Source organism: Glycine max, chromosome 4 (assembly GCF_000004515.6).
Source record: "Glycine max cultivar Williams 82 chromosome 4, Glycine_max_v4.0, whole genome shotgun sequence".
Lineage (NCBI taxonomy): Eukaryota > Viridiplantae > Streptophyta > Magnoliopsida > Fabales > Fabaceae > Glycine > Glycine max.
The window spans coordinates 45,314,438-45,458,616 of NC_016091.4; the positions used below are offsets into that span (position 1 = coordinate 45,314,438).

Consider the following 144,179-nt stretch of genomic DNA (forward strand, 5'->3'; position numbering starts at 1 on the left):
TGAATTTGGTCCCCCAATAATTTAATTCACGAATTTGGTCTCCCTATTTTGTAAAATCTTGCACTGTTGGTCCCCCAGGCCACAATTGAACGTTGACCGTTAACAAGTGATGTTAACTGCCACGTGTCACATTCTTATTAGATGATGACTGTCATGTGTCATGTTTTGATTAGATGTCAACTCCATGAAAGATGAAATGCATTGTTGTTTTCATTGTCCAATCAGAACATGACACGTGACAGTCATCATCTAATAAAAACGTGACACGTGACAGTCAACATCACTTGTTAACGGTCAACGTCCAATTATGGTCTAGGAAACCAACATTGCACGATTTTACAAAATAGGGGGACCAAATTCGTGAATTAAATTACTAAGGGACCAAATCCAAAACTAAAGATAAACTGAGGGACCAAAAATGTAATTTTGTAAAAAAAAAAATAGGAATCGTTCCAAAATAGCCCATATAACATATATATGGTTTGATCTTTGGTTATTGTTTCCTGCACTTTTAAGTTGCTTCTTAAACCTCTTTTTCGACCAATTACATTCTATAATGATTATAGATTTTAGCTTTCAAATGGTCGATCCAAAAGATTAAAAAAAAACATTATGAAAAGTATACAAAAAAACAACTTAAAGGAGCAGAAAGCAACACCCTAGATCCTATTTATAACGCCCTGAATTTCATAAACTGTAAATCAATGTTTAATTAATTTCTCATGTTATTTGATTATGTGATTCATTTGGATGAGTTGAAGTATTATGTGAATTAGTCATGTGTGATTTGCTTAATGTGGATGTTGAGTTATATGAAGTTTTATTGACTTAGTTGAAATTATGAAATTTCAAGTTATACTTAAACTTGTTCTAATAAAACTGTAATCTTGGACTTGTTAACCGTTGGATCGCCTTCAAATTTGTACTGTAGATTCTTAACCCACGTCTTCACATTTTAATCGTTGGGATTTGCAAATTAACATTTTTTGACATCTCGCTTAGCACAAAAAGCGCGAGAAGTGTGCTAAGCATAATTTCAACCCAAGAGGAATTACGCTCAGCACGAAATGTTGCGCTCAATGCAAGAGGAATTGCTCTCAGTGTGAAATGTCGTGCTTAGCGCAAATCCCAACCCGAAAAGAATTGCGTTCGGTGCGAAAAGTCACACTTAGTGCCAAAAGTGGATTCCCGCTTAGCGAGATTTGCAGATTATAAATACGTTCTTCAGCGTAAAAAACATGATTTCACACCTCTCTCTCTCTCTCTCTAAACTCCGCCCAAACCACCCCAAAAAAATTTCCTCCACCATTCACGACCACCAGTGGCCACCACAAACCGCCATTGTTTGTCGCCGAATCACCGCACGGAGAGAAACGTTTTAATCGAAGCGGAATCCTTAGAATCCACTTGAAGGATTCAATAGAGAAGCAAGTTCTCAATCATTTCTTTTGTAGTTTCTCTTAGGTAATCTTGACTTCTATGTCTTTCTCCTAGTTATTTTTGAGTTTTTCTTAATGTCTCTTGTGTTTTGGGTATTGTAATAGGATGTTTTTATACTTCCTTTGAAAAATCCTTGAAAATGAGACGTTGTAAAAGTTATCTTTTTATAAAATTGATGTTGTTTTCATGACCTTTGTTGAACCCCGGTCACATTGACGTAGTCGGAATTTCAAAATGACGTCTCTTTGTAGTAGAACCTGAAACATCCTTTAGCCCTTTTTTGTTTTGACAGGGGTAATTGACCCCAAATGCTATTATTAACCTTGTTTTTGAAATTTGTACTAAATTGCCTTCGATCTGGTATATAAAACTCTGTGTTTGGATCGACGAACATGAATGAGAGAGGCCTCTGAGCGACGTAGAGAGGAGCTAACGGAGAGTTCATGATAGGTGAAGAAAGTTTATTTTGGTTTACCGCTTTTATACTGTAGTTGGGGTCAGGAAACCCAACTATGGGGATGTATGGCTATCCTTGTTGCATGTTGGTTCTAAAAAAAACTATGTTTTCAACTAATGAGATGTGATATATTTATTATTGATGAATGAAATTGTGAATGATGTTTTTCTTGTAACAATTGATTTTTGGAAAAAGTCTTAATTAAAGAGGAGACTCTGCCGAAAGTTTCATATTTGTTCTTTTATTTACTCCTTTATTAAATTTTAAATAGGCATACGAGTTTTTTTTGTAAATCATAGTTCTTCTCTTTAATTTAGAATTTTTCCCTAAAATACTAGTCTCATGATATTATGGATTGCTGTTGTATTAGACTTATGTTGTTTGAAGACCTGGAAAATGTGAATCTCACAGATGAAATTTATATGTATGTATTTGTGAGATGTGATTACTGATGATGTTGTTATCGATAATAATGTTTATATGAGGTGATGTTGTTATTGATGATAATATTGATAAAGAATGATGTTGTTATTGGTGATAATATTGATATGAGAATGTTGTTGTTATTGATGATAATGTGACATGAGGTGATGTCATTATTGATGATAATATTGAAACAAGATGATGTTATTACATTGAGATGAGATGATGTTGATGTTGATAATGACATTGAGATGAGATGTTGTCGATGTTAAAAATATCATTATGATGATGTATGTACATGGAGGGTGTAGTGGCCATGATGGATATCCCTCGTGAGGGAAATAGAGTGGTTAAAGAGTTTTAAGTATCTCTGGAGGAGGATGTCTTAGAATATTTAATTATCCACAGTCAATGCATTAATGATATCCATGTTTCATACTTCATATTGCATGTAAATAGTATAAAATTTGTCAGAAGTACTTGTAGTTTCTCATGAGGAGAAATACTTGTACTTGGGAGCATATCACTCGGTTTGGAACTCCCTTGAGACTTAGGCTTATCACCATGGGGGGAGTTGCCTGTGCACGATAGGGTGACCTTGACACGTGCTATCTAATTTTCCTAAGTGAGAGTGTCGCATGAATATGCTTAGGCTATTTCCTGACGAATGGTATCACATTGCATTTGAGAGTTATGGTCAAGTGCATGCATCATACTGAGCATGATTGATTGGAATTCTGGAAAATTTGATGAATAGTTACTAAGTGTATGTTGTATTGATGGATAATTGTGTGTGAGCATGATACTTGTTATTGTTTCTCTTGCTAATTATTGGTTTCTTTTGTCATGAACTCACCCTTGTATTTTTTGTACTGTGTGGTTGGTACTTATGGTGATTACGAACCTTTGTTCGTGGGAGCAGATGGACAACAATAGATTACATGCAATGAGATTTTTTTGTTGGAGCTATCAAGCCGACGTGATGACATTAAATTGTTTTGGGAGAGAATTGTGTTTTATTAATCAACTTCTTCGTAACTGGTTCTATAGTTCTTTTTAATTGAGGATGTATATCACAGTTTTTAATTATATGTATAAACTAATTTACTTTTAGTCATGTGAATGATGTGTACTGAGTTACTATATCTATATATATTCATTTAAGTATTTGTGTATTGTTTGATGGATGTATATTACAAAAACTTTAGTCTCGTTTTCATAAACAAATTAATGGAGTTTTCATTTAAAAATTAAAATTTTATGCAATTTAAAATAGTAATATTATAATGACGCGATAAATCCTTACACTATCCATTTAGAAGATTTTACAATGACTCACTAGAGCCCAGAAGGTGAATGGGCATACGTGTCATTTTAGTGACCTATTATTCATTTCTTTAACCTTTATTTATTTTGATTAAATTTTTTATATTACACTGGTCTATATACTAAAAATAGAATACTAAAATCTAAGTAAGGGTCAAGGAAATTTTATAAATTTTATTAAATTACAAATATATTAATATCAAATATTTATATTAATGTAAGAATATAACGATATTAAAATATAATAACAAATGATTAATTTAGTTTTGAAGTTATTTAAAAAAATGAGGCTACAAGTCAATTCATTTGATTCACAACTTGCAAATAAAATTTAAATTTATAACTAAACTAGCCAATTGAAATCGAGTCTAAAGCTGAAAAATTTATCAAAACTGAAAGTATTTATTAAATCAATATCACAAAACTATTTAATATTTTTTAAAATAATCAAGTATTTAATATTTATAATGTGACTAATATAGACACGTAATAACTAGTTTTAATAATTAAATATATAATTTTTTTAACATTAACTTTTAAAGAAAAATATATATATAAATTTATTTATTATATTAAAAAAATTTTAAAAATATATTTTTAACAATTGTTTTACTTTTTATACCTTAATATCAGTTTATGAAGGGAGACTAATTCAATTAATTCAACTATGTTTAAAAATTATTATAAATCTCTTGATGTGTAACTTTGATTTCTATGAATAAAAAAAATTAATATTGTATAAAGTGATAAATGAGAACTTGAAATTGATGATTAAGAATAAAATTAATGACTACATCAAAGTCAAATTAATATTCACACTAACCTAACCCTGATTTTAACTTAAATTCAATTTGACCAAGCTTGCGAACCACTTCATTTCATTAGTTCAAATCAAATAAGACAAGTTATAAAAGTTCATATAATAATATCATTATTTACTTGTCACTATAATATAGTTGCCACATGCAACTTATTATTTTACTAATATTATAAATTAATATAATATTAATTTGACTTATTTTATATTTAATAAAATTTAAAATTATGATTACAATAAAATAGAATAATTATCATATAATATCTTAGAAACCAAACGTGAGATACAAAAATGAGCCAATGGAGAAAAGAATTACACAACTATTGTTTCTTTGTAAAATGAAAATACCCTTGTTCACCATTTTGGCGAAGTAAACAACAGGTTATCTTCTATATAAGGGACATATTTTTGTCATTTAATAGAAAAACCATTTTTCTTTTCATTTTTCTGTGAGTTATAAGAGTGGAAGGAGAATTCAACGTTTTTCTCTTCATTTTTTTCCTCCTATACTAAATCATATGAAAGTTTAATAAAAAAAATTGTTTTCACACTCTTTTATATTCTTTTTCAATATATTCTTCTGTTCATTTTTTTTCTCTTCACCCATTTATGTTACTACTAGCATTTCTCTAACCACAAATATACTTTGACTGTCTTAATAAATAAAAAAATACGTTGACTTGCCTGAGGCCCAATTCATAAAAACCATTGTATAATGTCAACTCATAAGACATATTCTTAGATCTATGAGGAATAGACTTTGAGTTGAGTTTATGGTTCTCAAATAATGCGATGGCAAATGCATTATGACCAAACATTCAGGCCAGGCATGACCACACGAACAGTTCTAGCACCGACCAATACACAAGTTTAGAACCTCAAAAAGAAAAGGTGAGCAAGCAAGTGGTTTAAAATTGAAAGCCACTTTCTATGCGAAGAATTTGGCCTCCACTTCAAGACTTCAACGACGTGACGTGCCCACTGAATATGAACCGCCAATGTGTGTTTAGTTTTTAAGTTGTATCATTGATTGAATCAATAATTAATTGAGCAAATTATGTTTATCTCTTTTGTGTTTAACATTTATTACACTCACTCACATTTATTGTTTTAACCCTACATAAAACACCTCAATTTTTACCATTCCTTAGAGATGCACCTCTTGTCACGTGCACTGCACATACTTGTTTAATGAATTTTTTCAAACAAAAATGTCATCGTCTTTCTCATTGCAGTGTCTCCAATCCAAAGCTGAACCCAACAATACAACCCCTTTCAACAACAACTCCATGAACAACAATACGGCCCCTTTCAACAATACAACCCCTTTGCACGAGTGATTGAAGAGCAGAAGTCAATGCCCTTAAATAAAACATCCAACTCAATGTTGGTAATAACATCATAGGATAGTGTTATTTTTGCCCTATCACACAGACTCCTCAACCTCCTTTGAAATTGAATGCTTTTTGAAGAGTGATCAATTAATTTAAGGTACTTTTGTTGGGTTTTGAACTCACAAGAATGCCTTTCCTGGCTGCATTAAAACCCCCTATTGGAGCTGAAGCAATAGAATCAGCTTTGCCTGAAGGGTTTAATGAGAGAACAAATGGAAGAGGGGTGGTACATGGGGATTGGGTTCAACAGCTATTGATCTTGAGTCACCCATCTGTGGGGTTGCTTTGTGACTCATTGTGGGTCTGGGTCAATTCAACTGATAGATTCAATTCAACTTTTGACTCACCATGGTAGGAAAAACAAAACCTGCATGAGTAAAATGTACAATAGAAAGTAAATGTAAGCACTAAACAATCACTTATTTTTTAGTACAATATCTCTAACTTTAGTGCAAGAAATAGTGTAACCTCTCCTAAGAAGTAACCCATACTATCTGTTGAGCCATTATGTGCTTGAGAAGCACATACACCATTTACTTCTTCATATGATGGGGGTGGTGTCATGCTGCTATCCACACTAGGTGTAGGAAGGGCTTTAATTCGTTGTCATTTTGATATTATCTATTATTAAAATATACATATGCCATATAATCATTTGTTGATACCAAAAGAAAACAATGTAACAAATAACATACTTTTCTATATGGAGAATATAATGAAAAAATGACAAAGGGATACAATGGCTCACCTCTCCCTCAAGCTGATCAAGTATTTGGAGTACTTTTTTATGATAGGCACACTCTGCTTCAACCTGCATAATAGAAATAGCACGGTGGAATTAAGTGGGGATAATAATTTCTGATAACTCAGATCCAAGATTTTAAAACAAAAGAATTGCAGAATCATATGGTTAAACAGTAATACCATAGCTATAAGACGTTGGAGGGTTAACCTCTGTTTCTAAGCTTCTACAGCAGCCATTGCGGCAACTGCTTCTTTTCCCAATATGGCCATGTTTGTCTTCAGGTCTTGCAGCTTTGTTTCAGCTGCTTCCAGCTTTATAGAATTCTCAGCATTGCCTGGTGTTTCTCTTACTTTTGTCTGGCGTTTGGAAACTTCAATAGCATGTGTAGGTTTAAAAGACAGTGTAATTAAAAAGTACATAAGAAAAAATCGTTGATGAAACAAATGTAGAAATAAATATACCAGAAAACAAATGTAGAAATAGCAGGTCAGTGTTAACAGGCCAAACAACTACCTTAAGGGGATAATTAACAGGTCAATGTTCTTTTCAATACATTTGCATTGAAATCCCTCAACAATACCAGTTTTTAATTGTTACTCATCTGGAACAGTGCTTTAAAAGGTCTTGATGATGCTCCACAACCTAAATCAAAGGCTGCTGCTAGGTGGATTGTCGTCAAGGTACGTCATTTACATAAAACTTTCACTTATATATACTTCTTATGTGTATGTACATTAATTATTTAATTAATATCCAAATTTCATTATGTATTTAGTGTAATAGACAAAAAGGAAGCACTGAGTGCGGCTATTATGTCATGCACTGGATGTCCACCATCATATTAGGAAATTTCAGGAATAACTGGGAAGCAGTACGTTTATTTCAAACAAATTCGATTTTTTTATAATTTGTATTACATTATTAACTTATCATTTATTTCATCATGCAGTATTTTAACGATCCTAGACCATTGGAGTTAGAGAGATTAAAGACGCTTCGGATCCAGTGGGCATAGTATTATCTCCGAGTTAGAGATCAGAGCTAGCTAGGATTTAGGGACATTGAGTTTAACTTAGTTTACTTTGGTTTTACATTTTTGTCATTTCCTATGTTATTTGAACATTAAATTCATTTGTTGATAGGTGTTAATAATAAATCAATTATTCATTGTTTATTGTGATTAAAACTGCTTGAAAGCAGAATAAAATGTTTATTTACTGTGAATTGGGTCAAAAATTGTATTTTACAGGTACAATTTTGGGTTTATTATAAAGAAAGTTTATATAAAAAAAACTTGAAAACAACATCGGTTATTAATAAAAACCGATGTTAATATAGTAAACAACATCAATTATTTAGAAAAATCGATGTCAACATACACCTTAACATCGGTTTTTCAATAAATCGATGTTGGTTATTTCTAATAACATCGGTTATTTATACATAACCGATGTTAATATACAAACGTTAACATCGGTTATTTATAAATAACTGATGTTATATATAACTAACTACAACAAATAAGTGTATAGATGATGGACGTTCACATTGGTTATATATAAAAAAACGATGTTAATCTATTGGTTAACATCGATTTTATATCAAAACCGATGTCAACGTTCATCATGTATACACTTATTTTGCTATAGTTCTTTATATATAACATTGCTTATTTAGAAAACCGATATTAACATTTTTATGTTAACATCAGTTTTTAAAAATCGATATTAACAATAATACATTCAGCATCAGTACTTTCAACATCGGTTTTAAAATCGATGTAGAATGCTGTAAATAACCGATGTTGAAAGTATATTTTCTAATAGTGTAGAGGTATTCGAGTATTTGACCAAGCTGAGTACTTGAATACTTACTGTGTTGAAAGATGCATTTAAGAAATAAGGCAAGATAGGGGAGTATCTAAGTATTCGGCATGTCCAAATATCCGAATATTAGTGGACACTTTGAAGAGTTCTTGAATGTCAAGGTTGTTAGCGTGCAAGTATTCAGCATGACTAAATACCCAAACATTGGTGAAAGCTTTGAAGAGTTCTTGAATGACAAGGTTGTCAGTGTGCGGATATTCGACATGGCTAAATATTTGAACACTGATGGAAGTTTTGAAGAGTTCTTGAATGTCAAGGTTATTAATGTGTAGGTATTCGACGGCATGGTCGAATACGGGGATATGAAATCTAAGGAGCACTTAAGTGTTCACTCAAGCCGAATGTCTAAGTATCTTTTATAGAATATACTTCAATGTCCTAAAGATTTTGTTAGAGATATTTTAAATGTTTGATTAGACCAAACACTTATCTAATATACTTTAAAATTACATTAAAAGTTATTTGATTTGTAACAAAAACATTTTACATTAATAATCATACTCATTAAACTCATCTTAACATCATTTTCAACAAATTTATCCGTACAAAAGTTAATTTTGATCATAAATAATTATCAATTATAAATAACAATTGATGATTGAAATAATCTAATTTTTATATATTGCAATAAAATTTTACACGCTTAATTAATTAAAATTATAATAAATATGATTTTCAAGTCATTATTATAAAAATGTAGATATCAGTTTATTAAGTAAATATTTAATGAATCTTTATAATATTATCTAATTATAAATTATCTCAGATTAAAAAAAATTAATCATAAAAAATAAGAGTAAGCTCACTTTTTTTCAAAAAATTAAATAAAATAGAATCGCATTGACGCGAGGCAGAAATCGCAAAAAATGGTATCACGGGTCATACGCCGGTCCCGTAGGTGTCACCCGACCCACCTACTTCACTTACCTTTACCTGTCATTTTTCGCTCTTCTTTTTTTACCCTTCTTTCAACCTTTATTAAAACCCTATCTCACTCACTCTCACCCACACACCGTTTGTTCTATTCTTAACTCAACTTCTGCTACCCACTCTCTTCTTCCAAGTCCAACCACGCTTTTCTCTACAGTCATGGGTAAGCAATTAACCACCACACTCTCACCATTTTCTTTTCTTTCTTTTCAGTTTCAACTCTACTCCGTTTCGTTTCTCCGGATCTGATTTTCTTCTTCTTTGTTTTCAAATGAATTTCATGGATCAGGCAAGGTCAAGATCGGAATCAACGGTAAGTCTTCTCCATCCTTCGATCTCTCTTCTGTTGTTTCAGATCAGCTTAGTTATTTTTTCTACTATTCCATTTTCGCTGTTTTTTTCTCTCTCAATTTTATCTAAATCGAAATGTAACAGGATTTGGAAGAATTGGCCGTTTGGTTGCCAGAGTCGCTCTGCAAAGAGACGATGTGGAGCTCGTTGCCGTTAACGACCCTTTCATTACCACCGATTACATGGTACGCTAACCTCCTACTTTGGTTTTCAACCTTTTGTTCTCTGTAACTAATCAGAAACAGAGTAAGAATAGTTATGCCCTCTGTTGCATTACGTTTTTTATTTTATTTTTATTCTAAAATCTTAGATCTGATTATTAAAAGTGTGTTTGGTTGCGGATGTAGACATACATGTTTAAATACGACAGTGTTCACGGACACTGGAAGCATCACGATGTCACCGTTAAGGACGAGAAGACCCTTCTCTTCGGTGACAAGCCAGTCACTGTTTTTGGACACAGGTTTTAATTTTTCACTCTTTTTTCTTCCTGTTTTCGATTGTGTTGTGTTCTGTGTGTAAATGTTAAGTGATTGTTTTATCTATGAACTCAGGAACCCTGAAGAGATCCCATGGGGGTCAACTGGAGCTGATATCATTGTTGAGTCCACCGGAGTTTTCACCGATAAGGACAAGGCCGCCGCACATTTGAAGGTTCCTATTTCTAGCACTACCCTGTACAGCTATTAACTATTTCCATTTGTTATTCTTGCTATGCTCTATGTTTCAAACATTGTACTTGTACCCTAATTGCTTCTTATTTTTCAAATATTGTATGTGATCTATCAATTTGTTTGATGTCATGTGTGCGCCTGTTGTATCAATTATTGCAGGGTAGAATGTTAATGAAGTTAAATTGTTAATGTGTCTGTCTTTTAATTAATTCAGGGTGGTGCGAAGAAGGTTATTATTTCTGCCCCCAGTAAGGATGCCCCCATGTTTGTTGTTGGTGTTAACGAGCACGAGTACAAGCCAGAGCTTGATATTATTTCCAATGCTAGCTGCACAACCAACTGCCTTGCTCCACTTGCTAAGGTTTCATATTCTGGACAATTCTAACATGTTGATTTTGAATTTTTGACTATTATATTTAGTCCTAATTGTTTCTTGCCTAAATTTTGCAGGTTATTAATGACAGGTTTGGCATTGTTGAGGGTTTGATGACCACTGTTCATTCCATCACTGGTAAGCTTATAGCTCGCTATTTGGTTGCCTGTTACCTATCTTATCATGCATGTTACGTGCTAAGTCAGGGATTATGTTTTTGTTTTGCAAACCAGCCACCCAGAAGACTGTTGATGGGCCATCAGCCAAAGACTGGAGAGGTGGAAGAGCTGCTTCATTTAACATCATTCCTAGCAGCACTGGAGCTGCCAAGGTGAATATTTTATATGATGTGCTGCATCTTGCTCTTGAGCACTATTTTTATTGTTTATTGTCAGTACTATTTTGGTTTTACTGATTCCTACCTTTTCTGTGCAAGGCTGTTGGAAAAGTCCTTCCTGCTTTGAACGGAAAATTGACTGGTATGGCATTCCGTGTTCCCACCGTGGATGTCTCTGTTGTTGACCTCACAGTGAGGCTGGAGAAGGAAGCCTCCTACGATGAAATTAAAAATGCTATCAAGTAATGGCAGTATTCTTTGATTCTTCTCTAATGATATTGTGTATCATTGGGTCTTATGCAAATTTTCACTACTTGTTATTCAAAAATGCCTCCATTTTGGGATTGGTCCTTCTCAATTTGTCTTACATAATGTTGTCTTTCTCAGGGAGGAATCAGAGGGCAAGTTGAAGGGAATTCTTGGTTACACTGAAGATGATGTGGTCTCCACCGACTTTGTGGGCGATAGCAGGTATAAATTATGTTAACATAATTGTTGCCTTTTTTCAGTTGATAACTTGACATTATTCATTTTTCTGTTTCCCGAAAGGTTTGTTAACCATTTTTTTAATCATTGTTCCAGATCAAGTATTTTTGATGCAAAGGCTGGAATTGCATTGAATAAGAACTTTGTGAAGCTTGTCTCTTGGTATGACAACGAGTGGGGATACAGGTAATCCACCTTTAACCTTTTCTTGTATGTGATAGTGGGTTAGTGCGCCAATAAGTTGTTAATTAGTTCAAAAATCTAATCACGCGAATTTTAGATGCTATATTATGTATTCAGCTTGATCTAATACTAATACCCTATGTGTGCCTGGTTCTGCAGCTCACGTGTCATTGACCTGCTTGTATTCGTTGCCAAGAAGTCTTTTTAAGGTTGTACTGAAAAAAAAGTAGCTTGTCTAGACATTATGTGCTGGTGTCTAGCTGCGATTTAGTGTCTTCTTGCTCGGGCAGAAATGAGAAGTATGAATAAATCGGTTTCGGGAACCGGTGTTGTTACCCTGTTAGGAGCATTAAGCTTTTTTTTGTTGTCTCTTCTGTGTAGGGGATGGAGTTTTTGGATTATTATATACTTGCTGATGTACTCGGCTCTTTGTTGATTCTGATTGCAGACATTTTTGCCCTCCATTTTTCGTCCATGGTTCTCGAGTGTTTGAACCCCCCTCCCTTTTCTGCTTTGAATTATTGATTCGTGTGGTTTATATATTTTTCGGCACATTTTAAATTTTTTGGTTTGAAGTTAACGTTTTTTTGGTTATAACTGGTATAGTTTTGATTGGCGTGCCTTTTTGAATCTCACTTTTCTGCTTTCACTCGTATTGGATTAACCTTTTCGATACCCGTCATTCATTGATTTTTTTTTTTTATTTAGGTGAAAGTAAGAGAAAACAGGATAACTCCCACAAATAATTCATTCTGTTTTTTTTTTCTCACACTCAACAGTATAAATATTTACTTTTATTTTTTAACATTTTCTTCCCATTATCCATTTATATTCCTACAAAAATATAAAAATATACTTTTAGTTTTTATGTTTTTTATTATATGAAGGTTGATCTCTTGTATTTAAAAAAGTTTAATTTAGTCTTTTTATGTTTTTAAATTGAGTCAAAATGATTTTGTTAAAACAATAGTTGTTTTTATCATTGAAAAATGATTTTGAACCTTTAATTGTTTCGAGATTCAAAATGTAAAAGTTGTCTCGATATATATTTATATATATATGCTCAAGCACAACTCAATTTAGTTTTAGTTAGACTCCATTTAAAATTAATTTATATATTTTTATTTATTTATTTGTTTAATGCAAAAATTAAGTTAATATGAAATTGATGTCAATTTAATAATATAAAATACATGTATAATTATAATTTTATTTTTAATTAATTTTGTATGCAAATTATTTTTGTATAAAATAAATAAAAGCGTGTATAAATTAATTTTGTATTTAATAATAAATTTTATATATATATATATATATATATATATATATATATATATATATATATATATATATATATATATATATATATATATAATGAGTTGGTTCAATTAATTATCAGTTCCTTGATAATTATTTTTGTTTTAAACATAAATTGGGTTTCATTTTCAGGTAAATGAATCTAAGAGATAAGTTTCACATATTTAATTAGTTGAAAAGAGTTCAAAATTAGAAAACAATAATTATTTTCGAAGGACTATTTTAACTCAATTTTAAAAAAATATAAAAGATTAAATTTTTTATAAGATAAATGATGAAATTAAATTAAAAATGTATTTTAACCCTACAAATATACTTGACAAGCCCAATACATAAAATTTCTTGTATAATCATAAGCCCAATACATAAAATTTCTTGTATAATCATAAGTTCACAAAACAAAAGATATGTTTATTTTAAATTAAGAATCAATTTTTTATATCTTAAAAAAATCAAATTTTTATACTCCTGTTATTAGATTTCTTATTGTACGGATATTTTAATTTTAATATAAAATTAATTCTATTCAACTTTATGCCAAACATATACTTTAATAGCAACTTCTAGATTTATGAAGATGTTTAAGGAACAAACTTTGAATTGAGTTTCAGATACGCAAATAATGAGAGGAAAAAAGTATATGGTCAAACATTCAAGCCAGGCATGTCCTATTATCCCCGTTTTTGGCTATTTCAGTCATTTATTCAATATAATATCATGCCACCCTCCAACCAATGCCACAAGTTTCGAACCGCAGAAAGAAAGTAAAAGGCGAGTGAGTGTTTTGAAAATTGAAAGCCACATGTATGCGAACATTGGCTTCCACTTCAAAAACGTGATGATGCGCCCACTGAATCTGATCCTCTTCGCTCTGTCCTTAGAAAATACAAAGTAGAAACTATAGGATAGGCTTACATGCTTACAAAATATAAGTATTCACTCAATTTTTTACAACTTGTTATTTTTTGCGTAAACTATGATAATGACATTTTAATTTTATTACATGATTGAATTAATGTTAAAAATATAAGGAATATGAAGTTAGTCTTTACAATATAATAATAATTATTTTTTAAGATATAAAAACTAAATTTTTGTTTTTTTTTCTTCCAAAGAACTGCTAATTAGTATGAATAGGATTAGTACAATCTATTAATCTATTGAAGGAAAGTATGTGTTCATTTTTATTGGATAAAAAGTAAACATAAAATTATAAAATAAAATAAAAATACAGGAAATCATGGGGCTTGGTAACATACTATCTTCCACCCTTTATATAAAAAATAAATAATACTAATATTTTTTGTCCTTATTATAAGAAACATATAATAATCATTTTTAAATGTATTAATAACTAATTTTCTTTTATATCCTTAATTAACCGTGAAGTCTTTAATGATAACTCATTCTTCATAAAAATCTATACATTTAATGAGTTATTAATAATATAACTCATTCTCATAGATTAAAATTGTTTTTTCTTGGATTAAGAATAGTACCATTATATTTAACCACAACTTATATCAATCAATTTTAAGGACTTTTTTAAAATACAATTCAAATATTAATATCAATTAAAAATAACTATTTTTTACCGTATTTCTTTATCTTGATGATTTAGTCCTATGGTTGTTATATATATGATCAGAGAGAGAGTTGCTATGATTTTGTCATATTTGTGCAACATTTATTTGTTTCATTCAGCATTTTTTGTTTTTTTATTTTAAATATTAACTTATGGAAAAGGCCATATGCAAGAAGCAGCCTTATCCAAGAATAATTAAAAATAGACCTAAACGCTCTATGATTGTGTTGCCTGAATTACAACAAGTTCATTGCTTGTTATGCTCACAAAATATTGGATATAATTAAAATTTCATGTTTTTATCCTATTCTTATGTTCTATTATATCTAGGAATATGTGTATACTTTGAGGCCTTGGCCGCCCCTAATTTTTTTTATAATATACATGATATTTTAAATTTTAGATATTTTTTTAAAATTTAATTAAAAATAATGATATTTAAATGTTTTTTATTTTTTAAATAATCAATTATCTTTATATGATTTTATTGTAAAGAAAAGGAAGTTATTTTTTTAATACACATATTTTATTTCCTTTTTTATAATTTTTTTGTGGAGACATTACAATTTTTCTCTTTTTTGATAAAAATATTTGGGTATCATTTTTTTTTCTTAATAAATTTTGCTTTGATAATCCTTTATTGCTATTTTAAAAGTTGTAAGTTATTGTATGTGATTAAATGATATCGTCGCTCTTACTTATATGTTGTTAACTACGATTTTGGGACATGCAAAGAAGTATTCTTTCTTCTATCATTAATTTTCATATTAAAATTTTAATATTTTTTGTTCTTGTATTTTCTTTGCTTAACCATTTTTAGTCTCTACTATATCAAGTAAGAACGTGTGACATGATAACCACGTGATCTAACAAACATATATTATTAACATTTTGTATAAAATTAATACTAATATATATGTTTGTTTGATAAATTTTAATTTTGAAAATTACCTCCCCTAATGTTCAATTATGCCTTTGTCCCTATCTTATATCTTATTACATCATCATTAAACAAAAATGTAAAAGCATAGTTATTAAACTTGATTTGAAATGGTTGGATCGACGTGTTAGGTGGTCATATTAAACTTGATTTGAAATGGTTGAATCTATCCGTTAGATGGTCATACTTAATGGTCATACTTAAATAGAGGAGTATGTGTTGAAAGTCTCACATAGCAACTAGCCATGAGAAAGATGACACATGTTAAAATCCCACATCAAATCAAAAATAATATTGAGATAAACTATATAAATAAAAAATAATTTTCACCTTATAAGCTGATTTTGTATAATTGAGTTAAATTCAAATTCATTTTTTTACATGTATCCGAGTATGATTGCATCCCAAGGAAGACTAACCTTATTTAATTTTGAAAAAAAATACCAAAATAAAATAGAAAAAAGAACCCACACAATTAAACAAATAGAACGAAAGAAAGAAAAGCGAATGGAATATTCGCATATCTGTTGGGCGTGAAGCAGAAACCACAGAAAAAAAAAAAAAAAAACCATACAGCGTAGTAGTCCTTGGAAGTTGGCACAGCATCACGAGTCACAAGCCGTAGGAATCACGCAGTTCACTTGGCCTATTTACCTATCACTGCGGTCTTTTACTCTTCTACTGCCTTCTTAAAACCCTATCTCTCACCAACTTCCGCTACTTCCTACTCCAACCACTTTCTTTTTTCCCGCAGTCATGGGTATGCAAATAACCACCACACACTCACCGTTTTCTTTTCATTTTCAACTCTACACTCCGTTTCTTCCGATGTGATTTTTCTTCTTCTTTCTTTTCTGATATTTGTTTTGTTTTCAAATGAATTGCATGGATCAGGCAAGGTCAAGATCGGAATCAACGGTAAGTCTTCTCCATCCTTCGATCTCCTTTCTGTTGCTTCAGAACAGTTCAACTATTTTTCTACTTTTTTTCCATTTTCTCTGTTTTTTTTTTAATTAATATTTCAATTGAAATGTAACAGGATTTGGAAGAATTGGCCGTTTGGTGGCCAGGGTGGCTCTGCAGAGAGACGATGTTGAACTCGTTGCCGTTAACGATCCTTTCATTACCACCGATTACATGGTATGCTATGTTGTGTCTTGATCTCTATAACTAAGCACAAATAGAATAGCTATGCCTTTTGTTCGGATAGGTTCAGATCGTTAGGGTGTTTTTATTATTTTATTTATTGTAAAATCTTAGATCTGATTGTTAAGTGTGTTTGGTTGCCCATGTAGACATACATGTTTAAATACGACAGTGTTCACGGGCACTGGAAGCATCACGATGTCACCGTTAAGGATGAGAAGACCCTTCTCTTCGGTGACAAGCCAGTCACTGTTTTTGGACACAGGTATTTTTCTCTCTTTTTGTTTTCTATTTATACGATTGTTGCGTGTAAATGTTAAGTGTTTGTTTTCTCTATGAACTCAGGAACCCTGAAGAGATCCCATGGAAGTCGACTGGAGCTGACATCATTGTTGAGTCCACCGGAGTTTTCACCGATAAGGATAAGGCTGCCGCACATTTGAAGGTTTCTATTTCTAGAACTACCCTAATTGCCTCTCATTTTCAAAATATTGTAGTTGATTTATAAATTTTCTGATGTCTTGTGTGCCTGTAAGGCTGTAATAGTTAGTGTAGGGTAGAATGTTATTGATGTTACTGTGTCTGTCTTTTTATTAATTCAGGGTGGTGCAAAGAAGGTTATTATTTCTGCCCCCAGTAAGGATGCCCCCATGTTTGTTGTTGGTGTTAACGAGCACGAGTACAAGCCAGAGCTTGACATTATTTCCAATGCTAGCTGCACAACCAACTGCCTTGCCCCGCTCGCCAAGGTTTGCAATTCACCGGATTCTGTTTAATGGATTTTTTTTGTGTTGGTTGTGACTATTATAGTCCTTACTGTTTCTTGTCAATTTTGCAGGTTATCAATGACAGGTTTGGCATTGTTGAGGGTTTGATGACCACTGTTCATTCCATCACTGGTGAGCCTATTGCTTGCTATTTGTATTTCCTGTTACCTATTATGATACAAGTTGCTAATTCAGGTTTATGTTTTTGTTTTGCAAACCAGCTACCCAGAAGACTGTTGATGGGCCATCAGCCAAAGACTGGAGAGGTGGAAGAGCTGCTTCATTTAACATCATTCCTAGCAGCACTGGAGCTGCCAAGGTGAATATTTTATATGATGTGCTGCATCTTGCTCTTGAGCACAATTTTTATTGTTTATTGTCAGTACTTTTTTGGTTTTACTGATTCCTACTTTTTCTGTGCAAGGCTGTTGGAAAAGTCCTCCCTGCTTTGAATGGAAAATTGACTGGTATGGCATTCCGTGTTCCCACTGTGGATGTCTCTGTTGTTGACCTCACAGTGAGGCTGGAGAAGGAAGCCTCCTACGATGAAATTAAAAATGCTATCAAGTAATGGCAGAATTCTTTGATTCTCCTCTAATGATATTGTGTATTATTGGGTCTTATGCAAATTTTCACAACTTGTTATTCAAAAATGCTACTCCATTTTGGGATTGGTCCTTCTCAATTTGTCTTACATAATGTTGTCTTTCTCAGGGAGGAATCAGAGGGCAAGTTGAAGGGAATTCTTGGTTACACTGAAGATGATGTGGTCTCCACCGACTTTGTGGGCGATAGCAGGTATAAATTATGTTAACATAATTGTTGCCTTTTTTCAGTTGATAACTTGACATTATTCATTTTCCTGTTTCCGGAAAGGTCTGTTAACCATTTTTTTTAATCATTGTTCCAGATCAAGTATTTTTGATGCAAAGGCTGGAATTGCATTGAATAAGAACTTTGTGAAGCTTGTTTCTTGGTACGACAACGAGTGGGGATACAGGTAAATGTACACCTTTAACCTTTTCTTGTATGTGATAGTAGTGGGTTAGTGTGTCAATAAGTTCTTAATTCGGCCAAAAATCTAATCACGCGAAATTTAGATGCTTTATTATTAATTCAGCTAGATCTAATACCTTCTTGTCCCTGGTTCTGCAGCTCACGTGTCATTGACCTGCTTGTATTCGTTGCCAAGAAGTCTTTTTAAGGTGGTGTACTGCAAAGTTGCTTGTCTACACATTATGTGCTTGTCTAGTTGCGATTTAGTGTCTTGCTCGTGCAAAAAATGAGAGGTCTGAATAAATCGGTTTCTGGAACCAGTGGATTTACCTTGTTAGGAGCATTAGCTCTATTTTGGACTTTGCCTCTTGTGGAGGAGGATGGAGTTTTTGGATTTTTATATATTTGCTAATGTACTTGTCGTTATTGATTGTTATAGTAGATATTTGGCCGTCCTCTATTTTTCCACGTGGTTCTCGTATACTTGTCCATGTTAAGACAGATTCCAGTAATGACGTTTCGGTGGTTTATCGAAACTAATGGTTACATGGACCTTTTAATTAACCTTACACTTTCAATAAGTTGCCGTATTATTTGACCCTCTTCTCTTTGCCTTCCTCTCTTTCTCCCCGTGAAAATCATGTTGCAGATTGTCAACAATCCATTTTGAATAACCTTTTGTAGAGAAATAATAAGAATTATACCTTTTTACTATTGTTTTACTAATTTAAACTATTGGTTTTAAATTTAAATTTGATTATTGCTATTGTATGCTAAAAATTCTATAATTTTAGTGTTCAATCAATTTTGATTATTAGACCATCATAGAATTGTGAATTTTGTTTGTGTATATGCCATTCTATATGTTAAACTTGTGTTGCTTGGTTATCACAATGTATGAAAATAGGAAAGACATGTATTTCTTTCATATAGAACATGCTAAACTCTTTTCTCAACTAATCAATTGTAAACCTTATCAAGTCGAACATATGGTTGGATTGGATTATCCATTAAAGGGATACACTCTCTTCCAAAGGTAAAATAAATTCACTTGTGATTTTATAGTTTTTTTTCAGGTGGGATCTCGAAGTATTTTCATAAGGTTCTTTTCCTTCTTATTGTGTTATTGCTCCTATTTGGTATTATTGTCAATTGAAAAATCCATTATAAACATTTTCATATTTTATGTAACCACAAATAATTCATTAGTTTAAAAGGACATTGGAAAAATATATTAGGCGATTCCTGCACCTCTTTTAACTTTAAACTTTGAAAATACTTCCTGATTCGGAAAGAAAATTTGTTTTTCGGATCACTTAATCCAAAATTATCAAAAAGTAATTTTGAATTTGCATTTCTGGAAGGTTCCACCAATTTGTGTTTTGGATTGTCTTATCCGCTATGTTGCCGATTAGATTCTGGATTAGGGGATCTGAAATGATTTATGGAATCCCTTAGCCTAATCTAAAAGTGTTAAATTGTAATTATCCCGGATTAGATGATATGGAACATAATTTTTATTTCGGAATAGTCAATCCGGATTTACCACTTTTTATAAATTGCGTCATTGTCTTGTGGCAAGGATAGGGGCACATGTGGAGGCTGCCTCTACTGTGGACTGGTATTTCAAATGGTTTATGGGTTCACCGCTGATATAAACCTTTGGATTTATTATTAAAATATTTTAATGGCTCAGATTAAAATTATTTCTTTAACGATTGAAATACTTCATATTTGTTTTTCGGATCGCTTAATCCAAAATTATCAAAAAGTAATTTCGAATTTGCATTTCTGGAAGGCTCCACCAATTTGTATGTGTTTCAGATTGTCTTATCCATAATGTTGTTGATTATACTTCTGGATTAGGGGATCTGGAATGATTTATGAATCTTGTAGCCTAATTCGGATTGCCTAATCTGAAAGTGTTACTTTGTAACTGAACCGGATTAGATCATCTGGAACATATAAATTTTACTTCGGAATTGTCAAGCCGGATTTGCCACTTTTAATAAATTGCGTCAGTGTCTTGCGGCATGGATATTTCACTGAACCCAGATTGCCAACGTATACAATTTAAAAATGTTGCCGACGAATTTATATTTATATCTATAATCTGTAATCTATATCTATCTATATTTTATATTCTATATACTATTACATTTCTCAGTCATTTTCGGGAAAAGTTTTGTTAGATGTCAATTCTTGGTGTATTTTGTACGTCTTTGGCTGAATGCATTTTCAAACACTTTTCTACTGGCCTAATCAATTAAAAAATCAACATTAATTGATTCTCTAATAAAATAATTCAAATCAATATTAGTTAATTCCGGATATTATACAACCTTACTGAATATTACATATTTAAAATTTAAAAAATTTCATATTTATCACAATTTATTTAAATATTTTAGACAAATATAAAAGGACAATTAATTGTGAACATTTTTAGAAATATTTTGAATTATAGGAATATTATCATACGGGACATTATATTATGTTGAGTATTTTAAAAAAAATAGAGGCAATAAATTTGCATCGTATAATAATATCCGTGGAATAATTTGCTTTTAAAAAATTTAAATCAATCAACATTGTAACCACTCAGAACTCCATAACATTTAGACTTTTTTAAAATATTACTTTTTTAAAAGCTATAGGATATTATTATACGGGATATTCGATCAATCAAGATTATAGCAAGAATTAATATTAATATAGATTGACATAATATTTGTTAGAAATGTTTATCAGATCACGAGAAGTTATACAAACTCACGTACATAATATTATCCTTAATTCCAAATAAAATATTAACAGATTTTCTTAAATCATCTCGGTTTTTTATTTTTTGACAAATAAATCATCTCAGTTCAGTCCTTTTAAATAGTAACCTGCATTAACGGTTTTACTTCACTACTATTCCATCAGTTTGTATTTTGCTCTTTGTTTCAAAGAGAATGCCAAAATTTGTGAGATATGATGCAATTTCTTCTTTGACTCCTGAGAGGGAAATTGAATCAAAGCAAAATTGGTCCGACTTTGGGCTGTTCTAGAATATAAAACGAGTCAACCAGATCGCTCAATGGAATTAGTTCTAATGGAAGTAGAAGTATAAACCAATTGCATCATATTATATGATATTGCATCATCTATTAATACCTCTATTGTTGATATTTTTTTAATTTTTATTTAATTTACTTGAAAATAGATTCAAACTTTTATTCGTAAGGCTAGGCTATCATGTATCTATTTAAAGATGTGTTGAAAGATGGTTTTGTTTTGGTGATTTCAGACCTATTATAATTATTAAATAAAATTTCTGACATCATAATTTTTTTAAAATAGGATCTTCTTACAAAAAAATAATTTGGAGATAGAAGATGAAGATGAAAGACAGTTTACGTGTGGAATAAGAAGAGGATCAAGAGAAGCTAATCTAAAATCAGAATGGAAAAAGTCTTATGTGACTAACAAATTGAAGGAAAATAACAAAATTCAAATTAATATGATGAACAGAAATCTTTGAAGTTAAAAGCTAATCCATAAGTAAAAGTTGATCCACTTGATGCAAATTCTGCTACATTTTTTTTAATTCATCATTTTAGAATTCTATTGACTTGCAACAAGTGATCAACTTTTTCTTATAAACGAATGATTGTTACTTTTAACTTCAAAGAGTTTTTGTTCACTTTTGTTGCTCCTTGGCAAGTGTATCAAGTTACATAAGTAGTATAAAACGGTAAGATCAAGTTTTGTATTCTAAAGAAATTATGCTTGTACTCAGAGTTATATATATCTAATGATTAAGCAATTAATGAATGGAAAATAGGATTTTGTGCATCAAAAATAGTATTAACAAAAATAAATTGAGAATTAACAACAAAGCATTAACATAAAAAGGTGAGAAGACAAACGCTCAGAGTATGCGATTGGTGATGAGTGCAAAATGTGTTAGGGGCTTTGCTACCTGAACTTCTCTTGATGTAATCTTAATAGATTTTTCTCTTTTAACATTAATATGATTATTATCTGCATCTACTAGTCTATTCTAATCAAGATCTCTTGAGTGAAAGAACCTAAATCACTTAATATCGCTCTCAATTCCTTGGCGATTGATTACTAAATGATAAGCATTAAAAACATAGATGCATAAACAGGTTAAAGAAGACTACTCTATCCCTATATGAGTCACTATAGATATTTTTCTCAAGTTCTTAGCATACAGACATTTCCCAATATTTATATCCTAAAACAGTACATAAAGATGGATGATCAAAACCATAAATATGTGAATAAGCACAGGGATGAACAATAATAACAACATTATTTTAAAAGATAGTTCAAAATCATTACATGATAGAGAGTTTTGGATTAGAGAGCACCCAACACAGTGGAGTTTTAGCCTCTCATTATCATGAAAGACTTACAGATAGGTGAGTAAGATATAAAGGATTTAATGGAAGAAGAATGGAGTGAAATGAATCGTCCAGAGCTCTGGAAACAAATTTCCTTGCATTGACAATGGATGGTTTGCTTCTCCTCTAAGTATTCTTTGTCTTCAAGACCTCTCTTTTGCTTCTGAAGTTTCTTTGTTATATAGGGATTGTGCCTCCTTACTAGACAATCAGAGGGCATTTATGCGCTTAGCGCGATTCTCGCGCTAAGCACGCATGTCTAGCTGGATTGCAAGTGGATCAAGTGGATTAGCGCTAAGTCCCGAGTTTGTGTGCTTGCCTATGGAAGTTGTCTTCCAATGAAGCTTCCTTGCGCTAAGCTGTGAGTTTGCGCGCTTAGCATGCTTGCCTATGGCAATTATCTTCCAATGAAGCTTCCTTGCACTAAGCGACTCCAACTCGTTGAGTGAGGTTGTCAATTCTTCAAAAGCTCTTCCATTTCTCTGTTACTCTCTACAACAAAAATATAATCAAAATTAGTGTTATTTAATTAATTTTAACATCTTCTGGATGAAATTCAGAAGAAGCTAAGTTCCTATTGTTTTACACAAAATAAGTAGTAAAAATAGAGAAAAGTTAGATAATTGCTATGCGATTTTAGTATACTATTTACGTATGCATAACACTTATCAACGGTATCAACTTTAATTGTTATCTTTCTTCAATTTATTAGCCAGATAAAACTTTTTCCATTCTAATTTTAGATGAGCTTCTCCTAGTCCTTTTTCTCCTTATTTTGCATGTAAAATTTATTCTCTCTTCATCTTCTATTCCAAAGTTTCTATTGCATTTTCACATATAAACTCAACGACAAACTTTACAGGGAGATTTTGTTGAGAAGAAATTATGATGTCAGAAATTTTATTTAATATATAAATGTTTGAAATAGAGTATTAGGCTATGTTTGGCAAGGAAGTACACAATATACTCTTGATAGGAACATATCGGATCATTGTCCTATTCTTGTCAAGAATAATTTGGTAGATTGGGGACCTAAGCTAAGGTCCTCAATTGTTGGTTCATGAACAAGAATTTCATTAAATATGTGTAGGGGGTGTGGAAGGGTTTGCATGTTGAAGGGTGGGGTGTGCTTATGTACTCAAAGAGAAGTTGAAACTTTTGAAGAGGGAGCTAAAAGTGTGGAATGAAAACAACTTTGAGAATTTGGAAAGGAAGCAAAGTAACATAGTAAGAGAAATGAATTTAAAAAGTTATAAGAAAAAATAAATTAGTATTAATTTTATCATTTTACCTTTTCAATTATTATAGGAGTGACAATGAAAAATCATACAATATTTTTAAAATATGAAAATATTTAAAGAATAATTGTAATTTGGAATAACATAGGTATTTTAGATTTTTTTTTACCCTACACATAGGCACATAGGTTCAGGGTGAAACCGACTACCCAAGAGCACTCATCCATAAACTAGTTATTGTAAATCTTTCACATTATATTTGATTCCTATGTAAAAAAAAGAATTTAAAGTACAATTCATTTAAAACTATAATTTTTAATAGAAATCCTTTTATATATACTTCACACTTTTAGTAAAGTTATTAGATTGTCAATATAACTTTTATGCCATTAATTAAGTTGTTATGTTATCATTGTTATTTGACAAAAAAAAATTAATAATATATTTTTTAAAGACTTTTGTCTGGTTAAAAAATATATTAAAAGTTAAAAGCATAAATCCAAACAATTTTAGGGAAAAATAGTAAATCCCATTAACTTTATAACATTTATTCTAAAAATCACATAGAAGGTATTTTTTAATTTCTAATGAGCTGACAGTGGGAAAAAAACTTATTAAAATTCTAATTTAGCATGAGAAAATATATATCATACATCATCAATTTAAAATATTTTAAAATTGTTATTTAATTATAAATGATTATGTGTAGTGATGTTTTTCTTTCTTAACTTTTATAAGTCATTGATTCGAGTAATACTTGATTTGGTTATCTCAAGCAAGGTTTTGGATTTGACCCTTATGGATGAAAAAAATATAATTGAGAATTTTTTATTTATTAAAAATAGTGAGTCAAACTTATCGTTAACAAAATCAATAAATACTTTATTCCATAATATCATTAAAAAAATCAGCTTAACATATCAAAATTATAAAAGTTTTTATATTAATAAAAAATGTATTATTTTGTTCAGTTCTTATTATGAAGTCCAAATTAAAAATATGATTTAATCTTTTTGTAATATTTAATTTAAATCGTCTTTTATATTAAGTATTTCTTTATTAAAATGATGCGTAGTAACTTTTAAAAATTAATTAATGATGGTTAGTTTTGTTCATGAGTAATTTTTTTTAAAATACTTTAAGATAAATTTAATATTCTTAACTAAATTAATCAATTTTTTTAATATTATAAATTAGTAGTTATTTAAGAATCAATTATATATATATATATATATATATATATTCAATTATGGTCACGTGGCAACAATAGGACACTGTTCACTTTTTATTTATTTTTTTTAAAATCAAAACATTTTACTTTTTTTCTTTCTTTTTTCACTTTAAAATTCATGCATTGCGCGAGTTCCAATGCTAATAGTTATTAAACTCATTTTTTAATTAAAAAAACATTACATAAATAAATTATTCTTTTGACAGCTGTATAAATATAAATTCATTAACATTTATTCTTAGTTCTCACATAGTATAGTAGGATGTGAATACCAATAATGCGCCAATACCAAATATAACTGAGCAGTTACGATATTCAAATTTCTCATGCTTTTCTGGACTTCTCCGCCAATCTTTTCTTCACGAGCAATGAATGAATGGCATTTGATTTTTGAATGCAACTCCGAACCCTAGAATTCGGCATTTCTATTTCCCCCTTTCTCCTATGGCCACCGCGGCATTCAAATCCACCACCAAGAGAACCCTCGTCGGAGCTTCCTCCGCCGACGACTCCGCCTACTCCTCCTCCCTCCACCACCGCCGCTCCCGGAGCCTCAGCCGTCCCGCCCGCCCTTCCTTCCCCTCCCGCAACGACGAAGACGGCGGCGATCGCCGCACTCCGAGAGGCCGGTTCGTCAACACCGTCCGCGGCTCCGGCTTCCCGGAGATCAGCCTCGACGATCTCGCCATCGAGTTCTTCGAGTCCGCGAAGCGCGACCGCTTCAGCTCCAGAACCTCCAAGTCAGAGGCCAGTCCTGCCGGCGCCGGCTCCGCCGCGTCGCAGCGGCGAGGGAGGTCCGTATCGAGGAAGAGCTCCGGTGTCGGCGACGATAGAAGAAGCAGTGTTGGCGGGGGAAGGCCGTTCTCTGATGCGAATTCGAGAAGGAGGAGATCGGTATCGGTGGTTCGGTACCAAATTAGCGATTCTGAGGTATTCCGATGATCGTCTTTGATTTGCTCTAGTTTTTAGGTTTGAATTTGATTTCAATATTTGGTTATAAAATCGAAGTAATTAATAACTGTCCGTTGAATATCTCTCTCCTTAGTACACCGTTTACACAGGATTTTAAGCTCTTGAGTTGAGTTATTCTGTGTAGGTAATGGTTGGTCAGATTTTGAATGTCCATTTTGAATTGTTTAGTTAGTTACTTGGGAAGTAAAGTGAAGACTTAAGAGGACAAGAAGATGAAAGGATTGAAAAATTAGCAAATTTCCGATGCATTTATTATGTTAGGATTCACCTTGTACCTTGCATAATTTCCCCTCTTATTTGCTTCCCAACAAGGCGGTGTTAGCTACATATTTGTGCTGATGAAGTCTATCCATTTTACTTCGTTTTATAATTTGTCATTTAAGCTTCTTGGGAAGAGTGAAAGTCTCTTATTTTTTAATAATTGAAAAAATGGATCTAGCTTCTCTTCTGCTGTTGATTAACAGGAGAGGATCCTTTTAAAGGGAAAAAGACAATTTACTTTGAATGTAATTGGTGGACCATATAACTGATTATGGTAGGTCCTTGCATGACAAAATATCGCACTATTGCTTTCCATGTTTGGGGGGATTCACTTTTGCTTTCGGGGAGGCTGATTGTTATGTAATTGCCATCTAATCTGTTGGATTTGTCAGCCTATAATTTTAAGTGTTTTACTTAATAGTATTTTGTTTGTTAATATTGTTCTTCTTTTACTTCTTTTTTTTTCATTTAAGTTTAATCCGTGAATAATTTATGCATAAACTAAGAGATCTAGCTTAAGTTGTACCAAGTTTTTTTGGGGATACTTGATTTTGGAATCAAATACCAACCAGGCTGCTTTGCTTGCACTTTAAATTATCATCCCCTCCTCAGTTGGGTGGTTGAGCTCAAACTAAATATGTTATGGTTTTCTTTAACTTGTTCTATGTATTTATGCATGTGCATATCTTGCATGATACAGAGTGACCTGGACCGTTCTCAGAATTCTAGAAGTCGTTCAAATCTGAAAAATACTGATGTTGGGAACAAGTTAATGCACAAACCAGTTGCTTCAGATCAAAGACCAGTGCTAAGAAAGTCCCTAAGCCTGAAGGGTTTGAGGGCATATGATGGCTACTCTGTAAGTGTGATAATTTTCAGGATTGTACTTGTTTATATCTTGCTGTGGAAGCTTGTGGCAGTAATTTTTCCTATCAAAGTATCCATAAATCGAAACTTGCATGCCATGTTTAGGGGGTGGAATGGTAACATTTTCTTCTATTGGCTGGTTGGATGTTACAAATAAAGACAGAGGAGTTGCCAGAATTTTTGAAAAGTCAAAGTATAACTCTCGCACAAAAAATTAAGAAAAGAAGGTAAAGGTTAAAAAGTAGAATACACTAGTATTTTAGGGGCTGTTTAATTTGAGAAAACATTTTCAGCTATTAGTTTGTATAGAACAGTAAAAAGAAAAGAAAAATGAATACGGAAAACAATATGTTTTTTTCTTTACTGTTTCTGTTTCTGGTGTAAACTTTTGAAAACAGGAAACAAAGTGAAAACATGAAAGCATTTTGTAATTAAGTGAAAATAGAAAATGAAAACAGAAAATGTTTTTTCAAACCAAACATCCATTTCTCTATCCATTCAATGCCAACCTCAAGGGGTGCCACATTTTGAGGGTATGGAAATTTTCTCATGACATTGCACGGAGAGGAATGGCCTCCCTCTCCAACCCACCCTTTTACACCCTCGATAAAATCTTCCAAATAATGGAATGGATTTCTTTTGCAAGCTGCCCAACCTCATCCTCCCAAACATTGCCTTATGAAAGATGGTATTAATATCTTTTCTGTCCTGTTAATTTTATTCTTAAATTTGTCATGACACTTTTTTTTTTTATCAGCTTTTGTCATGATACATTTGTATTTTAGCTAAATTTGAGATTATTTCTGTCACTTTTCAGAGTCATTCTTCAGTTCTCACTGATGATGAAGGAACAAGTGCTCACTCTAATAAAAATGGAATTGAGAAACTACGATCAGTTTATGCACAAAAAAAGGTTGAAGTATTACAGTTGGGCAAGGGGCACTGTCAGTTTGATGAGTTTTGCTTCTAATGTTCTTCCTGTTTTAAAAAATGTTCAGGTGGCACTTACTGACACGGATAAAGGATCCCACAAAGCAAAGCAAAAAGAATTGACGCATATGGAAACTGAGCAGGTCAGTTTATGTACATCTGCTTGTTTGTATGTTCTCTGTCATGCTGTAATGGCATCCTCTGCTTTGTTCACTGAAAAAATTGTTACTTTTTTTTTATGAAACTTCCACTTTAGGCTGTGGTGAAACCAAGAACCTCCACTTTATCCACAGTTGATTGCTTGTTATTAAACAACTCTGATGTTATTCAGACAGTTTCTTCAATCAGAAGGAGCTATGAAACTGAACTGGAAAAGGTAATAAAAGTTTTTTTTTAAAAAAAAAAATTCATACTGATGACATTTCTTTAATGAAGTGGTATGAAAGTCTGAGTGGTAGTGTTTGCTGACTTCATAAGGTTCTAATGCACCTGTTCTCTAATTGAAATTTTTAGTTTTTGGAGCTGTTTACTAGAAAATTAATTTATTGTTAATGCTCTTCTACAAGCAGAGTATGTTGGTTCTTTGTTTAAACTTTGTTACAGTGCATGAAAAAAATGATTTCCTTGCAGTTTTATCTATAGGTTCATTCCATTCCTTCCTACTTTAAACCATCCAAACAATGGAACCAAGTATCATTTCATTCCATCACTTTCTATCAGTCGAAACATTGTATTTTTCTATGAATGCCAACAGGTAGGCCACTTTCATTGCATAACTTAGACTCTTTTGATCGATGAAATATTCTGGTTGCTGGTAGATGTTATTTGACAAAGAGAATCATGATTTGCGTTTTTTTGGTTTAAAATTACAGTCAGAGAAGCGGAAACAAGATTTATTAGCTGAAATGGTGTTTGAGGAGCAGCGAGGCAGAGAACTTTCTAAGATTGTTAACGAATTGATTCCTGCTAAGGAGGACAATCTTATACAAAATCCATCAAGAGCCAGGAAGGTGCTTGTCACTATTCTGCTTCTAGTACTGACAATGATTTCCTTTTAATATAAATTAAACATATTAGTCTTTCTTTGTGAAGGAAGATACAATGAATTGTTCATTTGATTTTTTAAGCAGTGTTTTTCATTTATTTTATTTTATTGTCCAGAGAAGTAAAGACAGAAGCCGAATGTCTATGCGCTTGACTGAGGAGGCTGAGAAATATATTGAGGATTTTATTTCAAATGTTGAAGATACAGATATTTCATCACTTGATGGTGAAAGGAGTGATGCAAGCTCATCCATTGGAGGACTAATAAAACCAGAAACATTTAATAGTCTTCCAGTACCTAGATCTCTTCCTGTTTTGACGGATGGGGTTACATTGCCATGGTTGCAATGGGAGACAAATAATGATGCTTCTCCTATGACAAACCTCAATAAGACACATATGACGATCACTCCAAAAACTGTAAGTTCTACCCTGTTTTCACTGTTCTGTGAAATTATTTTCAAATAAAATGTGTTTGAGATCAAATAATTTATTTGTGGTAATAACATGACCGTATTTGAATAACAATATAATTGTGTTGTGTCTTGACATCGACTTTAATGTATTCCACAAGCTCACTTTCATTTACTGCTAAGAGCATAAGTCTTGGAAAATTGATATGATTCATTTAGTCATCATCGTTTTCTCTGGATATTTGCCCACATATCTCGCATTATCTGGAGTTTTCGAATAGAAGGATTAAATTCAAGGGGATCAGAAAGACATCATACAAACTTTTCATTGCTATGGAAAAATTTTCAACAATGCCAACAAATGTTGGCCCATATTTTCTGATGTGTAGCTCTTATTTTCTTCTTTTATATGGCTTGGCTTGTTGAAATTCGTCCATGACATAGGAAAACATCAAAGTACAAGATCAAGGTGACAATTCTATCAGCAGTCGTGGAAGTTGGAGCCCTGATTACCTTCAGGAGTATGTTGGAAAGGATGTGTACAGTAAATTAGGAGAAGGTTGTGGTTACCCAGACCATTCATTATCAGCTAAATCCAAAGGATTGAGGTATGATATGGATGATTACCTAAAAGTTAAAAGCAATGAAAATTTGTTGATTGAGAGTTGGAAGCAACGGCAGAGAATTAAATCAGGCACTCTCTTATTTTGTAGCCTAAGATTATTTTAGAAATTCTGGTTTTGAAGAATGGTCATTCCTTCTTCTCGCCTGGTATGAATTCTATGTACAGATAATTGCAATTCATCTATTTATGTTTCCATATATAAGTTGATAAACGATATGCTTAATGTGCGGAAGCCTTCTTTTTTGGGATTAAAATGTGTTGCATAATTTATTTTTATTGCCTGAAATAGTCAATACTATCTGTAATCTATAATCTATAAACTCGTAGTTAACATTATAAATTACATCACATTATGTTTTAACCGCATATAAAAAAGCTATCCCACTAAAAGTATTTACCATACATAATTGCTTAGGCTCGGGATGATTTTTTGTTTCCAATTTTAAAATTATTAAAAACTAAACCTAATGTCAGTTTTGAGGGTTGAGTTTCAGTCTTAGTTTTGAAATTTTAGAAGCTGTTATAAGTTAGAAATAGATAAAATAAATTTACTATTTTATTTTATCGTGTTTGATTATGAAATTATGTAATATAAAAAATAATTAAAAATAATAAGTTTACTACAATTTTTTTTCTTAAAACTAAAAAAATAATGACACTCAAGACCTTGTTAAGAGGGAACTGGCCCTTGAGTTCCATGTTGGACAGTTTGAGATTCAAGACGTTGTTCTCATCAGGGTGCTAACACTCAACACTCAACCCCAATAAACTTGCATATATATCCTTCTGTATTGTTATTGAAATTCAAAGATTGCAAATAATTGTAGGGGTCCTGAAGTGCATTCTTTACACTTTTCAAGCAGAATAAATCACTCAGTCCCAGGGAGGAAGAGGGACTCGCGGGCGACCGATAATGATGGCGGTGGCGGGCGGCAAACGGCAACAGTCAGAAACGAGAGAGGCCACTAGCTTAAAACTCACCTCCCAAATCCTAAAACCTATTTTTATTGTTTTGTAAATATGTTAAAAAGTGTTTTAAAAATTAGTAAAACGTAAACTCACAATAAAATTATTCGAAGAGATTTTGGATTAAAAATAATATTTTAAAACTGAAAATTGGTAACTCACAATCACCCAAACGGGCCTTATTGAGTTGTTTAAAGTTTTTTGGGTGAGTCCTGCACTCCATTTCAGACTTGAAAGTTTTTATTCTTTTTGGGAAAAATGTAAATTATATTAAACCCAAAATGATACAATAATAAACGGGACATACCCGTAGTTAAAGAAAATCAAAAGTCTCCCTAATACAAGAAGACCTATATCAAGATGCTAAAACAAATGTAACAGATGCGCTTGTCTATACATAAGAAACTTAATCTTGCTAATAACCTCTATTACAGAAAACTAATAATATTCAAAAATCAATTTATTCCTAGACAGCCAGATGCAATAGACTATAATTGTTATAGCCAAAAAACGTAATTTTCTTTGAACACCTGATGTGGATCTGCCCCTACTTAAAGAGTCAATAATGCCCTATAAAGAACTAACATCATATTTGGTTTTGACTTACAATAATAATTTTTGTTAAGCAATATTAATTAACTTGAAACAACTCTCATAAATAATAACATTGAAGATGGTTTAACTGCATATAAAATATAATTTCAAAATAAAAAAATCATATAGAGACACAAAAAAGTAATTCTTTTTCTCTGGTGTAGATAATTCTATTTCCGAATCACCAGGACTTGATATTATCTGAGTGTTGATTATACCAAAGTTTGCTGTTAGAAGAAAATTTAAATTAGATATGCGAATATGCCTATTTGTGTGCTTAGATTGTGGAATTAACTTACTCGTTAAAGTTACTTCAAACTGGTCTATTCTTCGCTTATTATAAACACATTTATAGATTTTCTGTTACATCATTTTTAGGGTACAAAAAGTCATAAACAGATTTATCGATTAACTGTTTTTTAAGAGACATTTATAGATTAACTATTAATAACTTTTTCACAGTTAGAGTATTGAATTCATATGTAGGAAAAACAAAATATTGGCTTCAGTCGTGCATGTGGCAGTCTTTTGTGGTAAATCATATGTAAGTATTGTTAGTTAAATGAATATTAGAAACACTTTTTTTATTATTAGTTGAAATTTATTAAAAATTATAAAATTATAGGAATCTTACCTTTTTTTAATGAGTTTTATTTATAATTTATAATTTTTAATCAATAATAAAAATATGTACTGGAAAGAGTTTATTAGAATATAACTTTCTCTCTTCTAAACTTTGATTCACAAAAAGAAATAAATAAATAAATTAGGAATCTTTAAACCTTGTGATAGTTTTGATGTCACTTAAGTATTCTTGAGTTGGTTCATTTCCGAAAATTGTGAATCTTCTTAAAATTAAAGTAATACACCAAATTAATACATGAAATTACAATATCTTTGATTTTATTCCTAATATTACCAAAAAAAAAAGTTTATTTTCTTACTTTTACTCTCTCTTTATTTAACTCCTAATTCAACAAAACTCAACAAAAGAAAAAGTTTATTCAAAAGATTTTTTTGATGGATGATTATACCTAAATTTAAGCAAAATTAGTATTTTAAATTCTTTAATTTAACTTTTATTGCATTTCGGCTTTTATATTTTTTTTTTAAAAAATTAGTCCTTAATGTATAGATTTATAAAAAGTCATTTAACAATAAAAAATAAGAAGAAGAAGAAGAAAAATACTAATGTCAAAAAATACAAAAATTTTATCTGCTCAATCTCAACAAAAGCAAAGAAAGAAGAAACAAAGTTCCGTTCCAAAGCAGGTGCGTCATTCCACTATCCAGCCATGCAAGTCCTGCAAACCTCTTATCTCTTCACTTTCCCTAAACCCCTAAACCCTTCCCCTCAGCGTCTCCACCACCGTCTTCAGCCATTCCTCCACCACCGCCACCGCCGCCCCCTCACCATCTCCAAATCCTTCAGCTCCGACGAGTTCCCGGTGGATGAGACCTTCCTCGAGAACTTCGGCCCCAAGGACAAAGAAACCGAGGACGAAGCCCGCCGCCGCAACTGGATTGAGCGCGGGTGGGCCCCCTGGGAGGAAATCCTCACTCCGGAGGCCGATTTCGCCCGCAAGAGCCTCAACGAAGGCGAGGAGGTTCCCCTCCGCTCCCCGGAAGCCATCGAAGCCTTCAAAATGCTAAACCCTAACTACCGCAAGAAGAAAAGAGAGGAAATGGGACTCACCGAAGAAGAGTTCTACGCGAAGCAGTTCGAGATCAAGGGCGAGATTCCGGACCCTCTCGTGACGACGTGGGCGGGGCCGCTGGTGGTGCGCCTCGTGGCGCCGCGCGACTGGCCGCCCCGCGGGTGGTGCGTGGACCGGGAGGAGCTCGCGTTCATCCGCGAGGCGCACAGGATGCAGGCGAGGAGGGTGAGGCTGGAGGAGGTGGAGAGTGGAGTGAGGACTGACACTGATGACGCGGGCTTGGATAGGTATAAGGTGTTTCTCAAGCAGTATAAGGAGTGGGTGGAGGCTAACAAGGATAGGTTGGAAGTGGAGTCTTATAAGGTTTTGATTTTACATCACACCAATGCTGAACTGAACTTTTTGGTTGCTATTTGGATTGGATTGAGAAAACATTTTCTTGTTTCTTTTTTTTGAATTTTGTTTTAATTATTAGGACAAAATGTTGGGTTTGGCTCCTTTAAAGTGAGGATGGAGTGGAGTTCAGAACTCACGAGATAAAGTTCAATTATAACCATTACTTAGAAATCATGGTTGAGATTCTAATTAGCTTTAGAGCTATATATATATATATATATATATATACACCAACATGGTGTGGTATGGTTGACTGGTAGCCATGTCTCTTAATTATGTAGCAGGTATCAATCTATAGGTCTGTGTATGGAAGTACATCTCTTAAGAGAAGTCAACCTCGTTAATAAATTTCAGTATCTCAAGATATTAGTATCTGACTCTCAGTTAGAGAATACCCTGGGTTCATGCAAAAGAATTATACATATTTGATTTTAGCATAATTCTCCGCTATTGTAAATCTCTAAGTTGCACTTCCTTATTTTAGAGGAGCTAAATCTGAACAGTTTGCCTTATTGTTATGAGAAACATTTTTTGTAATTAAAAAAAATAGCAAGTGTTTTCTCAAAATAATAAATTCTCAAGTTTTTGCTTTATTTCTTCTTTTGAATGTGGTTTATGTTGATGTGAATGTGATTGTGACAGCAAGACCAAGATTACTACCCTGGTAGAAGGAAAAGAGGGAAGGACTACAAGGAGGGCATGGTGGGATGATTGTTCTTTCCTTTTAGTGTGTTTGAGGCTTAATAAAATGTGGTTTCAGTGCTTACTGATTTTTTTAATGTTTTATGCAGTATGAGCTTCCGTTCTATTATCCTGGCCAAGTAAGCAGTTGAGCTCATCTTATTCATTTTGAATCATGCTGTTCTGATGTTTAGAAAGTAAAAACTTTTCTTTTGATCTATCTGAGATTTCTACAAGTGTTAACATCATGTCTTTGATTTTTTTCTTAAGCTCAGTGATGGCCATATTTGGATAATTGTGTTTGTAATCCAATAGATAATGATAATTCTATTTTTGTTTGGCTTGGTTTCATCTCCACGATTACATATAATTCGAAGTTTGAACATACTTTTTCTATTATCTATGTATCATAGTTCATAATAAAAGTGTGGAAATGGAGATTCAAGTTTTTTTTAAGTACCTGAAAGAGAATTTCATATATATTAATAACTTGGGACATTTTTCTATGCAGATTTGTGTAGGGAAGGTGACAATGTTGCATCTCTATCAAGGGGCATTTGTTGACATTGGCGGTGTACATGATGGGTAGCTATCAATACCTTTTAGTGTTCTTTGAATCTTTTCTGTATAGTGTTAATTTCCTTATTTTTTGGAATGCTGTACTTCTCAGATGATAACAAGTTACTTCCACTATCATAATCTTGCTAATTGAGTAGCTACACTTTTAGAATGTGAGGTTTTTTAATGCATACATAATCAATCTCGCAGGAAACCAAAAAAACTACTAGACTTCGTAAGCATTTGTAGCACTGAAATGCTCTATTGACATAGGTAGCCAGGGACAGGAACAAGTATTAAAAGACATATCTTGAGACTACCTAAATCTTTCAATTTTGGATCCATTCTTTTGGTATAGAAAAAGGATGTGTAGTTTAAATATGAGAGAGAAGTATTCACTACCTGCTGGTTATTGAAGACATGTCAACTGTATTCTGTTTATAGTTTTAAACAATCCATTTTAGTAAATCTTTAAAAACTAATGTTTTCTCTTTATTCAACCTGAGTCTGTACATATTTTCTTCCATTTCCTGTACCTCTATTACCTGCGCTCTCAGTTTGTTATCACCAGTAACTTTGATGTGATGTTTTGCTTTTGTAGCATATTTATCTTGTTCAGTGTTACTATTTGATGTTTATATTTTTATGCAAATGTTCTTCTGGAAGATTCATCTACCATGTTATGTTCTAGGTGGGTTCCTATTAAGAACAATGATTGGTATTGGCTTCGCCATCACATAAAAGTGGGTATGCACGTCATTGTTGAAATTACGGTGAGTGTTTCAGTCAGTGGTTGAGAATTTCCCATAAGTTGTCACTAAATATTGGCTTGATATTATGATTTAATCTTGCCACTGGCTGTATGTTACTGAGGTTTTCTTTCCTTCTATATTCATATGTTCAATTTTTCTGCATCTTTTCACAGGCAATGTAAGTAAGATAGACAAGGCTATATGACTGATTCTGTATCCATAAATTCCTTCCTGACCAAATTTGAATATCAAATGGATTTTAATCACTAGTGTTAGTTTCCATGATTTCTGTGTTTAGACATAAATGGATTTCCTTAATTCCTTTACCATCTGTTCACTTATTTATATTTTGTTTTGCAGGCAAAGCGAGATCCTTATCGCTTCCGCTTTCCTATCGAACTTCGTCTTGTCGATCCAAATATAGATCATCTAATGTATGATTATTTATGTGTTTTTTACATTCAACTTTCTGTAATTCATTCTTAGTACATAGTTTAATCTTTATTAATTTGATCACATTGAAGCAGTGAACTTAATATTTTTAATTCATTCTTAGTTAGTACATAGTTTAATCTTTATTAATTTGATCACATTGAAGCCGTAAGTTTAATATTTTATTTTCATTTTCATGCTTCAGCTTTAACAAATTTGACTTCGCACCAATATTTCATCGTGATGAAGATACTAATGAAGATGAAATACGGGTTTGCACCTTTCCCTTTGTTATGCCAAACCACCCCAATCTTGCTGCATCAGATATTCTGCGTTTATTAGTTCCTTTTCAATGAAAAATATTAGAGATTTATTGAGGTTCAACCCCCTCCCTGGGTGCATGTTTTGAACCTGTCAAAATTTGGTTTTTTTTTTAAATAATATTATTATGATAGTTATTCATTTGATTTGAAATTTTTAAGTTTACAGCGTGACTGTGGAAGACCTCCTGTTCCTAGGAAAGATCCAGGAGACAGGCCAGAGGAAGAACCCCTATTGTCTAATCATCCATATGTCGAGAAGGTATTTTCTCATAACAAATTCATCTCTTTAAAGTAGTTTCAAGGAACATTTGTGGTGGACTGTTTAACTCCTGCATTGCAAGCTTCTGTTTAACTTCAAATTTTATCCCATTAAGAATATATCTGTCTTTACACATCAATGGTAGGTCCAGGTCTTGACAACTTTCTCTTTTGGAATTCATTTGTCTATAAGCACACAGTAGTTCCAAATCCCTTGTGTGTGCATGGGTTTGTTTTTAGTTTATAACCTGGTTGCACTTGACCCTCATTTTTAATTTGTTCAAGGAACCAATACAAGATCCTATTCAAACCTGCATAAATGTGAAGCCAAGCAAAACCTTCTACTTGTTTCATATCCACTCATAGTTTTGCCTAAGTACTTGAATAGGTGGATGTTCAGTTGAATCCTGCATAAGCAATGGTCTTGACATAATAAAATTACTGTCTACTAATAAAATACAGATATGTGCTTCTGATACATAATCACATAAAATCCCTCAACGCAAAATATAATCTGAACTTTCAAAGTTAATGGCACTTGCTTTGAGTGGTATTTGCTAAATCAACTAGTGTACCCAGTTGACACAAGTAATAAATTGCAAATGAAATAAGTATTTGATAGGGACTTGGGTATTATAGGGTGCTTAAGTCCCACATCAAGTAGCATGGGATGCTCAGTGGAGTATTTAAGTATTTGGTCCCCCCCCCTCCCTAACAACTTGCTTTTAAGGGAGGGTTCCCAAGTGCTTAGGTGCTTATCAATTGGTACCAGAGTTGGCTGTTGATGTCTCAGAAAGGGCTACCTGTGGAGAGTTCTGATCGGTGGAAGGCTTTGACCAATGAGAAAGTTGAGTGAAGTGCCATAGAATGAGCCCTTGAGACGTCAGCTCTCAAGGGCAGTGCTAGGATAGGGACTTGGGTATTATGGAGTGCCTAAGTCCCACGTTGAGTAGTATGGGATGCTCGATGGAATATTTAAGTGTTTGGTTCTCTCTCCTTAACAGCTAGCTTTTAAGGGAGGGTTCCCCAAGTGTTTAGGTGCTTATCAGTATCATCCCTAGGGATTGAGATTCAAGTACCAATCCACAAGTTTTTTTAATTATTTGGACTTAATGTTTGAATAGAAGTATGTGTGGTAAGACTCGACAGGATAAAATTAGAAACGAAGCTATTAGAGAGAGGGTTGGAGTAGCGCCTATTGTAGAGAAGATGGTGGAAAATAGACTTAGGTGGTTTGGGCATGTAGAGAGAAGACCGGTAGACTCTGTAGTGAGGAGAGTAGACCAGATGGAGAGAAGACAAACAATTCGAGGCAGAGGAAGACCCAAAAAGACTATAAGAGAGGTTATCAAAAAGGATCTCGAACTTAATGATTTGGATAGAAGTATGGTACTTGATAGAACATTATGGCGGAAGTTGATCCATGTAGCCGACCCCACCTAGTGGGATAAGGCGTTGTTGTTGTTTGAATTGAAGGGAGTTCACAAGTAACTGAAGTCAGTGAATCTTTTAGTTTCTGTAGAAGCTGAAATCACAAAGCAAAAAAGTGGAATGGGGATTTGATAAGAAAAATTCATTAAGGTTTGATTTCACACACCTCATTGCTCTCCAGCAAGACTTAATTCAAACTAATGATCAAAATCACTCAATTAAGTTCAATTCCTTGATATATTGTGAGGGACTCTTAATGTAACCGAACTACCAATTTTCCTATTGTATAATTAAATCTGAAATCAATTCATGGTTGGTCAAATCATGAAAGCATTAAGCCAAGGAGGGATCACTAATTTAAGAACAAGTCAAATTGCAAAGAGGTCCAGTTGAAATCCATCATCCCCCAACTTTTTTAGCTACACATGGAGAGAAAGAGATCAAGAATTCCATAGGCCTTGATGCACTTGAAGATCCCGTCTTTGCTCCAAAAATCCCAATTTGCTTGAACTCAAACCCCTGCAAAAATTGTATGAAAATCTTTTCAAAATGTATTTATATTATAAACCTCAATGCCAACCTTGTCACGGTCAAATTTGCACATTCCAATGCTCTATAACCTGAGAAAAAACCCAAAATCCTTCAACCAGCATGATCACTTTAGTTTTGATTGTGTATGCACTGCTCAATGTTGCAATGTTGGCTTGACAGCATAGTGTTTTCAACTCTAGTTTCCAATTCCTCTAACATGCTTCCAAGTGCTCCTTCCAAGGATTTTTTCAATTCTAGGATCAAGTCGTCTCCAAGGAAACTTGGTGTCACTTGGGTTACAGCTCTTGGTTTATGACATAATAACTTTGCTATGTTTGAGTTGAACAACATTCATACGAATAAATTGTCTGCTGGTAAAACTTAACTAGAAACTTCTAGACTTTTGGCATGAACCTCAGTGAGTTACTGCCTTTATTTTGCAGTTGTGGCAAATTAATGTAGCTGAGCAAATGATTTTAGATGATATGGCAATTAATCCTGATAAATATGAAGGCAAAAAGCTGTCAGATTTGGTTGATGAAGAAGATTTTGATGAACAAAATGCTGTTGAATATACAAAAGTTCAATATAAGAATACTATGCTACCACAAACTACTCTGGTGAGTAATATTATGAAATTGCATTCATATGGTTGCTGACTTGTTTAACGATCTTGTTTTTTTAACACTTCGGCAGAAAACAAGTGTCAAAGAGCTTGACTTAGAGGCTGCACTTGCTGAGCGTGAGGTCAGCTTTCCTTTTTTGCTAAAGCCTTTCTCTGTTATTGCTGGTAATGCATATTACATTCTGTGATTTATCAAAATATTCTACTTCCCATATGGGTTTGCATCTTTTCCTTGCAATTCTAATGTCAGATTTGCTTAGTGCTCTGCTCTTGTAATGTCTGTTGACCAAAATGTGAACTTAAGGATATGACTATAAATTTATTCGATTTAACCTTTTGATTAGCAAGATCATAGTTTAATCTGTGAAAAATAATTTTACCATGTGAATATTCATAGTATTTATTATTGATATTTTCTCAAATTATTCAAGAGTTCTTTGACATGTTATTCAATATATTCAGTTTGAGATAGATGGTGTAGCTTTCCTCTTTTTGAAATATGAGATGTTAACTTTTTGGTGTGCAGCTCCATCTTAAACTAAGGACAGAAGCAGAGGACAGAGGTGAGAAATACAAAATTACCAAACTGAGGCGCAATGTTGAGATGGATGAGTATGACTACATGCATTGGCGTAGATCATTTGAGGAAAGAGAAACATTGATTAGAGACATCAGCTGGTACTATTATGTTAATGTTAATAATCATAAACCTAATTCCTTGTTATGATGCATTAAGTTTCACCTATTATTTATCCCCCTTTTCCAGTCGCAAAGTTCTTGGTCTGCCATTGGAAGAGCCAGGAAGATATATGGATGCTAGCTTTTTTGGTAAAGACCAATATGATCCTACAAGTCCTCTGTATCGTTATGACTACTGGGGGGAGCCCAAGAATTCAGAGAAGAGCATGCAAGAGCGGATGACAGATATCCATAACAAAAAAATTGTGGGCAAGGGCAATGTTTGGTACGAAATGTCTTATGAAGATTGCATCAAGCAACAGATGGAAAGTGAAGCCCAGTCTAAGGAGCAAGAAAACCATGAAGATACAAGGCAAGGCCATGCTGATGAAGATGAGGATGACAACGATGACGATGATTTTGACTTCAGTATTCTGAGCAGTTTCGGTAGTAATTTCTCAGAACAGCCTCATGTTAATGGGACCGAGTCTTCTACAATATCAAGTGGGGGCATGTTTGAGGATTGATGCTATAATGCATCATTGTGCAGCTAAAGTAAAATGTACAGTTAGGCTGAGAAATGTGCATAAATTTTGGCAGTGTACAAATTGTTCACAACGGCAATCTAATTTATTTGTATATTTTACGAAAATTGTCATATGCATGCTACTTTAAAAGAAAAAACAAAATAAACCGTGGTTGACTGATAACATTTAGGTTTTCGGGAAATGATAATCAAGAAAAGACATTCTGTGAAAATGCTCAACCATGCAATTTTAAACTTTACGGTTTAAGCAAAATATTAAAATGAAACTGTAGTAAAAAGTTTCAAATTGTGTCGATTGATATTATAAAATTATCACGTGGTATACGTGCAAACATTTGTATAACCTTTGAAGCTTTGATCCATCATTCGGGTCTTTAGTTAATAATCACGACTTAACACTAAATAGAATACGTATAGCATGTTAATTGTTATAAATATCACGTTAAATGCACATGGTAGCGTGAAAATGCTGTCGGTTGTTCATGAAAAATCATTTCCCTTTTCCCAAAACCAAATCAACCACCACCCTTTGTTTTACCACATTTCATGTTAGAAATCATACCTCCACTAAATATCTGTCTCAAACCCAACAGCCAAACTTACACACATGAATCACGACACATCATTAAACGCAAGACAACTAATCCCTAATCTTTTAGGACTAATGAGCAAAAGATTAGGCTTTTCGGCCTAGGGGTTTGACAGCAACAAAGAAAGACCTGGTTTGCATTTGGGTCTTCTTAAAACTGAAATAACCAATCCCTAATCTTTTAGGACTAAAATGACTATTCACTCACATTTTAATCATGTGCAACTTCTATCTTGCAACTCAATAAAACCAGACAAATTATCCGCCTGCTCACATCTTTTGAGACGATTAAACTCGTCCCAAAACCTGCCTAGCCACTTGCACCGATTAGGAAAATAACTAATAAAAGGATTCTTCGCACCACTAGACTCAGTCAGAAGGCACTTCAAGGAAAAAATAAATAGAAAGAATTAATTTTTACCCTGGCTCTAAAATATTTTACATTGTCAGAGACGCCAACTACTTGAGGTCAGAGACATAGAACTCGTTACAAATGAGTTCCTCTTTACAAGCAAAATTGGACATATTCTGATTGATACAAACTTTCCATCCAAGATACCAAAGCCCTTCAATAAATGGGGGCTACGAGCTTTCTATCCACATTCTCAGAAACCATTTCCCAAGTTAAAATCAAAATTAATCAGAAAGAACCAGAACCAAAACCAAATCCAATCTTCACTCGTTTGCTATAAGTTTGCTATCCCGTCGTGAACCAGCATCAGACATACAAATAGTAATTATTTGTTCAGCAACTGTTCCCCATAGCCACAAAAAAGCAGCATCCCTAAGTCCAGCAACTGTTCCCAAGAAATACCCCGTTTATATATCTGTTCAAAATAATGGAACAATCAAGGGGAACAAATCAATCAATCTCTCCTTCTTCCACATCATTTGATGGTCCTGCAGCACCACTCGGAGGTGGCTCCTCCTCTTCCTCCTCCTCCTCCTCCTCCTTCATGTACAACCCTAGCTGTTCTAAGGGATTTCCCTGTAGCTTGATCCCACCCAATCCATCTTGAGGTTGATCTGCGCTTGTCTCCTCTTTGAAACTTGGCAGATGTTCATCATGTACAGCACTAAGCATCTCTAGATCTTCCAAAAAATGACTGTTCTCATTGATATCAACAGTTTTCTCCATCTGCACACATAACCACTCAGTGAAGCATACAAAGGAGCTGACTTTGCATCCTAACATACTTTCCTTTTTATGTTACCTTTTGCAAAGCCTGGCGGGCTGCTTCTCTTTCCAGTTCCCTTTTCCTTTTGGCTTCAGCCGCAGCTTCTGCTTCAGCTTTCCTCTGAGCCTCTTCTGCAGCCTTTGCCTCCGCTTGCAACCGAGCTTTCTCTAATTCACCATAAACAAAATTACAAATATCAGTTGAATCTTGAAAACCTGAAGCAGTATTTTATAACAGAAGGACTTTTGACTTTACAGAACAAAAATTAAAATTTACAAGATTTAAAATAACAAACTCACCTTCTTTCTGCCGTCTTTCAAGATCTTCTCGCTCAATCCTAAGTTTTTCAGGATCCCGCTTTTCATCCTGAGGTCAAGACGTAGTTAAAAAACCAGATTTTTTTATTAAAAAAAATTGCAATGATGTTGGGAAAGTTTTCATGAAAGACAGCAATGATGGTAAATTGGTAATTACTAGATTTGGTGATACCTTAGCAGTCACAGATCTGCTCTATAGGTGGGAGGAAGAGGCAAAAATACTAAACACTTCAATTTCTTATGTTTTTCAAACATCAGAGTTTAACCCAATAGACCTGTTCTATTAATGCAGGAAATTAAAGTTGCAACACATTACCCCCTTAACAAACCTTTTCAAGGGCTTTCTCTTGAGCTTTAAGTATGGTGTCAGCAAAACGGCTCCTTAACAAAGCTGCACGGTAGAGCTTTTCAGGAGAGACTTGCCTCTTAGATGCAGCACTCTCCCCTAAAATGTTACAGCATGAACAGTGAGATCATACCCCCAAAACAAACAGCAGACAGATTTCTTCAATTTTTCAAGCTTACCGTCTTGATGACTTTCTGGCTCAGTAGCAACATGCCCACTCTGGGAACTCTGCTCAACTTGGCCTCCCACATTTGTTGAATCTATATAAAAAAGAGATCATGAGCTAGAAAGCAACAGTGGCTGAGGCATCCTGATCAAAAGTAATGGCAATAAACCATAATATGCACATGATTACTGCCATAAACTTTGGTACTCACCCTTTCCAGTTTCTGAATTACCAGGATCCCCTTTGTTTTGATCTGAAGTCAAATCAAATCCTACGTTTTCCTGCAATACACAGTTTTGTTTAGACAAAGATACTGGTCAAACCAGAAAAAAAATATTTTGTCAAAATACCACAACATCTACCATATGTATCCCAATTACCTTGGTGGCACTAAGAGGTTCTGATGTTTTAGCCATATCCAACTCACTACCAGATGAACTGCCTGAGTCTGAATCTGTCAGCAACACAATTGCACTAGTCATTCGCATGAGTCAGACAAGAATAACAAATTCGAACATAAATAATTCATTTTCAAGTCATTAATTTTGCCAGAATCACGAGCCAAACAAGCATAGTTGTCAGTATCCACTGAATTTATAAGAATAGTGAAGGAAAAACATCCTGAAAAGTGAAAAAATGTCAAAAGTATGCACTAACACGAACCACTGGATGAAGAGCCAGATTCACTACTAGAGCTGCTCAAGCTACTGCATTTACTGTTTCTATTGGTAACATCTTTTTCAATCTCTAATGGAGGATAATTTGAAATAGGAGGATCATTCCCACCAATAATGTCAACATCCTCCTCAACCTGTTCTTCGCCTGCATCTGCAGTGAGAAATAAAGGGCCTCACTTAGTGTCAATTATTTATACAGTAAGGATACAAACAAACATACTAGCACAAGAAATAGAATATACCCTTGTGAGGTTGCATTGATGAATTGCTGAACCCTGATTCATTCAGAAGCTGCATAAAAATTAAGCAAGCAAAGATGTCAGTCAAAATGATACACACCATAGATGATTCATAGACATGCACATATTAATAGTTTAGGACACACACATTGTATAATCAGGGAACCACTTATCCTGTGTAAGACTCATAACACATTCCATGGAATAACTTTTTTGAATGTCAAATTTCATAAATTCAATTGTAAGATTGAACGTTATCATAAGGCAGATCAAGATCGTATAATTTGATGGAGTTTACAAATTAGTTTATCTACCTTTTGTTGATGTATCATATGCTTTTAATATAAATTTCCGTATAAACTATTCAATTAAATACTTAAAAATATCAAATTTATCTCAAATTTGACATGAAGGAGTGTCACAAAAATATCACATAAATTGGACAATTGTATTAGTCATTTAGTTACACAACACAAAAAAAAAAATAGAGAGAGTGACCTCCATTTCACATTGTCCAGCTTTTGCCAGGGATTTTTGCTTCTCCAGCATGTAATCATCAAGAAGCTTCCGCAGTTTGAATAAGGTATCATCACTAAGAGCATCAATGTCAATCTCAATTTCATCATCATTGATTTGCCCTTCATTATAACTTTGCTCCCTCAAGAAATCACTAATGCTATCAGGCAGCTCTCCAATCATTGTCTCCAACTCTAGACTCAACTTTTGCTTCTCTTCTACAGTCATGATTCTTTTAACAGGCTCTGGCTTGACATTAGTGTCATTTGGTGTTATTTTCTTCTTTTTTGTGGGAGGAACTCGATCAGAAATTTCTGTTTCCACGTGAGTAGGTCTTGAAGGCTCAGATGCGACACTATCAATAGCAGGAATTTTCTTCTCTATGGCCTTCCACCTTGTTTCAAAAAATTTACTAAGGGTCTCTGCCATGATGTGTACATCATTGCCAGCTGGATTATAAAACATTGCATTTTCGAAAGTCAGCCGCACATCAGCAGCAAAATCCATGGGATTTGAATATTCGCCAGAGGTTATTCTCTTCTTCACAGTACCCAAATCCATTGGATGCTTGATGACAGTAAAATAATCCGGAATGTTCAATTTAACAACATCAACTGGAGTGTTAAAAACCCAACCAAACTGATGAGACATCAATCGGTTTAGTACATTCTCACATAATTTCATCAACGTAGCATATGAAGTCACTGGTGCAGCAGGTTTTGCATATTCAAGATGCCCAGACATACTTTTCTTTAACTTGGGACCAGTATGTCCCGGTAAGGGCCTTTTCTTACCATGTGGGACTGATACTTCCATTGTCCTATGCTGGCTCTCCAGCTTAGGCCTCTTCTGCCCTGCACTGCAGCTCATTATGTCACTGGAGAGAGACAATCCAACAACATTTGAGTTCATACCATCAATTTTCTTCCGAAATTCCCTTACTTGTTCAAGTTCCCAAGTTAACCTCACTTTCAAATCCTTTCTCTCAAAACCCGACATCGCTGATAATGAGAAATGTTGAAATGGTACATCAAAACTACCATAACCACCGTCACCTGCATTTAAGCCAGGGCGTTTCCCTTTCGGTGCACAAGAATCTGCCAATGCTGTCAGTTCTGTATCAACCCTTCCCAAGCTACCTAGCCCTTCTGATTCACCCATAGTCTCAACAGCATGCCGAAAATCAGGAACAAAGCCAGTAGCATAACCCTTGGAGTATTTTCTAGATTTCCCCATATTCTGTGAATGAGAGTACTTTCTGGATTCCTTTTGTCCAGCAAACTCTATAGGTACAGTTGGTGCCATAAGAAAAAACCCCAACAACTGCACATATCAACTCCAACAACAGATTTTACTCCCACACAACAATCTCAGAAAAAACCCCAATCCCAAGAAGCACAAATCAAGTCTTATCCTCCAAATTTTAAAGCAAAATATCATAAAACCCAGTGACGGGTGAACTTCTCTCATACCCTATCGTATCGGCTGATTTCAGTTTCGCCCTCCACAATTCGCTTACTTTCCGAAAATGTCGAAACAAACGAAAGGCTTTTTTTCCGCTTTCACGGTGAAATAGCAATCACCACTTAATCGAATGCAAGATTCCTTAAAATCCCTATTTTGCACACACCCAAGTGAGCAAAGGCACGCTCATTATTTGAAATCGCGCACACAAAAAATGAAAGAATTGCGGAAAAGGGAAATGAAAAGGCTGAAAGAATAATGGAAGCATAAACCCTAGATCTCGAGAATGCGAGATGGAAGGAAAAAAGAAAATGTGCGAAACCCTAAGGGAGAATCCAATTGAGAACCTGGGTTTTTATAGCGTGACCTCGCAAATGCAATGTGCCTCAAACCCTAAAAACGACACCTTTCTTCAATTACCTTCTTAACTCTGAGCGAGAGCGAAGAGCGAGAGAGAGACACCAAATGCAGCGAAGCCAAAAAGATTAGATCGCTGTTTCTTCTCTCTACTTAAAGCCTCGTTTCGCTTCGGCAATCACAGATCCAACGGCTCATATTTCATCACGTCCATCTTAATCGCACGGTCACTGATGCTCTCCCTCTTGCTATGTGAAATTATCTTATTTTTTTCAATATTATTTTACTTTTCTCCGTCCCTCTTCATCTCATTATTAATTACATCTCATGTTATCCTCCTCTCTTTTTATCTGTTGTAAAGTTATACCGTAACAATTTTTAACAGAAAAATAAGTCAATTATTAATAAAAGAACTAGATTTGTTCCTACCGTTTAGTTCGACGATGGTTGTGACTTCAATCTTTTCACGCGTAGATACTTGTAAAAACAAATTAACCCTCACATTAGAGACATAAAGATAAGAAACATGTATCGAGAATAAGATAGATTGAAGTTGTTTTATAGAATTTTCCTCAAGGTCCATGGGCTAGTTTCCTTATTTAAATGTCATTGATATTGACAGAAAAGATAAGATATAATTTAATCTTAACATGATTTTTTATCACTTGATCTTATATGATCTTTTCTTATCTTAATTTTTTAGGTGATAAAAATATACTTTCTCACTTTTTTGTGTTTTACTATGGATGAGTCTTTTGTCAGTTAGAGAAGAGGTCTCTACAAGATCGATCTTCCGTATAGGCAGTATGTCGAATTTAGGTAGTACAAGTTTAAATGATCTAATAATTTTATCAATTGTTATATTTTTTTAGTTATAATTAATTATTATTATTATCCGGACTTTATCTCTTAGAATATTTTTTGTACTTAGCCAAATATGGATCATCCTCATCATAATATCAAAATTGATAATTGTTATTTTAAGAATATTAGTTATGGATCAAAAGTAAAACATCATATAAAGCTTAAAGGTATAATATATAATGTTATAAATATGTCATATTTTTAATAAAACTTATACTTATTAATTTCTTGATATGATAACGAGTAGCAAAACTTTATTATCAAATTATCTTTATTTGATTAATATTATCAGCAAAGTACAATTGTTTATGTATGTTTTAAATATGTAAATAGTTATAATTTAGGAAAAACATTTGTTTTCTACATATTGTAGTAATATTTATAATTTATTATAAATTATAGTATTATTATATTTCTTATATTTTATTTGTTAGAATTCGTTTTCTTTATGGGAGTTTTGTTAGAATTCGTATGTCTATGAAATAACTTGTTTACAATTTATTTAAACTTGTCTCATGACATTACTACTTGTGTAAATGTTAATTTGGGTGAGTGTGTAAAATTAGCTTATGGCATGTTCATAAGTTTTTAATTACACACACGCATTAACATCAGAAGTTATATCGTTTTAATTAATCAGCAAATAATATTTAGAAAACTTCTCAAATTTCAAGTTGCTATAAAAAACAATATCTTCCTTTATGATCTATCATTCCATGATTCAACTATGAGTTTCTTAAAATGCAAAACTCTCTTTAAGGAAAAAGCTACAAATCTTTTTTTTTTTTTACGAAGAATTATTATGTGAATGAGAGGAAAAATATTATATTGTGATCGTCAAGCTTCACCCATCTTTCCTTGAAAATTAAATTTGACATCAAAGTCATTCTTCTTTGGTTGAAATTATATTATACCCCTAGAAGGATCAATTTTTATTTTATTTTATTTATCGTACCCTGTTGCATGGACTTCTACTGCAAGAAAAAGGCACTGGAACCATACTTTAATATATAATACTTTCTGAATACCTAAAAGCATGTCTTCCAATTAATCAACACATTCTAGAAGAAAAGAAAATGTTGCCAAAAATATATTAATTAAGAACAATGGAATCCTTTTCTATGTTCTCCTATATTTAGCCACTAAATCATGCACATTAGGATCCCAAGCTTTTTTAACCACATCATTGTGAGTACTCCAAGCGACAAGGAAACGAAAAGCTCTTTCACTCCTAAAAGATTTAGCACCAGTGCTTAGAACAGAGATTGGAGAATGGTTATCCGACACAAATTCTCAACAAAAACGTATGAAAAAGATGTCTTCATAATGGTCAATATTTACTTAGCCAATCAATCCCTTCATAATATACCTATGTGAAAGTCTTGATGACAAGCTCAAGTAAATGTTTTACCCTTAGCACCATCTGTAATTATGATAGGCACTTTGAAAATTTAGGCACTATTAGCAGTAAAAAGCCCACCAAAATAGCTAAGGCCCAAGAATATACCAACGAAGGGAATTACTTGCAGAAGCTCATTTTTTGCTTCTTGCACCCCCAAAATATATGGCATAGATACCCTCACCTAGCATCCCTGCCTCTCCCAAGAAAACCCAAACAAACCCTAGGTGCTCCCCTCGATCCTGTGTTGGTTTGTGGGGACGTCGCCATCTCAGTGCTCCCCTCCAACTACAACTTTGAGGTCCACAAGCCCGAACTCAATATTGAACAACTCTCTTCTCGGTATACTATTTTTTACCATGATTGCTAATGCAAAGGCCAAGGTGTAACACCTAGAAGAATCACATTGGAATGAGAGAGATCCAGAGGTTGTACAAATATGAGACTAAATAGTTGAGAAAAACTTAAAGAAATTAATTGGTACTACCTATACCAACAAGATGTATCTACTTTTCGGTAGCTCGTCACTTAAGAACTTCATAGTTAAGTGTGCTTGATCTAGAGTAATTATAGGATGAATGACCTTCTATAAGTTTTCAAGAAAGCGTGTGTGAGAACAAAATATGCTGAAAAGTTTTGTGTTGGTTTGTGGGGACAGTCACTGATCCTGAAAGTAACCATAATTGATTGTCGAGATCTTGAAAATGGATGATCTCAAAAAGTGATACCTATAGCGGATTTTGGCCGATGGAGGGTTCGACCAACAAGGATGTTGTGTGAAGTGTCATAATGTGTAAACTACCGAGAAGTCAACAGTTAGTGATGTAACACAAGGCATACCTTTAAGCACCCGCTCGAGGACGTCAAGAGCAAGTGGTGGCATTGACAGTGACGCTACCCATGGTGAAAGGAAGAAAGAAAAGGAAACACATTTGTGTTTAGAGATGTGAGAGTGAAGGCTTTTGGTGTTGAGGTTTTGGGAAGAAAAAAAGGGAAAAGGCTATTGGATGTTGAGGTATTCACTTTCAAAATTACTATTTTTGTATTAGGTGGAAGTAATCTAGAAAAATTATTTTTGAGGTATTCCCTACACCCTTTCTCTTTCCCTTCCTCTTACACAACTTTTTAACAAAATCATGATTTTGTTGTGTTGGGGACACAATGTAGTCACAATTTTGTCTTGTATTTAGTACAAACAAAAATAGAATTGCATTTCCATTATAGTATATGATTGCGAAAAAATAAAAATGGAAATATGTTTTCATTGTTTAAAATATACAACGGAAACATATTTTTGTTGTGGTATACTTGTGCAAAAAAAAAATCAAAATGGAAATATGTTTATGTAACAAAATAGAAACATATTTATGTTTTTATTTTTTTTGCTCCCCTATATACTACAACGGAAACATAGTTCCCTTGTATATTTTATACAACATAAACATATTTTTGTTGGAAGGGCATTTTGGGGAAAAATTAAAGCATGTGGGAGGTGAGAATAGCAATTGCCTTTATTTCACTTCATGCATTTACTAGTAAGACTTTGGTGGAAGAAATAGTGGATCATCACAACAATGTTTAAGTAAATTGAGTTATCACCAAGAATTGAGATTCCACTAGAATGACGATTAACTTATAACAATACCAATAGGACCATTACGTATCTAGTCCCAACATGAACTCACATTACTAATTGCATTTTAATAGTTGTATTGTGAAAATAGAAGGCTTCAATTGACAAATCATATTACAAATATAAGCCACCATCCATAGGAGAGTGAAGAGTGCCCGGGTTTTTGAGTTCTCTATGAACACGACAGAAAAAACAAGCTTAGGTAACGAAACACCTAACGGTGATAGTGGTGATATGCAGAATAAGGTGTCCTTTTCGCGACAAGGTGTGGGCTAATAAGGATAATGCTTTGATTTCCCAGTAGATTGTTCACAGTATGCAAAGAAAAAAAAGGTAAGTCTGGCTACCTTATGCTCAAAAATGATTTTGAGAGAGCCTATGCTAGAGTTGAGTGGGATTTTCTTCGCCTCACTTTATTTGATTTTGGATTTTCCTCTTCAATTATTTCCTGATATGAACTACATTACCTCTACATCTTTATCCTTGAGATGGAACAATGAAGTTCAAAAGAGTTAGCCATCACAAGAGGCTTAGACAAGGAGACCCTCTTTCTCCATATCTTTTTGTGATGTGCATGGAAAAATTATCCTATTTGATTTTTTTTTACTAACAACCTATTAAAGTTGTTAAAAAAAAGGTCATCCTTCTCTCACTCATTCTTTGCAAATAACTATTTGCTTTTATCAGTAGCAATTTGTGCTCAAGCTCGTCTTATCAATGGAATATTGAATGTTTTTTGCAAGGCTTCAGGTCTTGAGATTAATTTGCAAAAATCCAGATTTTTAGCCTCAAAGAACATGCCCTGGAGAAAGGTGGACAAGATTACTAGCACCCTTGGCTTTCAAAGTACTCAAAATATTAACAACTACCTTGGTTTTCCTCTTGTTGCTAGTAGGGTCAAGAAATCTCGTTTCTCCTTCATTGTTGATAAAGTCAATGTCTGTCTTGTAGGATGGAAATAAAAGCTTCTAAATAAGGCAAGTAGAGTTACTCTTGTTAAATTTGTCATAAATAAATTCTATAGCTGTTTATACTATGCAAAATATGAGGTTGCTTAAAGGTATTTATGATACTCTTGATATTGCATTTAGAAGATTTATTTAAGGCTCAAACCATAGTCATTGGGTGACTTGGCCAACTAAGAAGCTGGATGGCCTTGGCATCAGGAGAACGAGAAAGGCCAATGAGGCAATGCTAGGAAAACATATTTGATTTATTCTTCATGAACCTAACAAAACTTAGGTTTAATTAGTTAATGCTAGATAACTGAAAGGAGACACTATTCTTCGTTCTAGTGCTTATCATGGTTGTTTGTTGTCAGAAAGTGGATTTAGACTTAACTCAACCCTATAAAATTGGCAAAAATTCAAGTCTTAAGATTAATTTGCAAAAATCCAGATTTTTAGCCTCAAAGAACATGCCATGGAGAAAGGTGGACAAGATTGCTAGCACCCTTGGCTTTCAAAGTACTCAAAATATTAACAACTACCTTGATTTTCCTCTTGTTGCTAGTAGGGTCAAGAAATCTCGTTTCTCCTTCATTGTTGATAAAGTCAATGTCTGTCTTGCAAGGTGGAAATAAAAGCTTCTAAATAAGACAAGTAGAGTTACTTTTGTTAAATTTGCCATAAATAAATTCTATGAAGCTGGATAGGATTACTTCTCACTTATATAGTTTATCTCGGCACTATTTTTATTTGATGTGGGACTTTACCATATCCCATTTTTCCTCATGGCTACCCGCCATATGAGACTTTCAACACACTCCTCTATCTAGATGTGACCACATTTGTATACGTGGGCTTCCTTAAAGAATGCTTCTGAATTTCTTCAACCCGGGTTCAAATTTCGAGTGGATCAAGGTAATCTCTCCTTATGGTATAATCATTGGTCCATTAAAGCCGTTGCTTGTCATTCCATCAACTACATTCATTTAAATGGTGTGAGTCTTAAAATTCAGGATATTTGGAGAAATAGGGCATGGTGTTGGTGTGATGCGGTCTCCAATATCCCTCAATGGCTCAAATTAGAGGTGGAGAACTTATTTCTTAATGATGATATTCATGATGTTGTTGCATGGGGACATGAGTCTAATGGTATTTACACTACTTCATTCACTTATAGATGGCTCGCAAGAGCTCGTTCATCCGTTGTGTTCAATAAGGGGAGAGGATCTTGGGTTTGGCCACTCCAAATCCCAGAGAATATCAAACACTTCCTTGGCTTGTTGATTATCACTACATTCCAGCTAATCTCTTTCGAACTAATCGTTATATTGCTTTTGATTCTCTTTGTTTCAGGTGTGGCAGTAGTGAAGAATCCATTCTTCACCTTCTTCGTGACTATCCCAAGGCTATCCATGTATGGGACCTCTTTCAATTGGATGTGCATGGCAATCCTCCTGAAGATGGCGTCTCGATTTGGATTAAGAAGCATGCGACCAACATCAGTGGTTCTCTTTTTGTTGCAACAACGTGGTGGGTTGGGAAGACTCGCAACAAGGAGGTCTTTCGTCAGACATGCATCTATTCCAGATCATGTCCTTCACAGCAGAATTTTATTGCTCCACAGTACCATTCAGAGGGTCTTCTCCCATTCGACTTCTTCTCGCCCTGCTAGATTGGTCCGATAGTTTGCCGCTGACAATGGCATTTGCAAGTTAAAAACTTATGGCAGTACTCTAGGTAACCCAGGAAAGGCAGGTTTTGGAGGTGTAGTTCATGATTCTAATGGTGCTTGGGTCGTGGGCTACCTTGGCTCGTGTGGTATAACCACAAACACGCACACAGAACTTCATGCAATCTACCATGGTCTGAGTATCTTGTGGTTGGAGGGAATCTGAAACCTAGTGTGTGAATCTGACTCACTTTGTGCACTCAAATTTATTAAGAATGGAGTAGAGGTAACTCACCTTTTTATCCAATTGTTTCAAAGATTATTTCTTTGTGGCAACATGACTGGATTATATATTGAGTTCAAGCATACTCTGCAAGAGGGAAATCAAGTGGCTGATTATCTTGCCAAGGATGGTGGTGCTCAAGGAGATGATCCTCTAGTTATTCTAGATATTTGTCCCCTAAGTCTTAAGCCCAAGCTTCTTGCTGATGCATTAGGAGTATGAATATAATGTCTGCTAAGAAGCTTTTCATGACATGACAAAATTCTTGCCAATAAGCTTTACAATGAGGGAATGCTCCCTAGACACGTAGAGTTCTTGAAATAGATTATAATCCATGAATTGGGTTAGGCAACATAGCCTAATTAATTTCCATTGCTACGTATAATACAAAGTAACTTTTTTTCAAGAAGATTCTTTGTTGCCCTGATTAGTATAGTATAGTAGGCTTACCCAATATCTTTTTCATTAAAGGAAGGTGTCTACTAACATGGGAGACACGATAGGTCTCCTACTGTAAGAAAGTTACCATGTTCATTAGATATAATGTGTTTTTAATCAGGTGACACACCTTTTTTACGGTTATTTGCTAACAATGTTGCTTTAACTTTATTTTTCAAAAAAAGAAATAATTCACTTGGAGTGAAAAGGACTCTTCCCCACCTCTCCCTCCTTTCACTCCTTTTGTACTAAACATCAAATTAACTAAGTTCGTCCCTGACCGAGTGATCGTTGGTTGTTTTTTTCTTTTTTTTTTTGTACATGGTGATCGTTGGTTAAAATAGCGATAAGAAAAAAATATCAAATGGTGAAGTGGGAAAAAATTATCGAATAACATCAGTTAAAGTTTGAAATTATTTTTGCCTTAAAAGATTTTTTCCCTTAATTAATTTAATGTACAATTATCATTGAGTGAATAATTCTGAATAAGAAATAATATTTAATTTCAAATTAATAATGTGCATATATGTTAAATTGATGAAAACCTTGAACAAGTTGAATTAGTCATTGAAAAAAAGATACTACTCCGTCGGCGTCCCTCTTAAAAAAGGTTAACAATTATAATTTCATAACACAATATAATAATATTAAATTAAAATATTAAGTTAATATTTTATTTTTTTATGTCAAAGAAAAGTTAATATTTTATTTATATTTTTTTATATATAACTATTATTATTATTATTATTATTATTATTATTATTATTATTATTATTATTGGCTTTGCTAACTTACATCCAATCCAGCAAAAAAAAACTTACATCCATTTTTTTAAATGAATTAGTTAGCAAGTTATACCTTTGTATATTTTAAATGATCAGTAATTATATTTTTCTAATTGACTCCTTTTAAATAAATAAGTGGCTACAAGTTAGCAAATTCATATGCATATCTTAACATATATACACTTATTTTTTAGAAAGTGTAAGCAAGCCAGTTATAGTTTTGGTGTATTTTTTAAAAAATGTAGTTAGTTGTTTCTAAGTTACATGTTTTAAATGCTTTATGAAATAAAACCGTTTCTTCATCTTTGAATAAATACTTTTTGAACCTTTATATTTTCTATAATTTAATATAAAAAACTAATTATTTATATAACATGAACAGAAATATTTTTGTAACTCAAGTAAAATTAATGTAATTATATATATATATATATATATTCCTATTTATTATTGAAATATTTTGAATAGGAATTAACCTTTTAATATTTACGTAAAAAAACTGTTTGAAAAACATAATCAATCGAATGATCGATAAATTAAAATTATATAATATATTAAGATACTTTAAAAAATACAATAAAATATTATAAAATTATAGTAAATATATTTTACTATTTATTATTGGTAAAAAAAATAATTAAAATAAAATAAAGGAAATTGATTGATTGATATTAATTAATTGATTGAATATGACAAAATAAATATATATAAAATAAACTGTAGAATCATTTTATATTAATGGATCAGATTTGGTATAATTTTTCTAGAGTTAGACTAGTATAATTTGATCCCTCCTCATGATAAAATAAGATTTTTGATTCATTTTTAAATGGTATATTATTAGATTGAGTATTAATTTTTTTAGAGCAATTTAATTTTGACTCAATTCTAACATTTATAATAATTAATTAATACCAATAATTAATAAAATACCACATTATAATTTAATGTCATGAAAATATATTATATAAAATAATTAATATAAATTTTATATTATTAAATTATGAATATCAATGTGTGATTATTTTGTTTGTGACTTTGTGGCATATAGAGACACTAAGGTTAAAGAATGAATATAAATTTTAAATCATCAATACTACACTAGGTCTAATTGACTCTTGCTTAATCATCGGTGCTACATCTAGGTCTTATTAGGCCTGGGTCAATTATTAATATTACACTTAGATCTTATTGGTCATCGGTCAATCGTAAGTACAAAACTTAGGTCTTAATTTATCATTAGTGTTACACTTAGGTCTTATTGAGTTATAATCAATCATTAATGTTACATTTGAGTTTTATTAGGCCATTTGCTTAAAGAACTTAACAAATGGTAAGATGACTATATCAAGCTCTTTGGTGGCACATACAGATTCGAGGAATTAAGAAGGTCCCTACTTGTTGATGGGTTATCCATGATATGTAATTTATGTTTTGTTTTTTAAGAATTAACTTTAAATAAATGTGATGTGTATATTTGTTTGATTCAGGTTACTATGGATAAGTGCATGAATATAACAGAGATGAGATATGTCATTGCATCAAGGTATAATGTAATCCTTGTATCGTTGTCCCTGCAACAAAGCATGACGTTCTTTCCTCTTAGAAGTCAACCACCAACAAATTCTTTTGTGCATCGCATAATATGTATTGGTTACGTCTATGACAATCATTTTGTTCAGGTGGATTCAAGATAATCCTATTTTCCAATTTATGCAATCATTTGTGTTATAATAACGTAAAATTGTTTGTGCATGTACGATGAGTTTATTTAAAAGGCCGTTGTCATTTACCGCCTTTAGCATTGTTATGGTCTAGGAATTGTCATCCTCCGACAAAGTAATGATCAACTTCATATATGCATCAGTACAGAAATTTGATGATGTTGAAAAGAGACTATGTTGACATAACTAAAGACTGAACATTTAGTTGCATATTCATGTAATTATCACTAGCTTTGTTACATTAAACTTAATTGTTTAAGGTGTAGAACTTAAGAATTTATTGTCACGTCATTACTAGGGTTACCTGATACATTTTACGATTACGTAATTCAAAATAATTTGTTAACGTTAACCCTAATATTTACAGGCATAAACATAGTCTAAAAATTATAAACCAAAATAAGTTAACATTTACAAAATGTTTGGTAAAACCAAAAGGTTGTCAAATACAAGAAAATTATAAACATAGTTTAAATATTAAAATATAAAATGGATGACGTCTATGGCTGATCCGTGCGTCGCCTTCATCGTGACCTGACATAAACATTGCCCTCTGTAGTGACACCCCTAGCGATCCTTAAGCAGTCTTCCATGACATCATGTACTTCTGTACCTGCAGTGACTATCCTTAGGTTGAGCAAACGCTCCAACCTTTTTGCGATTGCTTGGCAAGCCACCTATGACATTGAAAAAAAACTGACAAAATATTACATTATTTCAAAATTAAACTAAATGACATTTAATAGAACATTAATGCATAATTTACCGCTACATGTCTAGGCTACTCCACATCAGAAAGGGCATGTGCAGGTGTTGTTGCTGGTGCCACTAGGACCTCAGGGATATGTGGCTCCACATATGTGTCATCCTGCGTCACAGATGGATGTCTGACCAGATCAGCAAGCTGTGTCGGTGTCATGAATGGATGAGAAATCATGAAGAACCAGTGCATGTAATCAGATGCACATTGTCTTAGCACAACACAAATTTGTCCCATTGGTGCAAGATAGTCAGAGAAATGCATCCACTTGTCGTCAATATCTTCAAATGATAACATTGAACCCGTAGTCTGTGGAGGAATGGTTTGAACATATCCAAATTGCCCCACCACCCTCTCTAGTCGGTGTTTAGCGACAACGGGACCCCATCGGATATGACATGAAAAGCATGAAATCAGATCAAAATCCCACACTATACGGTGGTCATCATAAGGCATCCAGTAAACATCAACAATCGTGAGTCCATCTAGACGTTTTCGGTACATCGATGCTGGTAATGACTTTGAAAAGGCCTTCGTAGAAATCCACCGGCAGGCATATGGTGACATTTCATCATAGTCTGGATCCGTCAAAGACTCAACAATAGAGGAAAAATGCTCATATATCCAACACTACACAGATTAGATCAAAATAAAACAAATGTCAAATTAGCATATTAATAACATATTAAAAACAATTAAATTACAATAATTGACAATAATTATCTATAATAGTGTGATGTATCCAGCAAGCTATCGGCTGTCGCTCTTACAAGCATCATTCAAATTATCATACATATACATTAGGACAGCAGCTCCCTATGCGTAGCTTCCACTCTGACCCAAGTCTCGGAAAGCGTCTAAAAAACCCACATGAACATGTGTTGCACTCTTGTTAGCAAAAAGAGTGCAACCTAACAAATGCAACAAATAAGCACAAGCTGCAACAGTCCAATGTTCGGCCTCACATTTACTCTGATAAATATATCGTAGCCACAATAGGTGTACGTATGCCCCATGACATTGTACTGTCTCAGCTTTAACTTCCTCTCTGGAGACTTCAAGTAACTCCACCAACATCAAGACCGCTTCATTGACATGCAGAGTCTTAAAGTTGTGGAATGCACCTATACTAGGAAGATGAAGCAGAGAGGCCACATCATCCAGGGTGATGGTCACCTCTCCAACAGGAAGATGGAAATTGCTCGTTTCCTTATGCCACCTTTCCACAAAAGCATATATAAGTCCCTGATTGCCAGTGTCCACTGAATATGCGATCAATGGATTTAATCTTGTGGCAGCGACTAGCCCTTCAATTTCAGGAGTAGGCCTCCCAAATTTTTGAACCTTCCTTCCATGGGAGGATAACTTTAATTCAAGACGTTCTTGGAAAAAATTTAAATGATTTTACAACTTTTAACAATAATAATTCAAATTATGACAAATTTAAATAATAACAAATACTTAACAAATATAATTAATTAAAAATTTTAAATACCTCTTCATTCCATACGATGACTGCAACATGGTCACCATAGGCAGTCATCACTAATGGGTCACACGACCCATCAAGAAACCCCTTAGCATCATCAACAACTTCTTTGGCATGTCGGAATACGTCTTCAGTCACGTCAGCCACATCAGGAGCATCCTTAGCAACAGAGGCAGCTTCTCGTTGCCTATGTGCAGATGTTGTAGGCCTTCGTCGTTGGGAAACATCATCTGAATGACAATGATCCTCTCTCCCCAGGGCTCTATCTATTACCCTGCCTAAGGCACGACCTAACCCTCTAGTTCTAACCATAATCTGCAAATTTTCACACACATACATTTTTTGGTCGAAATTCAATATATTTTTTCATTTATCTAATAAAAAAAACTATTTACAAACAACTAATTAAATAATATATGACAATTTTTCATAGAAATAAAATAAACATAAACAACTACAAAATTCATATATATACTATTAACGGAAAATGCATTGATCTGTACGAAAACACAATACCAAAAATGAAAATGCAACCATTAACGGAGAGAAAAAACTTACCACAACGATGGAACAACAAAATGAAGCTGCAAGTCCTCAATGCTGACAACGAACCACCCAATGTGTGGAAAACGAACCTCCAAGGAACGGAAATGATGCAGGGAGGAGAAGAAGCTCGAACGACACAACGAAGCTAAGGAAACGGCGCAGGGAAGAAGATGCTCATAAGGAATGCGTGAATAGTGCAAATGGGTGTACACCTTTTAAATTTTAAGTGAAGGGCATTTTCGCCCATTCACTTAAAATGTTGGGTGCACAAGCAATAATGATGGGTGCACCTAGCATCACCCATCGTCAATACTACACTTGAGTCTTATTGGGCTTTGGTCAATCATATGTGTCACATTTAGGGCCTTATTAGATCTTAATCAATCATCAATGTTACACTTGGGTATTATTGAGTCGTAATCAATCATTAGTGTTACACTGAGGTCTTATTGGACATTGATCAATTATAAGTGTTACGCTTGGATCTTAATCAAAAAAAATTGACGTGTATTAAATGTTTGTATTGACTGGAATTAAATTGCATGATGAATATGATAAAATGGGTATTGGATTGTCTCACTTAATAATTTGTGAAAGGATGAGAATGTGGTTTTTAAAAAATGATGGAATATGATTTCAAAAATAAATAAATGTTGCAATATTTAATTTGTGTAAGTGTTAAGTTAAATTATTGTATGGATAGATGTAAATTATTAATTTATAAATGACAAAAGTATGGTATAAAGTATTAATGAATGTCATAGTGGTTGAGGAATGATTAATATGAAACACATTATAAAGAAACTAGTGAGTTACTTGTGTGTTTGCACAGGTTGCCTTTTTATGTATTTTTTGAAATAATTTGCGTATATTACAATTTGCTTAAAAATAAATATTAGATATATATTTGTTGCTCAACAACAATACAAAATCAAAACATGAAGGTTTAATAAGAATGATAGAGTAAAAATTGTTGTTGTGGCTGATGTTGCATAAATTGGGTTAAAATAGTAATTTGAAACATATTAAAAAGGTTAGTCTCATTAATGGTTCCTGTTGCTAGGTTGCGCCTCGAAGAAAGAAGACATAGCCCAGAAGCGTTCAAGTGTGAAAGTGTAATCTGTCTAACCCTTAAGGTCTAGTATGGATTATAGTAAAATCGTATTTGGGTTAGGTCATTTGACAACCAAGTCAATGAGCCTTAGGCAAGTCGACCCAATAAGAATCAAATGATACACAGGCCCTCAACCTCAAACGTTGTGACACGAAGAGGCTAAATATGTACCAAGAGGACTGCGGGGGTTACAATAACAAAAAGTGTTAATGAGAAAAAACACCCGTAAGAGTAGCATAAGATATTTGTGTATTCATATGGGTCACTCAGTTTCACACATGCATGAAATACATATGCTTTTAAAAAAATTATATTGAGACAAATGTAACCAGTTGTTTAAATTCTAAAAAAATGCATAAAGAGTTAGAGTACTCAAGCAGATAAAATATATTTAGTTATAATCCCATAAATCTTTCTTATTTTAGTTAAAATATTAATTTTATAAAATTGTATGAGAATTCATGTTTAAAAATTTAGACAAAATTTAACTTATGTTTTATTGAAACATTTTTGTAATTTTGAAATGTAAATGATAAAATAATTCAATTATTTTACAACTTATATTGTGAATAAAAAAATGATAATTTTATAATATTTATATACAGTTGATAAACAATACTTTGAATAATTTAAAGTGAGATTTAATTAAATTACATGCAAACTTTTAAAAACAAATATTACTCACCAATACGTCGTTGATTCGAGTGGAATTAAGATCAAATTCTTTAAATAAGACCTATAATGATTTTACTTTACTCAAATAAGATTGTCTCTCGTAAATATTTGTGTAAATATTTCAATCAATTTTTCATGAAGGATTTTAATGATATTAAATGTCATAAGCATGTTAAAAACATTGTTGCCTTTAATGATTTTACTTAACACAAGCAACATTGCTGCCTACAAGGCCAAAGTTTACACTACACAAGCCTAAGGTTTGTGTTGCACTTGCAATAGCTATGCAATGGGGGCTAAGGATGAAATAGGTTAGATTAGACTAAACTTTAAATAAATAGGTCCAATCTATTTTATAAAGCTAAGGCTTAAACTTGACCTATTATCTATCATAAGTATTTTTATAGTTTAACTTGACTTTTAAGTCTGATATAATTTATTAGTCTATTTAAAAACCTATTATTTATTAACTTAATTTTAAATTGGCTAATGAGTCTTTAAAAAATAATATATGGTAAAGAACGATCCTTTCCATTGTTATTAAATTTTAGTTTTTCAAATGAACTTTAGGGACAAAAAATAATGATTTTACATTTCGATGGATTAAATCTAACAAAGATAAATATTTTAGAACGACCAAATCTAAAATTCACTCATTTTATAAGAACCAAAATTAATAATAATAAAATCAGAAGGATTAAAAACATTAAATTTTTTATAGGAATCAAAACCAAAACATTTAAATTTATAGGGAGTTGAAACATATATTTTAGCCTAAAAATTAATAAAAACTCCATATAATAATAGGCATTTTGTCGACTCACACCAACTTAACTTTTACAATATGTAACATAGCAACATCTAACTAAAATTTTCTTAAAATATACCAAAGTTGTAACGTATTTACTTACATTGTAAAAAAAAACTTGCTTACTTACACCTTAAAAATAAGTGTGTATGTTAACTTGTAGTCACTTATTTATTTAAAAGGAGTCAGTTAAAAAAAAATATAACTAGCAATTCCTTGAATTACACTAAAGATATAACTTGCTAACTAATTCATTTTAAATAAATAAATGAGTTTAAGTTAGCCAATCTTATTATAGTTATATATATATATATATATATATACACACATTAATAATTAATAAATAAAAACAATATATTAACTTAATATTTTCATTTTAATATTAGTATATTTTGTGTTATTGACATTATAATTATTAACCTTTTTTAAGAGGGATGCCGATGAAGTAGTATTTTTCTTTTCAATGACTAATTCAACTTGTTTAGGGTTCTTGTCAATTTAACATATATGCACATTGTTAATTTGAAATTAAATATTAATTCTTATCCAGAATTATTCACTTAATGACAACATACACTAAATTAAATAGGAAAAAAACCAAGGCAAAAAACGACGAGGACGAAACTTTGTTAATTTGTGGGTGTGGTCCAAATAAAGGAGTGAAAGAAAGGAGAGGTGCGGTAAGAGAAGAGAGTCAGGTTGGAAGTTGGAACCCGTTTGGATGTGTGCGTCCTTCAAGCGGTCAGCCTGGTCTTCTCAGTCATTTCAGACTTCAGAGACCGTCAGAACTGGCACGTAGTGCACATGGAATTTTTCTTTTTCTTTTTTTTTTTTATTTATTTATAAAAAGACCAAGTAAAGCAATTATGCAAGCAGGTAGCCTTGGGAAATTCTAGTCGTTCAATTAAAAACGCAATATATCTACGAATGTGGTAACTTTTCCATTGTGAGAGATCTATCAAGGTCTCCCACGTTAGCCAACGCGTTAAAGGAAATACAAAGGAAACACCTTACTCGTACGTGCTATATATAGAGGACCCTCCTCAATCCAATGGTTCCTCAGCAGCTGATGATAGATGATGGATATCTCTTTTGTTATAGAACAATAAAAAAAATATTCTAAAGTTATTTAGCCTGTCCCACATCTCTCACTCTTGGTGTCGTTGTTTCCATGTTTTTTTTATGCAACTTAACTTTTTTATTTCAAGCATTTTTAAGTCTTTTTACTTTTTTTTGCAAGTGTTTTGTGCAACTTTGTCTACCTAACATTTTCCATATTTACATTTTCATATGTAAACCCTTTCTTACATCTATTCATTATTATAGTACGGTTTCTAATGTTAAAATTTTTTAAATACTATACTTTAAATTAAATATATCCTTGATTAATTTGACTACAACCCGTTTATATTCAAAACTGTGAATATTCGTTTTAAATCAATGCCTTGTTAATTCAATATAAAACATTGCTTTTCAATATGCGTTCTCATGGAGAAAAGTGAGAAAACCACAATTCTACAAATGCCACAAGTAAAAACCATATGATCAAGTGCAAGTCTTCCATTAATTGTAGGCGTGACGGGTAGTGCACGTAGTTTGAAGATAAGGATTGGTCTTGGCAGAGAGCAGTACTCAAAGTCTCAACCAGTTAGAACAAGCTGTTATATTCTTTATTCTCATGGGTTGAACCGTTGGATTTTGGGGGAAGTTACTAGTATTATACCATTTCCCTTAGGAGCAAAAACAAGAAAGAAAAAGCCGATACAGATAAAGAAAAAAGCTAAAAAAGTATGCATGCCCTACTGAGATGCAGCGACGTGGTGCAATCAGCAACTTCCGAGGAGCTTATAATGGGATATTGGAATGTCAAATAAAGCCATATCTTTCTTTCAATCTTTCTTTCTACAACCCATGACCGTGACCCCAGCCAACCAGAAACACTTCCCCAACAGTGTTACAGGTTCTCCTCCCAATCCAACCCTTATCCACCATCTGTCCCACCCATCACATCCTCATTTCATACTATTTACACTATACTTCGACCACATCCTGATAAATTATTAACTACATTAAATTAAAAATATGAAAAATGTTAATTATGTCTTAAGAATTTTAATTAAGAATCTTAAAATAAAAATATTTTATTAAGAGATAAAAAATTTGTCTCTGATTTTAATTAAGAATCTTAAGAATATCTTAATTATCAATATTCTAGAAACAAGACTTGACTAGTTTACGATCACCTTCTTTAACTCCTAAACAACTTGATTAGTTTACTTTATTCTCCATTTCATTTCTTGGATGATCCAAACTAAGTAAGCATAGGAAGCCGAGAAAGATAAGATCCGATATATTATAAGCCACAGAACAACATAAAGGCTTCACTAGTGGGATTAGGAAACATTACACGATACTGATCGATCATACATTCATACCGTAGAGTATTAATATTCATATATTTCATATACAGATTTACGCAGAGTAATCAACTTAACTTTTTCACGTCCAAATTTGAGATCGGAAAGTCGTGTTGTTCCGATCAGGAAAAGCACATGCATTAATTTACACTTTACAGTACTTAAGAAAGCTACCTGACCTAGGGTGATATATACATAGTTATTGTAGTCTTAATTAGGTGCAGCTGCCACGGAACCAAACGATACCGTTTCTATGGCAGTTTTTTTTTTAAGCGAACCCTTAACTTACCTCGAGAGATTAGAAGCAGTTATTAATTAGTTATTTGTTATAATTATTAGAAAGCTAAGCTTAAGCTAAGAGCAGCTTTAACGTCTAATCTCCAGGCAAAGCCACCACTGTCCATTCTCCACACATCACATGGCACCGTTCTTTCTATCCCGCACGCGTACCGCACCCTCACCCTGCACGTGAAACCTCTGTACGGATACGGTACGGCCACTTTCATTGCCAACCATACTCCTCCAGCACCTACTGTTTCCCTGTACGCCTCATTTGTCCACGTCACCCTCCCGTAACCATCCGATATAAACCCCGGACACGTGTCCTCTTTCAGCTTCACCTTCCGTTCCTCGTCTCCACTCCCCAACCCTAACCCCTCATCCTGCTGCTGCCACGTGTCCATCACGCACTCCACCGTCACCACCGATCCCGCTGCCGCCGTCGCCTGCGAGTACCAGCAAGGATCCAGCTTCTCCGAAGCAGCACCGCCGCGGTTCTCGAAGTTGTTCTCGAAGCTCAGCCACACAGGTACATTCTTGTTCTTTAGTTCTGAGGTGATTTTCTTCGGACCTGGAGATCCCGGCAGCAGCGGGAGAGTCACCGCCGGAGAAGGAGGAGGAGGAGGCGCGTTTCTCCTCCGGCGGATCCCTCGACTGCACCGCTTGCTGGCGGTGTTATCCTTCCGCTTGGCGGAGCCGGTGCTTTCCGACGAGGAAGCGTCGGAAAGAGCGGCGGCGGCGGCGGGGAGGGGTTTGGGGGCGATAGGGCGAAAGCGTAACATTATTTTGTCCATCTTGGACATGTTATATGCCTCGCGATGCAACAGGCACCCTTAGTTTCCAGTTTGTTTGTGTGTGAGGGTTGCTAGGTTACTAGGGAAGAGTGAATGCAGGGAGAGGGAGATTGGGTTTATAGGAACAGTGTGGGGTAGACATTGGACACGTGCGAGGGGAGGGAGACGTGGCGCTTGCACGTAGCAGTGAAAGTGCATGGACCACGTGTGCCAATGAGATGAGGAAAAGGACTATTGTGATTCCGCAATTAGAAACGGGAGATATGCGCCAAGTGGACGGCCAGATAAGGACAACTTTTCCTATTTTCGATCTCATGAATTATTTTTATATTTATTAAAAATTTAGTTGAAATTATTTAATTTTATTAGTGTCAAGTAAAAAAAATATTTTTAATTTTTCTTTCATTAAAATTTAATATCATGAATAAAATAAAGTTCTTGAAATTAAAATTACAAATAAATTAAATAAATAATATTTTAAAAATAATATTATTAAATAATAATAATAATAAATTAATTAATTAAATTTACTTATATTTAAATTTAAGATACAGATAAATTTTTGATTGTATGAGTCAGGAAGTAAATACAACTAAATACCTACTTTATTTTGGGGGGTAATATTGAATAAGATCACTAAAAGTTATAAATTCTTCTTTCCAACATTTAACATAGATATCATAATTCAAACTTTGATTAAGATAATATAATATAAGAACACTAATTAATTTAAGATAATCTTACGTCAATTGATGTATAATCTTATGTTAATTAATCAATTTATTTTAGAGTGGATTGGATGAGAGATAAAGAGAGAGAAAAAAAGTAAAAGAAGAAAAGATGATGAATATAATATGTCATAAGTATAGAGAAAAATAGAAAGAAAAATTTGATATGTACGAAAATATATATTATGACTCTTTCCGCACTAAACTATTAACTCATATTCATTAATTATTTGATAAAATTGTAAATTTGGTCCTTCATTTTATCTTCAGTTTCGGATTTGATTCCTCAGTAATTTAATTCACAAATTTGATCTTTTATTTTGTAAAATCGTGCAATGTTGGTCCCCCAAGCCACAGTTAGACATTGACCGTTAACAAGTGATGTTGACTGCCACATGTCACGTTCTTATTGGATGATGACTACCACATGTCATGTTTTGATTGGATGTCAACTCCATGAAAGGAGACCAAATTCGTGAATTAAATTACTGGGAAACCAAATCCGAAACTAGAGATAACCTGGGGGACCAAAAATACAATTTTGCCTAATTATTTTTATATTCCACTGGATTTTTTTATTGAATACTCCTTCAGCACTAAAATATAAACAAAGAAAATTAAATATGTTAGAGTAAAATATAAGTAAATTTTAATTAATTATTTTATATATATATATATATATATATATTTTTTTTGTTTGACTTGATTTTTTTATAATGGCATAAAGTTTTGATTAACTTTATTGGTGACTAAATAGGCATACGTAAAAAACTGTCAATGTTATTTTTCGGTCGTTATAATAATAATAATAATTATTATTATTATTAGTCGAATGATGTTTTAACATTTTTTTTTGGGTTTCATCTATTATATTTTACAATTATTTCACTTTGGCACATTAATTTTAATTTTTTTTATTTTGGTCTTTTATGTTTTCAAAATATATATCATTTTGGTCTTTTTTATAATTTTCCTTTATAAACGTTAGTATTATGTTAACTTTTAACTTTTAAAATGATTTAATGTCACCTTTAATTCATTATGTTTTACATTTGTTTCACTTTGGTATATTATCTTTTAAAAGTTTTATTATGATCCATTATGTTTTTGAAATATATCCTTTTGATCATTTTTTAATTTTTTGTTAAAAATGATGGTGTCCATCAGTGTTTTAAATTTTAAAATAGTTAAGTTAACATAGTGGTGACTAAAAATCATAATTGTCTTTTTTATTTAAAAAATAAAAAAATCACTAGATTTAAAACCATGAACAACAACAACCTTCACCCTTGTATTATTATTATTATTATTATTATTATTATTATCATTCTCTTCATTCAATTTAATCAATTAATAACGATAATAATTTCATTCACAAATTATTTTCAACCTCAATGGATAAGGACTCTTTCTCCTTCTGTTGCTCTGCCTGTCACTGTTTACAAAAAAAGATCGTTGTCTCGCCCGCACTTTCATCCTCACTGCAACCTCCTTGCACTGCTGGAATTGTTGTCTCGCCTAACAACAATTGTCTCATCATCGTCGCCAGCAACAGCGTGTTGATATAGGTGAAGAAGAAGATCGATAACGCTCAATTGTGGATGAAGTTTGATCGATCGGGTAGGTCAAAATCATCTTCCAATGAAACAAACTGTTCCACCCCTCTTTGTGTTGTTCGTCTTTTCCTGACCTAGTTGTAGATGTTGGATGGGTAATCCTCTACTCGTCGGCCATGGAGGTCTTGGTCGCAAATCTCATACAGAGCCTTATTGTGACTTTCTTGTTCAAATTTGGGTTAATTGACGAGCTAAGGTTAAGGTTACGTTTTTGTCTTTCGTCAAAGAAAACTCTTGCTCTGGTCTCTTCTGCTTTTGTTTCCAATAACATAATTGAATGAAATATTTTGATTTTCTAGTGAGAAGTATAAGAATTTCCATGATTTCAACGAGATTATGTGTTAACATCATTTGATTTTTGCAATATATTTTTAACCTTTTTAGATCTGGAGGAAGGTGGAGGAAATGATGTTTTTTTTAAGTTGCTTATTTTTTAAAAATAAAATAAAGATAGTGGAAATTTTTAGTTGTCATTATGTAAAGTTAATTGTTTTTTTGACTTAATGTCATTTTTTATTTATTATGTTTTAGAATTGTTTCGCTTTGATATATTAAGTTTTAAAAGTTTCATTCTAATCTTTTATATTTTTGAAACATATCATTTTAATTCTTTTTAAAATTTAATAGTTAATAAAACACTGATATTTTTTAAAAAAAGTTGAAAAAATATCAAAATATCCATTTCGAAAATATGAAAGACTATAATAAAAATTATAAAATTTAATGTATCAAAATAAAATAAATATACAACATAATGAAAAAAATGTAATTAAACCTTTAGTTGAACAAAAAAGTGTAATTAAAAATTAAGCCTTTAGTTTTCATTGTATCTCTTCATTTCGTTCCCCTGATTTCTTCTCCATTTCCCGTTTGTAGAATAGTCAACTAACTAAAGAACAAGTCAAACAAAAATCATTTTATAGTGCAGATCAAGATTTGGGAATCTTGATGGCAATGGGTGATTGTTGAAAACGACGTTTGATGTGCTTCTGAAGAAAGTTTACTTCAGCTTTTGCAGTAGAGTATTCCACCTCATAGTAAATTATCCAATGCTAAATAGCTCCGTGAGGAAACTGCCAATGTTGTTTTACGTAATGCCTGACTTCGTTTTGATTTTAGATTATAAATATGGTACATGCATCCTAGTTATTGCATATTTCTAGTATAATATACCAATCAGTAGCAATTGCGTGAAATGACGGAAATTAATCCTGGTAAAGTTACACAGTTACGTATTAGTGGGATTTTTTCTTCTTCTAGTATAATATACCAATCTAGTAGTAATTAATATACCAATCAGTAGCAATCATTGGTTTTTTTTCTTCGTCTAGTATTTGCTATATTAGTATTCGTGGATTTGTTCGTTCTTTTCAACACTAAATCCTATTTAGACTTGTTGATGTTTATACCTTATACTAGTCAATCATAAAATACAAATTATGATTCAATCCAGTTAAACTTTCTTCTTATGAATCCAAAAGCTTTTAATTAAGTTTTTTTATTATGATAAAAGTACATTAAAAATCACAAATATATATCAGTAATATATATATATATATATATATATATATATATATATATATATATATATATATATATATATATATATTATCTTAAAAACACTTCGTAACATTCTTTTTCTATGTCAAATTGAAATGTAATATAATGATTCTTTAATCATTAAAGCTGAAAATGAGTCAAGCTTCCACTCTGTTTAATAGTATTTAGTTCAACTTGAAATTTGATATGAATTATTTTTTCAGCTTGTGAACAATTCAATTCAACTTCTTAACTCAAATAACATGAATTATGATTTAATTTTTTTTAAATCCTATACATTTCAAATTCTTAATTTATTACTGGATTTAAGATAAAATAATTTTTAAAAAGATAAAATTAAACTTATTCTATTAGCTTTATAGGATCAAAGGGTATAAAAAAGCATAATTATAACTAAAGTTTACATAAACAAAAATTGTCTCTCTCTCTATACATATATATATAACTAATTCATTAACCAAACGAGTTGAATTATAGGAATTTAAGTTCAACTTATTTATTTTTAGTTCAAATTCAATTCATTTGATTCATGAATTAAATTTAATGAATTAATTATCAAATCGAGTTTTGAACTATTTTTAAATTAGTTCGATACATTATCACTCATATTAATCATGATCCCTTAATAAAGTCATGATTTTATTAGTTAAATTGATTATATTGTTACATGGTACACCAAAAAATTAAATTTGACTTTTAAACCATTGCCCTAGTTGAATATGGCGGATCCGCCGGTAATTCAAATCACACCTTGGTGGCATCATCAATCCATCATGCTGTTGTAGCAGATTCTCCCTCTCCTTAAACCGGGCACCAATTAGAATTTTTTTATGAAGAAAAAAAATCAAAAAATTAGAAAACCAACGACTGGGATTGCTCCATTTGTACCAAGTTTTGCATGCAAATTGAACTCCACGTTATATCCTTAATGAGCTAGTGTCCAAACTAAACCTTAGGATTAACATGGTAATGTAATATTATGATGTCTTTATACGTGTAAGAATATCTATTTAATAAAAAAAATTATATTTAAATTTTTTGTATGTAATTTTTTTTAAGAAAACACAGTCATATATCATAAACAGATTAATCTATCACCTATCAATTTAACAAACATCCTGAATCTCTAACAGGAGAAAAAAAGTTGTTGCCCGAATTATTGATCATTTCATCATTTGAACTCCAATTTCAAAGCTTATGAGTTAGCACTATCCCTATCCATAATATAATACCCTTCCTCAACAAGAGATGCTAGGGGGAATTAACTAATTAAGGTAGTCATTGGTTATTGGGTCTTAGACCCTTTCTTAGTTTGCAAAGTAGGTACGTGTCATTATTCTTGAATTTGAATACCAACGGTGGCGTCAAATGAGTACAGTGATTATCAATTGTCGTGTGTTGTAGTTCCCCTATTGGTTATTGGGTATTGGCTTGGTGTGTCGTACGACAAGGAAATCCTGTCCCCAAATTTTTTTTGGTTGCTTTCCTTTTTGAACTTTGTATCCCCAAACTCACATGGGAGGAAGCGGCGATTGGTCAACTTTTGGAATAGGTTCAAGAATTCTTTAGCGGAAGGTATGGTGCACATATGCTATGTTTGGTCCAAAAAAGTAACGACAATTCTATGATTTATTAATTAAAAATAAATGTAAAAATCATTAATCTAAAAAGTTATCATTATATTATTCTGTTTGGCTAAATCAAAGGATCTTTGGCTTCTTAGTAGATATTGAAGTATTTTTACAAGTTTGAATCTTTTAGATTGATTATGAAATTAATTTTTGATCCAAGATTTATCCTAAAAATTTTGTCCGAGATTTATCTTAAAAATTTAATGTGTGTTGTTAACCGAGTTTAATCTATTGAATTATCACTATAATATAAGTATATAAATTATTTGCTTTTATATTTTTTAGTAACTAAAACTATTTAATTAAAAAATAATTAAAATATCATAGAAACAAAGAATTATTTAATGTTTAGAGAACATTCTTAGTAAGATGAATATTTGCACATAATTAATTGAATATATTCTTAATATTTTTTTGAAGAAAATAATATTTTTTAAACTACTCATTAATAAGACTTAAAATATAATTAAAATTTTCAGATTAAAATAATAATAGCTTTAGGACTAGTATGGAGTGGCTGCGGGTTTTTGTTTTTCTAAGAAAATTTTGAAATAACTATCATGATTATCAAACTCTAATTTTAAATCATAAAATCGTATGATTTTATGAGTATGCACACCCCCAATGAGTTGAATACCACATAGAATCTTTTTTTGACAGATTTGGATTAAATTTAATAGAATCGAACCAAACTCGAAGTAAACTTGAAAGAGTTTAAAGATGATGGAGATGAAAATATTGTTGTTGGTGGTAATATTAGAGATAATTTAATCAGAAGATTGATCAACATTTAAACTATTTCTGTTTTTTAAATATTTTTATTTTAAGAATTTATGTCTTGTATTATATGAATTTATATTTGATTGTGTGCGACCTATGTTAGTTTATTAAACTATTGTTAAAGTTTATTATTTTAATTTATTTTAGGATTGAAATATTTAGTTATGATTATATATATATATAAATATTAATATATTTTTTATATTGAGTAAATTCTTATGAGTTTTTGAGACTTTCATGAGTTTACGTATAATCATGAGTTTAACAACCTTCGTACCTATACTATTGAACAAACTATGCTATTCATTTACCGTGTTTTATTGTTCTCATCCTACTTGAAAACTTCTTCCTTCTAACTGACTTTTATTTTTATTCTATGGGTCTGGGTCTTATCAGTGTATTTCTTCTTTTCATTCAATTAATTTATACTTTTAATCATTCAACGAGAGAAGCTGAATAATGCGTCCATTAATTTAGATGATAAAAAAAGAGACTTAATTTTGTTTTTATCCCTCAAATTAGGGAATTTGTTTTTTGAACCCTCGAAATAAAAAGTCCCTCATTCGAAAAATGCTTTTTATAGTTCCTCTACCATAATGAGTGACTAAAAAAATAAATTTTTATTTAAGAAACTAAAATTAAGCATACCCCCTACCAAACTAAAAACATAATTAAGCTTAAAAAAATGTGCCAACTTTAAAATGGTTTGTCAAGTTGATTATCATGCTTTCATTTGAATATAGAATAAAAAGTAAGGTCTACTTAGCTAATAAACACTCAGATGAAATGCACTCACTTTAAGTATGTATACACGTCTCTACATATTGAAGCCCAAATATATTAGAGACTGTAATGTCATAATTTAGTATCTTTTCAATCAATATCACTCCATAAATCAAGTCCATGCACATATTTAAGTAGGTATGCATGAATGTATACCTAGAGAAGCAAATGAAGAACTCAAGAAGTATCATTTATTTTTTTACAGCATGCATTTCATGACCAGTAAGCATATACCAGATCAAATGACCATCTACTTTTTTATTTTCCATAAGAAATGTTACTGCAGTAAGAATGATAATAAAAAAATACATCAGCATTACAGCACATGAAAGCTAAAGTATATATAAAGGTAGCCTGAAGCTTTCTTATAAATTTCATGACATTTTCTGCAATAGATCAAGGAGATAAGAAAACTCAAGCAGATCACGTTCATTCTTCTCACAGGGCATCACGAGCAGCTATACGACAAGTTATTGCATCAGCAAGTGATGATACTCCAAGTTCCGAGGAAGATATCTTGTAAATCTGAAGCATAACAAGTTACTGAATACGCTAGTTATGCACAAAAGGATACTAAGTGATTTGGATCAAAGATATTATGAACCTTTTGTATCTGGGATTGGTTTGCTCTCCCTTCTAGCTCCTCCAGGTCAATCTCTTTGCCGTTAATGAGCTTCCCTATAGCTTTTATCTAGTAAAGATACAGAGATCACTTTAGTTATGTGAGTGTAAGAAATAAATGGGTGTCGTATTTTACTGTAGAATTGACTCACCTCATCAGGACTAGCATCAAATCGAGCAGCAAGGATACAAGTTGTGCTGTCAGAGATGCCGCATCTTTTCAAAGATTCAGTAATCTAGTCACAAGACACGCCAAAGTTAGCAACTCTAATTGGAAATATGTATCATAACAGATTAAATAGCAATACATAATTACATGCTTAGACCCTGAGTAGTTGTAAACAAGCTCTGAATGAAGAGTGCGTGTGGTCAAAGAGTCTCGAGACTTGGCTACAAGTGTTTTGTGTGCAGCTGCTAGAACAGGGAAAATATCTGGAATCTGGTTCAATTGACAACAGTTGTACCATCAGAAAGAAGCAAAAGTGTTGTTAACAGTCAATGTTGAAAATTTAAGCACCAGAATCATTTAGGATCCTCCCATGTTACATACTAACATGCAATGCTTATGACAGAGAAAGAGAGAAAAGTAAAACTATTAAATTCTCTTGACAAAATGGTGGGTCCATGTCCAACTATAATTACTTCTGCATACTTTTCTCTCATAACATGACCTTCTTGTGTTAGTGAATGACATAAATGATTGTGATCCTCTTGTAAATGGTGTTGAGCATGACATAAAACACAAATATAAGAAATCATACAAGTAAAGCATTGAGGAATGCAACTTCTGGCTCCAATGTCCCGGCTTGCATACTTTCCAAGAGTTCTCTGAGAATAACAATTACATAATATACTTTAGCTAAGAGCAGGCTCCCAATCTTTTGAATCAATTACAATTTACAAATAAATAGATAAATTCTTTTACAATTGCTGTGTATTTACTTTTATAGACTGACATATGACAAGAAATAGCAAATATTTTGCAAACAGCCAAACACCATCTAGAAATAATTATATAGGAGCAACTGGTTTATCAATTATCATAAATTAACTAACTGTAAATTTGTAACTTCACTACTAGCACCTAGTGTTATTACTTGTTGTCACAAGCAAAAATAAGCATATCAAACTCTAACTATGTTTAAACTGAATTTTGAGACAAAGTTATCACTTGTGTCTATAGAAGGCAATATTTAAAAGTTATCCAGAAACAATCATTCACCTTATAAACATTTAGCCTAATACCATAATAAAGAAATTTGATTTAAACATAATTAAGTTAATAGCAAAACATCTTCACAGTTGGCATGAACAAAAGAAAAGCTTAAATTTGATTCTAAATGACAAACAAGCTAAATATATTGGCTTTCACTTAATGGTAACATTCCCATGACAAGTTGAGAGAGAGACTAACTTTGAATTTGTTACGTCAGTGTAGAGTGCAACAGAAAGAGTGGTTCCATTTATATTGAACGATTTCATAGCTTCTGTTTTGAATCTGTAACAAGAGCATTAGCTGTTAAACAAAATAAGGAAAGAAACATGAAAATAAAATTTCTCAATACTGGAAAGAGTAAAGAAAGAGAAAGGTGCAATGTTTTGAAAACCAATCCGGTTATTGACCCAGTCGAGACGCAGAGTTAATAGGTTAGTGGTCAAACCTGAGGGCACGGATTGAACCAGTTGACCAGGTATATGTTAAAAGATATATATATATATATATATATATATATATATATATATATATATATATATATATATATATCATAATTTGATCAATTACTTTTTCTTAGTATGTGTAAAACAACCTAAGACGACAATTATTTTAAGACGGAGGGAATATATAATTAATTGCCACTTCCTCCTGATAGCCCTTGTGTAATTTACAAACTGCCAATGCCAACAAAATTGCTTCCTATTAAACTCGTCACCCTATGTAGTGGACCTTCAAGATACCAGACAGCCAACCCATAAGGAATTGTCCGTTCACCACTGGTAGAAACAATGCAAATAGAATACTACTAACTTCTAAATTTTAATAATTAGGTGTGAAAACTTATATAAAAGATTGTTTGACATGGAACGATACCACCAGTGGAATTCCAATTCCGACATCAAAATGATAGCATCGCTCAGTCACTGTCATGATTAATCACCACGAATAACTCAGTAATTTGAGTACATTTGACACCAATAATGGATACCCAATTTAGATTTTGATAGTAAGTTTGAAAGAATATGATTCAAAATTACCTTTTTTCGATATGCTAATGACAAAGATAAGTATTTTTCTGTTAAATGTAATTACGAATTTGAAAAATCTGTACAAACTACAAAGCGCATGTTTACTGCCACGGTGGTTGAACAAGGGGACCAAAGAAAAAATGGCATTGTAGTTACAGTATGACACAAGCAGCATAAAAATATGATCCTTAACTATGCAATCACAAGATTCACAACCCAATTTCAGTTAATAAGAAGCAAATTAAAGCGCGAAAAAGGATAATCTAAGAAAATAGAAAATAATGGAGCTTCAGTTCAGATGACGAACAGTAGGAGAGCTCCGTCGACTAACAGCAGCAGCCGGACGGCGAGATTCAACGGCACGGATAAGAGCTAGGGCTCGTGCGCCGTGAATCTGTCAATAAGTGAAGATTGAGTAACAGAGTAAACGTACCGTTTCCTTTTTTGGGCCACGTCCAAAACGTTGTTGTTTGGAATTCTTTTTTTTTTTTTTTTTTTTTTTATAAAAAAGATAGAACACACTCCTTCAAAACACTCTCGGCCAAAATTTATTAAAAAAAAATAGTAGGTTTAATATCATATTTAATGATTCTCTCCCAATTTTGTAATTTTAAATTTTTTTAATCAATTAATAGAATGTGCTTGAAAAAATATACTAAAAAGTGTGTTCTTAACACTCTTAAAAAATATATGCAACCCAATTTAGGTCATCAAACCTAACTAAGTGATCAGGTTTAATCAAACTGAGTTGATATGCATGTTTGATTCGATGATCAACTCAAATTGACAAAATTACCGAATCTCAATCAAATCGAATTACTTATTTAATAAAAATAATTTTCATATAAAAATAAATTTATGTAGTTTATACGAATTGCATAAAATAATTTATATAAATATTTTACATATTAGTTTATGTAATTATATTGATTTATATAATTAAAATAAACATAATTTATATATTAAATAAATTAAATTTTTTTATTTATTTATACAATTTTTTTAATAATGAACATATTATAATCAGGCGAAATTATTTGGGGGTAATTTACATATTTTAACTATAAAAATTTATGTTACGTATTAATATATATTTTAATTATAAAATTTTGATTAATATATAAATTTAATTAAAAATTTATATATCAAATAAATTTATATTTAATATACAAATTATTTTATTTTGAATATTTTTCATATTGTTATTTTAATTGTGAAACTTTATTTAATATATAAATTTTTTCTATTCTAATTATATAAATCAATATAATTACATAAATTAATATGTAAAATATTTATATAAATTATTTTTATCTAAGTCATACAAATTATGTAAATTTAATATGTAAATTATTTTCATTCAAATTATTCATAAAATTTTTAATGGAAGTGTGAAAAATAAAAATTAAGAAGAATTAAAAAATAAATTAAAAATGAAGATAAATTATCATTTCATTGTATTAGACTTGCGTTGACAATGCTATATATAAAAATATTATTTACAACATTGACTAATGATAATGTCTAGCTTACTTGTTCAATGACTTGCTTTTTGGTAAGAGGTCCTTGATTTAATTTCCTTTGAACACTTTATTTTTCATATTATTTAATTTTTTGGGATGGTCAATTGACTAAAAGATCAAAATTATTAATTTTTAAAAATTGAAAGATTAAATATCTTAATTTTAAAATAAAAAGACTAAAATGGTAGATTCAACCTTATAAAAAAATGCATTTTAGTCAATTATAAAATAATTACTTAGCCATCCTTCTTGGCTTCTTGCGGTTTACTCTCTCAATAACATCTTTTTCCTTTGCGTTAATTTGATCCACGGTCGCATTTCTATACATTTGCCTTGTGTGTTGCGTAAGTCTGCATGGACTCAGTTTCAAAGAGTCTGTGGGCCTACCTGCGTTATTGTAAGATCCTATCCACTACTTCGAGTCCTTGTTATTTGTTTTGGGCCTTTCTTGGGCTAAGGTTTGCACATCTTAATCGAGATGCTTACATGTACGGAAACCATTTTATTGTAAAAATAATCATTTTTTAATTTTTCACTTGAAAAATTAGAGAAAAAAAATACAATTTTCCCCAAAATAAATTAAATCAAGCACATTCTTAATCTGGATGATGTGCAAACTTAAGCTTCATTTAGTATAATATATTCAATTGAATTCTCGATAGTAGGCAAGGATAATACACGTGAAAGCTGAAGCTTCAAATAACACAGTACTACCATACATTTCGTAGATTGAATATTGCTCGAAAAATAGTATATTTATTTCAACTTCTACTTTAGTAAATTCGTTACTCGCCTGAATACGGTCCCATTTTAGAAGCATGAACTTGGACTATTCAAGTAAACACACTTAAAGTCGTTGCTAATATTGCATTCAGGGAGTCTAATTTTATTGAAAACTTATAATAAGTCAGCATTATATAGATACTAAATTACAAAACACGACCATTTCAGCAACAGCTTCTAGAGCAAAGGATCAAAATGAGGATTTCGTGATTAGAGATATCCTATATATCCACGACCATCTTACCATCGACATGAGAAAATTCTTCGTAAAATGCCTTGAAATGCTCATATGAATGCTTCACATCATCAACAGCACAAATTTCTCGTATGCTATGCATTGACAACTGCGGTGCACCTACATCAACAGTGCGAATACCTATGCCACTAGCAAGAATAGGACCAATGGTTGAACCACAACCCATGTCATTGCGCACCACAAAGTCCTACATTCATCAATATACCTCATTATAATCCATCATCACATACAATGCTTACACAATACCAAGCTTCTGATAATTCAAAATACTACAGATACTAAAGTAGAGAAGGCTTTCTCTCTGCCGAAGCAATCAGTTCCAATTCCAATCACAGAGGAAGAAAAGAGAGATAAAATTGTTCACTGAACTGACCTGAACGGGAAGTTTATGTTTTGATGCTATCTCCCTGAATATGAAGGATGTGACAACATTGGTTGCATAGCGTTGGTTAGCGTTGGTTTTAATGACAAGTCCTCCATGTAGTTTGGGCTGATGGTTTGCTTCATGCTTTTCCTGTAAGAAATTAGGCCTTGATAAGGATCAACAATTTGAATTATTGACAAAAGTAAATCAAGGCACATAAAAAGACGTACCATGTAATTTGGGTGTAGTGCATGTGCCATATCGGCAGATACAAGGTAGCTTAATTGTACTGCTTTCTCCAGAAGCTAAAACAAATCACCATAACAAAAACCAGTTAGATACTGAAAGCATAATTAGAGTGTGGTTATTCCACTTTCCATCGTTGAAATATCTAAAATGCTAAATAGTGGAATGGTGCTGTAAATTATGAGGGCAGGCATAAGTGCATGACCACAGCCCCTACCTAGATTTAACTCACTGTAAGTAGTAAGAGTCATCCATGTAGTTCTTAGGCATAAAAAGGGGTAAAAAAAAGTTAAAGGAATTATACGTTGGGATTTGAGCTGAAGGAATTGGTAACCCTTGTCACAGCATTTAGCATAACAGGAGAGCCAGCTCCTTGTGCAGAGTTAGATCCAACTTCCTCGTGATCAAATAAAGCCACCATTCTAACCCCTGACTCTTCCTCAAGACTGCTGTCAGAGGATGTAGCATCTATTAATGCCTGAAATAGAAACCAAGATGTTAGCATAGGATAATCAACAACTACTTACATTATTGAAAAATTTACACATCATGCAAACACACTTTCTAATTTACAGGTAGATTAGTCACTTAATCTTAACTTTTAGATTAAGTCCCAAAATGCTGAAGTCTAGTGAGAAAAAAAAACAGCGAACATACACATACACCCTGTGGCATTTGAATTTGTGAGTATGATGTCATTCAACCACATCATGGTTGACAAACGAAGAGATACTTTTGATCTTAAGTTGATTGGAATTTTCCATAGGACCAAGGGAAAGACACATCTAAGAATAATTTTTTAGCTATAGGTAAATCTAAGATTGGCAAGGTGAAGCATAGCAAATACTGACAAAGCGTCAAAGCCACCGATAATACAGCCTTCAAAGACTTCACCCAGAAAAGTCACCAGTTGAGGGGAAGAGGTAAATAGCTCAAGGCCATACATACCCTTATGTAGCACACTATAACAACAATCTGGGACTCTGATGGATCATAGCATTCCAACATGTGGGTTGGCTTTGTGTTCAGGGTGACAAGGTCTCAGTGACTCTAGTGCCAAGAGAATACTACAACACCAACATCACTGCTCAAGCTGCAGATTTGTGAAGATACTGTGGGAACTCTAATACCATTGGAGATAAGCTTGACAGAGTCCACCCCCAAAAGCTAGTTACTGAAGGGAAAGAGCCCAAGGTTATATATGTTGATGCCAAGTATCCCTACCACTGTGAGACTCCAATGGATCATAACTAAGAAATAGTTTTGTATGTATGGTGCGCACTCAGTGCCACAAATATACTCTTGTAATATAGTAGTGCCTTGTGTAGTATATTTTTATAACTAGGACTAAAGATGTGTACAGTGATACCAACACATTCAATAAGGGTTCTTCTCTCAAGATCCTTATCTCTATAGTAACAACCAAAAAAGGGTTCACACAGAATACTGTCACTTTTTCTGCAAGCAAAATGGTATCTAAGCACGGCATAATATTCTTTTAAAAAAACAAAACAAGGACACAATTAATTGATTTAATAGCCAAATATGACAGGACATTAAGAGCATAAGCAAAGGCTCATGATTGCATATAGGAGTATAGACTATTATATAATATTGAGTAAAGCCTCAATTTGTCCTCCAAACGTTAATCTTCCAAAGATTTTTTTTCACCAAATTAGTCCCTTTTAAAAATACACTCAAGAATGAATATGATAGTGTTTTAGGTCTTTGAAAGGACTAATTTGAGTGAACAAAAGACAAAAGCTTTTATGGACTAATGTTAACACACTAATCTTGGAAGACTAAATTAAGGGTTTACAGGGAAGCAAAAACACCTTATGACCATTATGTGTTCACACTAAAGTGGTTAATATCATGGTCATAGTAGACATATCCGTCAAATATGCCCTCTTCCTGTTATCTACCATCCCTTACTGCCAAGGAAGTGGCTGAAGTTTTATCAGAAAAATTCTCAAACTTCATGGATTTCCATCATAAAAAGTTATTGAGAGATACAGGGTTTTCTCAGTCAGTTATGTATGGACTGAATAATCAAGGAAATCAGGAACCAAACTCAAGTTCTGTTCTACCTACCATCCTTAATCCAAGGTAGTCAGCAAGTGTCTAGAGACATATTTGCAATATTTGACAAGATCAGACTGAAATCCATATCTGAACCTGCTGTGAGCAGGACATTGACAGGTTTTCCATCAGAAAATTGGAGAGCTCAGACTGAAACCAAAGAGGGCATGACTGAAGCCCTAATCAAATGGCAAGACCTACAGAACTTTGTAAGTTTTGGGGGATCCTCTGCAGTTATACAGGGGTAATTACCTACATTTCACTTGGGTGTGCATTAGGAAAGGATGTAGGGGATCAGGGTCTCAAATGCACAACGTAGAGGGCATGACCATTAGTAATATAACAGACTGCCAGTGAGGCAATCAGGGAAATAAAGTAGAGAATTCTCTTATGACTTGCAAGATATAGGAGAGATGAGAGGAGTGTACTTGTAGAGTAAGGAAAAAGTGTGTAGAAGAGAGTGGGAGAGTGAAGGCTCTCACAAATGCCCTGGCTTTGTTTGTTTTGGGTTCATCTCATCTTATCCACTGTAATTCTATGATACAGCTATTGATATCACACTGACATTGGTATCTACAGTCAATACTACGTGTTAGAATATAAGCTAGTTGTATCTTTGTAAGAGTAATCTTGACAGGTTTAGAAAAGGCTGTTTTTAGTGTGTATTCTGAGAAGCCTAAGTAGGAGCAGGTTCCCTAGTCTGAACCTGTCTTTTCTTCTTTCTTATTGTACTCTCTTTCTGTTTTATATAAATATATACAATGTGTGGCTAAGTAAAGTAACTCAGCACTTCTCTAATGTAATGTGTATCTCAAACCCTTCAACAATGCAGTTCTTAACTTAACACTACACACATTAGAAAAATCTCATTTACAGACAATTGATAGAATTTCTCAGAAAAATTAACAGAATTCCATTAGCATCACCAGAAACACCTTATTAATCTCTCTCAACTCTTTAATCCCTACTATATCAATAGATATAGTTGAGACTAAGATATATTTGATAATAATACTTGTGTGTCTCACCCACCCACACACAGCTGAAACATATTTATATATTAAGAGTTAAAATACAAGCTGTCTCTCAATGATAGATAACTATAGCAGAGAGAAAAGACATCAAAATATAAAAAACTACATATATAAATCTAACATTCCCCCTCAAGCTGGAGCATATAGATTGTATGCTCCAAGCTTGGAACATATGAACTAGATCCGAGGTCCTCTCACAAATTTGGTCCAAATATCTGCAAGCTGATCATTTGAGTTGACAAATTCAGTACTAATCTCCTTGGACAACAGTTTCTCCCTAACAAAGTGGCAGTCAATCTCTATATGTTTGGTTCTTTCATGAAACATTGGATTGGAAGCAATGTGAAGAGCTGCTTGGCTGTCACAATACAACTTTGTTTGTTTAATTTCACAAAACTTCAACTCTTGAAGAAGTTGTTTGATCCAAACTAACTCACAAGTGGTTGTGGCCATAGCAGTATATTCTGCTTCTGTACTAGACCGAGCAATAGTATTTTGTTTCTTACTCTTCCAAGAGATAATATTGCCTCCAATGGATACACAATATCCAGTAGTGGACCTTCTGCCTATGGGGCATCCAGCCCAATCAAAATCACAATACCTAGAGATTTGGGTATTTCCTTTGTCCTCATATAACAATCCTTGTCCTAGAGCCTTTTTAATGTACCTAAGAATGTGAATCACAGCCTTCCAGTGATCAACATGAGGAGCCTACATGAATTGACTAACCACACTAACTGCAAAGGAGATGTCAGGTCTTGTAATTGTGAGAAAAATGAGTTTTCCAACCAGTCTTCTGTATCTTTCTGGATCTGAGTATGGTTCACCTTGGTCTGCCATTAACTTTTGATTCAGGTCCACAGGACTATCAATGGGTCTACAACTAGTCATGCATGTTTCTTCTAAAATATCAAGAGCATACTTCCTTTGGGAAACCACAATGCCTTCATTTGATTGAGCTACCTCAATACCAAGAAAGTATTTAAGACTCCCATGATCTTTAGTCAGAAAATGACTGGACAAGTATTCTTTTAGTTGGGAAATCTTAGCATTATCATTTCCTATGATGACTATATCATCCATATAAACAACAAGATAAACACATTTTCCAGAACATTTATGGCAATAAAAAACTGAATGATCTGCTTCACTTCGTTTTAGACCAAAACTTTGAACAACATGACTGAATTTTCCAAACCAAGCTCGTGGAGATTGTTTGAGCCCGTAGAGGGACCAACGAAGCTTACAAACTAGACCAGATTCCCCTTGAACAGCAAACCCAAGAGGTTGCTCCATGTAAATCTCCTCATCTAGTTCACCATGAAAAATACATTTTTGATATCCAACTGATGTAGGGGCCAATGACTAATAGCAGCCATGGCAAAGAAGAGCCAGAGAGTAGTGATTTTGGCCACAGGAGAGAAAGTATCACCATAGTCAAGACCATATATCTAGGTATATCCTTTGGCCACTAATTGAGCCATAAATGATGCAACTCAGATAAATAGGATGAGGATTTCGAGTAAACCGAATGTCTTTCCCGAGAGAAATAGCCCAACCTGAGTCGTCATCATGAAGAGGTGATGATGAAGAAGGATTCGTCATAGGGGAAGCCAATGGAGAACGAAATGAACTAGAAGACTCATGTAATGCTTGATCAGTTCCTTGTTTCCTGTGTTGAGATATCATAGGAGGTGGTGAAGATAACTCGACTAGACATTGGAGGGTGAGAATGATTTTCTTCTTGGTTGGAGTTCTCACAGATAGGAAATACTACTGAGCTGAAGGACGGGATAGGTAAGACCTATTGTATTGAGTTGATATCTTACTTAGAGGATGAGAAGAAAGGAGTTTTTTCAAAGAAAGTAACATCAACAGACATGTAGTACTACCTAGTTTCTGGAGAATAGCGTCGATACCCTTTCTGAAGATGAGAGTACCCAAGAAAAACACATTTGATTGCCTTTGCATAGAGCTAGTCAAGACTTGGGGAAACATCATGGACAAAACAAGTACAACCAAAGATACAAGGAGGAACATGATATAAGGGTTCACGTGGAGAGATAATGGAAATAGGAATTTTATTATCAAGTGTTGAAAAAGGCATTCTATTTATTAAAAAACAAGCCATGAGAACAGCATCACCCCAATGGTGAACAGGGACATCTGCATTAAACAATAAGATGAGTGTTGTCTCAACCAAATGTCTATTCTTTCTTTCTGTTATTCCATTTTGTTGTGGTGTATGAAAACAAGTGGATTGATGTAAGATGTCCTGTGAGGATAAAAAGGAAGAAAGAGTAGAAGAAAAACATTCTTTAGCATTGTCACTTCGAAGAATTTTAAAGACTTTGCCAAACTGGTTCTTGATTTCATTGAAGAAAGATATAAAAATAGGTGAAAGTTCAAATCTATCTTTTCATCAAATATACCCATATACAACAAGAGTATTCATCGATGAATGTGACAAAATATCTAAACCCAAAAGATGTAACATGACTGGGATCCCAATTGCCTGAATGAATGACAGAAAAAAGAGTTACATCTTGATTCTGTTTGTTTTGGAAAGGAAGACCTATTATGTTTACCTAATTGAGATGATTCACACTCTAACACTTGTACTCTAATGAGACCAGGAACCATTTGCTTTAATTTTGACAAATTCGGATAACCTAAGCGATCATGAAGAAGTTTTCTCATGCACACTCACACAGGTGAAATGTATTTATATATTAATAGTTAAAATACAAGCTGTCTCTCAATGACAGATAACTACAGCAGAGAGAAAAGACATCAAAATATAAAAAACTACATATATAAATCTAACAGATATCAATAGATATTGTAACAAAGACATAGAAAAACCATGTGGGTTTGAATTAATGATCTATCATTTCACAAGTTCATAGAATGGGAGAAGATGCAATTATACCCAGAGATCATTGGCTGAAATCATTCCATTAGAGCATAAATTATAATGATGTTATAAACATACATTATTGATATTCAGAAATTTTTTCTATTCCTTGCACTATAGAATAACTCTAGTCCAGAATGCCCCAGTTTAGATTTTAGATGCAATATCTTGAGTGGTAAACTTCCAAATCAAGGTTATATTTCAGAGTTCATATCTATACCATACAGATGCGTTTGAAACTTGACTTGAAAAAAAATCTGTATAAAAGTTAAACCTTCAGCGAGCAAAATGACATGCAGAGGTTATCAAGCCGTCCTGAAAAAATGAATTCCTTTGCAGCTCCAGCAATAGTACTTGGTTGTGTATCACAAGCTTGCAATTCAAAATCACATATGTCATCTGGTTCACACCCAAGCTTACTTGCAAGCAACTGGTGAAAAGTGGAAAGAAGAAAATCACCGATAATTAGACTCGTAATCATCATGTATACATCCCAAGACCCAAATTAAGAAAGTTACAAGTTATAACCACGTGTTGCAAGTGTTAATACATATCTAGAGTTTCAAAATTTGTTGTTAACCTGTAGAAGAAGAAGGTGGTGCTTCGTATTGCTGGTGCCTGTTTTATCATTTGCTTTCTTTCCATCGTTCTGATTTCCACTTTCAACAGGACCATTTTCAGTGGACACTTTATTGAGCTCACCCTGCAAAACAAAGCTCAACGAATGTGTAAAAGGTAGATCTAAACAACTCAAAATGAGCACTATGAATCTAAATAAGCATTGTTTGTAGAGACTTTACTTATTTGTTTTAATTAACTAAATACGAGTCTAAACGTATAACTGTCCAAAACGATTGCATCAAAGATTAAAAACACAAACAACATTTACTAACTAGCAAAATTGCGTGCTAATATAATTTTAAAACGCCTATTTAACCAATAAATGAGCTTTCTAACCACATGCAATCACTTAAATAATAATTCAGGTAACATAACATTAAGTGCATTTAGCCTGCAGGACTAGATACATTAAACCAGGACACACCATAACAATTATTTCCATAGAAAAAACAGTTACCAGTGTGATTACCTTCAGTGATGTTGCCAAGATGGGAATAAGGTGAGTCTCGTTGTTAAATTTGAATCCATCACTAACAGTCCTGTACACAATGAACCAAAGGAAATGATAAGTTGAAAATGATGAACAAGCAAGCAAGCAAACAAACAGGTAATGCATCTCAACAATAGCAACAGAACTTGTCCAAGTGAATTGCCAAAGTCGGGATCCGCATTATAGGTTCCTCTATTCTAACAAGGCGATGCGAGTACGAAACAGAACCGGCATTCTCTTCCTGCACAATGACCCTCCCCGCCACGGTCAAGTCTCGATCAAACCATGTGTGCCACAAGCCTCCTCCATAGGTTTGGACACCAACCTCCAAAATCCCAGCCTTAACAACCTGCATAAAACACCTCACTAATTAAACATCACTTACATTACATACATATAATAACATATTCAAATTCAAAATTCAATACATGAATTATAAATTCAAATTTAGTGTCATAAACAACCACTTTCATCTTCGAAGTTGGTGGGCACTGTTACATTAGTCTCCGAATAAAATAAAAAATCTAAAAAAATCCTGAAACTGTGTGTGAGTCAGTGTGACTAAGTGATAACATAAACATATGTTTAGGAACCAAGATAATAAATTATTAAATTTAAGGACTCAGATTAAACAAATTACAATTTCTGGGATGTTGGACTTAAAGTGATAATATTAACATATGTTTAGGAATCAAAATGATAATAAGTGATTTATTTTAAATTTATTTGATTAAACAAAGAGAAAAGGTCTATACACTGACATTGTAAAAGAATTTAACACTGTCAATCAATCACAAACCACTATCAATATAACAGTGATTTGTGATCGGATGGTGCATGATAGTGTATTCACCATTAAACTCTTAAACAAATTACAATTTCAGATAGAGTAATGATACACAAATGCCTCATTATTTTAAACACCTCTCTAATATTTCTTATTTCTCTCTTCCTATCACATCATAAATCCTATAATACCTATATTTTTTTCTCTTTTTTCTCCCTCTCTTGGTGTCAAATAGCATATTAGGTGTTCATATGACATTTTTCTTTCAGGTATTTATTTGACAGAGACTGCTATTGACAGCGTATCAACATTTTTTCTTTATGACAGACCCACAACTCCAGGGACTAAAATATGGCAGTTTTGTTACCTTGGTGACAGGCTTGAGTTTGAGACAAGGACTATCCGTGTGAGCCCCGATTATGTGGAATCCATTTCCAGAAACATACCTGACAAGTTGAAAAAAAGAGACATTATTATCAATACTAATATAATTGTTCCGTGTTTGTTTGGTTGAAAAATAGAGAGGAATAGAATGGAGCGAACTTTTTGCCGATGGCGAAGGCGACGATGGTGGAGTGGTTTCTGGTGAAGAAGTACTTGTTGCCCGGTTGAAGTTTCCACGGTTCCCTCTCCGAGAGTTGGTGGTACCCCGCGCTTCGCAAACGCCTCTTTGCCTCGTCTGAAAGGAACGAATAAAGAGTGAGTGAGTAAGGATTTGCGAATTTTTTGGTGAGAGGAAGAGAGAGTTGGGTTTGGTCTTACCGACGGCGTGGAAAGCCGTCGGAGAAGCGTTGAGGAAGTCGATCATATCGGAAGCCACGGCGTGGCTGTCTAGCTCCGCCGCCATTGTTTTTCGGATTCTAGTTTCGCTCACTCCTCTGTGTTGATTAATCTATCGAAGCTAACCAACACCGTATACTATTCTACTATTCTTTAGTTATATCGGGTTTTAAATTTGCAGAGCCTCACTATTTGGATCCTAAGTTAGTGAAGAATAATATTTCGTTCTTCAATTTGTAAAATATGTGACAAATCCGTCTTACAATTAAATATTTTTGTTAACCCAGATAAGTCTACATGATATTGTTGGATTTTTTGACAGTGAAACATTTATTGTGTTGTTGACTTGAAAAGACTAAAATGTCATAAGAAATTTTATTGGACCAATTTGTCAGTTCAAAAAAATGTCTATTCTTTCTTTTCCTCATAATACCCTCCTCCTCCTTCCTCTCTGTTGCTCTCCCCTCCCGATTCACTCCTTCAATATAAGTAAATATGAGATCATCTTCATGGTTACTTCAATCATGGAAAATGAGATTTCGATAAGAATTGTTCTCCTTGACTCGCCCACAAATGCCTATACGAATGCAAATTTGGAGAATTTTGTTCCCTCTTTCGTTCTCACTCATACGCGCGATTTTCTCTTCTCATTCCACAAATTTGAAATAAAAAACCCCAACATTGTGCATATTTTCAGATTTGGAAAAAGAAAACAAAAAGGAGTTAAAATCTAGAATCACGAATTCAACATTGTACGTTGGTGAAGGTTCACAGTCGTCACGCTTGAAATGGGAAGGGAACCTTGTAGTTGCATTCTTGCCGACGTGTTCTCCCACTCTCGTGTGACGGTTGAAGGAGATGATTTGGGGTTGGGTGGTGGTGGAAGGGAAGGTTAATTTGGAGCAGTAGTTCTTGCTGGATTCAAGACTCTTGTTGTGATTTTGATGTTCTTTTTTGGGGGTATGAGATCCAGTCGTTTAACTTGCTAGTGGAGATGTTGCAGGTCAAAAAAGGATGCAGCAGTGAAAGAAAAAGGAAGGAAAGAGAAAGAAAAGGGAGCTGAAATGTCACTGGAAAAAAGTCACCGCCAAAAATCGCATCTGATGACAGTGGTCCATAGCTGTGGAAAGGGAAACATGAAGGCATAGTAAGGTGAAAGAAGAAAGGAGTAAAAGAGTAATAGTTGTTTGGTTTCAATGGCTACATTGCTTGTTGCTGTAGAAAGTTTTTGCTAACAAATCCATCCACAAATATGTAAAACATTTTGTTTGTTTTGAAGGAGATATTTAATATTTGAATTAAATTGTTTCATTTTTTGCAAATTTACAGACAAAATTTTACTTTTTCATTTTTTTTACAAATTTATAGACTGAAATAGTAATAGTAGTAGGGTGGCTTCTACCTGGACGTTGCAGTTAAATGGTTCACTTACGAACCACTGAAAAAGTAGCTACAGTAACATAATTTCTTAATTAAATATAATTTCATTAATAGAAAAAGATTAATATGTCCTTTTATTAAAACTATGAAACGACTATTGAATCCCTATAGGAAATGTCTAATAAGCCTTTCTGCTCTAATGAACATAGTACGACTACAATGACTTCAAGCATCGCCGGTTCTTTGACATATCCCCTTTCAACCTTGATTTTGTGGTGGGTTGCACTAACATTTCTTTGGTAAAATACTGATAATTATAATTCATGTTTTTTATATCTTCTTTCCATAAATTTTGAAGTTCAAATACCAGCACTCTCACATGACTTGGAAAAAGAACTTTAACCCCAAATGTCTTGATTCAATCAAACTATATTAAATTAAATTTAGGAACTTTAAATTTGAAAATTACAAATGAAATTGGGAGAAATGCACAAATTACAGATGTTATCATACACCTGGAGTGCAATTTAAGGGTACTCTAACGCCATTCATGGCATATAAAAAAAAAAAATCCCAACACCTGTACTGTAGAGTCTAACAAACTGCGCGTGTAAAGTTATAAAGAAAAACAAAATATCAAGACTCCTACCCCAACACGTCTTAAACTTGTTGAATTACAATAACCATTTAAATATCATCATGAGAATGTTTTCCTTTCTATAGCAATGCACCTTTTGTGTCCTGTGTGCAGCATGTATTGCCTGAGATTCCAAAACTCCAAAAGCAGTAAAATTTTCCTACACTGATTCCTCAAATGTTACAATTTTTTTTAGGGTCAATGTAAAGTTCAAATCATTTTAATACATCAATCCTCAAATGCACAAATGAAATAATGGAAAAATAGCAAATCCTCTTAGACAACGTTGAAAGGCCATATAGAGGATAGTATGTAAAGTATTTAAGTATACTGATCTGAACCATAAGTAACACTATCAGACCAAACAACAGAAGTAGAGAAGAAAAATAATTTTTAGAGGTACCTACCTCCAGTCATTGCTATCAATCTACTTTAGTCTTCACACTTTTAGCATTTCAGACTCTCACTCACTCAAACTTGATGGTGTGTTTTATCTGAAGAGAGGAGTGAGTTTGATGATCAAAAACACTCAGTTCTATTTATAGAGCTTTATCCATCACAAAGCTCAACAGAACGTGAGTATGTATATTAAGATCATGGGTTGTTGTTGAACGATGCACAAACAGATTGAATGTGGACAAAAAAATGGACCCGTATAGAAACTCACTTTCTATAAAAATTGCAACAAAAAACAGTCCAGGAAAATAGGAACTAAATAACTGAAAATTCCAACATTCTCCGAGCTGATCCATTTAACCCAACATTAGTCATAACAAGAAACAAAATATGAGTCATAGCGATAGGTCCTCTAATAGCGATTATTATCTTCCATGTACCACAATATATCAAGTCTCTAAATGCCAACTCTCAACTTTATGAATAAACCATATATTTATCCCAAATATAAACTTAATGATATTTCTCAAAATAAATAAATGAATATGTGCACAAACTATATGAGAAAACATCAAACTAAATATGAGTTTAAAAAATAACAATTTTACTACAATGAAATCACATCATGGAACCAAGTCTCATTCACATTACATGATCCTTAAAATTCTTTGATGACATGCCTTTAGTCAAAGGATTGACAGTCATCAACTCAATGCTAATATGTTCAAAGACCACTTTCTTTTCTTTAACTCGTTCTCTTATGACTAAGTACTTGATGTTGATATGTTTACTTCGACTTCCACTTTTGTTGTTCTTAGCCATGAATATCACAACAAAGTTGTCACAGTACAACTTCAATGGCCTAGAAATAAAGTCCACAACTCTAAGTCCAAACATGAAACTCTTAAACCATACACCATGTGAGGTAGCCTCAAAATAGGAAACGAACTCAGCCTCCATAGTGGAAGTAGCAGTCAAGGTTTGCTTGGCACTTCTCTAAGATACAGCTCCACCAGCTAGCATAAAAATATAACCAGATGTTGATTTTCGTGAATCAATGCAGCCATCATAGTTTGAATCTGAGTAGCCAATCACCTCTAGACAATCAATTTGTCTGTACATAAGCATGTAATCCTTTGTTCCTTGAAGATATCTCATCACTTTCTTTGCAGCTTTCCAGTGGTCAATATGTGAATTACTCTGATATCTTCCCAAAACTCCAACATCATATGCAATGTCAGGTTTGGTGCAAACCTGAGCATATATAAGATTCCCAACAATTGAAGCATATGGAATATTCTTCATGTGTTCTCACTCAAAATCATTTTTTGAGCACTAACTCAAATCGAGTTTGTCACCCTTCACAATAGGAGCTACACTTGGTGAACAATCTTTCATGTTAAATCTCTTTAAAACTTTGTTAATATAGGTCTCTTGAGACAAACCTAAAATACCTTGAGACCTTTCCCTATGGATCTTAATGCCAATGACATAAAATGCTTCTCCCATATCCTTCATATCAAAGTTCTTTGAAAGAAATTATTTCACCTCATATAGCAAATTCTTATCATTAGTTTCAAGCAAAATATCATCCATGTATAACACAAGAAAACAAATCTTACTCCCATTGACCTTCTGGTATATACATTGATTTGAGGGTGCTTTACTAACGTCACCCTATGCTTGATACAAAGGCAACTCAAGAACTCATTGAGTTTTCAGTCTATGAATTGTATCCCATTGTCTGTGACTAGTGTGTTTGGAACTCCGAAGCGTGTGATTATTTTTTCGAAAGAAATTTTGAGCTGCTTGGGCCATGATGTTTGCTTGTGGTTAGATTTGTATCCACTTGATGAAATAATCAACTGTTATCAACAGGAATTTTCTTTGCCCCAAAGCTTTGGAAGAGGGCTCAAGAATATCCATTCCCCAAATAGTGAACGGCCAAGGGGAGACCATTAGGTGCAGCTCTTCAGCCAGCCGATGTATCAAATTCCTATGTCTCTGGCACTAGAAGCATTTCCTCACAAAATTTGAGTAATCGGTCCTGAGGATTGGCAAATAGTAGCCGACACTCAGAACTCTAGTGGCCATGGTTCTTTCTCCGGAATGCAAATCTCAAACACATTCATGTAGTTCTCAAAAAACATAGTTTGCCTGGTATTGGTCAAGACACTTGAGGAGAGGTGAGGGGAAACCTCTCTTATATAGTTCGTCGGCCACTAGGGTGTACCTGGCGGCCTGTGTTTTTATCTTTCTGGCTTTGATCTTGTTGACTGGAGTATCTCATGTTTCAAGTACTCGAGTATCTCTTTTTTCCATCCCGAGGGGGCTTCTTGATAACTGTCGTGCATAAGTATATCTTGTAATTAAGTCAATAAAAATTACCAGATTTTCTCTCTTTTATTGCTTCTTTTTGTGTAAATAATTAGAATTTTGGCATCATCTAAGTTTTTGTCCATTAGGTGTTTAAACTGGTGAATTTATACTATTTTAGTGTTATATTTGATGCAGAAACACAAAATAAAGTTTGAAAGAGAAGTTGAAGGTCTGGAGACTCTCGCTCAGCGAGCCATACGCGCTTAGCGTGACACAAGCGCTCAGTAGGCAACACTCACTTAGTGTGAAGAAGTCACATAGAAAACCTGACATCATGTGAAGACGTGCTTAGCGTGAGACCACTTACTCCGCACAATCGCGCTTAGCGTGAGGTCGCGAAAAATAACAGACAAAGTTGTGTTTTAAAGGAGAAAAAGGAAAGGGGAGTGAGGGATGAAACTTGTTGATGAAGTCATCCAACACTTGTGCTTTGATGGTATCTCTTGGTTTGTAGGCAATATCATATTCTAGGAGTTCGATTGACCACATCATCATCCGTCGGACCAACTCGAGATTACACAATATTTTTGCTATGGGACAATCAGTTTGAACAGTGATTTAATGGCTTTAAAAGTATTGGCAAAGATGGCCAACGACGTTAACAAGTGTAAGGGCTACCTTTTCCATCACCTGGTACCTGGTCTCCAAATCTTGCAGTACTTGGCTTACAAAATATACCGATCTTAGCTCACTCTCTTCCTCTTGTACTAGAACTGCACTTATGGCCTTGGTCGAAACCAAAAGATAAACAATCAACTTCTTGGTGGTATCCAGTTTCAACAAAACGGATGGTGTCGCCAGCGTTACCTTCAGTTGCCGAAAAACTTCTTCACAATTTTTATCCTAGACAAAAATTTTGGCCTTCTTGAAGAGGTTCATAATGGGTCTAGCCTTCTTGGCAATTCTTGGTTAAAACCTTGACAATGAGGCTATTATGCCGTTATGGTGTTTGTCATTATTTTTCTTGGCCGACATGGTGTTGGCCCACACCTATTTTTGATACTTGGCCAACTCCTCCATCTGCATATACTTGGCAACTCTCTTTCACACTTCATCAAGATCAAATGCCAATTTCTTGCATAGGCCATTGACAAAAGGTCACAGCCGTAATGTCATTATCAAGTGGTGCATAGCCACTGCTGGGTCCAAATTTTAGATATTCAATGTGACCTTTCTGAAACGTTCCATGAAGGTCCGCAACGGCCCCTTCTTCTCCTATTGTATGTTGATGAGGGCCACAAATGTTAGGTGGTGAGGCTGATTAGTGGCGAATTGTGTTCCAAAGCGGGCGATTAGGGTGTCGAACGAGTCCACGGAGTTAAGAGGTAGTTGTGTGAACTAATAAAGGGCATGCCCCTTCAATGACGTCAGGAATACCCGGCAGAGGATTGCATCATCTATGGTGTACAGGCTCACCTGGGTAATGTACACATCTAGGTGTTCGTCTGGGTCTGTAGTGTCGTCGTACTTCTCAATAGTCAAGTTCTTCTAGTTGGAAGGAAGAGTCGCCTCTATGACAACTGTCTTCCCAAAGTGTAAAAAAACAGGGGAATAGTGTTCGAATGCACACTCAGATTAGTGGCTATGGGTAAGTCGACTGTGGTTGATTCAACCTCTCCTCCTTCCAGCAACTTAACTTTAACTTGTCGTGACCTACGTGCCTCTCGGAGGTGCATTCTTGCGCCAAAGGACAACGATTTCCTCGGCATGGTGTTTTTGCATCTTGGAGACCTGAGCTTGTACTCTCCTAACTATTGAAGATAGATCGGTCTCGTCCTCTATGTGAACGTCTTCATTCTGGTGATTAGTCAGTTGCTCCATCGGTGTTGTATTTGTACCAGTTCTTATTATTGCCATGAACTCTTGGGGTTGAGATATATCTTACACGACTCTACGGTGGGCGCCAAAATGTTCTTGTCACAAATGGATCAGATACTTGTCTTTTTGCTTTATGGTCTTCTACTGTGTCAGAGGATCTTTTTCCTGTAGTTCCTTGTTGAAGTCTCGAGTGCGTTAAGTGTCTGGAAGAGCGAGTGGATACCTGGAAAAAGAACTCCAACGCTCAAGTGAGGGTTTGACTCAGAACTGTTAATGGTATGTAGCAAACATTTGAGAGTGAATTAGTCCTCTTACCTAGGGAGTTCACCCCTTTTTATGCAAACCTGTTGGGCCTAGGGTCTATGGGTCTGTCATATCCTGATTACCGGTTGTGTAACACTCCTCCTAATTATGCTTAGGAACTTCTAATCAAGTGATTACCTTTAAGTGGGTTTAGCGGTGATAATCACACCAGAATGGTACTCATTGTTCACACATATTGAAGGCTAAGACATACTGTATGGCATATATGGATACGTGGCCGAATGATATGTTCGGTTTGAGTGTATTAGGTGTCTTCTTGGCTTGACTGAGCACCTTATCCGGTATACTAACCATACTAACATTAGCATTTGCTGTTAGAAAAAAAATATTTTGTGAACAAGCCTAAAGGTGCGTAATTTATTTTGGTAAATAAGATGAGGGAAACGAAGGTAGTTGATTAAAATGATTAAATCTCTGAGGGGTGTGTGTGAATAAAATGATTGCTGATTTTTGGACAACAGATACAAATAAAACACAGGACCAGCCTACACACCACCAACATTCTTAGTGGTGGACTAGGGCGACGAACCTCATGATAAGCCAGGTGCTTCACACGATATCGTGCATTTGTTGCATCTGAACAGGTCACAATAGTTTCGAGGCGAGGTACATTAATCTGTATCTGTAATAACACAAAGTAGAGAATTTAGAGGTATGAAAAATTATAACAGTAAAATTGTTAACAGCTAAAATCAATCTATTCCCTTGATTTTCTAGTAAAGGCTGATAAGTAATAACTTCATTTTATTGCCATTTAAAATACACAGCTCGCTTTAGGAAGAGCCAAATCTTAAAACAACCAAACCTAATAATGCTTCAAGCATTCCAAGTAAATATGTCAATACCATAACAAGACAATCCCTAAAGAAAAAAATGTTGCACGTGTTAAGTGCTGCTCTCCATGCTTTTTTCTTGATCACAATTTGGATGAACCACTAGATAGTGCATAATCAACTAATTCTCTTCTCAAAATTTTCCCAGCCGGAGATTTTGGGATAGATTTGATAAAAGAAACTCGTCGTATCTTCTTGTATGGAGAAACCTGCAACAATAAGAATACTTCGGCAACATGGCAAGAGGAAAAACACAAATCATGACTTGTTCACAAGAACATCTAGGTTTTATGAGTGTTTATTACTGGATATATAATTCATTCACCAAATATTCACATTTTAGAACACATGGTTTCAGAAGCACACCTGCTTTGCCACAAACTCCATGACCTGATCTGCAGTGACGTTGCTTCCAGGTTTTCTTACTACAAAGGCCATTGGAATCTGCCCTGCCTCTTCATCAGGATACCTGTCCCCAAAAGATTAGCAGATTTAGTGAACCTTGTAACAAGATCAAGTCATGTATGTTAAAGAGAATGAATTGTAGCAACACCTTTTTCTTTTGGATTGAATTTGAATTCTCAAAATTGAACATGGATAAAGTAAGTAATAGACTAATCATACTCATTGATGAAAAAATCAACAATTGATATTCAAACACATTTATAATTTGTTATTATGCATGTGCATGTAATATCGACCGATGACTTTCTCATCAACTGGGATTATTTAGTTTAACTTTTAAAGTGATTTGCTCACTTTAAAGGAGTCAAACACACAACAACTAATAGTTCAAAGTCAAAAAAAGAAAGTTTGATTCCCCAGGGGAACTAGAATTGGGAAAAAGCTAGTAGATTTAAATCATTGTCATTGAAGACAACTGATTTGCTTCTGAGCACACAACATTAAAGGACTTGATACATACGGAACTACTGCAGCATCAGCAATTTCGGGATTGGTGTGTAGTATATGTTCCAATTCAGCAGGGGGAACCTGGATTTGGTTTGAAAAAATAATAAGAAAAATGTTAAGTAGTAAAATAATATCCAAAAAAAATGTTAGTGGAAATAACATCTCACCTGATAAGCTTTGTATTTGATCAATTCCTTCAGTCTATCTACAATGTAGAGGAAGCCATCAGAGTCAAAATAACAAAGATCTCCCGTCTTCAGCCACCCTTCTGAATCCAATGTTTCAGCTGTCGCCTTCTCATCTCCTACATAACCTGCACCGGCACCATAATCACCATTCATGGAACATATTACATAAGCAAGACCATAAAAAATTAAGTATATTTCGCTAGTGATATGAAGTACGTTTGGTAAAAAACACGAATCATATTCATCTTGTATGGCTTAACCTGAAATTGGTATCATTTATTAGGAATCATGATGATAACAGATCTTAGATTTTTATGCACTTTTTTAATCGATGGTTGGTTTATAAGCTTTTCTTCACTACCTAATCCTCCCTCTTGTCTCAGTTATAAGGAAAAAACAACTTATTTTACTTATTAAGAAAACTAATTAACTTCATTATGTTGTGTAATCTCAATTAAAAAATAAGTGTTTCCTAAACTACCCTTCATTGAACTTGATATTACACATAAAAAAACTCACTAATCCTATTAAATGAAAGGTATTTTGAAGATAGTTTCATTAGACAAAGTTAGTAAAATTTTGCTTATATTTGATACCAAAAAACAAAGGATTTCTTATTTATATTCAAGACTGGAGAGAGTATTATGCAATGAAAATGAATAAGCCTTTCAGTACACCTCTCAAATTATATTTGAATTTTTTAACTAGAATGGTGTTGCTATATGCTAAGCTGCAAGCACATATTTCACCAAATCAAAAGGAAATAGCAAATCACCTTTCATGATTGTTGGACCTCGCAACCAGAGCTCCCCTTTTTGGCCAGGAGGTAATGCCTCTCCAGTAACAGGGTCCACTATCTTGGCCTCCATATTTTCTGCTAGTCGACCCACAGAACCATGGCGCTTAGACTCATCAGGCCCTAACACTCTAGCTGCCCCTCCTCCACTTTCAGTCAAACCATATCCCTGCGTTTAAATAATAATAATAATAATAATAACAACAATAATAGATAAAAAAAAATATTCATAATCCAAAACTCGTGGCATTATATAAGAAATAGTAGATCATATAGATTCTTTTTAAGGAAGCAGATTATATAGATTAAAAAACAATATAGTAGACTATTATATATAATCAAGACTTCTTTTCAATAATACTAAAGATGCTTTTGTGACATTTTTATTGAGTTGCGGAAAAATATGTAATTCCTATGACATAATCAGGGTGAATATATTTTAGACATAATTACAAATTTTAGTCTCTCTACTTTAGTGTAGTCCGGCAGTTTTGTCTCTTAAGGGGAGTGTATTGGATTAAGATTTCAAAGGATTTTAAAAGACTTTTTTATGATTAAAAAGTCTTGTGGTATTCAATCAAGACTTTTATAAAATATAAACAAATCTTGTGGTATTCAATTAAGACAATAAAGATTTTTTTTTCAGGGCAACAAAATCTGTTGGTATTCAATTGAGATTTCTTACCACTTTTAAAATGTCTTTTGGTATTCAAAAGTAAATAGATTTTGATGGATTCTTTTGTGGAATGGATTTTGAGAGACTTTTTAGTTAGAAATACACATAAAATACTCCTCCAACAATCTCACCCAAACCCTTGAGACTTTTCATAATCTTCCAAAGACTTTTTCTTCTCCTGCCGAATAAGACACAAACCACTACCAGGTTCATTCTCTTACAACTTTTCAATCAATTTTACCTATTTTTTTATTGGCAATCGATAGTCAATATTGTTCATACTATATGTATATTACGCAAATCAAAAGAAAAGGGTGTTGTATATGCTTCAAGATTTCGTATTCATATTGTTTTCAACGTCCAGGCAATGAATATGCATCAAAAGAATGACAATTGATATGCATCAAGATTTCATATTGCTTTTTTTTTAGTACTGTATATGCAAATCAAAATAAAAAACTCTTTTTTTTTTCTGTTTCTTCAACTTGTTTTTTTACAACGTCCATTATTATTATTATTATTTTCTTGTGTTATTATTAAAATGTTAATTATTAATGTGTTATTATTATTTTTTTGACAGCGTGTTATTATTATTATTATTGTGTTAATAATTTTTTAATTGTTATTGTGTTATTATTATTGTTATTTTGTTAATAGTTTTTTTTTTAAATGATTTTATGATATATGAGTATTATTTTTATGGAAAATGCTAACATGTGCCCTTAAGACACTTGTTAGTGTATTAACAGTTATAACAGTTTGTTAGTGTTCATAATCTTTTAAATATATTAATAGTTATAAATTTAGTAAATTATAATATTTGTAGTATATTAACAATGATTTTTTTTTTAGTCCCACCCAAGTCACAGCAAACTTCGAGGAAAAAGTATGGTTGATTATGAGTATTTGAAGATCGTTGTTGGGGGTGGAGTTTCTAGCGGGAATAATTCTATATCAGTCGATCCAGATGATACTGATGCAACAACTTTTGAGCCAGAAAATAGAACTGTTGGGATAGAAGAATTTTCATATGATCCTAATAGTGATACATTCATAACACCAAATAACTATGAACCAGCATATCAGCCTCCATCACCAAACCAACCAAGTCCACCATCCCACCCCCCTTTAGATTCAGAGGTTCCCATAGAAAAACAAAACTGTCACAAGCGAAGGAGATCCGAGTATGGAGGGAGTTCAAGCGCTATTGGGATCAACAATCAAGGCAACGTTCTGGAAAATCTTTCTGTTGGCATTGGGACTATTGCTGTGAATTTTGAAAAAATATTCAACATGATGGAGAAAAGAGAAAAAGATAGAGATAGAGATAGAGAGCTCGAGGGTATTATTTGGGATGTTATAAAAGAAATTCCAAATTTGGATGACATAACGCGTTTCAAGACAGCTGAATTGTTAAATACTAAAGCAAAAAAAGATTTTTTCTTGAAGATGTCACCGGAAGAACGCTCATCTTGGATAAACTTTAAGTTAGGGAATAATTAATATTTTGATCATCTATTATTAACATATTATTTTAAACATCGTGAGTTTGTTGAACTATATCTTTTGGGTCTCTATTTTGGTTGAAGTATTTGGTTTGTTTTTTGGTCGAACTATTATGGTTGTATTTTGGTTGAAATATTTGGTTTGTTTTTTGGTCGAACTATTAATATTTGGTTGAAATAATTAGGCGAACATGAAGTGAGAATCACTTTGTTATTATTTTTTTAGGCAATAATGACTTTGTTATTAAAAGGTTTAAAATTTCTATCGTTTTTATTTTCTTTATTCAAACATTATAATTTATTTATCATCTTTTTCATTCACTTTTGTAACTTCCGTTATTTTTTTGTTTAAAATGTATTAATCTTTCAAAATCTTAAAAATCCATAAAGTACTTTGAAATCTTAAAAATCTGTGTTAGAAATCCATTAAAATCTTGGGTTAAGAATCCTGATTGTAAAAAGTCTTTTAAAAAAAATCTTTTAAAATCCCACAAAATCAATACAATCCCACACAATCTTTTAAAATCTTCAAGATTGTTTTTGTCAAAATATTCTCTCAAAATCCCAATCCAATACACCCCCCTTATTTCCTTCAAAACACACAAGCGCACAAAAAAAAAAAAAAAAAAAAAGATTATGAAGGAGCTTGGTTCCCAAGTTTTTAAGTTAATTACTATTTTCTAAAATTAAGCAAATTTAGTCCTACTATCAATTTTGTTTCCACTTAAAACTCTTAAATTCTAATTTTCTATTCATTTTTTTTATAATCTAAATCAAATATAAATTTTCCTCTCCAAACCCTAATCTTATAGTATTTTATAAAATTCTTTAATTTTTTTCAATTTTCTAATAAATTTTCATTTCTAAACTTTTAAAATTATTTCATATCTCAAATTTATCATATAATTTCCCAAAATAATTATTTTGAGGGTTTATTGTAGAAAAAAATCAATGAAAAACCACATTTTCTTAATTAAAAAATAAAAAACTAAAATGGAACATTATAAACTAAAAGAAATATATATATATATATATATATGAAGAGGGATGAAAGTACATCAGTGTAACTTTGACAACTATTGCATCATTTTATAATTTCAATTGAATAATATTTTCTAAAAACTCACCATGATCAGAAATTCCTTTTGCATAAATCACATATGTAAAATTTCAAATTAATTCAAAATCATTTGATACTTTATTTATATAAATTAAAACCGACTTAATATAAACATTTTAAAATATAATAAAATATGTATCATTTGATTATCTTTCTTGTTGTTGTTCAATTTTAACAAAATTTGATACAAACGATTTTGATAAGATATAGATATAATTTAATGGTTAGATAGATAAAAATCACATTTTATATTAAGTTAATAGTTGCCAAAATTACATCGATATAATTTGATATCTTTTATATATATATATATATATATATATATATATATATATATAAAACTAATTTTTTTATGAGATCAAATGTATTTTTTACTTAATTTATGACAAATCATATCTTCTTTTAAAATACATTGATATAAAATATTTTTTATTTAAAATTTATTCTAACGATAGATATTCAAAGGATACTAGTTAACTTTTTTCTTTTCAGTCTTCTTAATCCGTATGGTAATTATTATAAGACAATTTTATAAGGGAGATTCGAAACCGGTATAATCTTCTAAAATTCGTAACTTTTTTCTTTTACTTTCCTCATCAACATCGGGTATTGATTAACATTTGTTTGGTATTTTTTTTTCTTTTTTCTCTCTCTCATGAGGTATTTACTAGCATTTTTTATGGTATTCGTATACAGTATATTTTTCTAAATATCATTATCCTTTGTGAATTTTATAAAAAAGAATGCCTAAAAAGATTCTTAAAAGAAGAATATAAAGTCCTCTTTGAGTCCTAGGAAATAGTGGGATTGGTTTTCCTTTGCCTAAAGGTGGGATATCTGGTATCTGGATCTAAGATTCTAATACGGATAGAGTAAATAATGTAATTCCAAACAAATTATTGTAGGCCCCATTAAAAAAACAAAAAAAAAACATATATTAAACCCGTGAGTGATAATACCCGCAAAAAACACAATAACTGCACCCACGCATGAGTTAAAACGCAGAAAAAGTTAAAAAAAAAATAAAGCAGTTCGTTCACCTGCCCAATTTCCACGTTAGGGAATTTGCCTCTGAAGTCGTCGGCGACTTCCTTCCCGAGCGGCGCGCCGCCACAGCCCAAATACCGTAGCGAGCTGAGATCATACTTCTTCACGAGTTCCGACTTCGCCAGCGCCACCACGAGCGGCGGCGACACCGGCATGTACGTGATTCCATACCTCTCCACAGCCTTTAGCATCCCTTCGAAATCGAACCTCTGCATGAACACGAGCGTCTCCCCGACGGCGATGGCCCTGACCAGCATGAAGAACCCGAACACGTGGAACAGCGGCAGCGTGAAGAGCGACACCGGGTGAGGGTCACCATCCGCCACGTTTCTGAGGTGATAGAACCCTCCGATCAGCGTGATGAAGTTGCGGTGCGTGAGGAGCACGCCCTTCACGCGCCCCGTGGTGCCAGAGGAGAATAGAATCGCCGCCGAGTCAGACTGACTCACTTCTTCGACTCGGTGAGCACGCGAGTCTCTGTTAACGGTTTCGTCGTCGTCGAGCATGGAGAGGAAGAACGGGGAATCGAGGAGGATTGTGCCGAATTTGAGGGAGGGAATGTTTTTCGCGGCGTTCGAGGTGGAGAACGCGATGGCGGGTTTGGCGAGTTTGACGATGTGAGTCAACTCGGATAGGGAACTGAGCGGGTTGGCGGGGGCGATGGTGACGCCGAGGGAGAGGAGGGAGAAGTAGAGTACGGGGACGTGCAGGGAGGATGGGGTGAGGATGAGTGCCACGTGGCCTTTGGAGAGAGGGGTGAGGGATTGGAGAGAGGAGGCGAGGGATTGGACTTGGCGGAGGAGGAGAGAGTAAGAGAGGTGGCGGTCGGTGGCGGCGTCGATGAGGGCGGAGGTGGTGGTGGCGGCGGCGGGGAGGAGGGAGAAGGCGTAGTCGGTGAGGGAGAGGGGGTGGGAGGGCGGAGGGAGAGGGACGTTTGGACGGAGGGTGTGGAAGGTTCTGGAATGGGAACAGAAGCCGCTGTTTGGGTCGATGGTGGTGTTTGGATGTGACTGTGTTTGGGTTTGGGTAGCCATTACTGAAATGAAATGAAGAGTGAGTGATCTTCTTGAGTGGCTGTTGTTGTTTTCCCGGTTCTCAACCATAGTTGTCTCTTCTTCTGGCCCAACCTGAGACACATACTACGTTATGTACCATTACTGATTGATTATAGTATCACGTGTGTGTAAAAAGAATAACATAAATAACCAAAATCTTACATGGCTGTCATCAAAAATTGATTCCTAACAAATCAAAATTTAATTTCGGAATACATAAAAAGTTAGGATTAATTTTACATTAATTTGTAAAATTTATTAAATTATTTACATAATTAATTTATCATAAATTTTATATTAAAAAATTAAATTTGAATTTTTTATTTTGTGAGGACTAATTTATCCGCTTCTTGCACTTTCAAAGTTAGATTTGACTGTTGACCCAAAAATATTATATTTTAACAATTCAAATTTTTAAACATTCCATCAATATTTTTTTTCTTTATTTCTCTTTCTATCACATTAAATTATTAATCAAATTAATTATTTTTCTTTCTTTCTTTCTTTTCTCAAGTTATAAACAACTCAAAATTGTAAAAAAAAATATTTTTCATGTAAAAATTCCTTGCTATTATTAACACTTTATATTATTCTATTCTCTTTAACGTTTTCTTTTGAGAAATGTTATGATAAAACACTCATTGACATGATTTTTTGAACACATTTTTTTATTGATTAAAATTTATTAAAAATCACAAAATTTAGTGAATCTCTTATTTTATTTAATGACTCTCTCAATTTTATAATTTTTAATACATTTTAACCATAAAGAAAGAAAATGTATGAAATAATATAGTAAAGGACGTGCTATTAACTCTTTCGTTAAACTAAATTTTACTTCTAAATTAAAAGATAGACTCTTTAAATAAAAAAATGAAACCTACTAAAAAATTTAGTATTATCAATTCTAATTAATCATTAATAGACAGAATGTTAAAAAGAAAATGTTTTTTTAGTATATTGCTTTTTTAAGGAGTTTTGAGTATATTGTTACCAACTTACCATTCTTCAAAATAAAATGTTGGATTGAATTAAAATTTGAAATCATTGAAGTGTGAAGCTCACAGTAAAGTTTTGTTTTATCTCATTGTTTAGCATTATTCAATTGTATATGGCTATGTCATTAGAGATACGTTGGTCGGTATCAATGAAATTGAGAAAAAATATTTAAATTAAAATAATGTATAAAAACATGAAATCATATCAAATTTTTTGAATTTTTTCACACAATTCTCAGCTGCAGTAAATCAACCAAACGGAGGGTTAATTTCTATAATTAAGACCTCAAAGAAAATCCGTGTAATAGAGGTGATAATTTTTTTTTGTACAAAAAGTACATTTTTTTTACTGAATTGTATAAATAATAATACATAAAAAATTGTCTGTTGACTGTTATTATTTTAAACATTTTTTTTATTTTATATAATAATTGTCAAAGACTTAAATGGTTCATTGAATTTTGACGCTGACGGTACATCCATGTATCATTATTCAACATTATTCAGGTATATATGGCAGCATCATTAAAAGTATTTAATTTCCATAAACAAAGCTTAAAAAAAATCCATGTAATCATGGTAATTAAAAAATTGTATACGAACAATATATGAAAAATTAAGGAGTGACATATTGGCAGGTTATCTTTTATTTAAAATTTAAAAAATAACAAATTAAAAGATTTATATTTCATTATTTTATCATGCAGTTACGATTTTTTTACAAGCCAGTTACGAATATTTAAATATTTAAAATTAGAACTTTTAACAGTTACAAACAATAAAGATACTAATATTGAAATGTCCTCCTTTCAAAAAACAAATATTTCTTTTTTACTGCGAAAAAAATATTGAAATATCCTTTTTGTACTAATGAATCATTCATAATTCTAATAATTTACTTAATAACTAAATAATTATTACAATTTCTGAAATCTCATTATTTAATGGTGTACACATTTTTTGAATATGGTACGTTAAATAGAGTCCAAATTTCATAATTATGAAATATTGCACATTAACTAGATTCAAAAATTTATTTATGTAATTTTTGTGATTTAGAAAAACAATGACACGTTAACTATATTAAAATAGTAAATATAAGTATATATTAAAATAAAGATTGCATTTTTGTTTTAATAAAAGTATTACCATGTGTTGTAATGGTTTCTAAATTTTAAAATAAAGGTTAATTAATATAAATTAAATATATACTAAAAAACCCACATATTTTAATATATATTAATAAATTTCCTCAAACGTTTCATGTGACTTATTTTTAGTCCTATAGATTGATATCTAATAAAATCTTTCATCTCATGTTTCATTAAAAACATTCACCCTTTATTACTAAGTAACATTGTATTTGTTTAGAAACAAATAATCCTCCCTTTTTCTAATTATCACTTATAAAAATTATAGTTTCATTTATTCTTCCAATAATATACTATTTAATTACGTGCAGTAATAATTGAAAAAAAAAAGGTTTTATGTAGATTATGTCCCTTGCAAGGGTGAATTTTGTGTGTCTCGGGTTTCAACTTTAGTGTTTCAGTGCAATACTCCATTTGTGTTGTCCTAGCTAGTTTTTACCAAGTCGGAAACCACCACGGAATTGGCACCAACCATCACAAAACTATTGTTTTTAATATAGGGTTAAAATGGTCTATTCATAATATAATTTGAGGGTGAATAGTTGTCGGTGAATCAACTATCTCAGGATTCACCGTAGAATTTGCCTTAAATCCAATACGCAATAAATAACCAAACATAAAATTGTCCTTATTTCTCATTAAAATTGGGCTTTTGTTTTTTTTGGACCATTCAATAAGCCTTTGATAGGTTGAATAAAAAATTGGAGCTGCTATTCACACTTCACTTTTTTGTATTCCCAAAAATATCCCTATTCTCTCTCACTTCTCCTTCCTCTCTTCCCGAACTCTCCTTGTCTTTTTTCCTATGGCTTTTCTCACTCTTTTCTTCTCTTCAGAACTATCTCAAGTCATTTTGAACTTCCAAGTTTTTTTTTTCATTTTCATTTTTCATACATTTTACAGAAATTAGTTTCCATAATATAAAGTTTACATTAGGGAAACTAATTTTTGTATTTTTACATTACAAACAATGACTTTTGTAATTTATTTAGTAATGTTGGGTCACTTTTTTAAAAATATGTTTTGAATATTAGTTTCTGAGAAAAAAATATTTTTGTCAAAAAAAATTCATATATGTAAACATATTAATTATTATATTAAAATTAATTATCACAAAATTTATTATTTAAATTTACATACACCTTAAATATATATAACAACATAATTTATTTTATAACATAATTGGTCTATTAGCTTAGTTGATTAGAGCATCATGATGTTTAAATCCATATGAGACATGCAAGTTGGGCTAATCTGTATCCCTTTCATGGAAGGCTAAAACAGAAAAATCACATAATTACTAGGTGTATCAACAATTTTACATGGTGCAAGTAGCAACGCCCTGGATTTTGTTACCTTTGGGTAGATATTTTGGGTTGGATTTTTCTCTAATTGTTGGGTATTCTAGATGACAGGCAGCATTTGTTTCCTGTACTTCCCATATTCATTTTAGAATTTTTTTTTTTCAGAATGAACTTATTATAATGTCAGTGGAAATGCAGGAGGATACAATAGTAAGAATGCATGAAACAATAGCCGTGATGGGATTGATATATTGGAATAATACAAAAATAAAAAAATCTAAAAAAATATAATAAAACAAAGTGAATTATAATTATGGGAAACATAAATTACGATCTTCCATTCACATTCGTAACATAGCCGTGAGTTTGACTTAAACTTATATATGAATATATTATTTGGTTATCCTGTCATGATAGATTGCTATCTCATTTAACTATCCTTTTAGAAATAAATAATTATTTATCGACTTTTAGTCCTTTAAATTAAGTATATTTTTTAAATTAAGTATATTTTTTAAATTAAGTATATTTTTTTAGTTTTAGAAATTCGCATAATTTTCTTTTAGTTCCTCTTTATTGTATGAGCTAAATGAAGAATGAGATATTCATATGGGTGATTTTGAGCGTTATAAGTTAATTTTTTATTTTAAATCTTAAAATACAATTTTAGATGGTTTAAAACTATCATAATTAAGTCAATAAAAAATTAAAGCAACTAATAAGTTTTTTTTACTTTGTTATTGACTTAATTGCGATAATTTTTAACTATTAGAAAAATCATACCTAAATTATAAAATAAAAAAAAATCAAATTCTACATGTTAAAAGTTGTCACTAATTGTGGGTCTATTATTCTCATTTGACTCACACGAGACAAAAAACAGCATTATATGAATTCGATAAACTAAAAAATAACCCAAATTTAAAGGACTAAAAGTATATTTAAGACTTATTTATTTTATTAGTAGCATTGTGTTGATCAAATATTCATCCTTTTAATTAACTTAATTTGTAATTTATTATCTTATCAAATTAAATATTTTTTTTAAAATATGGTATTAGTATTAATCAATTCAAATTTACTTTATGTTTGGTTATTGTGAGAATTTTGTTTTTTTTATCTAAGTCACGATAACTCGACAATCCATAATTTTCCAAATTAAAAATAATAAGTTACTAATATTTTTTATTAACTTCTTATTTAATTATCATAGGAGCATTGAGTTCTAGGGTTCGCCTGAGACATTATGACTCAACAATCCCTTACCAAAAATCAAAGTTTCTCACAATTGTCATAAAATGTAAAATTAATTGAAATAAATCAATCCACAAATATTTTCAAACTATGCCAATTTTAATTCTTCATTTCACTTGAAGATACATATATAGAAATAGGGGTCTCTCCTTTCGTGCTCAAAAATATTTTTTCACAGTTTCTCTCTTTCAACTTAAAAGAATCATGCAAAATTAATTTCTTCTTTTAAAATATAGTTATAAAATCTTTATAGGTACATTTTCAATTCCAAAAATAATAAATACACAACTCACATTTTCAAATTCCATTATTTATATCATTAATAAAATAAATATTTAAAATTTATTAATAATTTATACAATGAACTAAAGTCTAGTGGAATTAATAGATGTATAAAATCTTTATACAACTTATTAATAGATGTATTAAATTTGTCGTGTGGGATTAAGTTTTCACCCCTTTCTTTATACATAATCAGACTTCTGGCTTCTGAATCCAAACCTTTTTTTTTATTTTTAACATTCTTTTCCATATTTTTCTAATTTTGATTAAATTATTGATTTTATCTATAACTCTTCTATAAGGTTGAAACACCTCTTTTTGCCCTGGACGAGGACGACTATGTATAGTGTTTGACTGTTTTTTGAGTAACCTATTTCATTGCACAGTAGGGTGATGTAGAAACAGATAAGAAATTGAGCCTGGTAAAACGGAAGTGCAATTTAGTCAATTAAAACATTTTTCCATAATTAATGGAAGGATCTTCCTGCAATTGAGGAACACATGATCTGCAGATTCCTCATTGTCCTCACAGAAAACACACTTGTAATGATTCCTATGCATCACAATATTCTTCTTCTTCAAGTTATCCTTAGCAGGAAATCTATTAATGAGCAACCTTCACAAGAAAAACATAACCTTTGGTGGTATGTTTAACTTCCAAATCTACCGCAAGAAGTTATCAAATTCACATCCTGATCTCAATGCCATCTTCGCCCTCAGTTGTTGCTTAATACACACTTGTTGGTGTGAATTAAGGTACAATCTAGGATATAAACTTGCTAAGACTTTCTCCCATCCAATTATCCTCCCACCATCTCCTAATTTTCACGCTCTCATTTTGTCAACCCATTTATCTTCACTTTCCTCACCACATATCCTCTTCAAATCCCTCCAGCAAATAGATGATTTTTTCTCAACGCTCCTCTCCACAAGTCCCCTCCCCCCATACCTAGATTCATTAACTTGACCCCACAAAGAATGGTTATTATGAAAAAAGGTCCACTTCCATTTAACCAACAAAGTCTTGTTGAAAAACCCAGTTACTTTTAGTTTTAGGATAAATTATACTCATATCTAGAGTTAATAAAATTTTATTTAAGTTATGTTGAATAACACATTTTAACTAGTTTTTTTTTTTTAGTTTTTAGTGTTTTTTAAATTTTTATCTTTAATATATTTATTCATTTTCTTAATTATTCTTTTTAAATAAATTATAGTTTTATTATTTTTTTGTTATTTTTTATTTTTTAATTATTTCAACAATTAATTTTATTGAACACTTATAATTTAATAAACTATATTTTTAACTTCTAGCTTTCAATAATGATTTCTATTAATTTTGTATACAATTATATAAATCAAGAGAAATTAAAATAATAAAGTAAAAAAGAGAAATATCAAATTTAATTATATTAACCGTCAGAATTATGGATTTGATTCTATCATAACTAGGCTCCCCTTTACACTGATTACATTTTCTTCTAGCTGCGGTTAAGGCAAAGGAATAAAGGAAAAGGTGGCTGTATTATTCGGGTATAATTTAAATGGGCCCAATACTAAAGTTAGCCAAAATTATTATTAACCTATCTCTGCTTTCTATTCTCCCCTTAAAAGGACAGGTGTTGGAACTTGTAACTTTCCTTCAAAACTTCAAAGATGTATGCTACTAAACCTTGCAATGTTTCTTAATCAAAGTTTTACTTAATAGTTTGTGTACATGGTAAGATGCTATAGTGATCATGAAAGTGGACATCTTATAGATAAAATTTGATGAGAATATGAAGGTTGTATATGTGCATTCTTTTTCCCAGTAAATTACGCTTCTCTCTTAAAAAAAACACTTATAATGCTCTTTTTTTTTTTTTATCATTGAGAACAAACTTTTCTCTTACTTTTAAATACACATTTTCCTCCTAATGAGTATATATAACTTGCACTAACCCTTTTCAATAAATATCAGTTGTACTTTAACCCTCTTCAATATAAATGAACTACTTAACAATTGTAATTATGAAAGTGTCTCCTAATAATATTATCTGTCCTTTTTCTACAATTTTTAATGTTACCAACCATTAATTTTCCTTTAAAAAAAACCAACAATCATTTTCAAACACATTACCATTAAGTAAAGTTTGAAATATCTTTATTATCAGTTTTAAATATTTTCTAAAATATTTATTTTCATCTTCAGTAGTTAAAAGCAATTGTTAATAAATGCTAAACAATTAGAGAATAGTATACATAAATTAATGTCTTAGATTTTAATTTCATTTTTTTAAATAGACCCAACTCACCTTCAAAGTTCAAATATTCAATATTCAATTTTTTTTTTCTCTTGTTAGTTTCTGTTACCGAAACACTTACATGACTCCATATCTGACTTCATATGAAAAGATTGAGTATCAAAAACATCATAAACAAAAAAATTACAGAAATTAAAAGCAAAATTTGGAATATTTATCAAATAAAAACAAAAAATATATTTATCTTAAAATTAATGTATAAACTTTTAATTTGATTTTTGAAATGAACCCAGAGCTCACCTTCAATATTCACATTCTCCCTTCAAAAAAAACTCCTACGTACGTGTATGTCCACTGTGTGAATACTCACTCGTTACAAAATACAATTATTGGCTATTGGGTTGGCTGTTGCATTCCTCCAAAGTTTTAGGACTAACAGGGCCAATTCCTTGCTTCCTTGCACGTGCTAGTGCGCAAAAAGCATACAACTTTTTGCTGTAAAAGGATGGCAATACTAAAGGAATAAAGCTCATAAGTCTTCACCATGCCAAAATTAAAGATCATTATTATTTCATGCGAATCGCATAACTCTTCCCAACTCAACAACTGGTTTGGATTTTGTTTAGCCCCACCTCTTTCTTTCTTTTAAGATTTACATTTTGTAAAATGTGCTAGATAATTTACTACTAATAAACCCAGTTCAGTTCACCAAATTTTATGAGAAATGAAAATAATTATGAAAGAGAGATGTATATTATCATTTTAATTAGTCTTTTAATTTTTTTTCACTAAATTATTTTTCAAATATCAAAATTAATCTCTTAATATGTGAATTATTATGTTATTCTTTAATATATTTTATTAATAAATTAATCTTTAATTTTTAAAATTGAAAAATATTAGCAATGCAATCTCTAAAGCAATTTTTTGAACTATCTTTATTATTGGTGTAAATTATTGAAACTTGAAAATTTCATATTTTTTTCTTCTTGTTTAATACAATAATGTAGTGCATAAGTAATTGTTGGCACTCATTTATGTTAGATAATCATTTAATAAGATATAACAACTAAAGAAAAAAATGTTGAATTAACAACACAAAAGTTGATCGGGTGGCTAAGTTGTTAACATCACATATCACGCTTATGTAATGAGTTTTCTTTGCACCATTAATAGAAAGTATATATATGAAAACTACTACTATTCGAACTTGAATAGGGTTCTCGTGCAACTAAACTACTAAAGCCATGAGACTACATACGAGAGACAGGTTTAAAAGGTTGCATTTCAATTTTATATATAGATAGTTGGATAAGGTTCAGTGTTAAATGTGAGCTTGTTACTAAAATTTATAAATAAAAGTATCTAGCTAGTTTAAATTTTAATTAATCACAGTCATAATTCTCTTTAGATTAAAAAAATGTCATTTTTATTCATACAAATTCATTTTAAAGTCATGGTTATTTTTTTATGTGTAATTAATAACTGGGCTCATTATTAACCAAACTAGTTTTAGTACGAAAATAATGCATCAACGTAATGTTTGTAACTATCCCCTAGATCTAAATGAAATCGAAACTCTTCTAAAAAAATGGATATAATTTAGATCTTAAAGTCTACGTACATGGTTTTGAAAATAATGGAGCAATATGATCTATAGATGATGCTCAACATTACTCCTTTACTCTTATCTTTCTTTTAGTAGTGATCTTTTTATTTAAGACATATCAACAAGTGATTGGTCGCGATAAGTTTGAATTCTTTAAGAAAGTGATTAAAAAATATTAAAAAGGAAACAACCTATCTTTAAGTGCTTTTAAATTTTCTAAAAGAGATTAATCTCAATAAACAATCAAACATACTACTCTTTGTAATCGTGTAGTATGAAAGAATATTCAAATATGCATCACTTTTTTTGTTTTTACTTTAACATTTATTTTATCATATTTTTTTTTCCTTACAAGCTAAATTGAGTTTCATTTTTTATTTAAATCTTTTTAATTTATTCACCTATCAATTAAAAGCTGTTTAATTCGTGGATGGCAAATCTTCAATCCTTAACCATTAAATTTGGGACAGACGAGAGTACACGGGGCTGTCCCATGCCGTAACCTATTGTCATTGTTACCCAACATTATAACACTATGTAGTCTGAAGTCATTTGTCCTAATAAGGGGTGTGTGTGGAGGTCATGGCCTAATAGCCAAACACCCATTTGTGCTTTTGAGTTTTGATTTGTTTGTGACAGCCTGTCAAGACAAGTAAGCAGGAACCCCAAGTTCCAAAGGACATTATCAATACATAGCCATGTAAATTTACTAATTTAGAGTCCATTTAGTTTAAAAGAACCAAAAAAAATTGAAAGTAAATTGAGATAAAAAAAATTCAATATAAAGATATGAAATTCACTAAATTTTAAAACTTTTGTTTCAAATACATCCCACTATAATTAAACCAAACACTGTTAGTCTTAGTTTGGTTGATCTATTCTCACTACTTTAGAATGATAGCTTTTTCCATAATCTTGAGATTATAAGTTTACTGGTTACAATGCAACTAGGCTCAAATATAGTAAACAATTAAATTTGGAAAATTATTTTTAAAAATTCTAAAATACATTAAAAACAGTATTTTTTAAATAAATTATCTAAATTAAGAGTGTTAATGAATTGTTTCGTCCACTAATCTAATTCAACCCAATATTACTTTTGACATTTAGAGAAATAAATTAAATCTGATGCATTTTAAAAGACAAGTTTAAGTTATATTTCTAGTATGCTCAACTCACTTTTATTTCATATATACTTTTAAAAATATAACTTTTTAAACAAGTATATAATAATAACACATCTTATTAAACACATATTGATAATTATACAATCGTGTTCATTTTTCTTAACTATTGTGAAATAATATTAACTATATTTATATGCACAGTTAATCATGTATCTAGATGAACATTGGGTGAGAGTGTGGGACGATAATCATTACTCAAGAATCAAAGGCTAAGTGAAGGATACGAGAGAGGTGAGAGGAGCAGAAGTCTGGTATTATGTAAGTTTTCATTAACTAAAAACGCAAAGAAATCTGAAGGTGCAGAGTAGATTGTTTTAGTTCCCAAGTAATGCCAAAATCCGCAAGTGAAAATGAAGTATATAGATGTAGACATAGTTCTACAATGATTGTGGGGTCCCCACCGCATAGCACCTCCAGTTTGTTAGATTCATACCATAAGTGCATATATATTAATATATCATATGACCCATCACACCATGTTTTATTTGTTTGTTTTCTGCGGTTAACAAATAACAACTTATATTACATGGTTATCGGTTGGTGTCTTACCCAGAAGGCCTTCAATTTCACCAGTGTCCATTTATCTGTAAAGGGTTGAATTAGAAACAATGAGGGCTTGGTTGGATTTTGGTGTCTGTATTTGAACTTTAGCCGAAACAACATATTAAGTGTTGATACTTGGTTTCTTCACTTCATAATAGTTTATTTCCCTCCTACTTTTTTTTTCAGAAGAACCTTTCTTGTTACCCTTTTCCTCTGGCACCCCCATTATTGCTATCTGGTGGAGAGAGCACAGTAGGAAAGAACACCATGTGGAAGCAGTAAATGCATTTACTTCAGGTACCCCACTTTCATATCTTGGATTCCGGGCAAAGATCACAACTTGATCTTTCTTTCGTTTAATATATTGATTTACATCTCAGATATTCACTATATAAGAGAGAGCCTTGCACAGATGTTATTAATTATTATTGTTGCTCTTTCTCTTTGCCCTCATGCTACTTTTCTTTCATTCATAGCCAATGCTTATTAGTATCTTGCTTGAACCTGTTCTTCAATCTCTACTACATTCTGTTCATTAATGTTTGCACAACCACCTCTGCTTAACAATTCAAATGGTCAAAGATATTTAAGCTCATAATGAGGTACTAGTCAATTTTAATGTCTATGCAAGTCATCCTGATATTATTGTTATTTTATTGATATTATTATTATATTCTGGGGGGTAGTCTTTGTTTCAAGTTTTCAATTATTTTTAATGGAACTTCTTTTACATTTGTTTAAGACAGGTTTACATTGGATTCTTTATATGAGCAAGTTGCTCCTTACTCCTTGAAATACTGCAAATAGAAGAGTAGAACTTTCCTTCATGGGGTTTCATGACTTGGTTTTGCTATTCTGTTCAGCTTGGTGTGTGTTTTATGTGGGTAGTTGCAGTGCTCAGTTGCAATCTTCTCAGACCCAAGTGCTTCTCCAGCTGAAAAAGCACTTGGAGTACCCAAAACAGTTGGAAATATGGAGAGATCGTTGGACAGATCTTTGCTCTATTTCTTCTTCTGGGCAAGTGAATGTCACATGCAAGGACAATTTTGTCACTGAGCTCACAATCTTGGGTGATAAACCAACAAAGGGTAGAGATTTTGATGGGTTTGCCAATCCAAATCAAACACTATCAGAGAGCTTCTCCATGGAGTCTTTTGTGGCTACTCTGGCAAGGTTAACCAGCCTTAGAGTCCTTAGTCTTGTCTCTTTGGGCATGTGGGGACCACTCCCTGATAGAATTCACAGACTCTATGCACTTGAACATTTGGACTTGAGTTCCAATTATCTTTATGGATCAATCCCTCCAAAGATTTGCACAATGGTGAACCTTCAAACTCTTAGATTGGGTGATAACTTCTTTAATGGTACCATCTCAAGCTTGTTCAGTTCATCAAACAATCTCACAGTTCTTAGTTTGAAGAGTAACAGGTTGAAGGGTCCATTTCCACTTTCAATCCCTAGTGTCATCACCCTAACTGAAATTGACATGTCATGCAATCAAATATCAGGGAGATTGCAAGATTTAACTGATTTGAGTAGCTTGGAACAACTAGATTTAAGGGAAAACAGGTTAGACTCTAAACTACCTGCAATGCCAAAAGGGTTGATAAGTCTTTTCCTCAGCAGAAACTCTTTCTCAGGTGAAATTCCCGAGCACTATGGTCAACTAGATAGGCTTCAGAAGCTTGATGTTTCCTTCAATTCACTCACAGGCACTGCTCCTGCTGAACTTTTTTCTTTGCCTAACATTAGTTACTTGAATTTGGCATCCAACATGTTGAATGGACCACTCCATAATCACCTAAGATGTAGCAGTCAACTCAGATTTGTTGACATATCATACAATAGATTGGTGGGGGACTTGCCTTCCTCACTCAGCACTAAATCAGAAAATAGAGTTGTTAAGAGTGATGGAAACTGTTTATCTGGGAGAGTGTAGCATCAGCATGCAGTATCCTACTGCACAGAAACTCATGCGAAGAAGAAATCATACAGAGTTGGAATTTTTGTTGGTCTCATTGTGGGAATTCTTGCAATCATTGTGGTTTTGGCTTTGACCATTGTTATAACTTGTAAAAGGTATTTCCCTTGGGGGGTGTCAGAGCAGCACCTATTGCATAAAACAGTTCAAGATAGCAGCTATGCAGCAGGAATCTCCTCTGAGCTTCTCACAAATGCAAGTAGGTTCTCTTAATTCAAGAATGGACAAAAACAAGGTTTTAAATTGCGGTCATGATTGCAGTTTTGTTGCAATCCTTGATATTGCAGGAAACTGATGTAGATGCAACTGTGGCCACGGAACATTTTTTAAAACCTTTGATGAAAATATGGATAAACTACTATGCAAATATGATAAATTGAGGGACATGAACATTGAATTCAATTATTTATTTCTTTTCATTTTTGGGGTACTAATTTCAGGGTATGTTTCTGAAGCCGCAAAGTTAGGCAGAGAGGACCTCCCCACATGTCGGTCATATTCCTTGGAAGAGCTAAAGGAAGCCACAAATAACTTTGACAACTCCACTTTTATGGGTGAGAATATATATGGGAAGGTAATATCCAAAACATGTTCTATTTTCAAAACAGAAAAAAGATATTATTAAGTTGTTGGAAGTTGGGACTTAGTTGAATGTAGCAGTTGGGTTTTAATATTTGAACATTTAAAATCTATATTTTCTTCTTATCAGATGAGATACTCACGAAAATTTCTCCCTGATATTGCAGCTTTACAGAGGAAAATTGGAGAGTGGAATACAGGTTGTAATAAGGTCCCTGCCTTTGTCAAAAAAGTATTCAATTAGGAATTTCAAACTGAGGTTGGATTTGCTTGCAAAGCTGCGTCACCCTCATTTGGTATCCCTCTTAGGGCACTGCATGGATGGTGCTGTAGGAGAGAATAATGAGGCTAATGTCTTCCTCATTTATGAATACGTGTCAAATGGGACTTTTCAGACTTATCTCTCTGGTAAGAGTATACTGTTTCTTTCACTTTATTATTTGGTTACTAAAATCTTAAGTCATTAAAGTAGTGTCATTATCATACAACCGTCTAAAAGCAGAACAATAGTCATTAAGCTATTTAGTTACATGAGGAACTTATAATTGTTGAATCCAGCCATTCTCATCTTAGAATATGTAACTCTGAAACTAACCTCCGTGTATATCACCTGCCATGTATCGAACATTACTTCTTTTTATAATAAAAAAATAGGTGTTGGTTATCAATGTACAGCCCTAAACTATACATTAAAGTAGTGGTTTTCACATTAATGCCATTATTCTGACAAGTAAATGCAGAAGTTGACAAGAAATATGGAAATATCCTCCTTGTATATAGCAAAGTGTGGTGGATGGCTAATGGGAAATGCGGTTTAATATTATGGCTTTCTTTGCTTGTTTTCATTCAATGCCATGTGGTAGTTGTGCTATGATTGGATGATAACACCTTGGAGATTTAAAATTGCTTTGGAATCCATTCAAAGTGTGAAAAACAACCTTAAGTAGGTAGCTTTTTTTCCAACTTGCATTCAGACCCTCAAATTGAAATATAATATACATAAGAAATTAGAACCTAGAAAGTTGAAAGTATTCTCTGGTTCTCACCAATTAGTTTGGATTGTGAACTAAATTTAAATGTGTCAAATTGCATGTTCAGGAGATAGTCCAGGCAAGGTTTTCAATTGGTCAGAGCGATTGTCAGTACTAATTAACATTGCTAAGGCTGTCCACTTCCTACACACTGGCATGATACCTGGTTTCTTCAAAAACCGACTTAAGACCAACAATATCTTGCTGAATGAGAATTGGATGGCAAAGTTGAGTGACTATGGATTGTCCGTTATATCAGAAGAAACTGATGCAAGTGGGGTAAGATTTCTTTTCCTTTAAATTATTTTGTGTTTTTTTTTTCTCTCTATTGGTGGTCTTTCATAACCTTGTCTATCATCATCAGTGATTAAGTCTTGTCTTTTCTGGTTTGTAGGTAAAAGGAGAAAGTCCCGATTCATGGTAAGGATTCCCATATACCATATGACTTTGTTTTATTTTCCTTCAATAGTTTGTCTAGATCCAATGTCGTCTCTGTTAACATTCTTGGTACACAACAAATGGGATAACTTCTGATACAATTAGTAGAATTTCATTATTAGATGATAATTTTTTTGGAAACTTCCTTGAGGTTTATTTGTGTCATGATTTTTTCAACATGTGTAATTTCAGGCAAATGAAAATGTTAGAGGATGATGTTTATAGCTTTGGATTCATACTACTCGAGGCACTTGTTGGACCTTCATTATCAGCTAAAAGTGAAGTAAATGTGCTGAATGTAATGGTATGTGCAAAGATGTTTGGATTACATGATATCTTCCAATTACAAGACATAATGAGATGCATGTCCTTGCTCCTTGTTGATGGTTGATGCAATACAAATCGACAATACCATCCACTACAAGTATTAACAATGTTTGGAAACGATTAGATCTTAAGAAATAATCGCTCATTTTTTAAAAACTCTCTACAGAGTTGATAAGCAATTATATCTTCAAAACAAATTGAACCAAACACGCACTAAGACTTTTTTTTTATCATTCTTTGTAAGAATGTCAGCATCAGTTCAAGTCTTAAATTAAGAAATAGATTTGTGATGATGTTGGATGTTCATACTTCTATTAGGTCAACTATCCTCCACTCCCACTCAAGTGACAAGTTTGCACTTTCAATATTAAAGAAAAGAAAAAGTATATAGAGCATCCCTAATAGAATATATATATATATATATATATATATATATATATATATATATATATATATATATATATATATATATTTATTTATTTTTCTTTTTTTTTCTTTCTATGTTAGTTAATTTAACTCCATTCTGCAGGCATCTTTCAATAGTCAAGATGGTTGGAAACAGATTGTGGACCCAGTTGTGCAAGCTACATGCTCTAAAGAGTCTCTATTAGTTGTTATTTCCATAACAAACAAATGTATATCTTCTGAGTCATGGAGCCGACCATCCATTGAGGATGTCCTTTGGAACCTTCAGTATGCATCTCAAATTCAGGCAACACCTGATGGGGATCAGAGAATTTGATACTCCACTACTTCAGTGACAGTAACTTCTTGAGTTTTGCTTCAAACTGCTCCAAAAGATAACAACTAGCTATTTCAACATTTCATCTTTTGGATTTCTTAGAATTGTAGGAAAGAATTGGCTGCATACACCAATTCGGTCAATTTTCATCTAGTAAGTACTTTGATCTGTATAGTATTATTACTATTTTTGTTATTATTATAAGGTTATTATTTGTAGTCCTCTAAACTCTTTGTGAACAAACTTATGCACCCTGGCCTCTTCGCAGAATTGACTTAGGTAGTTGAGTCTTGAGTCTTTAGATGATGGAATCAGAAGAGAAACCAGTATTGCTTCGGAAAAAAAGCGTAACTTTAGTTCTTTATATATTAAATTTTAACAACAAATTATATTAAAACAGGCATGCAATAAAACTAAAACAGGCAAAATTAAACACACTAATGTTTGGAAGTAGCACTTAGACACCCTGCTGAATCATAGCTCTGATCCTCATTGGAAGATCATAAAGCTTGATAAAGCCAAAGCATCAGCATGATCATATATCTCCCCACTCTCAAACGATGAAATGTCTTCCCTATAGAGGGCATAGGGGCTTTTCCTCCCCACCACAGCAGCCGAACCTTTGTAGAGTTTCAAAGTCACTGAGCCTGTTGTGGTGTACTGTTGTCTGTGATCTTCTGCATGAATGCATCCAAGGACTCACTGGAGTGGATCAAACCACACCTCCCAACAAACATTGAGATATAAAGTTGATTGGGTGGTTAAGGAAAAAAAAAAGGTGGAAGATTCTATCCCCGCTAACAAAAACTAATAAATTAATAATTAGTGTTTGCCGATAATAAAAAAAAAAAACCTTCCCAGCGTACATTAACTCTGCATATTTAAGGGCCAATTAATCTTTCAGCTGAAGCATTTCTCGATCAAGTGTCAAGCACTCTAAATCTCTCACTGCAGTGAATAGGATGGTGCCACCGGGCGTTTTGTAAACTCCACTGTTCTTCATGCCTACAATCCTATCCTCAACTAGGTTAACGCTCTCAATTATTAAGGGACGCTTGTTATATTTTTGGGAATAGTATTCTTGGGAATGTTATTGGTCAGAATATTATAACACCAACCATGTTTGGTAAATACTTATCAATCCTCTTAATGTTTTTAAATTTAGTTTATTTTAAAAATAACAATGTTAAATAAATAAATATTAAATAAAGTTGAAAAAAAAAGAATAAATATTCATTTTAGTCTCAGCAAATATGATACAGTGACAAATTGATCGTTGAAAGATAAAAATTTAAACTTAAACCCTGAATATAAAAAAAAGTGTGACAAATTGGTCTTGACGTGTTAAATTTATGAGACTATTTTGTTATTAAAATATATTCAAGAATCAATTTAATAATAATTTATATTTTTATGACAAATTTGATATTAAATAGCAAAATATAAGGATTAATTTGTCATTAAATAATTTTATATAGGCCTAAAATCTCTAGTTGGAGAATACATCCTTTGTTTTATATAAGTCCTGGAGAGAGGATTAGTCTCATAATCAATCAAATGATTGAAACTTATGAACAATGTTTCAAGAATCGGACGGGACTAATTGGTCTGATTGGTTCAACTTAAACTTGGTGGGCACACCGGTTCAATTTGCTGAGAGGATCAGAAATATATAGAAATGTACTAGAATCAGTATGATCTTGGTTGAATTGGATGGGTCTTTAGTTGTTGAATGGGTAAGTTATTAGTTGAATTGGACGAATTTTTTATTTAATCGATGTGAATCTTTGGTCGAATAAGATAGTATTTCTTTTTTTCTTATATATAAAAATGATTTTTTTTTCTATTTTATTTTATGTGAACCTATAATTATTTTTAAGACATTTAATGTTTGTTTGTGTTGAGAGTTTAATTATGGGCCAATGAGATTTGGATTTAGACCAATGATTCATTACTGTTTCATCCTATGATAAAATATATGTTTGGTTGGATTTCTGAAAATATTTTCAGTAAAAATGAAAACAAGAAACAATCAGAAAATGAAAATAATAAATTCTCATTTTCTTGAGAACAGAAATCTCATTTCAGGTAAAATGAAATTACGGTGACAAATGAATGTAATTTTAAGCAAATCTAAAAATACAAAAAGACAAGAAATCAATATATAATAAATTTGGAGTATTTTTATTTCATGAAAACAAGAAGTCAAATTAAATATATTTTTAGAATTTTAATCTTTTAAAAATAAAAACAATTTTCATAAAATAAAAATAAAAAATGAAAATGTAAATCAAACAGACTCTCTTCTGCCACCGAAAACTCAATGATCCGGTAATTAAAAAAATTTCTGCAGCTGGCACCCTCACTCAGTGAGTACCCACTGTCCCATCCCACCCAAGCTTGATATCTAACCAATTACCATCATCAGAGCCATCCACTGAATGGTGACCTGCGTAGAAGTGTGAGTTGATTGAGAGGCAATCATTTATTCAACTTCGCATTTCTCTCGCATCCACTGAACCAAGATTCCTATTCCAAAATGACCGGTAACTTTTCCATTTCCATTTCTCTCAAATCTCAGATTCATTCATAATAATCATAACAACCCTTTCTCTAATCTTTGGTGATTGATTGCTGCAGCTCCTACTTCTTCCAGCCTGTGGCTGGCTCCAAACCCCAGCAAAAGATGGGGCGAACTCTTCTTCCTTCTCTACACCCCCTTCTGGCTCACCCTTTGTCTCGGCATTGTTATTCCCTTCAATCTTTACGAGGTTTTACTCTATCCACCTTTTACATTTTTTTTTGTTAAGCATTCTAATTATGATCTCCAAAGTTTTGATCATATCTGGGCCCACTACGGGAATAAGTCCCGTCTAGATCTTAATCACACTTAAAATTTATTGTTCTTGTTTAAAGATGTGTGTTGTAAATTGAGCTGCATTAATTGGGTTTTCACACTTCTTTCTTCATGTAAATAATAAACTATATGAATAATAAAATTCACTTTTAATGTTTAATTATGAGTTTGAGTAAAACAACGTGATGGTACTTGGCAGAAATTCACAGAGCTGGAGTATTTGCTCATCGGATTGGTCTCGGCTGTTCCTGCTTTCGTCGTTCCATTGCTGCTCGTTGGAAAGGTGTGCTTAACTTGTTCACCTCGATTTGAAATGCTTGTTGGCTTATAGTAATTTGTTTTATGAATTGAAGCCTGGCAACTAGCAATTACTTGCTTCTCCGTTGGGCTTCATTTTGTACTTATTTTAACATGATCTGGTTTGGTGGTGTTGTTTATCATCTTTAGTACTGACTTATTCGGAAAATGGCTGATGAAGTCAGTGTCAACAGAGAGTGGTGTAATTTATTTCATTTATGATTTCAAAATTTGCAGGTTGACAGAAGCATTTCTTGGAAGGATCGTTATTGGGTCAAGGCAAGTGTTTTTATGGGATAAAATTTTCCATTGTTGTATTATCATTCAGTAAGAATTATGTAGTGTGGACCTAAAGTTATTATTTAGTTATATTGGAGTGTTATTTTGTGTATAGTGCTGTATGTTTATCTCTACTTATTTTGAGTAATTAATAGTCTTTATGTTTATAAAAAAAATAGTTTTCTTTGACATGATAGAACCAGTCATTACACAGCTCTTCCTCTCTAGAACTACAACTAGGCATTAAGTCATCAAAGTTGTGACCTGTAGGGTATAACTCAAATACATATTTTTGCATTTTCTTGTATCTGCTTCTTAATCTTAATACGTTGATAAGACTAGTTCGAATCCAAAAATAATATAGTGAAAAAGTAGGTTAGTGCGAAACCTGCTTTTATTCTCCATGCAAGAAAAGGATCATAAGAAAGGGCATGACCATAATAATTGTGTGAATTTATCCATTTGAGGTATTCTTGATAGGAAACCATATGATTCCCTCCAGATAGTAGGTCTGTAGTTTGGTACCATACTCCTTTAAAGGGGATGACTTTGATTGTTGCAATTTCTGGTGTCTTGATTTAGCCTTTTACAATTTCAGTTTCCTTTCATTTTGTATTCAGATCGAGTTATTCGACATCCTAAAGTGGATTTTCTTGAGAGAGAGAAAAAACAAGAGACATGTGATGAATTTTTTGTCTCAATTACATACCGGAGGCTATTATATATAATAGGTATCATAAATACAAAGATTATAGTCATCCTAATTATCATCATTACATAACTATATATGTCCACATAATCACCCTTTTTATACATTATTTCTAACACACTCCCTCAAATTGAAACATAAATCATATCTACTGAACTTGTTACATATATAATTGATTCAAGGACCTCTCAATGAATTATTAAAGACATCTTGCATTAGAAGTGACAATGTCTCCAAATAAGATCTTCTCCCTAATGAAATGAAAATCGATCTCAATGCATTTGGTCCTCTAATGGAACACTAGATTTGATGCGATATGCAAAGCAACGTGATTGTCACAAAATAATATATAATATATATATCCATACAATTATCCTATTTACATTATTTCTAACATATTATAATACCTATGTATTTTTTTTTTATTCTTGTGTTATCTGAAAAAAACAACTGGTACATACTGCTCTGCAATCCTTATTATGTATCAATTTAATTATAAACCATATTTGTGTTTAATCAGTTAACCTACTCACTACCTGACATGTACATATTTAATACTGACAGGCCAGTCTCTGGATAATAATCTTCAGTTATGTTGGGAATTATTTCTGGACACATTACTTTTTTACAGTTCTTGGTGCATCTTATACCTTTCCATCATGGAAAATGAACAATGTAAGTCAAAGACCTATGAATTATCTCTTAGTGAGACCACATACTCTTTATTAAATTGCTCTATTTGATGGTGGCAGGTACCACACACAACATTCCTGCTCACCCATGTTTGCTTCCTGTTTTACCATGTTTCATCGAACATGACACTGCGTCGATTGCGGCATTTTATTGCTGATTTGCCAGAAAAACTTAAATGGGCTACTGAAGCTGCATGGATTCTTGCTCTTGCTTATTTTATCGCATACCTGGAGACACTGGCTATTTCCAATGTATGTTGTAATAAACATTCTGTTTTTTGTTTATTCATATGTTTTTAATATGACTTAATTATTAATTTGGTGCCCAAAGGTTTGGTCCCCAAATTCTTAAAAAATGCATCAAATTTAGTCCTTCACATCCAATTTGAATTATGGATTTCAGCGGTTTTCTTTTACTGATAGTGGCGGTTTTTAGCCGCCCCTATATTTATTATTTTTTAAAAAGCTTCAGATCTGGTTCCCTAAGCACCTTCGCAGCCACCATCTCCATCCTTCTTCAGATCTGTTTCACCATCACTGCACCGTCACCTCCTTCCTCCCCAGACATCACCACAACCGCCAACACCACCATACCCACCCAGATGAGCCCGCCACTGACCATCAAGCCTCAAACGCGCACCGCTGCCACGTCCACCAGTCAGAGTCGCACGCCACCAAGTTTGAATCAACCTTATAGGAGAACACACCATAACCCGTGCCTATTAAATGTTGAGCATCGTTACTGCCTCGTGATCCCAACACCCAGATCTGTTATTGTTGTTGGGTTTGGGTTTCTGGAAGTTATGGAGGCGCCGGCGAGTAGCGGGGAGACGTTTATATATATATATATATATATATATATATATATATATATATATATATATATATATATATATATATATATATATATATATATATTTAATTTAGATGTTTCTTATTCTTTCTTCAAGTTTTTCCAATGTTTTATTCATTATGACAATCATCCCAAAGCCTAAATTTCTTAGTTGCATTTAAACACGTGTATATGCAATTTTTTGGAATCTACACGAGTCAGTTTGCGAATTTGGCTTCTGTATTGAGGATCTCACTCCGTATTTAACTTATGCTTTGGTTTTTTTTTTTTTTTTTTTTCCAATTAGTTGTTTTATTTCTTTACTCGTCTCTTCTTTCTTGTTCTTGTTCTTTACTTCTTTTTACTTTTTTGGTAACATGTTTGTTGCCTAAATTTCTCTTGCTTTTTTTGTGCTATGGAACCTCCATCTCTTAGACTTATCTCCCTAGACATTTCTCTTTCTTTTAATTTAAAATTTCCATATCTTTTTCCTATCTTCAAGATGATACATGTTTTCTTATATCAAAATGATATCTTGTCTTTTGATAACTCAATATCCAGTATTAGTGAGGATGACACACGCAGAAGTACCAATATGCTTAAGGTTGACGGTTATATTTTGAACCTGTAAGATTTATAATTCTAGATGCACTTGTAAATGGCTTTTTTTTTTTTTTTTATCGACAAATGTTAATTGTTAATATTTTATTAGTGGGAGGGATTCAAATCCATGACTTTTCCCTTCCTCCTTCTCTCTTCAACCACCAAGTCAATCTTATAACTCCTACTTATAAATGGCTTTAGCTATAAGTTCTTTCTTTTTTTAGACTTTCCCCCCTCAGATGCTATATAATACTGTGCCTACATCTTTGTGAAATTTTATACTGTTACCGCATCAGCCAAGCCAAATGACTAGTTTCCTAGTTTTCTATACTTTTCTTCTTAGTCCCATATATGACAATAGTCACAAACAATGCAAATACATATATATCTTTCAGGGTATATAACCCTGAGATGTCATTTGAAACCATCTCACCCTGCACTTGACCTTCAATATGAAATGCATATTTCTGAGGATAATGCTGTGCATATGGATCTATGCAGTTCCCTTATTATCAATTCGTGGATCGCGACTCTATGTATAAAGTTGGATCTTTGTTTTATGCCATCTACTTTATTGTGAGCTTCCCAATGTTTTTAAGGTAAGTTATTAACTAGCATGTGTTTGAGTTACCTCATTCTGTGTTTGAATTGCTTTGAATTTGTACAGCTTCTTGTTTCTTTGGAAAGGGGAATATGTCTATGTTGTACTAATTTTATTGATGGGGAATCTTGTAAATATGCAGGATAGATGAGAAACCTGGCGATAAATGGGACTTGCCTAGAGTGGCTGTTGATGCTTTGGGAGCTGCAATGCTGGTCACAATAATACTTGATTTGTGGCGCATCTTTCTGGGACCTATTGTTCCGATAGCAGACACAAAACAGTGTCCTCAAGTAGGATTACCCTGGTTTACAGGACATGCCAATCTCACATGAGAGGTATGTGACGAATTGTGGTTTTCATTACACACCAATGCAATCTAAACATGCAGATTGTTATGTGGAGAATCTGCAGAAGAACCCAAACTTGGACAATCTTTGTACTAGTGCTGACACTGCCAAATTCCTGATAAGATCAATAGTGTTTGTAGTGCTTTCATGTTGCCTTAGGCTGTAGACAAGGCAGGTGACTTGATAGTGTTTATTGAGATTAATGACAACCGAGTTCCTTTGTCCCTATCCTTTTTTTTAGTAGTAGTAGTAGTGTCATGTACTCAAGTTTGTTATTTTTATTTTATTTTAAAGTTGGTTGGAATATATAATATTGGGTGTTGCTATGTTCGGTATAAATGTGATCTTGCAGGATATACTGTATTCATTGCGGGTATGGAGATTCATGTCATTGAAAAAGATAGCTTTGTGGTGGTGGACTTCGTGATTTGTTAAACTCTACATATGCATGTTGGAATTGGTCTATAAGGCATGTATGCTCGGGGAAGATACTCAATTAAATGTTCGAGGGTTATGTGTATATTGTTAGATAGGAACTTGGTTTAGCATTTGTGCAGAGATAGAAATTGTGAGGTTTCTGAACATTGGTTACATTTGGTAAAAAAAAAAAAAACTTTAACACAATAAGAACATTTTAATAGTTGTAATATACATTTTCAGAAAAAAAAATTCAATCAGCCACATGTTTTAGTTATTCTTGTCAATATAAAAAATATTTTGAATCAATTTTAATAATTAACTAAACACATTTTTAGTAATATCCGAGAATAACATTTTCATATGCATGATATTCTTAGGAAAAAATATTTTTAATTAAGAAAATTATTAGTGAAATAAACGTTTTCAATATATTAAATGATTTTTAATAATATATAATTGATGATCGATTATATATTATCTTATCTTATTTTAGGATTTAAATAGATATATAATTATCTTAAGATTTACTTGAATTTAAACTGCGGATATTTTATCTTAAGATATGTACATATATCTCATGTACAATTACAATCTTAATTGATTTTTTTATAGGTATCTTATTATCTTAAGATCTCTCTATATACCTCATATCCACCACCATCTACTCGCATTTCCCCGACTATTAGTATTCGCAATCCCAATCAAATAATATTAAAATTGTATAATGAAATAGAAGATTTAGATATACGATACAAAAACATTAATTAGAGCATCATGTTCGTTACTCTCTTTAGAAAGTATACACACAATGGAAAATGTGCTCATTGGTATAGAAATATCTAATCTAAGATTAATAAAAGATAGATTGATTGCATTTATTATTTTAAATAAAAAATTAAAATCTGATTGATTGCATTTAACTCGACAAAATTGAAAAAAAATCTCAAAATTACTAAACAATTTTTTAACATAAAAGGAAAGAATTTCAAAAATATAAATATTAAGTTTTGAACTTTTGATAGAGTATGAACTGTTAATTCAAACTCGAAAAATCAAATATTATGATTATACGACATCATATATCATATCATGATTATTATCTTATATATTACTATTTATTTGAGCATTTCATCTATTATTTATTATTATAGTGAAAAATCAATATTTAAGATTTAATGAAAAATTAAATAAATTTAAAATAAAAGAATGGAATTATTAAATCAATGATTAAATTTGCATTTATTATTTATTAATTAGAATTTATTTAATTGTATCTAATTTAAAAATGAATTTATGCATATTGTTATAATACTAGATTGGATGACCCGTGACGTGCAGGTAAACATTGTTTATGCATATTGTTATAAAATATTTTAAATAAATAAATATTTTATAAATTTTAGATTAAAAACTATTTATAATAAAAATATTTTCTATTTGTTATCATAAATTCTAAACTATGAAATTTTTAGTTACTAATGATCCATTATAGATATATAGTTGATTATCTAACAGACAGTGATTTTTAAAATATAATACATGAAAAATAAAAAATTAATTACGTGTTAGATAAGAAAGTAATTTAAATAATTATTTTGAAATGTTTCAGTCAATCTAAAGTGAGAGTTCTTAATTACAAAATGAAATAGATTTTTTCTTTCTACAACAAAAAGAAATTAGAAAATGACATTTTTAACTATATATTTTCAAATAAAAACATAAATTTAAGTCATTGATGTGTGAATTTCACGACATATATGTTAATTTGTGAATAATGCTATAAAATGTTTTAAAATTTTAACCTATAAAAAAATAAATTATAAATTATAAACTTAAAATAACCAGAACTTTGTGTTAGATATTATAGTGTATTATAAAGTATAACAATTTTTAAATTTTTAATTACTGATTTAAAATATAAGCTAAATTATTAATTCTTATATCATAGCGTATTATACAGTAAATTTAAATCTTCAACCAATTGTTTATATTTAAAATCAATAATTAATAATTTAAAAATGGTTATAATTTATTATTGTTATTATGTTAAATTTTATGATAAATATTAGTTTATGATTTACACAGGGATGAATGTTAACATGAATGGGAATAGGTCAAGACCAGCTACAACCATACAACAGTATAAGATCAGAATATAACTACCGTACAAAGATCACAATATAATAACTAGTAACAGTACAAAATCACCACCACCGTACAAAATCATAATATAACAATCGTACAAAATCACCACCGTATAAAAAGACTGACTTTGCACCCACTAACTCCACGTATCAATTTGTGGGCGGTTTCTCAAACACATGACACCATATTCCTAAATAATGGGTCAGCAGTTAGCCATATTATCAAAACAGAAAAATAAATTTAAATAAAAACAGAAACTAATTAAGTCTTATTGCTAACATTCCCTCCCTTAAACTAGATGCAGTAGCATTTAGTAGTTTATCTCTGAAGCTTCCAGCATGCCTAACATCATTCGTAGCTTTGAGAATTGCTCTAACTTGAGTGGCTTAGTCATTATATCAACAACCTGAGTCTGTGAGCTACAGTAACTTAACTTGATCGTTCCTTCTTTCACTAAGTCTCTTAAAAAATGAAATTTAATGTCTATATGTTTGCTCCTCCCATGAAACACTGGATTCTTTGATAATTTTATCGTGGAATTGTCGTCACATAGAATCAGTGTGTTCTTCTGTTCTTCAAGGCTCAGCTTCTCTAACACCCTTTGAATCCAAATACATTGACACGCACAATAGGCAGCGGCTATATACTCAGCTTCTGTGGTGGATAATGTGACTACTGGTTGTTTCTTTGAGGACCATGAGACTGCTCCAGAGCCAAATAAAAATACAAATCTAGAAGTACTTCTTCTATCATCTATATCCCCTGCAAAATCACTGTCATAATATGCTACTATCTTTGCGTTTTCCCCTTTCTTGTAGTAGATGCCTAGTTCAGTTGTTCCTTTCAAGTACCTTAGTATTCTTTTGGCTGCAAACCAGTGAGATTCAGTGGGACTGGACATAAACCTACTGATCAAGCTTACTCCATACATTAAATCTGGCCGAGTTGCAGTCAAATACATAAGACTACCAACTGCTTGTTTGAACAGAGTTGCATCAACTTTGGTTCCTGCATCATTTTTTTACAATCTTGTGCCTGGAACAATTGGATTCTTGACTGCATTACAGGTTTCCATGCCAAATCGTGACAACACTTCTTGAGCATATTTCCTCTGACATATAAAGATTCCACTTGAATTATGCATAACTTCAATACCAAGAAAGTACCTTATTTTGCCTAAATCTGACATATCAAATTTTGTCATCATGGATCTTCTAAACTCATCACACATACTTCCATCATTTCCAATATATATTAAGTCATCTACATAGAGACTTACAATTAAAATTTTACCTCCCTCCTTTGATTTTGTAAACAGTGTATGTTCACAAAGGTCATAAAGTGCCTTTTTTAACTTGTACACTTTCTCTTCTTCACCCTTTTTCACAAAACCATTTGGTTGCTACACATAGATCTCCTCTTTAAGTTCACCTTGAAGAAAGACACTCTTCACATCTAGCTGAAATACATTCCAACTATACTGTGCTGCTATAGCAAGTATTAAGCAAATTGTGTCAAGCCTGGCCATCGGGGCAAATACCTCTGTGTAATCCACTCCATATTGTTGCACATACCCTTTAGCTACTAACCTGGCTTTGAACTTGTGTATTTCTCCAGTCTCTTTAAATTTGGTTTTAAAGATCCATTTGACTCCTATTGGCTTTACTCCTCTTGGTAAATCAGTCAGCTTCTAAGTCATGTTTTTCTCTATTGATTCCATCTTTTTCATCATTGCATTTCTCCACTTCTCACTCTTAATAGCTTCCTCAAATGAGATTGGGTCATCCTTGGTGACCATCATTACATTTAGGCCATTATCAGCTGATAGTCCTTCTCCTCTTTCATAATCTTTCATCCAATTTGGTTCTCTCTTATTCCTTATAACCCTTCCTTCAACCGGAGTCTCATGATTAATAATATGAGAGTCATTAGGATAAGTATCAGTACCTGTAGAATCATTCTCAACATCTTCATTTTAATCCTCGATTTCTTGAGCACCAATACTTTCCACAACTTTTTCTTCAGACTGCTCTTCGGAACCACTCACATACTCTTCATTATCTCCCCACTCTAGAGTATCCTATTAATGTTCTTTTGTATTCTGCTTCCAATTCCAACCCTTTTGTTCCTCAAAAACCACATCTTTGCTGATTAAAACCCTTCTGTTAACAGGATCAAATAATCGATATGCCTTTGATTCATCACTACTCTAAGGAGAACACATTTCTTGCTTTTATCATCCAGTTTTACTCGCTGTTGATCTGGTATATGGACATGAGCCAAACATTCAAATACTCGAAAGTAATCAACAGTGGGCTTCATTCCACTCCATGCTTCTTCGGGATTTTTGTTTTGTATAGCTGTTATAGGACTTCTGTTGAGAATATGAACACACCACCTCACAACTTTGGCCCAAAATATTTTAGGAACTTGTTTTCCAACCAACATAGATCGCACCATATTCATAACCGTTCTGTTCTTCTTCTCAGCAACTCCATTCTCTTAGGTGTGTAGGCTGCAGTCAACTGCCTACGTATGCCATGGTTTTTACAAAATTCACCAAATTCTTTTGAAGTGAATTCTCCTCCTCTATCTGTCCTCAAACATCCAATGCTTACACTAGCTTCTTTTTCAACCAGCACCTTGAACCTTTTAAAGAGTGAAAAGGTTTATGCTTTTTCATTCAAGAAATAAAGCCAGATTTTACAGGAGAAATCATCTATGAAACTCATAATATACCTCTTGTTGCTGCTTGATATTGGATTGATAGGTCTACATATGTCCGCATGCACAAGTTGAAGTTTGTTTGATGCTCTCCATAGGCTTTTCTTAGGCATAGGCTTTCGGTGCTGCTTCCCAGCCAAATAGTGTGTGCAGATTTGTCTTGGAACTGTGACAGTGGGCAGTCCATTCACCATTTGTTTGGAGGAAAGTGTCTTCAAACCACTGTAGCTTAAGTGACCAAATCGGTTGTGCCAAAGTTGTGACCCTTCCTCTAGTTCCATCTGAAAACATGTTGAATTCAAGGGTGGCTTGGTAGCTGTTAGTACAAACATCTTATTTCCCTTCATTTCTATTTCCAGAATCTGTCCTCTTTCAGGATGAGAGACTTTACACTTCCTATTCTGAATTAGTATAGACAAGCCTTTCTCTTGGAGTTGTCCTATGCTTAGTAAATTGTTCTTCAGTTCTAGAATGTAGTACACATGTGAGATTACACGTGTGACTCCATTAACATTCAACCGAACACTTCCTTTCCCTGTTACAACCATATGAGTGTCATTGCCAAGTTTTACTGCATGTCTAAAGTTTTCATCTAATTCCGAGAACCAGTCTTTGTTACCACTCATGCGGTTGCTGCATTCGGAGTCGAGAAACCATTCCTCTGTCATTCCTTGCTTAAAATCAAGATAAGCCATTAGCAAGAGTTCATCCTCCTGATCTACCTTGTCTTCCACCTCAGCATAATTTATTTTTTTTCCCAGGTAGGACATTCATATTGAAAATGTCCAAGTTTGTGACACTTGAAGCATTCAATTTCAACTTTGTTGATTGACTGTCTCCCTCTTCCTCTACGACGGAAAAACCTCTTCCTCTTGGTTTTCCTCATCCTCGTCCTCTTCCTCCCCTATCTTCATGCGTAATCTACGGTGCTTGTCACTCCTCTTCATAACACACCATCCTTTACTTATGAACTAAAAGACTACTCTGCAGTTCATCGATTGTCATAGTATCCAAATTATTGGATTCTTCAATCGAGCACACAACATAGTTAAATTTCAGAATCATGGATCGCAAGATTTTTGCAGCAATAATGTTCTCTCGCATGCTTTCTCCACACGCCTTCATACTTTTAGCAATTTCCAAGGTGCAGGCAAAGTATGAATTCACTGTTTCATCTTCCTTCATTTGCAGCATTTCAAATTCTCGACGCAAAGCTTGCAATTGTGCCCTTTTCACCCTTGTAGACCCTTGAAATTTTTGTTTCATAGAGTCCCAAATGTCTTTGGACGTATCATCATTAAGGATAGTATCTAAAATTTCACGATCGATGGCTTGATAAAGATAATTCTTTATCTTCATGTCTTTTAGTTGTTGTTCTTCCATGGCCTTGAGTTCAGCTTCTGATGTTTTATTTGTAACAACTAAGATCCCATGCTCTACCAAATGCCAATACTCCTTAGAGCGAAGAAAATTCTCCATGAGTTTCGCCCAATGATCATAATGTCCATCAAATCTAGGGATTGCAGGTTGCACATATTTGCTGCTGTTTGATTCTGCCATGTTTCTTCTTCTTTTCTATAGAGGAGGCTGCTGGTTTCTTTTGTGCGCTCACACATTCACTCACAACTGTTTCTCTCACTCGATTGTTTCTCTCACACTCAGATAAAATTCTGGATCAGGCCTTTATGAAGGAGCTCTGATACCAATTGTGAACACAAAAGTATGGTTTTCTCTGTTTTTGTGAAATCTCGTGTTATTCATTCAAATGCAAACTTTAGGTTTTACAGCCTTACAATAAAAAACAAAAGAACTGACTCTGCACCCACTAACTCCACGTATGAATTTGTGGGCGGTTTCCTAAACACATGACACCATATCCCTAAACAACAGGCCAGCAGTTACCCATATTATCAAAACAGAAAAATACATTTAAATAAAAATAGAAACTAATTAAGTCTTATTGCTAACAAATTGATTGAATTTAATTTGTAATTATATATGTTTGAATTTAAAATAAAATAATCTTATTCAATAACTTTTGGAAGGAATAAATATCCAGTTATCATGGAACATCATTCCATGAAACAATATTTTCATATATATATATATATATATATATATATATATATATATATATAATAGATTATTTTTTAAATAAAAAAATTAAATGTGTCACATAAAAATTAGTTAGTGTTAGAACCAGAGGAGAGAAGAATTTTCTGTGATGTGCAAAAAGTAAGTGCAAGACTATGCAACACTTGTAGTGTATTATTGAGAAGTTATTTATAGACAATAGTAATTATGCCTATTTACAAGGTTAATCAGTAAAATGCTAAAATGCAATTTAATTTAATAGTATTTTTGTTGGAAGATCATATACTGATGGGACTGTAATTGGAATTCGAAAGACAACATAAATATTAAATTAGTTCGTGAAATTATGCTTTATAATCATCATGTAAAAAAAATATTTCTAAATAATTATTATTTTAGTTTTTTCACGTAACATTAATTTTCTTTCACTTGTATCTCTTATATTATTAATAGTAGATAATAAGATCTATAAATGAATTAATGATGATATAAAGTTAATTTTATAAAATTACTATTCTCTCTAGACTCATATATAAGTTTTCTTAAGTAGTATATAAAACAATACAAATAAGAGGGAGTATTATCTTTCATATGTTTATTATTCATTTTCATTTGTATAAAACAACATAAAATGATAATTGTGTTGGAATCGAGAGAATATATGTTTTATAGTGAGGATATTGTTTTGACCAAGCAAATCTCTTACTATAAAAGAAAGAAGGGTGGACACACAAACAACATTACAAAAAAATCAGAATATAAATATAATAACTAATAATAGTACAAAATCACGACCCTACAAGATCATAATACAACAACCGTACAAAATCACCACCATACAAAATCAAAATATAACAACAGTACAACAAAATCAAAATATGCACACTACTACAAATTATTCCTTATACGTCGTTAAATCTACATCGGTTATAAAAAACCGATGTAGTAAGCCACGCGGTGGTATTTTTGAAATTTTATTCAACTTTGTAAAGGAAATTACGAGAATTTTTTAAAACCGATGTTAATGTTACAAAGGCAGTTTTATAAAAATCTTCTTCGTATGTTTACAGCTTACTACGGTTTTCTTTTAACCACCGTCGTTGAAATTTTGGTATTTAAATCGCAATTTTATCCTTTTTTTTTGCACGCGCGCTGCAGACTCGATCATCTTCCTGCTTGAGTCATACCTCCTTCACTCCTTCACTCCGCCACAACCTTCACTCCACCGTAACCTTGCCTGTGTAAGTCTCCATAGCCAGGCACAACTTTGTTGTTCTTCACGCTGACAGTCGTGCGGTAAGTACATTGTTTTGATGCACAAGTTTGTTGTTGTTGTTTTTGTCCTCGATAAGCCTCCAGTTTGATTGATGCATGCTTGGTGTTTATGATAATATGAATTTGTTTCCATTGTGAGTTGTGTTTATTTAAACCCTAATTTTATTTAGGTGTAACTTGAAATCCCTTTTAGGGCTTTTTTCATGGTTTCCAACCTTAATGCAGAAAATTCTCCAATAGATAAATTATAAATAGTTAGTTCTAAATTGCGAGCTAAAATATTAGGCCTCAGAATTGTTAAATATTTTGTGGAGAACTTGAAAGAAGAGTATCTAGTGTTCATAGCTGAAACAATCCCCTTCCTCGGTGAACTGGTTGAGGATGTGGAGCTTTCAATTAAATCTCTTGCTCAGGTCTGCAGGATATGGAATCTGTGAGTGGGGAAAGCCTTCGCCAATACCTATGACACATAGATTAGGAGAGCGGTATTCATGGTTTTGTGACATGAGCAAAGAGCTAGAGATGCGTAATCAAACAAAAAATATAGTTGATAGGCCAATGTAAACTGTGGTTAATCAAGCAAGGAGGTTGTTGGTATATTATAGATTTGTATGCATTGAAGTTTGTAGGTTATGTATGCATACTCTATGTTAGCTTAATTTGTTCTCAATGGCAGGGGCATAATATATCAGGAAAGGATCACCGTGTTCATTGTTCCATAAATATCAACACAGAGACTGGACGTTTGTCAGCAAGAAGGCCAAATCTGCAGGTTCTTCAAACTTGCAAGACTTCTTTAGCTGTTGGTTTACTTGAAATTTTTTAAAAGCCATATTTTTCATTCCTTTGTCTGTATATATTTATTTATTATTTATTGATGATGGTTTGATTTCATCTTTTTATGTTTGTAAGATATAAAGCCATTTATGTGCCTTCACTTAATACCTTATGCTTTTAGGAGAATTGGTTCTTGATATGATATCAAAGCCTCTATGACCAAGTAGTCAGGAGTTTGATCATTGTTGCTCCCATTCTTCTTAAAACAATGTTTAGTTTTTAGCACAAAGTATATGGTTGACCTGTGCATCGTCCATGCTTCAAGCTCAAAGGACTTACTATGACAAGCCAAGTTAAATATAAAATGATTCATGTGCCCGGCCACATATAGTTTAAGTTTTTAGAAGAGTTGGTTCTTGCCAATATTAAATTTTTAATTTACTAAAAAGATTTTATAACATTAGTTGTTGAAATGAAATATTAGAGAGAAGAGTCGAATTACTTCTTTTCTTTTCAATCTGTTAAGTAGAGTTAGTTACTTTAGTTAACTCAACTAACATTGACTTAGTTGACAGTTGTTCTGACAGCTGTACATAGCTGTCCTAACTCTAATATAAATGCTAGAGGTATAACTTCTTTTCAGTTGTGTTGTTAATAGAACAACTCATTTATTGATAAAAGATTAAATCTGGACAACTAGTAGTGATATGCAAAAAAATGTTATTTAAGCTTCTTGTTTGTGATAATAACATGTGCCAATATTGTCTTTTGATGCAAGTTTAGTTCATGAGCTGTTTCTCACTGTAGTAAAAAATCTTTTATCCTCCCTAAGACTGTACATTATCTTATTTTCTGTCCTTTGTCATGAATTAATTATTTTAAAAGCTTCACCTGGTAGGTGAAAAAACGGTCTTGTACACGTGCCTCCTCACACAATAGTCATTATACCCAAACTCAATATATGTTAGAAGGATGGGAATGGCTTTAGCTTTCTACACTAACAATATTATTGAAAAAGAAAAGGCAACTCATTTGTTATCTTTACATTGAACTTTGAATTAGAAGCATTCACCACTTTCTTGACTGAAGTCTAATTGGTCTTGATACAGTATCTCTTAATTTTTTACAACTATTTGAGCTCTATGTTAGTCTATGAGTTTAACTTAACTACTACTTTTAATGATCTAATTTTATTGGCTCAAGTTGGTGATATGGTAAAGGTCTCGTTGTGGTGTGGTCTATGTTTGACATTATTTGTTTGTGTAAACATTCATGAAAATAAATTAATCTTATAATCTTGATGGTCCATATGCATGACATAATCTTATTGGACACATATAACATGCATGCTAGGAAATTTGTGATCATTGTAAGCTGTTTTATTTGGAATGGTTACAAGAAGAAAAATAATTTAAGACATTGAAGTTCCTCTTTTATAGGTGATCATGTGTTCTTCCCGCTCTCTTAAAACAAGTGTCCTGATCTTGAAATCATACGCCATCTTGAAAGACGCCATCTTGAAAGATCATACGTGATCTTGAAATCAAGAATAAATTTTCCTTCCTCCTTGAGCTCTTCAAAGCCAAAGTCACATGAACTCCTCTAAATTGCCTTGTGTCACTACCAATGCTACACCCCTAAGATCCTTCCCTACAAGATTTTTTAATTCATAGTCAAGGTGTGAAGGGAGGGAGACTAGGTCTATATTATCTAATTATATATTATTTTAATTATTTGTGTTAAATTTTATGAAGGTATTTCTCAGGGCATGAATACATCTGTTGCAACTTCAATTCAGCCTACAATTATATCAGTTTTTTTAATATATTACTTTATAGTAATAAAAATAATGTTAAGATAATTAATGTTAAAAAGATTATTTTAATAAAATTTATATTATTTTATTTTGTATCATCATGATCCATAAAACCATGAAGAAGATGAAAAAGTATTATGTATTGTTTTCCTTGTTTTTATCTTGGTGCATATCAAACATACTTTAAAAGTTTTATTAATATATACATTAAATATATAAAATTATGTTGGACTATCATTCATAAATTACTATTAATATAATTACTAAATTATTATTATAAAACTTAACAAACTTATTATCTATAACGAGACTATGATTTGATAATGATGTACTTTTTTTTACATATCACATATTTACTCATTTCATATAAAGTAAGAACTTATACCGAATGATGTTATAAAACATTTTATTCTCAATACATTTTTTTTTTCTAAAACTTTTTACTTTTATATATATATATATATATATATATATATATATATATATATATATATATATATATATATATTCTAATTAAATTCACAAAATGTCGCTATCACACAAAAAGTATTGAAGCACAAAAGAAGCATCCATTTATACCGACCAAATGGTCAATGAAAACTAGGGTTATAAGTCAATATGTTGTTATCAGCCTTTAATAAGTCTTATCTAAAAAAAAATTCAAACACAGGACAATAATATTAAAAAATATCATCTAATCTCGGTAGAAATCGAAGGAAAAATATATTATATTAATGTTAATTATTTAAATTGATACTTAAAAATTTGATTAATTTAATGTTAACTTAATTTCAAATATATTTGCATTATGGTATCTTTTCCTCTGATTGAAATTATTTCTAAAAGTCATGTATTTATTTTGTTTTAGTTTTATTATGGTTAATTATATTTTAAATTAAAATAGTTCCAAAATAAATTGTTCATTAAATATTTTTCATGAATAAATATCATAAGAAATTAAACTTTATTAAAATAAATAAATATTTTTTGTGATTAAATTTCAATCTAATATTCATAAAGAGATATATTTTCATCAATGATAAAATCTTAGCATAACTTTTTTTTCATTTTCAAGGTCTAAATGCTTTTATGGTAAAAAAAATATTGTTTAAATAATTTTGTATAATTATTTGTTTGTACGTGAGCATTGAAGAATGCAATGCATAAATCTTTTTTCTCTTTCTAGGTGTATATTTAGATAAACAGTATATAACTAATCATTTATAAATTGATTCAAATCAATCTTTATTTAACTATCTAAATAATAATATGTTTATTAGAATACTGAACTTAAAGTTGTTTGTGTTGAGAAGTGAGTAGCCTGACATTGTGATTTTTGTGGGATTGAGATGTTGGAGTGTAAGGAGTTTCTTTCATATTTTATCTACCATGGAAGCATGGTTTATATCTTTGTTTCATGCGTTTTCAATCGTAGGGTGTTGTTGCTTGTGTGTGCATGAAGGGTTAGGTAACAATATGTGCATGATCATTTCGTGTTTTTTTTTATTTTTGTTTGACTGTATTTTGTACTTTTGAATACCATAGAGGTATATTTTGTGCTTTTTAAAGTTTTTTTTAATAAATTTGATTGGCTGTTAAAAAACATTGTTAAAAGTTTAAATAAACTAAAGACTAATGGAAGCCTAAACAAATTGAATCTATAAATAACAGCATAGCATATATTGCTCCAATTCAGAATGCATGAGGCTTCATGATCAATTGATGATCAACACATACTAGTTTTCCTTGTATAAACTAGTTTAGATGATGGAGACAATTTAAAATACCAACAATAAGATGCATGGTATAATACTTTACAATGTTAGAACCCATCTAATGAGGTTTGACAAGCATCTTATATTTATATATAAAAAAAAATAGGCCAAAACATATGTGCTAGATCACCTAAGAAAAAGAGCCTATATATTCCTTTTTTTGTTTAGTTATATGCTCCAATGCATACCTTAGATGGTTTTTTTATACATCCTGCAAGTCACCAAAATAAAAACATTGTATTAATTTCCAAGCTTTGTCATAGTTAGTAAAAAGTTAATCACTTGTCCAAGAAGAAATGAAAACATAAACAACCCAAACTAAAAAAGATGATAGACAAACATGAGTTTGTATATCATGTAATGTAAAAGTCTCTCATTTTGTCATATATATGAAACTAATCCATATTGACACCACCATGAAATGGTCTTTTGGAAATCAGAAAATTTTTAAATAGAAAAAGAAAAAAAAAATATTGTAGGCAGTCTTACCCTTACATATGCAAAGAGGCTGTTTCCGGATTCAAACCCATGACCAACAAGTCACCAAGGCACAACTTTACCGCTGCACCAGGGCTCGCCCTCATTTGCCTCTAGTATATATAAAGACAATCACTTCTTTTGAAATACACATTTTTTATTTTTAAATTACCTTTCAAAATGTAACAATTATCTGTATTTTCTTTAACTGTTTATTTTAAAAAAATATAAATAGAGACATAGAGTGTGTCTTTCAACTAGCGTGGAACTTCATTTTATTGTACACCTTTTGCATCAAACTTTTTCCTTTTTGTTTTCCATTCCTCTTAGCTAGCCCCTTCACCTCCTACAACATTCCACCACTTCCGTCCACCACCGCCATGCCCATCTTTGACATTACCGCTTGCCTTGCCTTCGTCGCGAAGAGCAGCCTCCTCCGCCTCCTATACTCGACGCTTCGTTCGCTCTCAAAACCAACACAACATCATAACTTGGCAAGTGATACATACTATTTATGTTGGGCTAGAATAATTGGACCCATTATTGTAAAACTCCTATAACATATAGAGTAGTACATGTATGTATACAAGATACTCTATAATAGGCAAAGGAATAAGATTAAAAACTCGTTCTCCTTCTCTCTTACTTCTATTTTCTTCTCACATTCAACCCACTATGAATATGTTGTCATGCCCTTTGACTTGACAAATGCTCCATCAATGTTTCAAGGAGCAATGAATTTGATATTTGAGAAACAATTGAGGAGGTATGTGCTTGTTTTCTTTGATGACATTCTTGTGTATTGTGCAAATGAGTCATTGCATTTAAAACACCTAAGGACATTTTTATCAATAATATTACGGGAAAATAGTTACTATGTGAAGAAGAGCAAGTGTTGTTTCTTTATGAGAAGGGTGGAGTATTTGGGACATTTTATATATGTGGAAGGAGTGGAGACAGATCCAGCTAAGGTGCAGATAGTGAAGGAGTGGCCTAAACCCCCAAATGTTAAGCAATAGAGAAGTTATTTGGGGCTAGTTAGGTACTACATAAGGTTTGTGAGGGCATTCAACATAATTGTTGCACCTCTAACTGATCTGTTGAAGAAGGATGCCTTCCAATGGGGAAAGGAAGCTCAAAAAGCCTTTAACCCACTTAAGAAGGCTTTAATCAATGCTCGTGTTTTAATTCTTCTAGACATGCACAAAAAAAATTATAGTAGAAACAGACGCATCTAATGGAGGCATAGTGGTTGTTCTTATGCAACATGAACACCTAATAGCCTTTATTAGTAAGGTATTGTCATCTAACAATCACCTATTATCAGTTTATGACAGAGAACTATTGGTGTTGGTGCATGTAGTCAATAGATGGCATCAATAACTATCGATACAACCCTTTATCATTTTAACAAACCAACAAAGCTTGAAGTACTTGTTGGAACAACGCTTGTCTTCACAAGAACAATACAAATGGGTGACTAAATTGATGGGTCTTCAATATGAGATTAGATATAAGAAGGGTAAGGAAAACTTGGCAGCATATGCACTGCCAAGAGCAACCCATGGGCACCTGCTACAGAGGACAGTTTCCACAGAGCCGTGAGATGAAATATTGAAGGGGTATGTTGAAGATGTCACATTGATGTAATTAAAGGAGCAGGTGGAGTCACAAGCAATAGTGGATCCTAAGTACATTAGCAATGGAGGAATCCTGTTAAGGAAAAATAAGATCATGATTCCCAAGGTACCTAAGCTTAGAGAGTTAATTTTACAATGGCTCCATTCGTCTCACCAAGGGGGTCATTTGGGCATTAAGGCGACACACCAAAGAATTAAGCAATTGTTCTATTGGAAGGGTCTATTGAGGGATATAGAGCAATATATACAGAATTGTGAAACTTGTTTGTGGTGTAAATGCGAGACGATGGTAGCTCCGAATTTATTGTGGCCCTTACCTATACATGAAGGAGTTTGGTATAGTACAGTTATGGACTTCATTGATGGGCTTCCAAAGTCCAATGGCAAGGATACCATTTGAGTGATAATTGATAGGTTGACTAAATATGCGCATTTTATTTCACTTGCTCATCCATTCTTAACCTCTCAACTAGCTCAAGTTTTTTTTGGATAATTTTTACAAGCTTCATGGAGCACCAACAAGTTTTGGTCCGCTTTTTTACATCAACTGGTTGTGAGCCAAAACCTTTCATCGGCATATCATCCTCAATCTGATGGGCAGAGTGAGGTTCTTAATCGCTGCTTAGAACATTACTTGAGATCAATGGTTTGGATGTCTCCTATAAATTGGTTTAAGTGGCTTCCTTTAGCAGAATGGTGGTATAACACCACAATCCATTCCTTCATTGGTACAACACCCTATGAGGTGTTACATGGCCAACCACCACCCTTACGTATTCCATAATATTGTTCAAATTATGTGCTTGATAGAAGTTTTGCTACTTGAGAACAAATGATGATGCAATTGAAATACAATTTAGAGAAAAGGCCATTAAACGCATGAAAACAGTGGTTGATAAGAGGAGAACGAAAAGGGAATTTAAAGTAGGGGATTAGGTTATGCTCATTGCTGCAAGAAGGAAAGGAACAACACATGTTACAATGAAACATTTTGAGGCAACTGCTGATAGGATCACTGGTGGTTTGGAAACGAAGAACAATGTATGTCATTTTAAGTTCTTTATTAGGCTTAAATAACCTTTTAAGTCTGATATATTTTTGATTTTTGTGTTGAGTCCCTCATAAATTTTATATTGTTATGAGTCCAAAAATATTAACAATTTTGTTGAGTCTCTATCATCATATAAGTGATAACATGACACTATTTCAATGACTTGGGATAGTACCTATTTAACTTAATTGACGGCAAAAAATTAAAATAAAATTTTTAACAATGAAAATATTTATCAAGAACTTAACAAAAATTGAGTATATATCAAAGGTCTCAAACATATTTAGACTATGTTCGACAAAATTAGTAAGAAGCTGAAAATTAAAAAGCTAGTTGATAATTGTTAAAGTACCTAAATAAGGTAAAATGACAAAATAAAAAAAACATTAAAAGTTACTAAAAAAATTATTTACCAAAGAATACTCAAACAACCTTTTAGCCAATAAAAAGATAGAAACGGGAGAAATGCCTTATCAAATATAACCTCAAGCCCTCTTTCTTAGGTAGGCTTGTGAGGTGCGAAGGGTGGAGCTGGATGCTATAAGAGTTCTACATATCATAGCCTTCATTTTGCTTACCTGTTAAGTCATTATCGTGGGAGAGTAATGATGTTTTAGCATACAATAGTAGCGAAAATACTTGATTTCCTTCCCACTATTATTTAGAGGTTGTGAAAAAGCTTTTCTAATTTTCTCCTGAAATACTGAAAACTTATCTAGCCAAAGTGACATTAATGAAGAATGTGAGCAATATGATGTAAGCTAAAGCTTACATCTACTTGCCTTTCATTTTGATGCACGTCTGAAAACATCTGTTAAACCCTTTAGTCTATCGGTATCTAATCTTCAGAAATAGTTGATCTCAGGCTAGTTGTGTTGTTATAAGTCAAGACTAGATTATTTTGCAGCTGATATACTACTATTGTGTTTGGCTCAATATTAGCAAAATTGATTTTAGATTAAATTATTATTTTAGTTTAAACTGATCACTACAAAAAAAAAATGTATTTCCAATGATGAAAATTTGTCCGAAACCTCAAAAATTTATTGGTAATTCAAAATTTTAGATGGACTAAAATCCGTCAGAAAAATGATCATAAAAAATTTTAACCGACAAATTTAACAAAAATATCCGTCAGAAATTCATTTTTATAAAGAATTATTTATTTTATTTGTTTTTCATTTTTATTATTTATCATTGATAATTTAACAATTATTTTTTATATTTATATTATTTATCGAAAAAAATTTAATTAACATGTAATTAACAAAATACTCAAACTCATAAATAAAAAAAGTAAAATAGATGATTAAGTTAAATTGAAAATAAATATAAAAAAACACAATATATCAAAAAATTATATTGGTTATGATGATTATAAAAATATACTGCTATATTATTTTTAACATACAAGACAACATAAGATTTGTAACAATTACAAGAAATTATGGTAAAAGTGGGACAGTAGAGAGTACAACATAGAGTAGAGTATTTGGTACAATCACCAATGTGGATTCTGATCTTTCTGTATTTGTATACTCTTACTCTTGGAAAAATGTTATTCACATGTAGTATATAAAAGTGACATATTTTAAAAAAAATATATAAATAAAGCAATAGATAACAAGTGAAGTAAAGACAGCAAGAAGAAGAACGCTACCTCCAAAGAAGACACAACACGAGTTACACTAAAATAAAAACACTATCGCTTATGAAAATAAATATATTATGAAAAATTGAATACGAGTTTTTGTAATGATTTATATACAAAAACTAGTTTCAGTAATGTAAAAATTTACACTATAAATTTTGAAATGTATCAAAATATAATTAAATTATAAAAACTAATTTTCATGAAAAGGTCTTTTTAAAAAATTTAAATAAAAAAATTAAACCAGCACCCAACCTAACTAAATTGCTTGGTATTCAATATGTCAAAATATTGTATAGTAGAGTTTGCCACTAAAATTAAATCAACCACTAAAATTAAATCAGCCACTCTAATTGGTTTCAGACAAATTTTAAATGCTAAATGTCTGAAACTTATATGACAACAAAAAGAAGTATTTGCTTAAATTAAAGTTAGAGATTTGGCAGCAGAGCAGACTATACTTTTCTCATAGTACTTTTCTCATAGGTATAAAAATAAAATCCGTACTCCTAAAAAAAGCAACATTGTCCGTCACTCAGTCAGTCATTTTTTCAGTTTGTCATAAATTATTTTAACAACAATGTATAGAACCGATCCATGAATTAAACATTAAACAAGTGTAATGATATAGAGCTCAAGTTCAATTCATTTATTTAACCATATCAATTTTTTAGTTTAAATTTAATACCAAATTGAATGAATTGATTGTGAAACCGAATTTTAAATTATTTGAGTTGATTCAATTGATTCTCACTCCTAATAAGGGATAAGGGATCTTGGCACACGAGTGCAACGCACGTTCCATAATAGAGAAGTCGATAAAAAGATATTTCCGAAGGCGTGAGTGAACAAAACTCCATTTCCCGCTACGCTACTGCTTCGATTTCGAGGTGGAGCTCCTTCCAACTTGTAAACCCTTCCCAACTGCAAAGGGTTTTCGCCCTTCCGATACGGAATGTCCGCTCTCACATCTCTCTCACTCTCTCTTCGCACACTCTCCCTCCGCCCCAAACCAACAACCTCACTTTCCGCTTCACTCTCTGCAATCCCAGGTGAACACC

The 144,179-nt window shown here is 32.6% G+C and overlaps 11 protein-coding genes and 1 pseudogene across 14 annotated transcripts in view; 7 read left to right on the forward strand and 5 right to left on the reverse strand.

The window, feature by feature from the left end:
- The first annotated feature begins 9,447 nt into the window (after window positions 1–9,447).
- LOC100781161 (glyceraldehyde-3-phosphate dehydrogenase) lies at window positions 9,448–12,379 on the forward strand. Its single transcript, NM_001360156.1, has 12 exons — window positions 9,448–9,581; window positions 9,708–9,731; window positions 9,854–9,954; window positions 10,117–10,232; window positions 10,324–10,423; window positions 10,658–10,804; window positions 10,894–10,954; window positions 11,050–11,147; window positions 11,253–11,395; window positions 11,541–11,624; window positions 11,736–11,825; window positions 11,982–12,379. The coding sequence occupies exons 1-12, from the start codon at window positions 9,578–9,580 to the stop codon at window positions 12,028–12,030; spliced, it is 1,017 nt and encodes a 338-aa protein (NP_001347085.1). The 5' UTR covers window positions 9,448–9,577; the 3' UTR covers window positions 12,031–12,379.
- A 3,881-nt stretch (window positions 12,380–16,260) lies between these two features.
- Window positions 16,261–19,170, forward strand: GAPDH (glyceraldehyde 3-phosphate dehydrogenase). The gene is made up of 12 exons (NM_001361055.1): window positions 16,261–16,424; window positions 16,559–16,582; window positions 16,704–16,804; window positions 16,960–17,075; window positions 17,156–17,255; window positions 17,413–17,559; window positions 17,649–17,709; window positions 17,799–17,896; window positions 18,002–18,144; window positions 18,292–18,375; window positions 18,488–18,577; window positions 18,733–19,170. Exons 1-12 carry the CDS (start codon window positions 16,421–16,423, stop codon window positions 18,779–18,781), a joined length of 1,017 nt encoding a protein of 338 aa, NP_001347984.1. The 5' UTR covers window positions 16,261–16,420; the 3' UTR covers window positions 18,782–19,170.
- A 6,528-nt stretch (window positions 19,171–25,698) lies between these two features.
- LOC100781705 (uncharacterized) lies at window positions 25,699–30,823 on the forward strand. 2 transcript variants are annotated; one of them, XM_006578630.3, is made up of 8 exons: window positions 25,699–26,387; window positions 27,391–27,549; window positions 28,375–28,470; window positions 28,556–28,630; window positions 28,744–28,863; window positions 29,360–29,497; window positions 29,649–29,951; window positions 30,389–30,823. In XM_006578630.3, the coding sequence occupies exons 1-8, from the start codon at window positions 25,902–25,904 to the stop codon at window positions 30,671–30,673; spliced, it is 1,662 nt and encodes a 553-aa protein (XP_006578693.1). In that variant the 5' UTR covers window positions 25,699–25,901; the 3' UTR covers window positions 30,674–30,823. The 2 variants fall into 2 exon arrangements, with proteins under 2 accessions (XP_006578693.1, XP_006578694.1); XM_006578631.4 differs by lacking the exon at window positions 28,744–28,863 and having other exon boundaries at window positions 25,716–26,387.
- A 2,518-nt stretch (window positions 30,824–33,341) lies between these two features.
- LOC100775818 (protein PLASTID TRANSCRIPTIONALLY ACTIVE 10) lies at window positions 33,342–41,104 on the forward strand. The gene is made up of 12 exons (XM_003523086.5): window positions 33,342–34,150; window positions 34,826–34,885; window positions 34,975–35,004; window positions 35,376–35,449; window positions 36,114–36,195; window positions 36,535–36,608; window positions 36,812–36,878; window positions 37,096–37,188; window positions 39,593–39,769; window positions 39,846–39,896; window positions 40,301–40,452; window positions 40,541–41,104. Exons 1-12 carry the CDS (start codon window positions 33,425–33,427, stop codon window positions 40,977–40,979), a joined length of 2,025 nt encoding a protein of 674 aa, XP_003523134.1. The 5' UTR covers window positions 33,342–33,424; the 3' UTR covers window positions 40,980–41,104.
- An 881-nt stretch (window positions 41,105–41,985) lies between these two features.
- Window positions 41,986–46,984, reverse strand: LOC100776368 (transcription factor GTE10). The gene is made up of 10 exons (XM_006578632.4): window positions 45,010–46,984; window positions 44,515–44,563; window positions 44,259–44,423; window positions 43,976–44,049; window positions 43,807–43,876; window positions 43,609–43,689; window positions 43,413–43,528; window positions 43,066–43,132; window positions 42,803–42,933; window positions 41,986–42,726 (listed from the first exon to the last, which is right to left on the reverse strand). Exons 1-10 carry the CDS (start codon window positions 46,330–46,332, stop codon window positions 42,451–42,453), a joined length of 2,352 nt encoding a protein of 783 aa, XP_006578695.1. The 5' UTR covers window positions 46,333–46,984; the 3' UTR covers window positions 41,986–42,450.
- A 17,750-nt stretch (window positions 46,985–64,734) lies between these two features.
- On the reverse strand, window positions 64,735–65,481 carry LOC102664115 (uncharacterized). Its single transcript, XM_006578633.3, has one exon. It carries the CDS (start codon window positions 65,479–65,481, stop codon window positions 64,735–64,737), a length of 747 nt encoding a protein of 248 aa, XP_006578696.1.
- Window positions 65,482–72,702: 7,221 nt separating this feature from the next.
- On the reverse strand, window positions 72,703–75,908 carry LOC100527714 (EKC/KEOPS complex subunit tprkb-like protein). Of its 2 annotated transcripts, none has more exons than NM_001249420.2 (7): window positions 75,743–75,852; window positions 74,606–74,689; window positions 73,953–74,019; window positions 73,508–73,630; window positions 73,344–73,427; window positions 73,175–73,261; window positions 72,703–73,095 (listed from the first exon to the last, which is right to left on the reverse strand). In NM_001249420.2, the coding sequence occupies exons 2-7, from the start codon at window positions 74,671–74,673 to the stop codon at window positions 73,009–73,011; spliced, it is 516 nt and encodes a 171-aa protein (NP_001236349.1). In that variant the 5' UTR covers window positions 74,674–74,689; window positions 75,743–75,852; the 3' UTR covers window positions 72,703–73,008. The 2 variants fall into 2 exon arrangements, with proteins under 2 accessions (NP_001236349.1, XP_014629828.1); XM_014774342.2 differs by lacking the exon at window positions 75,743–75,852 and adding an exon at window positions 75,869–75,908 and having other exon boundaries at window positions 72,802–73,095.
- A 1,920-nt stretch (window positions 75,909–77,828) lies between these two features.
- On the reverse strand, window positions 77,829–88,629 carry LOC100776903 (probable aspartyl aminopeptidase). The gene is made up of 11 exons (XM_003523088.5): window positions 87,301–88,629; window positions 87,082–87,217; window positions 86,906–86,984; window positions 85,898–86,100; window positions 85,731–85,800; window positions 85,221–85,343; window positions 84,915–85,070; window positions 78,912–79,085; window positions 78,592–78,666; window positions 78,371–78,511; window positions 77,829–78,184 (listed from the first exon to the last, which is right to left on the reverse strand). Exons 1-11 carry the CDS (start codon window positions 87,383–87,385, stop codon window positions 77,963–77,965), a joined length of 1,464 nt encoding a protein of 487 aa, XP_003523136.1. The 5' UTR covers window positions 87,386–88,629; the 3' UTR covers window positions 77,829–77,962.
- A 6,152-nt stretch (window positions 88,630–94,781) lies between these two features.
- On the reverse strand, window positions 94,782–102,506 carry LOC100777435 (4-coumarate--CoA ligase-like 9). 2 transcript variants are annotated; one of them, XR_414058.4, is made up of 7 exons: window positions 101,323–102,506; window positions 96,961–97,150; window positions 96,165–96,310; window positions 96,011–96,078; window positions 95,452–95,554; window positions 95,098–95,294; window positions 94,782–94,874 (listed from the first exon to the last, which is right to left on the reverse strand). XR_414058.4 is itself a non-coding variant. In XM_003523089.5 (6 exons), exons 1-6 carry the CDS (start codon window positions 102,430–102,432, stop codon window positions 95,169–95,171), a joined length of 1,743 nt encoding a protein of 580 aa, XP_003523137.1. In that variant the 5' UTR covers window positions 102,433–102,506; the 3' UTR covers window positions 94,977–95,168. The 2 variants fall into 2 exon arrangements, 1 of the variants encoding a protein (XP_003523137.1); XM_003523089.5 differs by lacking the exon at window positions 94,782–94,874 and having other exon boundaries at window positions 94,977–95,294.
- A 10,040-nt stretch (window positions 102,507–112,546) lies between these two features.
- Window positions 112,547–118,304, forward strand: LOC100782775 (probable inactive leucine-rich repeat receptor-like protein kinase At3g03770; annotated as a pseudogene).
- A 2,079-nt stretch (window positions 118,305–120,383) lies between these two features.
- On the forward strand, window positions 120,384–125,643 carry LOC100777966 (cycloeucalenol cycloisomerase). Its single transcript, XM_003523090.4, has 8 exons — window positions 120,384–120,599; window positions 120,694–120,824; window positions 121,110–121,193; window positions 121,445–121,486; window positions 122,760–122,870; window positions 122,948–123,139; window positions 124,824–124,921; window positions 125,066–125,643. Exons 1-8 carry the CDS (start codon window positions 120,593–120,595, stop codon window positions 125,256–125,258), a joined length of 858 nt encoding a protein of 285 aa, XP_003523138.1. The 5' UTR covers window positions 120,384–120,592; the 3' UTR covers window positions 125,259–125,643.
- An 8,087-nt stretch (window positions 125,644–133,730) lies between these two features.
- LOC100783850 (ribonuclease J) overlaps window positions 133,731–144,179 on the forward strand; it is a 20,486-nt gene continuing 10,037 nt past the window's right edge. The window contains exons 1-3 of the mRNA XM_003522382.4: window positions 133,731–133,952; window positions 134,608–134,703; window positions 143,883–144,170. Coding sequence (XP_003522430.1) covers window positions 144,074–144,170 — 97 coding nt within the window. The 5' untranslated portion in view covers window positions 133,731–133,952; window positions 134,608–134,703; window positions 143,883–144,073. The remainder of the gene's footprint in view (window positions 133,953–134,607; window positions 134,704–143,882; window positions 144,171–144,179) is intronic.

Bases quoted from the DNA above. Each gene is read 5' to 3' on its own strand.
- LOC100781161 (NM_001360156.1), top strand. The intron at 10,955-11,049 runs GTAAGCTTATAG...TTTGCAAACCAG, and splicing joins CACTGTTCATTCCATCACTG to CCACCCAGAAGACTGTTGAT. The intron at 11,625-11,735 runs GTATAAATTATG...TCATTGTTCCAG, and splicing joins GACTTTGTGGGCGATAGCAG to ATCAAGTATTTTTGATGCAA.
- GAPDH (NM_001361055.1), top strand. The intron at 16,583-16,703 runs GTAAGTCTTCTC...GAAATGTAACAG, and splicing joins GGTCAAGATCGGAATCAACG to GATTTGGAAGAATTGGCCGT. The intron at 18,578-18,732 runs GTAAATGTACAC...CTGGTTCTGCAG, and splicing joins GACAACGAGTGGGGATACAG to CTCACGTGTCATTGACCTGC.
- LOC100781705 (XM_006578630.3), top strand. From the start codon at position 25,902: ATGGCCACCGCGGCATTCAAATCCACCACCAAGAGAACCCTCGTCGGA. The intron at 28,631-28,743 runs GTCAGTTTATGT...CTTCCACTTTAG, and splicing joins CGCATATGGAAACTGAGCAG to GCTGTGGTGAAACCAAGAAC. The intron at 29,952-30,388 runs GTAAGTTCTACC...TCCATGACATAG, and splicing joins TGACGATCACTCCAAAAACT to GAAAACATCAAAGTACAAGA.
- LOC100775818 (XM_003523086.5), top strand. From the start codon at position 33,425: ATGCAAGTCCTGCAAACCTCTTATCTCTTCACTTTCCCTAAACCCCTA. The intron at 34,886-34,974 runs GTGGGATGATTG...TGTTTTATGCAG, and splicing joins AGGACTACAAGGAGGGCATG to TATGAGCTTCCGTTCTATTA. The intron at 36,879-37,095 runs GTTTGCACCTTT...TTAAGTTTACAG, and splicing joins CTAATGAAGATGAAATACGG to CGTGACTGTGGAAGACCTCC.
- LOC100776368 (XM_006578632.4), bottom strand. From the start codon at position 46,332: ATGGCACCAACTGTACCTATAGAGTTTGCTGGACAAAAGGAATCCAGA. The intron at 43,529-43,608 runs GTAAGCTTGAAA...GTAACATTTTAG, and splicing joins GCCAGAAAGTCATCAAGACG to GGGAGAGTGCTGCATCTAAG. The intron at 42,727-42,802 runs GTAACATAAAAA...TTATGTGTGCAG, and splicing joins CCCGCCAGGCTTTGCAAAAG to ATGGAGAAAACTGTTGATAT.
- LOC102664115 (XM_006578633.3), bottom strand. From the start codon at position 65,481: ATGTCCAAGATGGACAAAATAATGTTACGCTTTCGCCCTATCGCCCCC.
- LOC100527714 (NM_001249420.2), bottom strand. From the start codon at position 74,673: ATGAAATCGTTCAATATAAATGGAACCACTCTTTCTGTTGCACTCTAC. The intron at 73,631-73,952 runs GTATGATTTCTT...CAATTGAACCAG, and splicing joins CATTCCTCAATGCTTTACTT to ATTCCAGATATTTTCCCTGT. The intron at 73,262-73,343 runs GTGAGTCAATTC...TATCTTTACTAG, and splicing joins TTGATGCTAGTCCTGATGAG to ATAAAAGCTATAGGGAAGCT.
- LOC100776903 (XM_003523088.5), bottom strand. From the start codon at position 87,385: ATGGCGGCGGAGCTAGACAGCCACGCCGTGGCTTCCGATATGATCGAC. The intron at 85,344-85,730 runs GTAATCACACTG...TTTGTTTTGCAG, and splicing joins TCTTGGCAACATCACTGAAG to GGTGAGCTCAATAAAGTGTC. The intron at 78,667-78,911 runs GTATAATTCCTT...GATTTGTTTTAG, and splicing joins CCTTCAGCTCAAATCCCAAC to CTTCTGGAGAAAGCAGTACA.
- LOC100777435 (XM_003523089.5), bottom strand. From the start codon at position 102,432: ATGGTTGAGAACCGGGAAAACAACAACAGCCACTCAAGAAGATCACTC. The intron at 95,555-96,010 runs GTATGTATCAAG...TTTTGGGGACAG, and splicing joins GCTGATGCTGCAGTAGTTCC to GTATCCTGATGAAGAGGCAG. The intron at 95,295-95,451 runs GTGTGCTTCTGA...TTATTGTTGCAG, and splicing joins TGGAGTTTGTGGCAAAGCAG to GTTTCTCCATACAAGAAGAT.
- LOC100777966 (XM_003523090.4), top strand. The intron at 121,487-122,759 runs GCAAGTGTTTTT...TAATACTGACAG, and splicing joins AGGATCGTTATTGGGTCAAG to GCCAGTCTCTGGATAATAAT. The intron at 123,140-124,823 runs GTATGTTGTAAT...GGATCTATGCAG, and splicing joins AGACACTGGCTATTTCCAAT to TTCCCTTATTATCAATTCGT.